Source organism: Eptesicus fuscus, chromosome 15, assembly GCF_027574615.1.
Source record: "Eptesicus fuscus isolate TK198812 chromosome 15, DD_ASM_mEF_20220401, whole genome shotgun sequence".
NCBI classification, from domain to species: domain Eukaryota; kingdom Metazoa; phylum Chordata; class Mammalia; order Chiroptera; family Vespertilionidae; genus Eptesicus; species Eptesicus fuscus.
In genome coordinates, this window is record NC_072487.1 from 77665556 (window position 1) to 77800986 (window position 135431).

Here is a 135431-nt window from a genome sequence, read left to right on the forward strand (position 1 = left end):
GGGGCTCTGTGGGGGAGGCGGACGTGTGTGCAGTACAGGGGCTGCTGCCCGAGGGGGGGCCGGGTGGGCTGCCATGCCAACCGTGGAGGTCCTGGCGGGCCCCCCTGCACGACCAAGCAGCGTGGCCACAGCAGGAGGCGGGGCGTGGGGGGGGTGCCCGGGGGGAATGCCGTCCCACCCAAAGGGCTTCGGGAGCGCGAGCTCCGTCTCCCGTCTCCCGGGGCTCATCCGCGATGCGATGCCCTGGGGGAGGGGCGTCCTGGGCCACAGGCAGGCAGGCTGGGCTCCCCCCCCACCCCCCGTGACCTCAGTCCAGGACAGCGCCCCCCCCCCAGGCGGTGCCTCTGGGACCTCGTCAGTGGAGAAACGAAGGCCGATTGTCACCATGAGGGTAACTCACCGGCCTGGGGAGGGGCTCCCCGAAAGGAGCTGGGGGCAGGGGCCGGCGGGTGGGACCCAGGTGGGGTGGCCGGAGGTGGGGTCGTGGTGGAAGGGGGTGAACCCCAGACATTTTCTCGGTGCGTGACCCCGAGCCCTTCCCTCAGCAAACCCTAAAAGGCTTCCCGGTGGGTGAATGCTCCAGGCTTCAAGGGGCCTCTGCTCCCCGCCCCCCACCCCCCTGCAACCTCCGGTGCTAAGACCCCCTGCACTGATGGGTAAACTGAGGCTGGAGGAGGAAGGCGGTTTTCTGAACGTAGAGGAACTGAGGGAACCAGGGACGGGGAGTCCGCCTCAGGGCTTGGAGAGGCGCCCCTGGGTGGCAGGAGCCAGGCCTGGGAAACCTCTCCCCTTCCCTCCCCTCTCACCCCGCCCCTCCCCTCCCCCTCCCCCTCCGTCTGTGAACTTCCCATGTGGAGCCCAGCAGGGACATGGGAGCCGGTGGTCCCTGGGCCCTGGCCTCCGGGGTGCTCAGGGGAATATCACGGAGGGACGGGGGGTGCTGGGTACCGAGAAGCCCCAGCCGGGCCTGGGAGGACTCAGCACGCCGCGAGGGGCCACGCTGGGCGCCCGGAGGAGGGAGGGAGGGAGGGAGGGAGGAGGGAGAGCCTTCGGAGTCTGGGCTTTATCCCAGGCCAGTGAGGAGCAGGAAGGGGTTTAAGCGGAAAGTGACCAGATGGGGACAGGGGTGGGTAGGTGGGATGGGGCAGGGGGTTCTGCTCTCCGCTGGGCGGAGGGGAACCCCCTGTCAGGGGTCTCCCCCCAGAGAGGGGTCTCCAGCCAGAGAGTGTGGGGCCCGAGCCTTCCGGGGGGGGGGCCCTCTGTGGGGATGGCAGCGTGGTGCCAGGCCAGGCCTCCTCAGCCTGGAGCGCGGCAGAATGGCCCGTCCCGGGCAGTCGGCACTGCGGCCGGCGTGGTCGGGCGGGGAGGCCTCGGCTGTAAGGGCTGCTTCCTGGGACGGGAGCACCGGGCACGCTCCTCGGGACCTCTCCATCCTTCAGAGCAAACGACGCGCTTTATGGCGCCATCAATAACCGCGCCAGCCCCGCGGCCGCCCCGGCCACATATATAATATTTAACGCACATCGGAGGGTGACAGAGACAGACGGGCGTCCCGATCCCAGCAGGCCATTACGGTCCGCGTCACGTCTGTCAAATAAATATTACGAATCATTTCCCGTTATCTTTATGGGGCAAGTGCTCCGTCCGTGAGCCTGGGCTGGGGGCTCCCGCGTGTGCGGCCGCTCATGTCTATGTCCTAGTATGTGCACAGGGAGGGATGGGCGTGTGTGGCCCGATGATGTCCGTGTCCTAGTATGTGCACAGGGAGGGATGGACGTGTGTGGCCCGATGATGTCCGTGTCCTAGTATGTGCACAGGGAGGGATGGACGTGTGCGGCCGCTCATGTCTATGTCCTAGTATGTGCACAGGGAGGGATGGGCGTGTGTGGCCCATGATGTCCATGTCCTAGTATGTGCACAGGGAGGGATGGACGTGTGTGGCCGCTCATGTCTATGTCCTAGTATGTGCACAGGGAGGGATGGACGTGTGTGGCCCAACAATGTCTATGTCCTAGTATGTGCACAGGGAGGGATGGACGTGTGTGGCCCAACAATGTCTATGTCCTAGTATGTGCACAGGGAGGGATGGACGTGTGTGGCCCGATGATGTCCGTGTCCTAGCATGTGCACAGGGAGGGATGGACGTGTGCGGCCGCTCATGTCTATGTCCTAGTATGTGCACAGGGAGGGATGGACGTGTGTGGCCGAACAATGTCTATGTCCTAGCATGTGCACAGGGAGGGATGGACGTGTGTGGCCCATGATGTCTATGTCCTAGTATGTGCACAGGGAGGGATGGGCGTGTGTGGCCCATGATGTCTATGTCCTAGCATGTGCACAGGGAGGGATGGGCGTGTGTGGCCCATGATGTCTATGTCCTAGCATGTGCACAGGGAGGGATGGACGTGTGTGGCCCATGATGTCTATGTCCTAGCATGTGCACAGGGAGGGATGGACGTGTGTGGCCCGATGATGTCCGTGTCCTAGTATGTGCACAGGGAGAGATGGACGTGTGTGGCCCATGATGTCTATGTCCTAGTATGTGCACAGGGAGGGATGGGCGTGTGTGGCCCATGATGTCTATGTCCTAGCATGTGCACAGGGAGGGATGGACGTGTGTGGCCCGATGATGTCCGTGTCCTAGTATGTGCACAGGGAGAGATGGACGTGTGTGGCCCATGATGTCTATGTCCTAGTATGTGCATAGGGAGGGATGGGCGTGTGTGGCCCATGATGTCTATGTCCTAGCATGTGCATAGGGAGGGATGGGCGTGTGTGGCCCATGATGTCTATGTCCTAGCATGTGCATAGGGAGGGATGGGCGTGTGTGGCCCATGATGTCTATGTCCTAGCATGTGCACAGGGAGGGATGGACGTGTGTGGCCCGATGATGTCCGTGTCCTAGCATGTGCACAGGGAGGGATGGACGTGTGTGGCCGCTCATGTCTATGTCCTAGTATGTGCACAGGAAGGGATGGACGTGTGTGGCCCATGATGTCTATGTCCTAGCATGTGCACAGGGAGGGATGGACGTGTGTGGCCCATGATGTCTATGTCCTAGCATGTGCATAGGGAGGGATGGGCGTGTGTGGCCCATGATGTCTATGTCCTAGCATGTGCACAGGGAGGGATGGACGTGTGTGGCCCATGATGTCTATGTCCTAGTATGTGCACAGGGAGGGATGGACGTGTGTGGCCCGATGATGTCCGTGTCCTAGCATGTGCACAGGGAGGGATGGACGTGTGCGGCCCAACAATGTCTATGTCCTAGTATGTGCACAGGGAGGGATGGACGTGTGTGGCCCGATGATGTCCGTGTCCTAGTATGTGCACAGGGAGGGATGGACGTGTGTGGCCGCTCATGTCTATGTCCTAGTATGTGCACAGGGAGGGATGGGCGTGTGTGGCCCATGATGTCTATGTCCTAGCATGTGCACAGGGAGGGATGGACGTGTGTGGCCCATGATGTCTATGTCCTAGTATGTGCACAGGGAGGGATGGGCGTGTGTGGCCCATGATGTCTATGTCCTAGCATGTGCACAGGGAGGGATGGACGTGTGTGGCCCATGATGTCTATGTCCTAGTATGTGCACAGGAAGGGATGGACGTGTGTGGCCCATGATGTCTATGTCCTAGCATGTGCATAGGGAGGGATGGGCGTGTGTGGCCCGATGATGTCCGTGTCCTAGTATGTGCACAGGGAGAGATGGACGTGTGTGGCCCATGATGTCTATGTCCTAGTATGTGCACAGGGAGGGATGGGCGTGTGTGGCCCATGATGTCTATGTCCTAGCATGTGCATAGGGAGGGATGGGCGTGTGTGGCCCATGATGTCTATGTCCTAGCATGTGCATAGGGAGGGATGGGCGTGTGTGGCCCATGATGTCTATGTCCTAGCATGTGCACAGGGAGGGATGGACGTGTGTGGCCCGATGATGTCCGTGTCCTAGCATGTGCACAGGGAGGGATGGACGTGTGTGGCCGCTCATGTCTATGTCCTAGTATGTGCACAGGGAGGGATGGACGTGTGTGGCCCATGATGTCTATGTCCTAGCATGTGCACAGGGAGGGATGGACGTGTGTGGCCCATGATGTCTATGTCCTAGCATGTGCACAGGGAGGGATGGACGTGTGTGGCCCATGATGTCTATGTCCTAGCATGTGCACAGGGAGGGATGGACGTGTGTGGCCCATGATGTCTATGTCCTAGCATGTGCACAGGGAGGGATGGACGTGTGTGGCCCATGATGTCTATGTCCTAGCATGTGCACAGGGAGGGATGGACGTGTGTGGCCCATGATGTCTATGTCCTAGCATGTGCACAGGGAGGGATGGACGTGTGTGGCCCATGATGTCTATGTCCTAGCATGTGCACAGGGAGGGATGGACGTGTGTGGCCCATGATGTCTATGTCCTAGCATGTGCACAGGGAGGGATGGACGTGTGTGGCCCATGATGTCTATGTCCTAGCATGTGCACAGGGAGGGATGGACGTGTGTGGCCCATGATGTCTATGTCCTAGCATGTGCACAGGGAGGGATGGACGTGTGTGGCCCATGATGTCTATGTCCTAGCATGTGCACAGGGAGGGATGGACGTGTGTGGCCCATGATGTCTATGTCCTAGCATGTGCACAGGGAGGGATGGACGTGTGTGGCCCATGATGTCTATGTCCTAGCATGTGCACAGGGAGGGATGGACGTGTGTGGCCCGATGATGTCCGTGTCCTAGTATGTGCACAGGGAGGGATGGACGTGTGTGGCCCATGATGTCTATGTCCTAGCATGTGCATAGGGAGGGATGGGCGTGTGTGGCCCATGATGTCTATGTCCTAGCATGTGCATAGGGAGGGATGGGCGTGTGTGGCCCATGATGTCTATGTCCTAGTATGTGCACAGGGAGGGATGGACGTGTGTAGCCCGACGATGTCTATGTCCTAGTATGTGCACAGGGAGGGATGGACGTGTGTGGCCCAACAATGTCTATGTCCTAGTATGTGCACAGGGAGGGATGGACGGGGTAACCGTCCAGAGTAAATGCCCCGGAGAAAACATTCTCTCCGTGCGATGGGCGGCGCCTGAGAGCCGGCAGAGGGGAGGCCGCCGGCTGGATCTGCACGGCCCGGCTAAGGGCCTCGCCCGAGCCTTCTCCGCGCCCGCAGTGCGTTCCCCTCGGTTTCCTGTCACGTGTTCTTACGGCCGCAACGGCCGGCGATGCGCTGGCTCTTCTCGCCCACCTCACAGAAGAAGAGACCGAGGTTCGGAGGGGCCGCGGGAGAGCTGGTGGCTGGGCCCGACGGTGACCCACCGTTCCCGGTACCCCGTTTTCCAAGTCTGCGGCCTGGCCCTTCTCTCTGGACGTGGGTCTTCCCTGGCCCCTCTGCCCGCCCCGCCTGGAGAGGCAGGCGGTGGAGCAGTTCGCTGAAGGCGGGACTCCGCGCCGCGGCTGTCCCCGGGCCTCCCTGGGGTCTGACCATTCACCTCCGCCGTGGTGACGTTGGGCTACACACGTCCATCCCTCCCTGTGCACATACTAGGACATAGACATGAGCGGCCGCACACGTCCATCCCTCCCTGTGCACATACTAGGACATAGACATGAGCGGCCGCACACGACCATCCCTCCCTGTGCACATACTAGGACATAGACATGAGCGGCCACACACGTCCATCCCTCCCTGTGCACATACTAGGACATAGACATGAGCGGCCGCACACGTCCATCCCTCCCTGTGCACATACTAGGACATAGACATGAGCGGCCACACACGTCCATCCCTCCCTGTGCACATACTAGGACATAGACATGAGCGGCCGCACACACAGGAGCCCCAGCCCAGGCTCACGGACGGAGCACTTGCCCCATAAAGATAACGGGAAATGATTCATAATATTTATTTGACAGACGTGATGCGGCCCGGGGCCAGCCACGGCTCCTCTCAGCCTCAGTGTGTCCATCTGTGAAATGGGGAAGCGGAGTCTGCAAGGCCGGGCGCTGCGAGAGGAGACAGGGCCTGGCGGTGCGGGGCCTGGCGGTGCGCGCAGACCTGGCACCAAGAGGCCCTGGAGAGCACCCGGCGTGGGCCTCTCCGGCCTCCCAGGCTGCCGCCAACCCCCCCCCCCCCCCCCCGCCTCGGCATCTTCGACTTCCTGGGGGCCATAGGGCGTGGCAGGAGCACCTCTTTGGGGGCCTCTGCAGGGAACCCAGCTCTTGCCTGAGCTGCCCTGGGTCCTGGTCCTCCTCCACAGGCCAGCCCCTCCCCTCAGGCCTGGTCCCCGGCACTCCCTCCCAAGCTGCCCCGAGCCCCCCGGAGCCTGGGAACGAGGCTCCCACCTCCTGAGAGAGGTGAGCTGCCTGCCTCAGAGCACCAATACACGGGGTCCCCAACCAAAGGAGTCCCCGAGGCGGCGGTGAGAAAGGGCCCTCTGGGCTAGGGCGCCGGGGACAGGGACAGGCCGCCTGCACACGCGGACAGGCTGGCCGCGTCTAAGCCACGGCGTGCTTGTCGGGGTCAAGGGCCCCAGACCCCTGCGAGGTCCCGCTGGTCGCCAGCTCGGGGTCACACGGGCCCCCCTTTGCAGGAAGGAGCCGGCCGCCGAGGTGCCTCCTGGGGTTTGCAGGAGCTGCTGGGGGCCGCCCGCCCCGACGCCAGCCTCAGGAGCCCCCGCCCGGCAGACACCCGCCTTTCAAAATATTATTCACCGGCGATTCCGGAGACTGTTTACAAGACGGAGCCGAGACAGGCGCACGGAATAGGCCCAAGTCCCTTAAAAAGCATCCTTCAGGGGGAATAAAAAGCCCCAAACAGAAAACAAAACGCTCTCAGATCCCAGGTTGTAAATAGATGGATATTACTACGAAAATAGTTTTGGCTGCCGCGGCGCAGGCAGGAAGGCCGGGCGGGTTTTTCCATGGCTGGCTCGGACCCGGCCACTCCAAGCGGGGCAGCCGCTGTCTCGGAAGGTGTCGTGTGTGTGTGTGTGTGTGTGTGTGTGTGTGTGTGTATGCGTGTGTGTGACCGTTTGCACGAAAGGGCCCGAGCTTGAGGGGAGAGTGAGAATAGAAATACGGAGCCGTGCCCGCATTTTCCAGCCGAGCCCTGGGGCCGGGCCTCCCTCTGCCGACTCCCAGGCAGGGCTCCTCTCCCGAGCCCCCGCCACCCCGCACCGCCACCCCCGCAGGTGAGAGGGGCCGCGGGGAGCAGGCCGCCTCTGCAGCCGAGGCTGGACTGCTGCCAGGCCTGCGGGGCGCGGGGCCCGCTCCTGTCCACGTGTCCCTGGGAGAGAGGCCTGGCTGGGTGCCGCCTCCTGAGGTCTCTCTGGGGAACAGAAGGCCCCTCTCACCCTCGACAGCCTGAGCCTGTGCCTCCCTGGAAAACTGCGTGCGGCTCCCTGTCTCCAGGCGCCAACCGTGCCAAGCAGTCTCGAGTTTTTTCCGTGGCAAGGGTGCCGTGGGAGGCGGGGGGGGGGGGAGGGGCCCAGGTGCGGCTGCCCACGGGCGGGCGGAGGCGCCTGCGGATCGGAGCCCAGCCTGCGGGCCTCCAGGACCAGTTTCCCACCAACGCCCTGCCCTGCGTGCTCCGACCTGCTCGCCCCGCGGCGCCCCAGGCTCCGCCTGCTGCTCCCTCACCCGCCGGTGCCTCCCACCTCCGGGCCCTGCTCATGCCTGTCCTTCTGCCCGGGGCGCCCTCACCCCGCCTCTGCCGGGCGAAAACTCCCACCTCCAAACGCAAGGCGAGAACCCGCCGCCCGGGCGACGCCTGGGCCCCCGGCTGGCCGGGGCCTTGCTCTCCCCTCACCCCTCAGTCCACGGGCGTCCTGCCGGCCCATCAGCTCAACCCCAAGCAAAGTTCCTCGCGGGCGTGTCTCATTCCCCTCTGGGCGGGGCTCCCGAGGGCGATCCGTCCTCTCCTAATGAGAGTGGTAACAGTACCGGTAGAACCTCCCGTGTTATCTCCGTGAGTCAGCCCGGTGACTCAGGGAGGAAGGCGTGGCTCTCCAGATGAGGAAACTGAGGCACAGGAAGGAATGCGACCTGGTCAGGCACCGGCGGGTCGTGCCGGTCGGTCTGGGACCACACCTCCACCTGAGTCCCCAGGCGAGCACAGGCCGCCCCTGAGCAGAGGTTTGCAGAAAGGAGAACGGCCCCGGCTCTGCAAAACAGGGAGCATTCGTGCTTCCCTGCCCCCTGCCCTGGAGCATGAATGGGCGGCCTGCGTCACTGATCCCCGGCTCACATCCTTTGATGGCCCAGAGCAGGGTTTCCCAACGTGGGGGTACAGGGGGGCCATTTGATTTTTAAGAGGGGCAATTCCAGAATGAGTTATTAATAGTGGATTTTTTACATTTCTTATGGTTTTAGGGGTCTCGTATACAGTATATCAATATACAGATACTAGAGGCCCAGTGCACGGAATTTGTGCATGGTGGGGGGGTGTCCCCCAGCTCGGCCTGCACCCTCTTGCAATCCGGGACCCCTCAGATCGGGATGTCTGACTTCTGGTTTAGGCCCGATCCCACACAGGGCCTAAACCAGCAGTCAGACATCCCTTTTGCAATCCAGGACTGCTGGCTCGTAACCACTCACCTGCCTGCCTGATTGCCCCTAACCACTTGCCTGCCTGCCTGATTGCCCCTAACCACTTGCCTGCTACCTGCCTGATCGCCCCTAACTGCCTCTGCCTCAGCCCCCTGCCACTGTGGCTTTGTCCAGAAGGATGTCTGGAATGACGTCCGGAAGGTTGTTCGGCTGTCTGGTCTAATTAGCATATTATGCTTTTATTATTATAGATATTGTGATATATTTATGCACTTCAGTTCTCTATTAGATGTTTTTGAAACTTTATTTGCAATTTTGTCATATCACTTCACATTATTATTATTATTTTTTAACAATTTCCTAGTGATTTCTTCCTCAGTACTTCAACTGTCCTTTCGTTCTTTTATTTTTCTCTTTCATGGATGCCATGCTCTTTGGAAGCTTGCTTAGACCAAGTTCATGGCCTTTTAGGCTTCCTCCACGTGACTAGGAGTTCACGTTTTGAAAAATAAGAAACATGTCATGGGGAGTGGGGTGGGCATCAGGATGTTAGAGATGCTCAGGTGGGCGTGGCCAGAGAAGGTTGGGAACCACTGGCCCAGAGGTTCCGAGGACGGGCCCTTATCCTCTCTGCCCTGTGACGTGCCATCCTGTCACCTCCCCAGCCTCACTGCCCTCGCCAGTCAGGTGGGTTAGTAGTACCCGCTGCCCACCAGTTGTCGGGGTGACAAGCAAAGCCACTTTCTGGCGCCACGGCCAAGGGCACGCCAGGGGCGATGGAGACAGGCCCGAGGACCAGGCTGACCCACAGCACGCACCCCATCCGCGTCAGCGAGCCTAGGCTTGCTCCGTGTCAGACCCGTCCCGCGTGATGCCTGCCCCCAGCCCCCGTGACGCCTGCCCCCAGCCCCCGTGACGCCTGCCCCCAGCCCCCGTGACGCCTGCCCCCAGCCCCCGTGACGCCTGCCCCCAGCCCCCGTGACGCCTGCCCCCAGCCCCCGTGACGCCTGCCCCCAGCCCCCGTGACGCCTGCCCCCAGCCCTGGAGGGAGGCAATCGGGGGTGGGAGCCCGTGGCTGCAGCTAACCAGGCTGGGGCTGCAGGGCGGGGCGGGCACAGGAGGAGGTTTGTGTGTGTGTTGGGGGCCAGGTGGGCAGAGGGCCCAGGAGCCAGCAGGGAGGTTTTCCAGAGCAGGGGAGGGTCAGGCAGAACCCAGGACAGGGCAGGCCTCAGCTGCGGCCTGGGGTGTCCTGGGGGAGGCTCCCCAGCCAGTGCTGCCCCCCAGACCCCCAGGGGGCTCCTACCCGAGGGAGTCTGTGCTTCCCTCCTGGACAGGCCCCCCGGCCCCTGTGGGATCCGGCTCCTGCTGTCCCGTGGGGGTGGGTCCTGTTACGCCCCCATTTCACAGAGGGGAAAGTGCCGCCCAGTGCCAAGCCTGACCCGTGGTCTCGCGGGGCTGTGTCTGTCTCTGGGCAGCCAGGAGGGCCAGGCCGCTCCGTCATCGCCTCCCTCTCCATCACCCCCTGGCCCCAGGGCCACCCCAGGTGCCTTAGGGAAGCTCTTCTGCCCCCCAGAGCCCGGGTCAGCGCTGGGAAGGTAGGTCCGCATGGCAGCAAACGTGGGGGGCGGTGAGGGGAAGCGGCCTGAGTGGGCCCGCCGGAGCGGGGCGCAGGGGGGTGCCTCAGGGCTGCGCCTGCTCGGGGAGGCTCGGCCCGTGCAGGTAACTCACCCCCACCCCCACCCCCACCCCCAGCTCCGGCCGCCCAAGCTGTCCAGGGCAGGCGGCTCCCTTTCATTTTCATACAAACAAATCCTGAATTTAAAAGTCGGAGCAGAGGACGACCCACGGCACAAAAATAGCCACAGCCACCAAGTCAGGGCTCAACTCTGGGCGCTCCTCCCCAGCCCGGTGCCTTCACAGAGGGGTCCCCGAAGAAGGGCCCCACGTGCAGCGGAAGCGTGAGGCCCCCCCCCCCCCCCCCGCTCCTCCCGATGGGCCCACGCGTCCGTCCTGGGGGGTGGGGTCCCCTTTGGGTTTTGCTTTCCCACCCGCTTGGAAGGGAGGGGTGGACGGGGGGAGGGCCCAGAAAAGACCCCCCTCGCCTACTCCCCGTGGAGGAGCCGAACCTGTGCCCCCGCCTCCGGGCTCGGCACCCCGGCCTCAGTTTCCCCACTGTGGCCGGGCGGCGGGGCCGGGTCTGCGGGCAGCTTTGTGTGGCCGCGCAGACAATGGCCCGGCCGCGCCGAGCGCCCCAGCCCGCTCTCCTCCTCCGACGCCGCCTCCTCCGCCCAGTGGCATTTTTTTTTTTTTTTTTGGCAGCCGGGGAGGGAATTCTGCGCCCGCCCGCGCCCCGCCCCCGCTCGGCTCCCGGGAACCCCTGGCGGAGGCAAACTTGCAAGTTTGCACGGCGCTGGCTCGCTCGCAACTCGGCGGCCGGGCGGGCGGGCGGGCCGCGGGCGCGCGCGGGCGGGGGCGGCGGGGGGGGCGCGCGCGGGCGGCGGGCGGGGCGGGAGGCCGGGCGGGGCGGCGGCGCTGCGCCGAGTTCGCGCCCGTCGCGGGCCCCCCGCCGCCCCCCCGCCGGCGCCGCAGCGGTCGGAGCGGGGCGCGGGCGCGCGCGGCGGGGGCGCGGGCGCGGGCGCGCGGCGGCGGCGCGCAGCACAAGTAGTTTACATTGTTGGGCGACTTTTGCAACAACTCGCCGCGCCGCGGCCTCCGCGCGCCGCCGCCGCCCCGCCGCCGCCGGCTCCCGCCGCCCGGGCCCGGCCGGCCGCGCCGGGGGCCGCCGCGCTCGCCGCTGCCGCCGCGCCGCCGCCGACATGGACACCAAACATTTCCTGCCGCTCGGTGAGTGCCCGCGGGCCGGCGGGCGGCGGCGGGGGCGCGTTCTCGCCGCGCGCGGGGCGCCCCCCGCCCGGCCTCCGCGGAGTTGGGGCGCCGGGCCCGGGGCGGGGGGCCGGGCAACTTTTACCCGCGCGCCGGGCGGGGAGGGCGCGAGGGCGGCGGGCGCCCCCGCCGGCGCCGGGCCGCCTCCGGGTCTCGGAGCGGGAGGGCGGCGGGCCGCGCGGGGCCGGAGGGCGGCGGGGCGGCCGGGACGGGGGGCGCCCCCGGCCTGGCAGCGCCCGGCGGCCCGGTGCCCGGCTCCAGCCGGCGGCGCAGGGACCGGGCCGGGCGGGCGGAGCAACTTGTGCGCTCGCAGGCTCCGGCCGCCGGGTCCGCAGGCCGCCGCGGGGACCCGGGACCCTCCTCCCCAGAGCAGCCGGGCGCGGGGGGCAGGGTCACCCAGGGGCCGGCCGGCCGGGCACGTCAAGTCTGGGAATGCCCCGTCCCGGCACTGGGCCCCGCGCCCCGGCGCACTCGGGGTGCCCTCCGGGGCCTCCTCTGGGTCGGCCCTGCACTTGGAGGAGGACGCCCCAGGGGCGCGGAGGGTCAGTGTTCCTGTCCTCCCGCTGCCACCCCGCTCGGGGGCTTCCTGGCCGCTGACGGCCCTCCAGCTCCAGGCGGGGACCCTCCCGGGAGGAGGGGGCACGGCCCGGCGCCCCGAGCTGTGCCTCCCCAGGTTTGGGGAGCCGGCGAGCGGCAGGGCGGGAGGCGGGGAGACTTTACAAATGAGTGCCGGGAAGGGGAGTGAAGCGGCGGCGGGGCCAGCAGCCAGGCTGTCAGGCCGGGTGAAGGATTTGTCCTGGATGGAAATTAAAACAGCTGATTCCGAGTGAAACCCCGCGGTCAGCCCCCCTCCCCCAGTCTGCCCCCTCTGCAGCCTGGGGTGCAGTCTGGCCCCTGGGCTGCTGTCAGAACCGGGCCGGGCTGCAGGCGCCTTGGAGCTCGGGAGCTGGGCCCAGGGTGTCAGGGCGAGGGTCAGCGCTGGGCCCGGGGCTTGCTGCAGGTGACGGCGAGGGTTCCGCGTTCGTCAGATCCAAGACTCCCCCCCTGACTGTGTGACGAGGACCTGGGCTTCCCCTCCGCCCCCCGGGGGGGGGGGGCACGCATGCCCATTTTACAGACAGGAAATCTGGCCGGGAAAGGTGGAGGCCGCAGGCTACAGACCCGGTGGAGCAGGGGCGCGTGGGGCAGGGACGAGCTGAGGTGTTTGTGACCTGCTGTCCGGCCTGGCGGGTCCCGTGTGGGCCGACATCTCCTTTTCCCCATTAAAGCTTTGCATGTGCGCGCGCGCGCACACACACACGTACACGCACGCATGCACACACACACTCACACACACGTACACTCACGCATGCACACACACACATGCACACACACGTACACGCACACACACACACATTCACACACACGCACACACACACGCACACACACGCACACACACTCACACACATGCACACACACACACACCCAGAGCGAGGCTCTCCCAGAGGATCCTTCTGGAACAAGAATGCTCTGCACCATCGTGTCCTCCCACCCCCCACGTGACAGGGCCCTGGGAACGGAGCAGGACAGGTCCCTGTCCCTGACGTCCTGGGAGCTGGCGCAGGGGGGGCCCAGGTTGCAGGGTGACGGTGCCAGCGTCCCCGTGAGGAGGAGCCACTGCCCAGGACCCCGGAGGGACGCCCCCACACCGCCAGGAGGCTTCTCCCCAAATACGCCCGTGGCCTTGGGGCGGCCCGCACACCCCAGGCCTGAGCGGGAGACCTGGGCTCTGAGTGCATTTTATTTCTCTCCTGAGCCTGTGACCGGCGCTGAGGTCCAGGGGAGCCGAAGGGCCGTTTAAGCAGCTGGTGGCCCAAGCCCCTCGCCAGCACGGCCTCACCCTCCGGGGGTGGCAGTCGGAGGCCTGACCCGTGCCCCCCTCGTAGTTGTGTGGCCACTTCCAGGCCTCGGGCCCCAGGCTTCCTCCTCCCAGCGCCTGGGGCTTGGAGGTGCTGTGGGCACTTGCCCTCACCCGCCCAGGGCCTCCCAGCTGCTGCCTGCTGAGCCACCTGGCGAGGGCGGCATGAGCCCCAAGGTGCAGGTCTGGAGGCCGAGTGACCCGCCCGAGGCGCCCCTGCTGCCCGGGCCGGCCAGGGGCCCGCACCCTTCGGCGGGCGAGGCTGTGCTGCCATCGGCCTGGACCGTGGGCCTGGACGGCGGCCTGGACAGGGGTCTGGGATCCGGGACCACGCCAGACCCTCTGGCAGCTAGTGAGCCACTTGCCCGGGGAGGGGTGGGTGGCCGTAGCAGAGCGGCAGACACACTGGCCACCCTCTCGGGGGCTCTTGGGGACCCGGGCGAGCATGGAGCCCCGTTGAGGGGCTTCTGGTAACATCAGAGCCTTCGGGACCCAAAATAGAGCGCGTTCCGGGGCCTCCCGAAATAACAGGGTCACGTGACTCTGGGGAGGCCGGGCTGGAGTCCGCCTGCCCAGGCAGCTCTGCCTCGCCCGCCCGGGCCCTGCCGACTGTTGGGGCGTTTGTTTTGGTGAACTCCAGAGGGGGCTCTGTGTGTGGACGGGGACGCGCCGGGGTGAGAGAAGCGGCTCTCAGATGTGGCCGGGCTGTGGCCGTGGCCTTGCCGGCCTGCATCCTTCCCCGGGGCCGGCTGTGGGCCTGGGCCCGGAGTGCAGCCCCGTCCCCCTCTGCCAGGACGTGGGTGGGACCAGCCGGGGCCCCCAGGATGGGCCGGCGCCCTGAGCCAGGGCGAGGCAGCTCCACCAGCTCTTCCGGCTGCGCCTGTCCTTCAGGGCCTGTGGGAGGCGGCACCTCCTCCAGGAAGCCCTCTGCCTGCTCCGCCCGGGCACCCACCCCACCCCCTCTGGCTCGGGGGGGGGGGGGCAGTTTCGGTTGGTGGTCTTCATTTCCTCTCCTGGGGAAGGAGGCCTGGGGGCGGGTGGTTGTGGAATTACTGTGCGGGCACAGGCTGGTGCCCTGCGGCGGCCCCCTGCCGTGGGCAGGCTGGGCGTGCAGGCCTGGGGCTGCGGCACCAGGAGAGGGGCCCCCGGGGGAGTGCGGTGGGACGGACTTGAGCTAAAAGCAGGGGGCCTGGGGGTGGCGGTGGGGGATGCCGCCCAGAGCACTGGAAGCTGCCTGCAGGGTCTCAGGTTCGTGGCTGTGTGGGCCCTTCCCACGGTGGGTGCGGCAGGGCCGAGGTCCGAGCTGCCAGCGGCCGTCCTTCAGGGTGAGGGGTCCTTCCCTGCGGCGCAGCGGCCTGTTCAGAGGACAGAGCAGAGCCCGCCCGCTGCCTCGGGCCAGGGCTCCGCCAGCCGGGACCTGCCCTCCCCTTCTCCGCTGCCCTCCTCCCTCTCCGCGCTCCCCGTGTGGCGTTCACAGCCGCCTCCCCGGCCAGGCCTCGAGGTGGCCCATTAGCTGGTCTATTTCCATGGGAACTGGCCACTGGTGAGGCCAGGGATGGGCAGGGTGCTCCAGCCTGGCTGTCTGGACTGTGGGGCTGGCATCTGTTTGGGGATCACCTTCCAGACCTTTGCCCCGATGTTTGTTAAGCAGGTCAGCTTCAGGGATGCTGGGGAGGGGTGGAGAGAGGGTGTCCCTGCACCCCCGCCCCCGCCTTCCCTGCTTCCAGCATTCAACCTTAACTTTTCCCCTCCTCTCCCCCCACCCCTCCCGTGCAGGCTCCTGTGTCACTTGCTCCCCCCACCCGCTCTCTCTGGAAGGATGTGGCCATCCCTGGGGGGGCTGTGCCCTGGTGCTGGCCAGGCCACCAGGGTCCTTCCCTCTGTCCTTGCTGCTGTGTGTGTGGCCTGCCCGGCCGCCCTGTCCATCTGTAAAGTGGCCGCACGGCTGGGCTCTTCCCGGGCCCCAGGCAGCCGCGGGGTCACCGAGGGGCCTGGCTACCGCTGCTCCTGCCTGGGCCAGGGCGGGCCGGGCCAGGGCGGGGCGGGCCGGGCCGGGTCTGAGTGTTGGACCAAAACAGAACCCCGAAGCAGGGATGATGGCTGGTGCTCTGGCGTGTGCGCGGCAGCTTCGGGAACGGGGTCCCCCGGCACGGACTCTCCCCGAGGCCCACAGGAGGCAGGTGGGACCGGGGACCCGCGGGCACACCCGCCCGAGCCTGGTGCGCCGCTCTGAGCCGTGTGCCCGGCGCCTCCCAGCCGGGAAATTGCGCCCTGGAGTGACAGAGCGGGTGTCTGGCTCAGCAGCCAAACGGCGTGAAATGGAGCAGAAAGCAGCTGCGTGACACTGGCCCGGCCGTGCAGGGAGCGTGGGGTGCGCACACGCGTGCAGGGCCTGGGTGTGCGGCTCACACGTGCTCACTCTCTCCCGCTCAGCCCCCTGCCGCAGCTCCGTCCGGCACTGTTTGTTGTGTGCCCCTGAGACCCGTGTCCCTGTGTCTGTGTGTCCCTGACCCGGTATCCTGTGACTCCGTGTCCCTATGACCCCATGACCCTGTGTCTATGTGTTCCTACGACCCCATGTCCTGTGACTGTGTGTCCCTGTGTCCGTGTCTGTGTGCCCTGTGCGAGGTGGCTGCTGGGGCCGAGTCCCGGTGGAGATGTGGACGGATCTCCCCGGCTCCTGCCGGTCCCGTGTTCCTGTCCCCCAGTTCCGGGCCGGTGCTGCCCCTTGGAGGCGCTGAGGCCCCGCCCACCGGCACCTGCCGTGCGCCTGGGACTGGATCTCCAGGACCTCGTGGAGGCCCCCGCGCTGTGCCCCTGAGCAGGTGGGGAAACGGAGCCCCTCCGGCGCCCGTGCTGGCCTCTGCGCCGGGGCCGGAGCCGGGGCCCTAGGCGGCTGCCGCCTTTCTTAGCACATTGAGCGCCCCGTCTGGGGGCCCTGCGTGCCCGCTGCTCCCCAGCCCTGCCGACCCTCAGGCAGCACCCCCGGAAGCTCCCGCCCACTGGGCCTGGGCCGTGCCCTGGCTGGGTCCCTGGGGCCCGTTTTGCTCTGTGGAACGTTGAGGGGGGAAGGTTCACTGTCTGTTCTGCCCTCTCCACCCCGTGAAGGCGTCTGGGGCCTGGAGACCCTCAGACCTCGTCCAGGGTCGTTGGGGTGGGGCAAGCGGGGGCTGTTGACGGGCTGGAGAGCCACGGGCTGGGAAGCACCTCACTCCCCCCCCGGGTGGAACTGTCTGGAAGCAAATTCCCGAGGGACCTGGTAGTGTGGGGGTTGGGCAAGGATGGTCACACGGGTCCCTAAGGCAGGGTGGGGCCTTGGTTATACTGTGGTCTCCACCCCAACACATGTGCACACATGTGCACATGAATACCCACACACCAGCGTGAACACATACACACAGTGCACACACGTGCATCCACACATGAGTACACAGACACACATGTACACACAGGATCATAAATGTGAACATACAGATGTGTGTACATGCATGCACACAAAAACATACAGACATGCTTACACACGTGCACACCTGACCACAAATGTGAACACACACAGAGGCACGTATGGGCACACACACACGGGCACACATGTCCACACATGCCCACGCCCAGCCTTTGTAGCAGATCCTAACCGTCTCGACAGCTTCGTCTTCAGCAGGAGCCAGGTTTGCCGGCTGGGTCACGCACGCCACACGGCGCCCCGGCCCGCCTGCCGGTGCTGGCCCGCTGCTGCGTCCCCGGGACGGTGTGCGGGTGGAGGCGTGGGGAGGCTTCCCGCTGGAGCGGTTCTGGTGCTGGTTCTGGTGCTGGTTCGGGCTCGGGAGGCAGAGTTGTAACAGGTGGGGGGGGCGCTCCCCGTGGCAGGGGCGGCGGAGACAAAGGCCAGAGGCCGCGGTGGCTGCGGCGGGAGAGGTGACGACGTGTGAGAGGAGGCGGGAGAGACACCTGGAGCGGCCGGGGCCCTGGGGCCGGGGCAGGCGTGTGGGGTCCGGGCCGCGGTGCTGAGGGCATAGCCGTGTTCCCGGTTGGAATTAGGCCTCCAGCTCTGGGCAGAGGGTGGGCTGGAGGCGGGCAGGGCTGGAAGGAGCAGGGTCCCCGGAGGCTTGGAGCCTGACATGGCAGGTACCCTGAGTGGCCTGTTCCCCCTTCTGCGGGGCTGGGAGACTCGGCGTGGCTTCCTGGGCTGGGGATCTCCGCCTTCCCTGAGCAGGAGTCGGGGAGCACCCCCACCCCCGGCCCTGGCTCTCGCCCAGCCCCCGCGCCCCATGGAGATGGGGTGTCCCGGGGCCCTGCACTAGCGCGGCAGTGAGGGGCCTGGGCCTGGGCAGGGGGGCTGTGGGGCTGGCGGCAGAGGCTCCAGCCCGGGCCTGGGAGGACATGCCAGGCCAGGCCCTGCACATGCTGGGAGGACAGGCTGTCCTCGGGGCCAGGCAGGTGGGGACTGACCTTGGGGCGGGGGGATGGGACACCGGGGGCCCTTGGGGGACCAAACCACTCAGGCCTCGCTGGGTGGCGTTTCCTCAGAGCCCGGCTGGCCCTTGGCTGGAGTTCCTGAGCCGGGTGGCCCGAGCTTCGTGAGCCGAGGCCAGGCACGCAAGGGGGGGCCCTCACGCGCTCCTGGCCGCCCGGAGCCTGGCCTTGGCCTCCCCGCCTCTGGGCTCGCTTGATCAGCTGTGGTCTCCAGCCGTGCCTCAGTCTCCCTGACGGTGCCCGGGGCCCGGGGCTGGTGGTGACGGGCCTCGGCAGCGTCTGGCCGCGTCCTGATCTGGCGCCTGCAGCGCCGAGGGGCGGGGGAGAGCGAGTTGGGCCTGGGCCAGGCCGTGTGTGAGCCCCGGTGCGTGGATCAACCCCGCGGAGTTCAAAGCCGCCGTGTGGGCTCCGCTGTAATGAGGTTACTGATTCAACAGGCTTCCTGGTCCTGCCGCCCAGACGGGGAGGCTGGGCGCCCCGGGGAGGGATCTAAGTGTCTGTAATTGACCAATTTGGCTTAAGAGTCCGCACTGGCCCCAGGCAGGGGTCAGGCGGTGACAGGCCCAGGTGGTCGCCGTGGCTGCGCTGGGCTCCCCTGGACGGCCGCCGGACCCTGAGTCTCCGTCCGGGACCCCGCCGCCCGCCCCTCTCGCCCGCGTGCGGGACCCGTCGGAAGCCTGGCTCTCCCGGCAGGGCCAGCGCTGGCCTCCATCGTCCGTGCGCCATCGTCCGTGCGCGGGGGGAGGGCAGGGTGCCGGCACGCTGTGGGCCTGGGCAGGGCCACTGCGCCATCAGATCTGCTGGCCCCTGGCCATTTCCGCGTGGGCCGGGCGTGCTGCTCGTGGGGACACACGGGGGTGGGCTGACGGCACACGGAGGGCGCGGGCCGGCCTGGGAGAGCGGCTGTGTGGTCAGCGTGGGCTCAGGACGTGCCAGCCGCCCTCCCCGTCTTCTCGTTTCCGAGGCGTCCCGAGGGCAGGGCCGGCCGGGCCGTCCTGCAGCTGCCAGCACGGGCGTCCGGGAATGGAGACCCCACGACTGAGGGTCCAGCCCCGCTCCACAAGGCCACTTTCTGGGGCCTGGCCCCTGACCTGCGGCTGCTGGCCCCTCAGCGGCGGGGCTGCGTGGACCGCGCCGTCAGGCAGGTGGAGGGGCCTGGCCCCGGCTCAGCCGCCCGTGCTCAGCTCTCCGACAGGCCACAGGCCTTTCGGGGACGAGGCCGTCAGACAGGAGGTTGAGTGACGTGTGCCAGGGGCCCTTGCTGGGGCGGACCTGCAGTGCGGCTCGGGGCCGAGCCGCGATGGGCGTTCTCGAGACAGTCGGCACCTACCGTGGACCCCGAGACCCAGTTTCCAGGGTGGCTTTGGGGTGCCCTCCGCGGAGGCTGTCGCTGCCGCTTTTGGGAGGGGTTTGTGCCTTTGAGCTGGGCGGTCCCTGGGCCCCTGGGCCCCGCCTGTTCCCGTGGGCGGACGGTCACCCTCTCCCAAGCGGGGGTGCCGCCTGGGGCCGGCTCTGGTGGCCCGGGCCTGCCCTCCGACCAGCTTGCTGCGGGCATGTCCCTTCTCCTCTCTGGGCCTCAGTTTCCCCAGGCCCTCTGGCTGCCGGAGCGTCTGCCTTTCCCTCCCGGTACCCTGGCCGTGTTCCCACGAACGGGTGGCTGGCCAGGATGGCAGAGTTGGGGGCCGGTTCCTCAGGAAATGGCTCTGTTCCCACCTCTGTTGAGGGCGCAGGGCCTGGGCGGGGGGGCGAGGGAGCCCCGGGCTCTGAGTTGGCTAGTCACGCCAGCTGGGCCTGGTTCCGGTTTGAACTAAGAGGGTTATGGGGAGACCCTTGCGGGGTGAGCAGCGTGTGATGGGGAAATAGCGAACCTCACTTACTGGGCTGAGCAGGGGACGGTGGGGTCCTCATGTTGGCCTCTGACCTCACAAGCTAGAACTCTCCATGCCCCCCGACCCCCAAGGGGAGGCCAGGCCTCCGCTCAGTGCCACACCAAGCACCACGCAGTCTCCTCCCTGGCTCTCTTGTGTTTAAAACGCGATGGGAACAGGCTGCCCTGTGTGGTGAGTGGCTGCCGGCTCTGAGTTGGGGGCCAGCGGATTTCACCTGCCTGGGCCTCAGTTGCCTCACCTGTAAAGTGCCTGGGAAGTCAGGGAGGCTTCAAGGAGGAGGTGGTGTTGTAGATGGGTTTTGAGGGATGAATAGGAGTTTGCTGGGTGGACTGTCGAAAGGGAATCAGGCAGAGAGAATGGGTGGACCCTTTCCAGGGAGTTACGGCCCCACCGAGGGGGTGGGGAGGGGATGCCCATGTGGCCATGGGTCGGGGTCCCTCCTGGGGGATTTTAGGAGGATCCCCTCGCAGGGCCAGGCTCCGCCCCTTGCCGGCTGGGCGACAGGCCTGTGCTGGTGAGCAGCCATGTGAGCGTGGGGGTGTGGTCAGCTGGTCTGGGAATCATTAACCGTGGGAGGAGGTGGGGCTGGGAGTGGGCCTGGCGGGACCTGGAGCCCCCCGAGTCGGTCCCCTGCTGCCTGATGTCCCCTCTCCTTCCTGGGCCCTGGAACCTCCTGGCCTGGAGCATGACCCCCGCTGGCCCCCCGCGCGACGTGACCCCGGCTCGGATCCCTGGCGCCTGGGGTGAGTGCCATTGCCAGGCCCCTCCCCCTCCCGTCTGTCCGCACACCCCTCGGTGCCCCCAGCCCGCTCCGTGGGCAGCTGCAGGCGTCACTTGCCCAGGAGTGTCCCGTGTGTGCTGGTCTGTCTGGGGGCCGCTCCCCTCTCCCCGCCGGCATCCAGGAAAACAGCTCTGATGGGGGGCAGAGTCCAGGGAGGTGTGCAGCGCCCCGCCCCACCGGCTCCTGGACTTTCTGCCCAGGATCAAGGTCGAAGGACTGGGAGGTGGGGCTTTAGGCACTGGGTGCCTGGCCAGTCTGGGCTCAGCCGCGGTGAGGGGCCACGCTGGAGGCAGGGCAGCACTGGCTGTGGCCTTCCTGGGCCAGCTGGGGGGGGAGGGGTGTGGGGGGAGCAGGGCCTTCCCTCTTCCGCTTCTCTCTCCCTGGCACAGGTCAGGGCAGCAGCCCACCTTCCCCTGAGGCTGGGGCTCCAGAGACCTCCCCCCTCTGAGGCTGGGACCCCAGAGACCTCCCCCCTCTGAGGCTGGGGCCCCAGAGACCTCCCCCCTCTGAGGCTGGGACCCCAGAGACCTCCCCCCTCTGAGGCCGGGGCCCCAGAGACCTCCCCCCTCTGAGGCTGGGGCTCCAGAGACCTCCCCCCTCTGAGGCTGGGGCCCCAGAGACCTCCCCCCTCTGAGGCTGGGACCCCAGAGACCTCCCCCCTCTGAGGCCGGGGCCCCAGGGACCTCCCCCCTCTGAGGCCGGGGCCCCAGAGACCTCCCCCCTCTGAGGCTGGGGCCCCAGAGACCTCCCCCCTCTGAGGCTGGGGCTCCAGAGACCTCCCCCCTCTGAGGCCGGGGCTCCAGGGACCTCCCCCCTCTGAGGCCGGGGCCCCAGAGACCTCCCCCCTCTGAGGCCGGGGCTCCAGGGACCTCCCCCCTCTGAGGCTGGGACCCCAGAGACCTCCCCCCTCTGAGGCTGGGGCCCCAGAGACCTCCCCCCTCTGAGGCTGGGACCCCAGAGACCTCCCCCCTCTGAGGCCGGGGCTCCAGGGACCTCCCCCCTCTGAGGCTGGGACCCCAGAGACCTCCCCCACAAGAGGCCGAGCCCCTAGGTGCTGGGCGAGGGGCGCACGCTCAGGGCCCTGCCTGTCCCCCTCGATTTGCCTGGTGAACTTGGTGACTTCCTCACCGTTAGCTGGGCTTCCTCGTGTGTAAAACGGAAGGAAGGATGCTGGGTCGAGGTCGAGGTGGGGGAGGCCTTGCTGCTGGGGGAGGACCCTGGGGGGCGTTGCTCATGGGCGAGGGGCCCGGGACCTCAGCCCCTGCTCATCGGTGGGGTTGGCTCCGAGGCCTCGTTGGCCAAACCCACAGTGCCAGGCGCTGCGCCAGCCCCGTGAAATGTTTGTTGAGTGAATTCACGTTCCCTGCAGATTCCCCCTGCAGCCTCCCTCTCAGAAGTGTCGTGGGGGTGAGCCCATCCCTTGCTGGGGGTCCTGCTGCGTGTCTAGCTGGTGCCGATTCCTGGGACGCTGGGCTGGGGCCTGCCCTAGGGGACCCCGGGCCAGTGCTCGATGCTGGGGGTCCTGGGAGCCCTCAGGGAGCCTGCACTCGGGGCTGTGATTGTGTGTGCTCCTGTCCACGGTGAGCCCCACCCTCGGCCCTGCTTGCTTTAGGCGCACCTGCCACCCGCCGCTGGGCAGACCCTGGCTGGGACTCAGTGCCCTCAGCCATAGTGACTGTTTCCTTCCTCTGCTGCCAGGCGCACGCTGTTGGGTGGTGGGTGGGGAATCAAGGCTTGGCCGAAATTTCAGAGCACATCTCCTGTCTGCTCGCTGTCCATCCATCCATTCATTTGTCCGTCCGTCTGTCCGTCCATCCGTCCATCTGTCCGTCCGTCCGTCCGTCAATCCATCCATCCATCCATCCATCCATCCATCCATCCATCCATCCAGCCGTCCATCCGTCCATCCATCCATCCATCCGTCCATCCGTCCATCCATCCATCCATCCATCCGTCCATCTACCGTCTGTCCATCCGTCCATCCATCCATCCATTCGTCCATCCGTCCTTCCATCCTTCCATCCATCCGTCCATCCATCCGTCCATTCATCCATCCGCCCGCCCGTCCATCCATCCATCCGTCCATCCGTCCATCCGTCCCTCTGACGAGCTGTCTGTCCACAGATGCCTGGCTCCTGCTGGCCGCTGGGGAGGCAGAGCTGAGTGAGGCCCCGCCTCCCAAGGGGTGAGCGGTGCTTGGGGTCAAGACAGTGTGTCGCCTTGGGTCAGACTTTTAAAACTCTGCTGGGCCTCAGCTTTCTTGTCTGTAAAGTGGGCTGGTCACGTCCGGGCAGGCCACTCAGCGAGTGTGCAGCTGCGCGTGACTAGTGTGATGTCATTCCTGCCCCTGCCTCCACGCCTGTCCGGGGAGGAGACGGTGTGAGGGGTGTGGTGAAGGGGTGACTTCAGCTTGCCCTGTGTTTGGGGGTTGGGCCCTCCGGATTGGGTCATGAAGGACGCATAGGAGTTCTCCCGGGAGCTGCGTGTGGTGTGGGAGGCAGAGCTGAATGAGGCCCAGCCTCCCAAGGGGTGAGCGGTGCTTGGGGTCAAGACAGTGTGTCGCCTTGGGTCAGACTTTTAAAACTCTGCTGGGCCTCAGCTTTCTTGTCTGTAAAGTGGGCTGGTCACGGACGGGAGCGCGTGGGTGTGGGGCGGTCAGGACGTGGGTGTGGGACGATCAGGACGGGTGTGGGTGCGCTCTGGGCAGAGCTCTGGGAGGAAGGAGAGTGAGGAGACGGCCTAGCCCTCCGGCTCCGGGGCGGGCAGGTGGTCAGCTGCCGGAGCGTCCTGGGCTGGGAGGGTGGCGTGGCCTGGGCTGGGGAGGAGGCTCTGCTGCTGTGTGCGAAGTGGGGGCCGGAGGGCGGCGGCGGGAGGGGCCCCAGGGCCTTTGGCCTGAGCGCCGGGGAAGACTGCGCACCTCTTACCAAGTGAGGTGGACGGGAGCCCGTGGGTGTGGGGCGGTCAGGACGGGTGTGGGTGCGCTCTGGCCCCGGCAGAGGTCGGGTGGGCAGCCGGTGTGTGGGGCCGGCGTTCGGGGGCGAGACCTGGCTGGGCTGTGCCGCCCCCAGGTGGCGGGAAAGCCTGGCGACCGGGCGAGGCCCCGCAGGGCTGGTCCCAGGGGCTGTGGCGGCGGCCGGTGCGACCCCGTGTGGGCCCCTTCGGCTGTCGGGGAGGCAGGACCCGCCCGGCTTCCCCGTCACTTCTCAGGGTCTTGGTGGCGGGGCGGCCAGCCCTGCTCCCGCTGCTGGGGGGTCTGTGCCCGCGTCCTGGGGGGTCTGTGCCCGCTGCTGGGGGTCTGTGCCCACGTCCTGGGGGGTCTGTGCCCGCTGCTGGGGGGTCTGTGCCCGCCGAGCAGCAGCCAGCGGCAGCATGGGGCGCCCCAGGCCTGCCCTGAGGAGGGTGGGCCTCGTCTCCCTGCGGTGTGGGTGGTGCCCTCGGCCCCCAGCCCAGGCTCTGTGCCCTTGGGCCATCTGTTGGGAGTGAGTGTGGCGGGGAGCCACAGGGGGGCCGTGTCCCAGATCACGGGGCTGGGGCCCCTCGCCCGGCACCCGAGTGCCACTCCAGGAGGCCAGCTCGGGCACTCGGGAAGCGGGAAGCCCGTCCTGGGCCCTTGCCACCGGGACCCGGCAGCTGGGCTGGTCGGCCTGGTCGGCCTGGTCGGGTGCCCGCTCAGGTGCCAGGTCGGTGAGGAGGGCCCCCCACAGCCCAGCGCCGGGGGTTCCAGGAGACGCCGGCTCCGTGTGAGCAGGGCCTGGCGCCGGCGCTGTGGGCAGCACCTCCTCGGGCCGCTGCACTGCGGCTTCGTCTGGGCCTCCGTCCTTGGCCGTGAAGGGTGGGCACCTGTGCGGGCACAGCCTGGCCTGGCACCGGCCAGCACCGGGCATGCGATCCCTGCCGACTTATTTCTGGCTCCCACAGCTGGCGTGGCCGGCGTTTATAAAAGGAACACGCGTGGTGCGCCGGGGCCGCCTGGTGTCGGGGCGTGACCTGGCCCTCGCGCTGCAGGACCGGCCCCAGCCCAGGTGGCGTCCTGGTCCCTCTGACCGGCTGGTGCCGCCCCTCTCGCAGTCCCAGGGTCGCGGGCGGGTCACAGCCCCACGTGTCGCCTCGTTGGTGGGAGAGGCGCGCTCCCCGGCGTCTGCCCAGCTGCACGGGAGCCTGGGTGCGGGCGGCCTCCCCGCCGAGCCTGCGGCCGGGGCCTCCCTGCTGTGGACGAGATTGGGTCTCCTGCGCCGGCCGCAGGGCCACTGGTGACGGCTGGTGGCGTGGGGCGGGGGGCTCTCGGCCCCGCGGGCCCTGGATGGGTGATAAGCTGTGGAGCCTGTTATCTGAGGGGCAGCCAGTGCCCCCCACTGCAGCCCTGCACTGCGCCAGCCTCTGCCCGCCCAGCCCTGAGAGTGGGGGCAGGGCTGGCAGGCCACAGCCAAGGAGCAGGCAGGCCTCCTGCGGACCTGGGTGTCTCGGGGGCCGCCAGGGCGGGGCGACCCCTGTAGGGCGCTGGGGACGGCCCGGCCTCCCCCCCTGGTACCCCGCGCCCTCTCGGTGGCTGCCCACCCCCCACCCCCGTTTCTGAGAACGGAGAGGATGCTGTCTCCGCCTGGCCGGCTGACTCTGCACTTGGTGCTTGTCGGCCAGCGCTGGCCGGACCCGGGACTCGGAGCCGGGATCTGGGTCGTGGCCGTGTGCCCCGTTGGGTGGGCTGCTGGCGCTCCTGACCGTGGGCTTGGTCCCCGGGACCCGGAGGCCGAGGAGCCAGGCCTGCCCTCTTACCTTACGCTCCCACCCTAGGGGACACCCACCTCGGGCCCTCTGGCCAGCTCTGACGGTCTGTGCTCCCCAGACCCTCCTGGGGGACTCAGAGTCAGAACCATGTCGGTGAGGGACCAGGCAGGGCCACTCCTGTGGCCGGGATCCAGAGCGAGAGCGAGAGAGAAAAAGAGAGAGAGAGAGAGAGAGAGAGAGAGAGAGTCCGAGTGAGCCGTGCCCTGGCCCTGCTGGTCCTCCCTTGCCCTCGGGCTGGGGCGTCTCAGCTCCGGGATCAGATGTCTTTCTCCTGTGGAGCTCTGCACCTTCAGAGCCTGAGCCTGAGCCAGCGTCAGTCATGCACACTTTAGCGCGAGCAAGCCCAGTGCCACCCCTGGAGGCCCAGCGGGAAGGAGAGGAAGGAGGCTTCCTGCGATTGTGCGGACGAGGAAATGGAGGTCTGAGCCGCCCGGCGAGCGGGTGAGCGGCCAGCCGGGCTCCTCTTGCTCTGCGGACGCCTTGGCCGAGTGAGCGGGCCCGTGGGGAGGGAGGCTGCTGGAGGGGCCCTGGCAGGGAGGCGTGTGGCAGGCCCGGCGTGGGCGCCCCTGCCGTGGCAGTGCCAGGAGGTGGGTCTGCACCCCTGTCGCTGAGGACGGAGCCCACGACAGGGAGGGGGCTCAGCGCAGCTCCTTGCCCGAGGCCACCGGCTGGCGATGGCACAGCTGGGATTCGAACCTGGTTCTCGGATTCCTCTTTCGCTGCCTGGCCTGGGCCCTGGGTGTGAGGGTGCAGGCCTGGTGGCAGCTAGAGGGTGGTGGTGGGGGGGCCACGCATCGTCTGGGGGGCTGGAGCTGAGCCTGCCCCGCGGGGCCGGGAGGTGCCTAATTTCCTACAGGAACAGCCAGGGCGGCTGGAGCAATTTTATTTTTATTTCCTATTTTTACTTCCCTGTTGGTTCTTTTTAGTAACAGTGGGTTAGATAGGCCCCGCCCTCCAGTCTCCGCCAGGCTTCCTGGCCCGGCCCTGGGCCCCTGGAGAAGGCGAGTGTGTGACCCCGGGTGGGGAGGACCCGGCAGCGTGGCTTGCACACACCTGTGACGGGGAGCTCCCTCCCCCCCCGGGTGGTTCTGGGGGGCAGCCCTTTCTCACCCCCTGGGACCAGACCTGGGGAGCTGGTGGTGGCAGTGGGCGCGCCCTGGTGCGTGACTCAGTTTCCTCGCACTCTTCCCCTGGTTCTGGGCGGGAGGGTTAGGTGTGGGGTGGCTGTGCGAGAGGAGGAAGGGTGACGGGGTGGGTGTGTGCGCTGGGTGGGGTGGCCGGCGACGTGCAGGTAAATACTCGGTGTTCCCGCCTGAGACACGGCTGAGCGGGGTGTGGCGAGGGCAGGGCTGGGCCCACCGTGGGTCCTGGCCTGGCCGCGGCGCCACGCTGTGGGGTCAGTCAGAGCGCCCGGGGGCTGTTGGCATGTCTGGCCAGCTGGGTCTTCCTGGGGCGGGTGCTGCTGGCCGGGGGGGATGCGAAGACCCCGGCTGGAGGGGCGTCTCCCCTGGGCGCGTGGCCCTGCCGTGGGTGAGGGGACCCTCGTGGGTGCCGGGGGGCCTTGTACTGGCATGTGGTGGGTGGGGCCTGAGCTGAGCGGTCAGCTGGGGAAAGTGCTGGGCCCACGGCGGTGCCCGGGCTGGAGTGCCGTGCCAGCCTGCGCCAAGCCCGCGACTCTCCCTGTGCGGTGAGGACTGGGCTCGGAGGCCAAGCACATCCTGGGACCACACAGCTGGTGGGTGTGGGCGCGGTGCCACGCCCCTCCCTGTGCTCCCCAGGCACAGAGCGGGCACCGCTGCCAAGTCCCATAGGTGGCCGGGGCTCGGCCCTGCGGGCCCCCGAGGCCTGGCACCTCCGCCAGCACGAGGTGCAGAGTGTGCTCCCCATGCAGCCACGGCCCTGGGTGCCAGGCCGCCTCCACGCCGGCGTTGCTGTGCCCAGGCCCGTCTGGCGGGCTGGGGGACTCTGGCCTGGGGAGCGAGGAGTACCGAGGGGCACCCGCCCGGCCCCCCCGGCCCTTCCTGCCCGGCTGGCTCAAGCCCCGAGGGAGGAGGGAGGCCTTCCGTCCGGGCGAGAGCCGTGTGGGCGGCGAGGTCACGGAGTCCCCGGCGGTGCGCGCACGTGCGGTGCCGGGATTGTCGGTAATCCCTTGATTAGAGGCTAGGAAACCGAATCCCACGGCGAGGCGGGTGGGGTGGGCACCTCCCCCTTGGAGAGGCCCCAGGGCCTGGGATTTCCACCTGCCCCGCCCTGGGAGGTGGCACGGGCAGAGGGCACCTGGCGGCCAGAGCCACCCTGTCGCTCCCGGGAGCGGGTTCCTCCTCGGAGCCCGGGACCCGGCTTTGGACGGGTGGCCAGGCCCGCACGCGGCCCTTTGCAGGCGGGTGACTGAGCAGGAGGAGCCGGGGCTGGGCCCTTCTGAACCCCGGTGTCCTCCTCGGCGCGTGGGAGAGGCGCTCTCGCTCCAGTGTCAGTGGCGCCCGGAACGTGCCGAGCGCTCAGGGCCCAGGACCCGGGAGGAGGCGGCGTCCTGGCCCCGCTCCCCCTCCCCCGGTTGGAGGTGCCCCCGGGAGGGCATTTCCGGGGCAGCCGGTCAGAGCCTTCCTGGGCACAGGATTTCCCAGGCGGGGAAGCGGCACCACGGCCGGGGCGGCTCCGACACAGACTCGGGGTGAAGTCCCTGTGCTGTCCCCGCGCCCCGGCCTTGCCCGCTCAGATTCCCGGGGAGGGGCCTGTGTCCAAGAGCCTGGCCCCCTGGTGGGTGGACTCCGGGGTGCACCCTGGTCCTCGGGGACCTGCCCCCGACCCCAGCCGGCGCAGGATGTGTGGCTCTGGGTTCGCCTTCTTCCCTGGAGCAGAGGATCTTTCGAAACTGTGGGAAAGAGCGCTTCCTCCCCCGCGGGGGGCGGGGCTGGGCCCGCGCAGGGGACGTCCTGGCGCCCTCCTGCCGGCCCTGCTCGCGGGCCCGTTGCCCAGGGGGTGGCATGCCTGGCAGCCCCCCCCCCAGCCTTGGCCGTCTCCGTGGGGGCCCGCCGGTCGCATGGAGCCCGCGCGGTCCTGGGGGCCGTGCCCTGTGTCCCCCCCATGAGCCTCTGCTCCCCGTGCCCCCCGTCCCGCTCTTGTCCCTGCGGCCCGTTCCAGGGTGTCCGCCCCCCCGAAGCCGGGAGCCTGCTTCTCTGCCCTCGGTGTGTCCGTCCCACATCTGCTCCGTGGCCCCCGCGGGGATCGGCCAAGCACGGCCAAGCCCCCTGTGCCGGCCTGGCCCTGTGCTTCCCCAGCCCCAAAGGGACCCTTGTGGCGCCGGAGGGTGAGGATGCTGTGGCACTAGGTCCTGGGGAGGGGGCGCTGGGCAGGGAGGGAGCTGGCACACCCCGCTCGGTCTCGCCTGGCGGTGCCTGCGCTGCAGGAAGGGGCTGAGGCTCGGCCGCCCGCTGTGCTCCTGACTCAGCGGCCGCAGGAGGGGAAGCCGGCGGTTTCTCGACAGAAGCCCCGGCCGGGGCGCCGGCCGCGTGCCCCAGATTTTTCTCGTGAAGAAGGTGGGAAGTGGAGCTCTCAGTTCCCGCCTCGGGGTTCCTGGCAGGAGCGTGGGGCTCTGGGCTCCTGGCACGCCCCCCCCTCTTCCTGGGCCCGCTGTCCGACGGCGCTCTCGCCTGTGCACCGCCCTCTGTGGCTCCCCAGGGCCCACTGCTCCCCGGGCCTGCGCCCCTCCCGCTGCCACACTGGCCGCCCCAGTGCACCTGCCTCTGGGTCCTGCCACGCCGCCCTTCCGTCCGTCAGCTTCTTGTTCTGTCCGTGTCCACGTGTGAGCATCCTCTTCCAGGGAGCTCTCCTGGGTTCGGTCCCCTCCACCGATTTCCCTGGCGGTGTTGATGGGAGGGACGCAGTCCTTGTTGGCACCGGTGCTGGGCCTGACAGTCCAGTGGGTGTGGGGCTGCGGGGATGGGAGCAGTGACCCCCACCCCGCTGGGCCGGCCTCCTGGGCCTCCGGCCGTGCGGCCCGCTGGCCTGGGCCAAGGTGCCTGGCAGAGAGTCGGGGTCGGCATCCATGGGGCATGTTGATGGACCTGCTTGAACGGGGCGGGGGGCGGGGGGGGGGGCGGGCTCCGGCCTCTCAGGCTCAGCTGCCCAGTCCGGCGAGCCGTGGGGCCTCTCTCTGCCCGGACCGTGGTGGTAGAGGACAGAGAAGTGGGCGTGCCCGGCGGTTGGCGGTGAGTGCCAGGGGTCTTGGGAAGGGCCTGCGTTCCCGCCTGCCCGGGGGTGGGGAGCGGATGTGTGCCCGGCCACACCGGCGGCCTGGAGCAGAGCTGTCTGGGCGAAGGCTGCGTTTGGTGGGATCCGGCCTGAGGCTCTCGGGCCCCTGGGCGGTCAGCAGTGGGGGCGTCTGGCGGGCTCTCGGACCCCCCAGCCCATCCTGGGGCCAGCGTGGAGGCGGCTGACCAGCCAGGAGTTTGGAACCTTGGAATCTGGGCCGAGAAGCCCGGCCCGAATGGCCTTTGACAAGCAGGGACCCCGGCGGCGTGGGCGGCGGTCTGGTGGAGGCCTGGCCATCTGACACGGCCGGGCTGGCCTGGCCTTTCCCGCTGGTGTTTTCATTCACGTCTGATCGGGGCCGGGTGTCCCCCACCCACGGCGCCACCAGCGCCTGCCACCTTCCGCTGCCTGCTCGGTCCCGTAACGGGTTTGTGAAGCATCGAGCTACCCAGGCTCCTCCCGGCCCCCGCCCCCCCTCCCCCGGGGGAGAGTGAAAAGTAATTAGAGTCTCGGCTCTCGCCCGGTTCATTCATGACTGAATCTGGGTCAGCAGATAAGCACCAGCGGGCGCCGCGTGGTGGGACAGCGGCAGCGCTCCTGAGCCCCGACGCCCCCTCCTCCGGGAAGCCCTCCTTGATGCTCCCCCTGGGGAGGACCTCCCACCCCTCGGCCTAGTGCCTTGTGCATCTGATGGCGCCTCTGCCCCGCCTTTCCTGCAGAGGCTGTGTTGGGAGTAGGGGTGGCAGCTCCTAGGGCCGGGGCACACGGGGGGGGTGACAGCCGGGGCCACGTGCTGTCGGGGACCACAAGGGCCTCCCTGCCGCGCTCACTTGTTCGGAACGCTGGACCCCGATCGTGCTGTCCTTTCTTAGGTGCCTCCCACGCTGCCCTGGTCCTCGGGGGAAGGCCCAGCCCTGGACCTGGCACCCGGCCCGGCCCGTGGGCACCAGCTGCTCTGCTCCGCTTCCTGTTGCCAGAACGTTCCCAGCTCTTCCCCCGTCAGGTCCCGTGCATGCTGCTCCCTCCCAGCATGCGCGGCCCGCATGACCCCGTGGCTGCTGCCCAGTTCCTTCCGGCCTCACTTGGGTGTCACCCCGAGGGTCCCCGGGTGCTGTGGCCTCGCCCCCGCCGTCACTCAGGGCCACCCCCGCCTGCTCGCTTCCTTCCGAGGCGCCGCACATCCTGCCAGTGGTTAGTTGGTGGGGCTCCCGTCAGTCCCGACTGGAATGCAGGTGCCCGGGAGCCTGCAGGGCCTGCCCCGTAGCCCCGTGCTCCCCCGTTCCCGTCAGCCTGGCTGGTGCGGGGGGCTGCCCTCTCCCACCCGTGCGGGAGGGGTGAAGGGAAGGTCCTCCTCGGGGGGCGGGCCCCTTGCCGCCGTGAGAGCTCTCGGCCTCAGGTGCTCCGAGGGGCTGAGTCGGGACGGTGGTGAGTGGAGGAGTGACAGCTGGGGCCGAGCTGAGACCCCCCAGTTCCTGCCTCTTCCCACTTTCTAGAAGGGGTGACAGGCCTGAGGAGCGGTCCCGGACGCAGGCCCCTGGGGAAGGTTGGGGAGGCCCTGCCTCCTGGCTGCCCGCCTGGGCCAGACCCGGGCGGTGGGAGGGGGACCTGGGCTGTGGGGGACCCTGTGGTCCCTGTGGAGGTGACAGGCAGGGGGGTGTGGGTGTGGGCGGCCCCGTCACCAGGCAGAGAAGGAGTTAAGGACGGAGGGAAGGAACAACGTCTCTAATTTCCCGAGTGATTTAATAAAAATGCAAATCGCAGGGTGGAGGGCGAGCCACGCCGCCACGCCACGGCGGTGACCGGGACTGATCGTGGGCCCTGTGGTCAGCCTGCCTTTGTCTCCGCCCCGGAGGCGCTGGTGCGAGCGGCCAGGCGGCCGGGCGGCGGGGCCGACCCCGTCCCAGGGGGTGCGGAGCTGAGCGCTGGGGCGTCCGCTGAGGAGGGGCCCTGGAGGAGACTGCCGTGGCCTGTGCGGTCCGAGCCGGCGCCCTCTGACCCCCCACACCCCATCCGGGCAGGGCAGGCGCCTGGGGCCTGTGACGATGGACACGTCCCAGGTACGGGGCGACATTCGAGCCGAGGTTGCGGGACGAGGAGGGGCAGCCGGGCAGAGGCGTGGAGGAAACACGCTGCGGCCGAGCGGCACGTGCCAAGGCCCTGAGGCGGGAGCGAGCTCGGCCCGGGTCTGTGCAGGGGCGGGTGGGCGCTGGGTCTGGCAGTGAGGGCAGGCGGGAGCCAGGTGGGGCGCCACGGGGGCGCGGCCTGTCCTGACCGCAGTGAGGAGCCAGGGCTCAGCCCGTGCGGTCTGGGAGCCCCGGCCGCTGGAGAGAATGGGGCCGGGGTTGGGGTGGGGTCCTGAGGCCCGGGGAGGTGGTGGCCAGGAAGGGGAGACCCTGAGGTCTGGCCCGGGGGGCGGCGCTGTGGGGGGCAGGGTGGGCAGAAGTCCGGAGCTGGGTGGGCGGTCAGGTCAGCGAGGCTGTGCAGGGAGACGGAGGAGCGGGGGACGCTGATGCCTGGTCTTGGGGGAGACGTGGGACTCGGGTCTGCGGTCAGCAGGCGTGTGGGCCCTGGTGTCAGCTCTGTGCCCGCCGGCTCACCCACTCGGGAAGGCAGCTCAGAGCAGGCCGTGCGTGGCTGGCTCAGGGGGGGGCAGGTCCGGCCGGGCAGGCTGCTGGGACGGAGGGCCGTCCGGCACCCACCGTCCTTCCTCTGACACGGACCTCTCCTCCCGCCGGGTCACCCCCCGCTGCCCCAAGTCCCTGGCACCGCCGGCCCCTCCCCCGGGTGCTGGACTCTGCTGCCCGGAGCACACACAGGCCCGGGGTCGAGGCGCGGGCCCTGCAGATGGCTGGCGGGCACAGCTGCCCCGCGGGCTTGTGGGCTGTGATTGAACGACCTGTCGGGCGGCTGGGCAGCTGGTCAGTGTCAGGCTCGCCCGGCAGGATGCACGGGGGCCGCGGGGGAGATGCCAGTGCGGGGGGCGGCCCTCGGCGGCCCTGGGCTGGTGCGCAGGGTGCTCTGGCAGAGCCGGCGGGCGCTGCCCGCGGGGGCCCCTCTGCACCCCTGTTTTCTCAGCTGTGAAGGGGTGCTGTCCTCGCCTCACGGCTGGAGGTGCAGAAGCGCGGGGGCTCAGACTCTGTGTGTGCATGTGTGCACGTGTGTGCACATGTGTGTGTTGGGATGGGGCCCCCCGTTCTGTTACCTTCCGTGTTGGTGGGCACCTGGCTGAGGGCACAGGAAGGAGTGTACCAGGTGGGCAGCCGTGCCCTCTGCCTTCGCTCACCTGCGGGGGGGCTTCCCGCCACCGTGCCTGCCCGGCTGCCTGGTGGCCGCACTCCACTCCGGCCTTTCGGCTCCTTGATGGGCGTCTCCTGCCGCCCCGGGGCTGCTCCTGGGGGCGGTCAGCCCGGCAGGCCCCGCGCTGTGGGTGGGACGGCCCCCGGGAGGACTGGCCTCTTCTCTTCTGCCTCAGTGTCCCCTCCTGTGAAACGGGGCAGCCGACTTGGCCTTCGTGAGACGCGTGGCTGCGGTGAGGTGTGAACATCTGACGTGGCGTCAGGAGCTGGGAGACTCGAGTGCGGGGACGGGCCTCGTCCTCCTGAAGGGGTCGGGCCGATGGAGGCTCAGACACGACAGGGCTGGGGCCAGGAGGCCCGGGAGGGCGCCCCCTCCAGGGAATTACCCACCACAGGCAGGGGGCGTGACCTGTCCGCGCAGGGGAGGGGACGGGCAGGGTGCTGGCTGTGGGGTGGCTGGGGACACCGTGACCCCAACCCCCAGGCAGTGTCCCCGGCTCAGGAACCCCGGAGCGGCGGGGTCTGCACCAGGGAAAGGTGATCCCTCCCACCCCCCCTCCCCCGCCCCTGAATATTTCATCAGCGGATTAGATGTTGAAGCTGAGCCGTCCCTGCTGGAGGGCGGAGGGGGCGGCTCCGTGCCGCCACGTTTGGGACTCTGATGACGGAGCCTGGCGGTCAGAAAGTGACGCGCTGTGGAAGCCGGGGTCCGGCGGGCTCGTTAGTTAAGGCCGAGCCGCCATCGGCAATCTCGCTGCCAATGAGTCTTGACCATCCGACGGGGGGTGGACGGTGCAGCGCAGGGGTTGGCAGAGCGGGCACCGGACTGCGCAGAGATCTGAGGCTCAGCCGGGCGTGGGCGTGGGGCTGGCATGGGCTGGGGGTGGTCCTGGTCTGTGTGTGGAGGGCTGTGGGGGTCTGTCTGTGCGTGTGCACGTGTGCGCGTGTCGGGTGCCTGAGGTCTCCTTCCTGGTGGTCAGGAGAGCTGCCACGTGTGCAGCAGCCCGAGGTGTGGGGAGCGGGTCCCCACTGCCCCCCCGGAGGGAGCGAGGGCCCGGGAGTGACGGGCGAGGGGTGAGCAGGGCTTGGGCGCAGCCAGGACGGGTTCTGTTCCAGGCGGAGGGCCGGGGCCTGGTCCATGGCAGCCGTGGCTCTGGGGCTGCCCAGGTGTGTGGCAGGGGCCTGGCGAGACGAGGGGCCGCTGAGCTGACTCCCTGGTGGGCAGTGCCGCCCCGGGAGGTGCGCTGGGCCAGCAGGGGGACAGGGAGGTGGTGGCATCCGGCCGGTCTGATGGCTGCATAGGGTCCCTGGTGCTCCTCGGGCACTGGGGAGGGCGCAGGGTCCTCCCTCTCGACCCCAGACAGGCGGCACGGCCCTGTCCTCCCCGCCTCACCCCTGCCCAGCAGCGGGCAGAAGTGGGCGCCCGCCAAGCGGCAGACTGCGAGCGAAGTGTCCGGACCACCCGGCCCCCGCCCTCTCCTCTGGCCCCGTTTTCCTTTGGCGGGGCCGGAGCGGCCTTACCTCCCGAGATGCTGGGGCGTCAGTTTCCCCAGGGGAACAGAGTCCGGCCTGCGGTGCCGTGGGGTTGACTGGGGGGCCGTGTGCAGGGACGGCGCCCGGGAGCGGCTCTGCGGCCGCCCGCACGTCCAGGTGCACACTTCGGGGGGCAAAGGGGAGCTGGGGGCACGGACGGCTCAGGGGCCTCCCCGGGGCCGTGGGAGCGGAGGCGCTGCAGCGTCCGGGGCAGTTGGCGCTCGCTTGGGGTCTCCCTGCCCTCTCTCCCTGGGGGCTTGGCGCCTCCTGGTGGGCACGGGTGCCCGTTGGCGAGGCAGAGCGTTGGCCTCCGCAGCTTCGCTTGTTGGGAAGGGGCTCCGTCCACGTTGCTGGCTGGGCCCCGGGGCTGTGGGCTGGGAGGGCGAGCAGCCCCGGTTTCTCTCGCTGCCCACCGACTGGGGTGCAGGGAGGGGGGCTGGGCTCCAGGGCAGCCGGGAGGGGCGGGCCCTTGGCTGGCGGCCTGAGGCCTGAGGCAGCGAGAGCCCACGGAGCCCACGCGGGAGAGCTGGCCGGCCGGGGGAGGCGGCGTGTGTATTTTCTTAAGTGCGTTCGAAGGGCTGCTGGAGCCTCCTGATAAACATCCCGGAGGGAGGGGTGCTGACGGCCCGGGCTGTGAGGGGCCTGGGCCGCGTGGGGAGGCGGGGTGGGCGTCCCGGGGGCCTGGCCACAGGCACCCTTGCTCGGAGCGGACTCACTGCTGTCAGACGTGCCACTGAGCTGCTCAGAACCCGGGCGCCCCGCCGGCCCCGCCCCTCCCGAACTCGCGCTTCTCCCGGTGAGCAGCGGTCGCCCCGCGGCCCTCCCCGGGCAGGAGGAGCCCTGCTCGGCGATGCCAGCCTGGGGAAGGAGGGGGCCCCTCTCGGAAGCCTCCTGGGCCTGGGGGACGGGTTCGCTCCCCGCTGGGCGCACCTATTGGGTAAGCCAGCCGGCCGTGACCCGAGATGCCTGACCTCTTGCTGGCGGCGCTGGCACGGCACAGGGGCAGCTCCAAACACACCGCCCCTTCTGAGGCTGAGCGCAGAGAGCCAGGCGCGGTGTCGGAGCTGCTGGGGGGAATGGGGTTGGGGTGACCGAGGGGTGCTGCTTCAGAGAGCGGACTCCAGGGGCCCTGGACAAAGGAAAGGGGGGGACTCAGACCGTAGCCGCTCTTGCTTCCATAAGACACCCGTGGGGTCGGGAAAGCCGAGGCCGTGCCCGTCCGCGTGCCGTTCTCGCGGCCGGCTGTGGCTGCCGGGGGCTCGGCAGTGAGGAGTTCGGGGCCTCCCCGGGCAGGGTGCTGGGATGGATTGGTGATGTCTGCCCGGGGAGGCCGGGCGGAGGGGGTGTGAGCGGTGCCATCCTGCGTGCGGAACTCCGCAGCCTCTCCGATGGCCCTCTTCCTCCCAGCGCTGCGTGAGGAGGTCGCTCTGTGTCCACGTCACCCCGCAGAACCTTCAGCACCCAGTGCCCGGCCAGGGGCCTCGTCCCACCAGGAGCGGGCAGGGGGCCCTGTTCACGCAGACGGCAAACCCAGCCCCGCCTCACTGTGGTCAGGGGGCTGGGCAGCACCCCCACTTTGGCCGGGAGGGGCAGGCACCCCGGGCCGCTGCTCTCTCGCTGGGACTCCACCTTCCCGGGGGGAGGCGGAGGAAAGAGGGGCACAGCCCAGGTCAGGGGACAGCGACACCCCCGCCCCCCCCCCCCCCCCCCCGCCAGAGGAGGGCCAGGTAGCGGCTGTCCCCGGGGAGGCTGGGAGCCCGGAGCCTGGCCCGCGTGCCCCGGGCTCTCCCACCTGGAAGGCGGGTCCTTGTGACACCGGGGGCCGGGGGGCAGGCAGGGGCTGGCCCGTTGCGCAATCGCAGCTGCGCGGGGAATTCCTCCGGGCTCCGGAGTCCGCAGTTTTGGGAAAGCTTCGTGGTCCCTGGTCCCAGGGAGCAGAGCTCTGAGGTGGCTGCCTGCTCCCAGGGCCACACAGCCAGGTTTGGGGGGGCAGCCACCTGCCCTCTGGGATGGCTGCCGGGCCTCGGTAACCCCCTGCTCCCCCGCCCCACGCACACAGAGAGGCAGGGCCTGTCCCCACGGGAGCCAGGGAGGCACCCCCCACTTCACCGTGGGAGCCTGACGCCGGCTGTCCCAGGCCAGGCCTCCTTGCCCCCTGGCCAGGAGAGCTTGACCCTGCTGGCTTCGCTGCTGCCCCTGCGGGCTGGGCGGGCTGTGCGGGCTGTGCGGGCTGGGGCCGGGCTGGGGGGGTGGGGGGAATGGGGAGGACCTTCTTGGGAAGCTGCTCTCTACCCTGTGAGGCTGGGCAGGCTGGATCCAGGGAGAAGGGGGTGCCTCAGGCTTTTGTGGGTGACCCCTGGAGAGCAGGGGCTGTAGGCAAGTGTCTGAACCCCCCTGAGCCTCGCTTTCCTCCCAGTGCCGTGGGGAGGAGAAAGTCCTGCCTCCTGAGGGTCTGGGAGGCGGGAAAGGTGTCGCTCACACCTGGGACACGGCCAGGTCTCGGGCTGCAGTGCAGACCCGCCCAGGCCGAGGGCGAGGGGACCGCGCTGTGCTCCCCGCCTGTCACACGGCCTGCAGCGGGGCCGTCGGCCACTGGCCTCCTCACGCAGAGCTGGGGAGTCGGCCTCGGCCCAGCAGGGCTGGGAGCGGAGCGGGCACAGTGGGCGCGGGAACAAAACAGAGCAGAACCCTCCCCAGCCGCCCGCCGCCCCAGCCTCCTTATCTGTCTCCCCCGCCTGTCGCAATCGCTCCTGGGTGCCGGTTGAGAAATGCGATGGGCAGATAGTCGCCAGGCGCTGAGCTCCGGGCAGTCGGACAGGTTTAGTCCCCGGCGGGGCGGGCGGAGGGCCTTCCCCTTCCCGGGAGGAGAAACCCGGCCGGAGTTCACCCTCCTGACCCCGGGGGCTGCGGGCCAGGGGCTCTGGGGGCGGGCGGGCGGGGGCTGCGGTCCAGGGGCTCTGCGGGTGGGTGGGCGGGGCTGCGGGCCAGGGGCTCTGCGGGCGGGCGGGCGGGGGCTGCAGGCCAGGGGCTCTGCGGGCAGGTGGGCGGGGCCTCGCACAGAGCTGGTGGGCCTCAGTGGGCTCACCTGCCCCGGGGGCGGAAGAGGCCTGTCTGTCTGCGGGGATGTTCACACGGGTGCCCGAGGCCCCGGGAGCCCACAGCCCGCGGTGGCCCCGGCGCCAGGCCCCGAGAAGCCTGGCCGGCCGTGGCGGACACAGCCCTGAGCGGATCTCAGACGGGTGCCCTCCTTGGCGAGTGAGCAGAGGACCCGCCTCGCCAGGCTCTGCTCTTCGGAAACGGCCTCCGCTGGGGTGTCTGCAGACGCCGGTTGTCCGTGTCGCCCGGCACCTGGGACCTGCTCTCGCAGGAGGAGACCTGGGGGTGGCTGGCAGCTGGGCGAGGTCAGCAGGGACGAGGGGCTGCCCAGGGGCGTCGAAGGCACCGCCTGTGGCCTGGGCCACTCAGTGAAGGACGGGGCCGCGGCAGGTGTCCCCGGTGCCCCGCCTGCTCCTGACGCTCCGGGGCGCGGCGGCGCGTGCTCACGGGCAGACCCGGGTTGCTCGTGCACCCGACGGCCGACTCCTTCACGCGGCCCCGGCCCCGCCCAGGTCCCAGCCAGGGAGGGAGCCGCCGTGAGCTCCTCGCCAGGTCAGGGCTGAGACAGCCCAGCACCCAGACAGAAGCCTGGGAAGTGTGTGGGGGCCGGGCCTGGCGAGGGCCCTGGCCGGATGGGCCGTGTGCCGGGCAGGAGGCCAGTCGGGCGGCCAGCGGTCGGTTTCAGGCAGGTCCAGGTGAGGGCTCAGGGTGGTTGGGGTGAAGAGCAGGACACGGGCAGTGACAGCCCGGGATGAAAGGGCCGCCATCAACCTGGGCGGGAGCTTGAGGGCAGGCTTCCTGGAGGAGGTGGTAACCTGCGGCCCAGACCAGGGGATGGATGGGAACAGCATGTGCAAAGGCCCCGAGGTGAGAGAGGCGTTCTGGGCTCGCACGGGGAGGTCGGGGGCTGAGGCAGGGCCGGTCTCAGAGTCGCTGCGTGGGGTCTGGACTCGACTCTGTGGGGCCCGGGCAGCCTTGTGTGTGGGAACCAACAAGTCCTGGTTCTAGAAAATCCTCCAGGAACCCGGCTTTCCAGGCTTCTGTCTGGGTGCCGTTCCGGCAGAGCGGCTCTGCCCCAGGCTCTCCCGCCCCCGCCTCTCCGGGCCTGGGCTGTGGCAGGACCGGGCAGGGCTGCTCAGCCGCCGGAGACGAGCTGCTCCTGGGGCAGGCCCGGGCCAGGCGGGGTCCGCGCGGCAGTGTGGCGGCGGCTTGGGAATGTGGGCGGGCCTGAGCCCGGTCTGCGGGCAGAGGGCTGGGGCCGGGAGCCCGCCGCGGAGAAGGGGAGAGGAGGCGCAGGTGCAGCCCCCGGGGCCACGGGCCACCCCCACGTGGTGGCGGGGTCGGTGAGCCGGTGCCCCCCTGGCAGAGGGGCCCGTGCAGTTCAGGGAGCATTCATTGAGCACCTCTTGGGTACAGAAGTTTGGGGTGAGGCCCAGGAGGAGTCGGGGGTCTGCAGCCAGAGGGTAGGGCTGGGCGGGCCTGCAGCGTGTGGGCATGGACCAGCTTTGGGGAGCTCTGCCTGCCGGCTGCGGGTGAAGCCGGGAAGCGAGGTGTGCCCCTTGGCTGGGGCCGGGGTGTCCCCTGCTCCATCTCGGGGTGCCTTAGAGGCACGGATCCCACTGTGCACCTGGGGAAACAGAGGCCCAGAAGACGAGGTTGAGGGTTCGAGGGGGTGTGCCCGCTGCCCCCGAGCCCCTGCGTTTGAGCCTGGTGGTAATGATCTGGCAATCAGGAGCTAGTGAGTCCTTGCCCCTCCCCCAGCCCTTGCTCACCTGGTGCTGCTGGCCTGCGCCCGCCCGCCCGCCCGCCCGCCTGGCCATCCCCATCTGGGCCCTCCCCGCCTCTCTGGCCGCCAGCCCCGTGGGAAACGAACTCCATGAATCCTCCTCCGGCTCCAGCCTTTCTCCGAATGGAGTGTGGCCTTGAGTGTTGTCGGGGGGTGTGTGTGTGTGTGTGTGTGTGCCAGGCCTCGGCGGGCGGGACCTGGGTCCCCACCATGAGTGGGCGTGCGTTGAGTTTTCCTGGAAGTTGGGGAGGAAAGACCCTCGCTGACTGCTGAATAAGTCACAAACCCAGCCAATCGCGGTTTGCGGCCCGGGGTCCTGAGCAGCCGCCGTTGAGCCCTGGTCGGGGCGGGGCAGCAGGCCACCCTCCCGTGTTGCCCCGAACCCCCAGCTGGGTTTTGCCAGGCTCCGTGACAGCCCTGAGGACGGGGTGGGGGGGCTCATGTAGCCGAGGCTCCTTGTCACCTCCCAAAGGGGCAGGTGGAAGGTTCCGGGGCCGCCCGGGCCCGGGGCTGGCGAGGTCTGGGAACCAGGCGAGTTCGGTGGAGTGCGGTGCAGTAGCCACGCCGAGTGTCCGCCGTGTCTTTCGGCCGCACGTCCAGCTGGCTTCACCGCGGCCACCTCGCCCCGGAGGTGGGGAGCCCCCGGCCCCTACTGCAGCCCCTGCTTCCCCCAGGAGCAGTTTAGGGGCCGCCCGGTGGCCTTGCCGGGGCCCTGGGGTGCTGGGTGGGTGTCTGGCCGCAGGGGAGCAGGTGACAGGCTGCAGCTACGCTCGCCTCTCCTGGGGGGCCGGGGGGCGGGGGGCAGGGCCGGCAGGAAGCAGCGCTCCTTCCCGCTCCCGCCGGTGGTCACCGGATCGCGCTGACAGGGAGGCCCGGGCTGCCTCGTGGGGGCAGTCGGGGGTCCGGGTTCTAACCAGCCTCCCCGAGCCGCTTCCTTTTCCTGGGACCGGGGTGGGGGTGGTGCAGGTGTGGGCGCCTCGTCTGAACACCGCTGCGGCCGCCGCTGTGGCTCCCCCTCTCGGGTCCGGGGACAGTTCTTCAGGAACGGGGGAGCCGCGCGGCCTCCTTGGCCACGGGGCCGAGTCGGGGACCCAGGGCCACGACGGAGGCGTCCTGGTGGGGACAAGCCCACCTCAGTCCCGGGGTCCCTGTGGGTGGGTCTGCCCCAGGCAGGGCCAAGGTCTGGGAGCTCCCTGGGCAGGGGGTGGGCACACGGGGGAGGGCAGGGCTCCGAGGACGCCTGTCTGTCCGCCCAGGGAACCCCGTCTGTCCTCGGCGCTGGGATCTGGGAGCCCCTCTGGGTGGTCTGGGGACCCGGGAGGCCTGGCAGGGTTTGCGAGGGGCCTCGGCCCGCGGAGCCCCCACACGTCTGCCTCTGCCTGAACCCCACATGGCTCCCTCTCTCCGACGGCTCGCTGCTGTCTGATGGGAGCGAGCGGAACGCGGCCTTTGCTGTCAGACTTGACTTTCCCACGTGCCCTGCCGCCTGACTCACTGATGGAGGCAGTGACCATTCTGCTCATTTGTTCATCAGCTAATTGGTTCCGGAACTTTCTCCGGGTCAGGCACCTGGTCCCAGAGCCAGCAGGGAACCTGGAGATCCTGTTGAAGGTTCAGACTGCGGGTGAGGAAACAGGCCTCCCTCAGGCGCTGCCAGGCCACCGCCGGCGAGTGCTGCCGGCTGCCGCGTGCGGGCTGGGCTGGCACCTGTCCGGGCTCCGGCCGGTGGGGGTGGCCGGCCAGGGCGGGGCCGCGGTGGCCGCAGGTGTGGGTCCGAGGAGGCCGAGGGGCTGAGGTGCTGGCTCCCGCCGGCCGCTCAGGCACACACTTCCCCGGGCCGGAGCGCTGTCATTGGCTGGTAATGAGCTGCTTCGCTCTGTAATTTGTGTCCTAATTGCCGAGCGAGCGAGCGAGCGAGCGTAATGGCTGATTAACATCCGAGGGACTCAGGAGACTCCTCGGTTGGGAGCAGGCTTGTGCCTCTGGGGCCGCCCACCGCCTGCCCAAGTGACACGGCGGAGGCAGAAGGTTCTGGAACAGGAGCTCAGTGCCTGAGCACCTGGGTCCTCCTGGTCTGGCCTGGGTAGGGGAGTCTCCGCCGGCCTGTCTCCCTCACTGGACTGTGGGCTCAGGAGAGCAGGAGCCCGGGGGGGTGCCGGCACGGTGATGGCAGGGTGTGCTGATGCGTCAGGGCCACTCCAGGCGTGGGGGCGCCTCCTCCCCTTGGTGGGCCCGTGGCTTCCCGAGCATCCCGCCGAGGGGGGCGCCGGGCTGGCCGCGGGGGCTCGTGCGGTCACTTCCTCTGAGCAGGACACGGGAGGCCCTGCGGGGGTGGGTGTCAGGGTCCGTGCTGGAGCGGAGCTCACCGCCACGCTCCCAGGTGCCCCTGCGTGGCCAGGCCTCACCTCCAGTTCAGGCGAGTGCGAGTGCGGGAGGCAGGGGCCCGGCAGGCGGGTGCGGGAGGCAGGGGCCCGGCAGGCGGGTGCGGGAGGGCAGGGGCAGGCCCAGCAGGCGGGTGCGGGAGGGCAGGGGCCCGGCAGGCGGGTGCGGGAGGGCAGGGGCAGGCCCAGCAGGCGGGTGTGGAGGGCAGGGGCCCGGCAGGCGGGTGCGGGAGGGCAGGGGCCCGGCAGGCGGGTTTGGAGGGCAGGGGCCCGGCAGGCGGGTGCGGGAGGGCAGGGGCCCGGCAGGCGGGTGTGGAGGGCAGGGGCCCGGCAGGCGGGTGCGGGAGGGCAGGGGCCCGGCAGGCGGGTGTGGGAGGGCAGGGGCCCGGCAGGCGGGTGTGGAGGGCAGGGGCCCGGCAGGCGGGTGTGGAGGGCAGGGGCCCGGCAGGCGGGTGTGGGAGGGCAGGGGCCCGGCAGGCGGGTGTGGGAGGGCAGGGGCCCGGCAGGCGGGTGTGGAGGGCAGGGGCCCGGCAGGCGGGTGTGGAGGGCAGGGGCCCGGCAGGCGGGTGTGGGAGGGCAGGGGCCCGGCAGGCGGGTGTGGAGGGCAGGGGCCCGGCAGGCGGGTGCGGGAGGGCAGGGGCAGGCCCAGCAGGCGGGTGCGGGAGGGCAGGGGCCCGGCAGGCGGGTTTGGAGGGCAGGGGCCCGGCAGGCGGGTGCGGGAGGGCAGGGGCCCGGCAGGCGGGTGTGGAGGGCAGGGGCCCGGCAGGCGGGTGCGGGAGGCAGGGCCCGGCAGGCGGGTGCGGGGAGGGCAGGGGCCCAGCAGGCGGGTGCGGGAGGGCAGGGGCCCGGCAGGCGGGTGCAGGAGGCAGGGGCCCGGCAGGCGGGTGCGGGAGGGCAGGGGCCCGGCAGGCGGGTGCGGGAGGCAGGGCCCGGCAGGCGGGTGCGGGGAGGGCAGGGGCCCAGCAGGCGGGTGCGGGAGGGCAGGGGCCCGGCAGGCGGGTGCGGGGAGGGCAGGGGCCCAGCAGGCGGGTGCGGGAGGGCAGGGGCGGGCCCAGTGGTGTGATTTTGGGGTCGGAGCTGGTGTGCCTCTTTTTGCAAAAATCTCAGGCTCCTGCATCTTCCCTTCACAGCGTTGGGGGAGCCTGTGTGCGGGTGTGGAGCTGGGAACACTGTTTCCTCTTTCCCAGGCCCCTCCGCGCTCTCCGGGCGCTCCCCGCGGCCCTCTCTCCTGGCGCTCCCCGCGGCCCTCTCTCCGGGCGCTCCCCGCGGCCCGCTCTCCTCTCTCCGGGCGCTCCCCGCGGCCCTCTCTCCGGGCGCTCTCCTGGCGCTCCCCGCGGCCCTCTCTCCTGGCGCTCCCCGCGGCCCTCTCTCCGGGCGCTCCCCGCGGCCCTCTCTCCTCTCTCCGGGCGCTCCCCGCGGCCCTCTCTCCTCTCTCCGGGCGCTCCCCGCGGCCCTCTCTCCGGGCGCTCCCCGCAGCCCTCTCTCCAGGCGCTCCCCGCGGCCCTCTCTCCGGGCGCTCCCCGCGGCCCTCTCTCCGGGCGCTCCCCGCGGCCCTCTCTCCGGGCGCTCCCCGCGGCCCTCTCTCCGGGCGCTCTCCTGGCGCTCCCCGCGGCCCTCTCTCCGGGCGCTCTCCGGGCGCTCCCCGCGGCCCTCTCTCCTGGCGCTCCCCGCGGCCCTCTCTCCGGGCGCTCTCCCCGGGCGCTCCCCGCGGCCCTCTCTCCGGGCGCTCCCCGCGGCCCTCTCTCCTCTCTCCGGGCGCTCCCCGCGGCCCTCTCTCCGGGCGCTCCCCGCGGCGCTGTGGCTGACTTCCCCTACATCTGGGCAGAGTGACGGCCCCTTCCCGCTGGGCTGAGTGGCCAGGTGCTCGGGGCAGGGTGTGGAGGCGGGGGGCGGGGCTTGTGTGTCCAGGGGCCGCGAGGTCCAGCGAGCACCCTCTGTGGGCACTGGGAGCCCCTGTGCCGTGGGGACGGGCAGCTGACCTCGGAGCGGCTCTCGGAAGGGCCTGGGGTTGGTCTTTGCTGACAGTAAGGACGGCCGTCCCTCCGGGCGCCTGTCTGGGCACGGTCCCTGTACCTGTCTCTAGCCCGAGTGGCAGCTGAGGCTCAGCCAGGGCAGCCCCTTCCTGGTGGAGGTGTGGGTAGAGACGGAGCAGCCCCGGGGCCAGCCCCGCCCCCAGGTAGGCCGGGAGGGGCAGGGGTGGGGGCACCATCGATGGGCCAGGCTGTGCCCGCCCTGCCTGCAGTGATGGGAGAGGAGCTGGGCGTGTGGGCTGTGGCCTGGCTGTTTCTGATCATCGTAGGTGAGAATCTCCAATCCCTTCTTGCAGATGGGGAAACCGAGGCTGAGGAGGCCTGTGCCCTGTCCAGGTCACCTTGCGAGGGGCAGGCCCTCCCACAGTGTCAGGAAGGCTGTGAAGTGTTTGGTGGGGAATGAAACGGGGTCGGGGTGCAGCGGTGAAACCAGGCCCTCTGCATAAGCTTGGGGGCAGCGGTGAGAGGTGGGGTCAGGGGTCAGGTGAGCAACCCCTACCCTAAGAGCTTTGTCCTGTCTTGGCCGGAGCCTCGAACTGTAGGATTTTGTCTGGCGCCTGCGTGCACCCCGTCTCTTCTGGGGTGGCTGACACCGTCTGCGTCTCGGGCCAGGTCCCCCGTTTCAGCAGCAGCGCCGGGGAGGTGCTGGGCCGGTGGCCGACGGGAGTCGCAGGCGCGCAGACGCCAGGGCCCCGGCAGGGAGGCGGCCGGGAGGGCCTGTGGCCCGGGGTGTCTCCGGCACCAGCGCTGCCTGGGTGGTCCCCGCGCCTCTCCTCCGCTCGCTGCACGCCACCCCTCCGGTCCCTGGGCCTTGGCACAGGCTCAGGAATTCCGCGTTATCTCGGCCCTCCCCAGCTTCCTCAGCAGGGCGCCTGCTCCCGTCTTCCCGCCGCATCTGGAACCAGTTACCCTGGGTGTCGGCGGGGGCTGGTTGCAGCCGGCGCTCGCTCGGGGGAGTGAAGACGCGGCCTCCTTCCTGGCATCGGCCATAGCTGCCCCCTGTCCCTGAGCCCCCCTCCCTGTCCCTGAGCCCCCCTCCCTGTCCCTGAGCCCCCCTCCCTGTCCCTGAGCCCCTGTCCCTGAGCTCCCCCTTCCCTGAGCCCCATCCCTGAGCCCCCTGGGCGGGCCATGGGCGCCCCCGACAAAGCAGCCCCCACGTGCTGGGGCCTCGCCTGAGCCGGGGGTCTCCCCTTCCGGAAGCTGCACCTGGAGAGAGGTGTTGGGGTGAAGGGCTGAGGGACTGTCCACCAGACCCGGAGAGGGGGGGTCCCTTGCCCGAGGCCGTGCAGTGCTCAGGACAAGGACTGACCCCTCCCTCCTGAGGGCCAGCTCCTGCCCTGGGGGGGCAGCCAGGAGGGTGGTCTTCACTCTCGGGGGGCAGGTGGCACAGAGCTGGGACGTGGGTCCAGCTGGCCCTTAGCCACCTGCCTGGCTGGGGCCTCTCTCGTCTCCGCCTTCGGCGTCTGCCTTGGTTATTGCATTGGCCTCTCAGCCCCTCCCAGGCCTGGACGTCCCCCCTCCTCCCCCCCACCCCCGTGCAGGGGGCAGGGAGGAGCGCAGAGGCCCCTGCGGGGCACGGGGTGGAGAGCCGCAGGGGGCGATGCCGTGCTGTTCTGTGGCACCTCGTTTGCACCTCCGGGGTCCGGGCCCTCGCGGCTTGACACCCAGGGAGCGCCCGCTGTCCCTGGCGGCCCGCTGGCTCCGGCCGCTCAGCCGGCCGTTCTTGCTGACCCTGCAGAGCTGCTCACGACGCTCCCGGTTCCCACAGCTCCGGCCTGCAGTCGGGGACCGGCCGGAGGATCCTCGCGATAAGACACTCCCTGCCGCCGGGTAATCGGTCACTGAACAAACACAGCCGGTCCCTGCGCCGTGCCGCTCCCCCTTGCAGGCGCCAGTCTGTGCGGCTGCGCTGCAGGCCGGGCTGCCCGGGGTGTGTGTGCGCGCGCGTGTGCATGTGCGTGCATGTGTGTGCATGTGCATGTGTGTGCGGGTGCATGTGTGCACCAGGTACGTGTGTGCATGTGTGCGCGTCAGGTACATGTGTGCATCAGGTACGTGTGTGCATGTGTGTGCGCGTGCGCATCAGGTATGTGTGTGCATGCGTCGGGTACATGTGTGCATGTGTGTGCGCGCGGCAGGCATGTGTGTGCATGCGTCGGGTACATGTGTGCATGTGTGCGCATGTGTACGCATGTGTACGTGTGTGTGTGTGTGTGCGTGCGCCGGGCTGCAGCCTTGGCAGACCTGGGGTCCCACCGTCGGAGGGACGAGGCCGGGTCCTGACCGCGGCCGTTGTCACTTCACCCTCACTCTGGGGCCCCAGGACACTCCTCCCTCCATGTCACCGGCACAGGTTGGCCGCCGGTTAGCAGCCGGGGAGGTGGCATCAGGAGTGAATCTGTCCCTGAGAGGCCTCCTCCCCGAAGGCCCTGCGGGCCCTGTCTGCCCCGCCCCCGCCCCCGCCCGGGCTCAGCAGGCCCCCCACCCCCCCCCGCTCGCCGTGGCCTTTCCCGGCCACTGTCCCGGCTGGCCTCCCCACTTGGTGACCCAGTGACCTGCCTTGTTTCTGTGCTGGTCACTCTCCGGCCCCCGTGCGTTCTCCGCTGTCCCCGGATCGGGCCTTGCCTGGCGTGTCAGGCCCGGTTCCGCGTCTGAGGAAGGGCGCGTGGCTGGCCCTCGTGGAAATGCCGTGTCACCGGGGCGGCCTGGCCGCAGAGAGCGTTTCGGGGTTTGAAGCCCACGGCGCTGTGAGGGCCCCGCCCCCCTTCTCTGCCCCCGGAGTCGGCTGGACGCTGTGCTGGACCATAGCGAGGGGGCGGTCGGGTAGGAACGTCGGCCCTTCCGAGAGCCCGTGGTGTGGCGGGGCCCCGAGGGTCTGTGGGGGGCGGCGTGCGGGACCTGGGCTCATGCACAGCGGAGTTGGGACCAGGAGTGCAGGCCACGGGCAGCGTGGGCCCGGCTGCCCTCGGCGCTCAGGGGACCGTTTCGGGGTGGCCGTGGGTGGTGGCTGCTGTCCCGGCCCCGCTCTGTTTGCACTTGAAGTTCAGCGGAAGTGTGCAGGCCCCGGCTCGGCGGGACAGGTGGGCCACCGGCTGTGGGGGGCAGTGAGGCGAGCGGCAGGGGCCGGGGGAGTGTGTGTGTGCCCTTAGCTGGACACCTTTGCCGACGCGGCCGCGCCTCCCAGGGCAGGAGGCAGCTTCAGGGCCCTTCTCTCTCCAGAGCGCCCCTTTCCTGCAGGCCTCGGGGTGCAGACAGAGCAGAGCCTGGTGGCCCCGTTTGGGCCTGTCCCCCCGGCTCACTGGCCTGCAGCCGGGCCCAGGGCGGGAGAAGCAGGCTGGGGGGGCTTGCACCTTCGAAGTGGCCCCCCCTTGTGTGCCCCTGAGGACGAGGGCCCTCCCCCGAGTGGGGGGCGGCGGAGGGGGCTGGAGCCGGGCGGCGGGCAGACGGAGGGCAGCGACCCTGCCCGCGCTGCTGCGTGTGGAAACCGGCTGGTGACGTGGCTGGCGGTGTTGAAATTGGGGCTCGTGGGTTTCCCAACATCCTGCCGGCCCGTCACAGGACTGGGTGTCCGGGCCCTGGGTGCCAGGCCCGGCCCAGCCTCTCTCGGGTGCCCGGCTCCGTTTCCTTCCCCACGGCTGCCCGGGGCGGGGCGGAGGCTGTGACGCCGGGGCAGGGTGACATGACTCGGGCCCACGGACCCCTCGTGACCTGCCCGTGTGAGGGAGGTCAGGTGCTTTGGCGTGGAGGGCGGGATCGGAACCCAGGCCTGGGAGGGTGTGACGTTGCTGCCCGGAGGCCAAGGACTTCCTGCCAGCGTGGTGGGCAGATGCCAGTCAGGAGGCCGAAGGTGGCAGCCACGGTCCCGGCCCCTGCGCCCTCCAGGGCTGGGTCTCGTACCGGGCTGATCCCCCATCGAGAAGATGGAGGCGGGAGCTTAGCCAGCACTGGGTAGCGACCCTCTGCCTTGGCCAGCCTGGGGCCTGGCACCTGGACCAGCTGCAGCGGGCACACTGTGTTTAGAGGAGGGACCCGGGGCCCAGAGAGGCCGAGGGGGGCTCACAGACGGGCCGTGCCCAGGTTGCTGGGTGGTGAAGGCCTTTCCCCAGGTCCTGCGGGCCAGGCTGGGAGGACAGGGACGGTGGGAAAGGTCGTGTCGGCTCTGCCGCTCTGAGCTGTGTGACTTCAGGCAAGTAGCTGGGGCTCTCTGGTCACTGAGGGGAATTGGAGGCCTCCGTGTGGAGCTGGTGGAGGAGGCTTCTGGAACCTGCTGTCTGGGCGAGGGGAGGCCCAGAGGGGCTCAGGACGCCTCCCCTGGGAGGGCTGCTGCAGACCCCAGCCCGGTCCCCACCTGGGTGGGGCCTGGGTTCTGGGAACTGTGGCCATGCCCGCCGATGGCGCCCGCCTGCCGCCTGTCAGCGGGGGAGCGGCCTGGAGACAGTCTCTTACGGGTGAGGAAGCGGGAGCCCAGGAAGGGTGAGGGGCCGGGCCGGGGCCTGAGCGGGAGGGGGAGCCGGGCCAGTGCAGAGGGCGTCGGAACCCGCGCTCCGTAAGTAAGACGGGTTTCGTGGCCGGCGGGAAGGAAGTGTGGTTTCAGCCACGGTCTCCGCGCCTCCACCGGGACTGGGAATGACAGTGGGGGGGGGGGTGACCCCGAAGCGCACCAGGAGCCGTGGCGGTTGCCTGCCGGCTGCGGCAGCGCCACGCCCACTGTGCGCCGGGCACGGTGCTCGGCTCCCGCCACGTGGGTCCTCGGGCAGCCCCGCCAGCCCGTTTTCCGGTGAGGACCCTGCAGCCGGACAGGCGGCGCTGTTTGCCGTGGTCCTTGGCCGGGCGGTGGGCTGGACCCCAGTCTCAGTGCCTCCGCTGCCAGGGGTCCCCGTCATCTGCCTCCGCCCTCCCGGGCGCAGTGGCGTGGCGGCTGACCTCACGGTGGGCGTGCATAGAGGCCTGGCCTGTGTATGGCGTGTCCAGGTGTGGTTTGGGGGACGGTGTAGCTGGAGGGAGGTGGGTAGTGCCTCCTACAGGAAGCCCTCCTTGATATCTGCACCTGGACAGCATGCCTCCCCTCCTGCCCCCGCTCCGCCTTCTGCGGCTGCATCACTGATGGGCCCTGTGGGCTCCTGGGAAAGGCTGTCCGTCTATCTGACGGGACGGGCGGCCCGGTTCACCTGCCTGTCCTTAGTGCCGGGGGTCGAGGGGGGGTAGGCGTCCCACTAGCAAGCACCCTGTGACGTGACGTGGGAGGGGAGCTGAGACGAGGCCCTGTCCCCTTTTTGAGGACGAGGACACGTAGGCCAAGCGGGGTTGAGTCAGATGCCTGTGGCCCCGCCCACCGTGAGTCATGCGGCCAGGAATCAACCCAGGTCTGCTGGCGGGGGGCCCCCTGCACCTCCCCACCCATGGTCAGCACCTGTGGGGACAGATGCGGAAAGGCCAGCTTCGTGGCCGCTGACCCACCCCTCCTCGCCACTTCCTTTGTCTGTGACATCTCTCTGCAGAAGAGGAAATACAGGCTCAGAGAGGCTGTTTAACCTGCTTGTGGTTGCACAGCTTGCTCGTGCCTTGGGGTCTCTTTGAAACCTGGTGCTTGCTCGGCTGGTTCTTAAGGACTGTGGTGAACCCCAGCTCTCCTACCCCTACCCATCCATCCCCTCAGTAAGCCTGCCTTTGGCACCTGCTGTGTGCCAGGCCCCAGGGATGCCCGATGAACCAGTTGTGGCTCCTCCCCTCAGGGTCCCCAGACCTTGGCAGCCTCCGACGGGCAGGCTGGGGGCACCTGCAGCGTGGCGAGTGCTCCCAGAGGGTGTGCAGTAGAAGAGGCCTGTGTCCTGGCTGGGGGTCAGGAGGGCTCCCTGGAGGAGGTGTTTAAACTGGGTTGGAGATGCTTAGTGGGAGTTTCTGGCCCAGGAACTGCGTGTCCAAGCCTGGAGGCGAGGGAGCTGTTGTGTTCCTGGAAGTGACCCGGTTCCCAGGGCTGGGCTGGAGAGTGGGCAGGCCTGGGGCACGGCAGCCTGCAGGGCGGGCGAGGCGGTGAGCGGGGGCGGCTGCCGTGGCCGGGGCTGGCCTGGGCACTCCAGGAGACCTTCCTGCCGGGAGTCTCAGCGGCTGCTGGGCACTGGGCTGGCGCCGTCGGGCTCTGGCCGGGGGCGAGCTCCGTGCAGGGGGCGGAGGGGCCCTCCTGGGGCTCTGGGCTCAGGCTGCCGGGGACGCTGCACGCAGCGGGTCCCGGGCGGGCGGGCGCAGGCTGCTGGCAGGCCCTGGCCCAGAGCAAACCGGTTCATCTCGGGGTCAGCCCAGGACCCTGTGCACGGGCTGCTGGGTCGGCCGGCTCAGCTTACCGCCCAGCACACAGCTCTGGCCCCCTGGGTGCCTTCCAGCTTGGGGTTGGGGGCGGCGGGGGGGAGGGGGTGAAGGGCTCTGGGGTGGGTGGGTCTTAGAGGAACCGAGTCTGCGGTTGGCTTGGTGCGAGCTTTCCCCAGAGGGTCTGTGCACGCGGCGGACCAGGGAGACCCGGAGATTGTGTAAAACACCCACCCAAGGAGGAACCCCCAAATCACCCACCCTCAGCTCTGTTCCCAAAGCCAGACAGAGGTCAGCGCCAGCCCCGCGCCCGCCCCCGCTCCTCCGAGGGCGGAGATAGCGCGCGACGCGGCTCTGACGGTCTCTGCACAAACCCCAGCGCATGCGTTCGGTTTCCTTTGCTGTTGGGATCTCCCGTGGGAAGGAGGGCCCCCCTCTGTTGGGGGAGGAAGAGGTTGGCCCCTTGGTGGGACTGGCCAGGCCTCCCGCGCCCCTGTTGTTAGCCCCCCCCCCTGCCTCCTCCGCCCCCTTCCCCGGTGCCGCCCCCGCCCGCCCTGCTCCCTGAGCCCAGGCAGCCGTGGGCTGGCGGTCTGGCCTGTCCCTGACCAGCTGTGTGGCCTTGGGCTGGACGTGGTCTCAGCCTCAGCCCTGCACACAGCGATGCTGCGGGGCTTGGAGGAGCCGGTCCAGGCGGCGCCCCGTCCAGCAGGGGCCGTCCCCGCGGGGCCTCGCCCTGCTCCTGACCTCGGCTGCCAGGTGCTCCTGGAGCCCGTGGCCTGGTGGGAGGGGCAGGGAGGGGCTGCACCGGGACCTGGACTGTTGGGGCGCAGAACCCCAAACCCTCTGCTTCCGAGCTGGGACCACGGGAGCCAGCTGTCCGTTCCCAGGGCGGCAGGCGAGCTGGCAGTACGGTCCTCAGCCAGACGGGTCGTGGGGTCACCGACGGGCTGAGCTGGCTGCCGCCCCGCATGACCTTGAGCTGCCCCCAGCGCGGGGTCACGGCGCGTCCTTGGGGCTGCCTGACCTGGGGGCAGTGGGGCTGGGGCAGGTGTGGGTGGGGTTGAGGCCCAGAGTGGGGCCTGTTCGGAGCTCCCTGCTCGGGGGCGCCGTGTGCTCGCAGCCGCCGTCTGTGCCCGTCGCCCGGGGCCCCGCTGTCGCGTGGTCTCTTGGACTCGCTGCATTGACCCTCGGCGGCCGGTCCTCACAGCCCGTCCACGCGGCCGCCGTCCTGTCTGTCCCGCAGGAGGCGGGACGCTGCTCTCCGTCACGTTCACTGGGAACCGCCCGGCAACGCGCTTGGCCGTGTGGGGCTCTGGCCTCGGCGGCCGGACTCACGCCCCTGGCTGCTCTGGCGCACGCGGCGGGGCTGCCACTGTCCGGGGGATCCAGGTTCCCCCTCCCCACCTGCTTGTTCAATGCCCGGGGAGCCTGGCCCGCGCCGTGTGGACGGCGGGCGCGGCGCGGCGTGGTCTCCACCCCAGTCCGCAGTGCCATCTCCCCGCGCGGGTTTTCGGGGAGCGAGGAGGCCAGGCCAGGTAGCACCTTTACTCGGGCCTTGATCCCTCACTAGATCCTACGTGTGTGTTTTCCCCGCCACGGGCTCCTGCTGTCCAGACAGACGTGTCCTGCCCCCTCGGGCGGGCGGTGCCGGGAGCTGAGGGAGGGCCTGCCCCGTCGCCCCGAGGAGCTGAACACATGCGGGGTGTGAGGGCCGGCATGGGGCTGCGGGGGGCCCGGAGGCAGCTGGCCGCCCTGGGGGTGCAGCCCACGGTCCTGGCCCCGCGCCGTCCCCTGGACGGTGGGCAGGCGGCGGTGCGAGGGGGGTGAGCGGCCAGCAGCACGCTCTGCAGGGAGCTGGCAGCCGCCCCTTGTTCTGGGCATGACAGGGAGGGCAGAGGGTGCAGGCGAGGCCCTGAGTCCCCGGGGCCCAAGGGGCCAGCCGTTCGGTTCCGAGGCGCTGCTGTGCTGCATCGTGCACAGGGTCCTGGCCCACGCCTGGCCGGGGGCGGGGGGGTCCTGGCCCCCCAGCCGTTTAACGCCCGCCTCCTGAGCAGACCATGCCATCCGTCCCAGAGGTGGAGGAGGGAGAGCGGTGGCCTGCCCTGTGGGGGAGGGGGCGGGGGAACGAGGATGCCTGCTGGCTTATCAGGGCTCTAGGGTGCCCTGGTGCCCATCCCCAGGGGCAGGTGTGAGGGGGGCTCTCTCTGCCCCCCACCAGCTCGCTCTGCCCAGCGGCCGCTCCCGGGTGCCCAGACCGGCTGTGTGTCCGTCTGCGCCGGGAGTGCAGAGGGCTCCTGCCCGCGGGCGGCCCTCCGGCCACACACGGCCCCGGGCGCTCCCGAGCCGAGCGCCGGCGGGAGCCAGGCTGCCCTTGGCTGTGACTTTGTTTTGTTTCCTTAAGTCAGATTGTCCTGCTCCATCCTGTGCCCGGAAGAGAGGCTGCTCGGCGTTGGGCGGGGCCGAGCCCCTCGCCTTCCCCGGGTGGGGGTGGGGCGGCCTGCGCTGGCCTCCGTCAGCAGATGTCCACGCTGCCGGGTCGCTCCTGCTGACACAGCTCCTGGGCCTGGGCCAGGCCCCCCCTCCCCTCCCCACATCTGTGCGTGCTGTTCCCTTCCACCTGCTTGTCCTGGCAGTGCTCTCCCCGGTCCCTCGCCGGCGTGGGTGGCCCTGCACCCGTCTCGCCCGCTCCCGTGGGCCCCTGCTGCGGGGAACACATGACCCCGGGGGGCAGGGAGGGGTGAAGGGAGCGCAGGTGTCCCGAGGCGGGCACTCAGCACACGGGGCTCCTGGGGGCTTCTGGGACTGGCCATCGGTGGGACCACAGGGTGGCGAGTGGGTGGGGGACGTCACTGCCCAGTGGCCTGGTGGCCCATCTGTGTCGCAGGCCCGCTGTGAGCCGAGGCGTGGCTGCCCTGGGAGGCTTGTCCCACACTGACCACAGCCAGGGCCCTGCCCTCCTGCCCGGCGCCCCTCTTGGCCGCCCAGGTCCTCGGAGGTCACAAGACTGGCCCTCCGACAGCGAGGCCTTGGGCCGCGCCTGAGCACGGCCAGAGCCGGAGACCCAGGTGCTTGTGGCCCGCAGGGGACGGGCCCAATGACCTACCCGGCCCCGTAGGGTGCAGCCCAGCCTCCCGTGGGAGAGGCAGCGCCCGGGCCTGGGTTCGGAGGGCGCGCCGGGGGCTGGTCTCCGGGCGGGTGAGTCAGGAGGGGCGGCGGGCCTGGCCCCTGCCCACGGCGCTCCCTGGGCCCTGGGCCTCCGGGGGAGGCTGCAGCCCCGAAGGGGCTCCTCTCCTAGGCCACCAGCCAAGCACGGCCTCCTGGTCCCTCCTGGGAGCACCTCCTGGCGCGAGTGTGGCCAGCCCGCGTGTTGGGACACCCGTTCCCAGGCCCGTCCTGCCGTCCGCTGGCATCAAGTCCGGGCAGGTGTGTGTGCAGGGCGGCCGCCCCAGGTGGGGGCCGGAGGCGGCGTGCCGGCCCCGTGAGTCACACCGATCCCGGAGCGGGGGTGGCAGGGGCCCCGCTGAGGCCGACGTGCCGAGGCATGCTGCCGGCCAGGCCTGGGAACCGCCGAGGCGCGGGAGAGCGGGAGGGGGCCAGCCCTCTGGGACCCGCCTCCCCCCGGGCTGTGCTGCGGACCCGCTGGGAGGCTGGGTGGCCAGGAGGAGCAGACGCTGCCCCAGGGCCCACCTTCAAGCCGGGAAAACCCGCCGGAGGGGAGGAGGGGAGGTGGGCAGGCAGATAGGATCTGAGTGCGGTGCTGCGCTGCGGGGGAGGTCCCTGGGCGTCCAGGGAGCCGGCGTGGCAGCGCAGGGAGCCTGGGGGGTCGGCCTCCAGAGCTGCCTCCAGGCCAGGCCCTCCGGCGTGTGTCCCCAGGCCCCTCCTGCAGACCCGTTGCCGCTGGGTCAGGGGGTCAGCAGCCAGACCGAGGGCCTTCGCAGGGCTCTAGGGCCCCCGGTCCTGGGTCAGGGGCCTCAGAGCTGGGGCCCAGGGTGGACAGCAGCCCCTCCTACTGAGGGCCGGCACCCCGCTGCCCCTCTGTGGCAGAGACAGCCAAGCCGGGAGGGGCTGTGCGCAGGGCAGCCGGCACGGCCGGGCCGGCCCAGCCTGTGTCCCGGGCCCAGCTTTTCAGGGAAAGCGGACCTTCGGGAGGACAGGTGTGGGCTGGCCTGGTCCCGGGGGTCCTGGGGGGGGGGGGAGCTGCCGGGGCAGGCCAGAGGCTGCAGAGGCTTTGGAGAGGGCGGGGTGGGGGGCGGACCTGCAGTCTGGGGTGATGGGCTCAGACTAAGCTAGCACCTAGGGCGGGGTGGGGGACCCCTTTCCTGCCGAGAGCGATTACAGCGTCGTCCGTGCGCCATACGAAACGACCAGTTTGGACGTTAGCCTGCTGCGTTGGTCCAACGCTCAGTTAGCTCACCCCAAGGCCTTGGCAGGGCCAGACCACGGGGTTTTGGCCCGTGGGCCGATGTTCCCCACCCCTGACCTTTGGGGTGGGGCCCCGCTCTTGAGGGTGTTTTTTGGGGCGGGGTCTGGCCTGGACTTTTCTGCTCTGGCAGGGGCAGTGAGGGCTTCCTGGAGGAGGTGTCTGTCAGGAAGCCCCGCAGGGAATGACCGTGCCTGCTCTGAGGACCAGGGCGAGGGGCTGGGCGGGGCGGGACACGAGGCTTGTGTGGGACAGGATGCCCACCCACCGTGGCCCCGGCCCTCAGAGCGGCAGCAGGGCTGGCCTTGCCGAGTGAGTGCGGAGACCCCTGGGCTTATTTGGGGTTTCCAAGCTAATGGTCAGCAGTCTTGGCGGGAGGCCCCCTGGGCCTGCCTGTCTTCGACTTCCTGATCCGGGCTTGGGGCGGGGGCTGGGGGTGACTTCACCTCGGAGGAGCTCGGGCCTCCCTGGGGCTCTGCCCGTCCGCCGGCTCGCAGTGGGGGCAGTGGGCAGGGCCTCCGTCCGGGCCGCACGCACGGTAGGTGCTGGCGAAGGGCTCCTTCAGCTTGGGGCCGCTTAGGTGGCCTCACAGCGGTCCGCAGGGCCCGCTGTGGGCGTCGCTGTCGGGGGGACCTCCCGGGCCCCTCCCAACCTGCCCCCGACCAGGCGTGGGGGAGCGGCCGGCCGGCCTCCGTGGGACCTTGGTCTCTGTGCGGCCCTCCCCACCCTGCCAGGATGTGAAGGACGGGAGGGGCAGCGGCGCGGGGCCAGTGTGCCCGCCGTGGGCAGGCGCCCCCCCCCCGCTGCTCCTGCCGGCAGGCCCGGCGGCCGCGTGCGCAGGAAGGAAGCGGAGGCTGGGGTGGTGTGTGTGTTTACTTTTGACCGGGCTCGGGCGCGGGCCAGGGCTGGGCGCCTTGATGGGGAGGGGGAGGCCTGGGGAGGCGAGGGGGCCCCGGGGGGGCGGGGCTTCCTGGGGGCCGGGAGCCGGGTGCCCGGCAGGTCCCGGGCAGCGGGTGGGTGAGAGGCCTGAGAGGGAGCAGAAGGCCTGCCGTCCCCCGGGGTGGCCCGGCCGCCGCCGCATGTTGCTGGGCTGGGGAGGCGGAGCTGGGGCAGGGACTGGGCCCGAGCACCCCTGTGTTTGGAAGGAACAGCCGGTTTGAGGGGTGCGGCGGGGGGGCTTCCAGGTCACCGTCCATCCCCCCGTTCTGCAGGGGCACTGGGCGGGCGCAGCCCCCGGCGGGCAGGAGCGGGCGGCCTCCCTCTCTGCTCCCCTCCCGGTCCCGCCAACTGCCGGCTCGGCCCAGGGGCCGGGGAGCGAGGGACGGAGACCCCGGGCGTCGTCAGCGTCCCTGCATGCTGGCTGGCCGGGCAGGGAGGTGCCCGCGAGCTGGTCTGAGCCGGTGCCGCCCCGCTGCCCTCCCCGCCCCCGCCCTTTTGCCCACCCAGAGGCGGCACATGCTGCTTGCCGTTCTCTCAGCTCCTGGCATGTTCCTGGCATGTTCCTGGCGCATCCCTGGCGCTTGCCAAGGGTTGGAGCGCCTCTGGCTGGGCCTGCCCGGGCGGGGCCCATGGGTGAGACCCCCGGGGGCAGGAGGCCCCGGGCCTTGCTCGGCTGGGACTCCAGGACGTGTGACCACGGGGATGTGGGTTCTGGGCACAGGTGGGATGGTGGAGGCAGAGTGCCCGGTCCTATGAGAGCCCCCCTCCCCCCGCTCAGGCGTCGGCACGCAGGGGGGCTGTGTGTCCAGGCTTCACCACCCCGAGGCCGCCCAGCCAGTGGGGTAGACTCTGCGCCGTCACCTGGGCTTGCTCTTCTGCCCCATGGCCCCTGGCAGGCAAGTGGGGGGGGCAGGGGGCGCGGGGGGCCCAGAGGCTGGGTCTTCGCGTCGTTGACGCGCCACGTTGGGGTGGGACAAGATGACGTAGGACCTTCGTGGTTGGGGGTGCTGGGGGCCCGGGGGTGTTGTGAGCGGGTCAGGACCAGCCCTGGGCCTAGCACTGGCCCCGCCGAGGCAGGAGGTGGCCCCGTGCTGCTGGGCTGCCGCCGCCTGTGGGCTCAGGGTGAGCGGGGCTCGGGCACGGCCCTCCCTGGTTGCTGACGACGGCAGGAGGGAGCTGCCGAGGGGTGAGGTTTGTGGGGTACAATGACCTGACGCAGTGGGGTGAGGGCCCGGGATCTCACGGGAGCCGCCCTGCCCGCCTCGCCCCGGGAGAGCAGGCCGACGGCCCAGGCCCTCCGGCGGCCGAGGAGGATCCGGGGGTCACGGTTGACCACCAGCCACAGCTGAGTTAGCATGGCTGCCTTTCGGGAGGAAAGCTGGGATCCTCACCCCGGGCAGGACCGCCCGGGCCCCTGTCCGTCAATGAGCTTCTCCAGGTGTGGTCCCGGGCGCCGAACCAGACGCGCCGGCAGCTGGGAGGCGTGAGGGAGGGATCCCGGCCAACCCGGGGGAGGTGCAGCCGCCTCGGGACTGTCTGGCCAGGGTCTTGCTGAAACCAGGCCGCGCAGAGGTGGTTTGTGTCGTTGTGAAAACCCGCTGCACACGGCACAGAACCCACGCCGATCGGTCAGCTCGGGAGGACGCACCACCTCCCCGCCCGGAGCGGCGTCCTGAGCCCTCTGCCCCAGCGGACCCGGGACTTCCTCCCGCCTCGAGCTGCACCCGCGTGGGTTCTGGTGTGTGGACCTTTACGAGCAGGTGGGGTGAGGGGTGCGAGGTCCCATAGCAAGTTGGGTTTCAGGTGAGAGGGGGGTGTGAGCAGAGGGGTGCCCTGCGGCCAGGGGGCGCTGGAGAGAGACCGAGGCAGGGCTGCCTCTGGCCGTTCTGTGAGGGTCCTGCAGGCGGATGAGCCCCCCGCCCGCTGCACCGGTGCCCCCTCCGCCCCCGCCCGCTGCACCGGTGCCCGCCCCGCCCCCGCCCGCTGCACCGGTGCCCGCCCCGCCCCCGCCCGCTGCACCGGTGCCCGCCCCGCCCCCGCCCGCTGCACCGGTGCCCCCGGCCCCCGCCCGCTGCACCGGTGCCCCCTCCGCCCCCGCCCGCTGCACCGGTGCCCGCCCCGCCCCCTTCCGCTGCACCGGGGCCCCCTCCGCCCCCGCCCGCTGCACCGGTGCCCGCCCCGCCCCCTTCCGCTGCACCGGGGCCCCCCCCGCCCCGCCCCCGCCCGCTGCACCGGTGCCCCCGGCCCCCGCCCGCTGCACCGGTGCCCGCCCCGCCCCCTTCTGCTGCACCGGTGCCCACCCTGCCCCGCCCCCGCCCGCTGCACCGGTGCCCCCGGCCCCCGCCCGCTGCACCGGTGCCCGCCCCGCCCCCTTCTGCTGCACCGGTGCCCACCCCGCCCCGCCCCCGCCCGCTGCACCGGTGCCCCCGGCCCCCGCCCGCTGCACCGGTGCCCGCCCCGCCCCCTTCTGCTGCACCGGTGCCCGCCCCGCCCCCGCCCGCTGCACCGGTGCCCCCCCCCGCCCGCTGCACCGGAGCCCCCTCCGCCCCCGCCCGCTGCACCGGTGCCCCCTCCGCCCCCGCCCGCTGCACCGGTGCCCCCTCCGCCCCCGCCCGCTGCACCGGTGCCCCCTCCGCCCCCGCCCGCTGCACCGGTGCCCCCTCCGCCCCCGCCCGCTGCACCGGTGCCCCCTCCGCCCCCGCCCGCTGCACCGGTGCCCCCTCCGCCCCCGCCCGCTGCACCGGTGCCCCCTCCGCCCCCGCCCGCTGCACCGGTGCCCCCTCCGCCCCCGCCCGCTGCACCGGTGCCCGCCCCGCCCCGCCCCCTTCTGCTGCACCGGTGCCCCACGGCCGGCACCGGGGCGTCCTGGGCAGCGGGGTTCCAAGTGCCCAGAAGAACCTCGGCGCCGCTCCCAGCGTGGGCCGTGGGCCGTGGGCCGTGGGCCGTGGGCCTGTGCGTGCAGCCTCGGCCCCTGCAGCCTGGGCAGGCGGCCCACGGGCTCCTGGGTGGGGATGGAGGACCCTGCTTGCCTGCCGGGGCCCCGGGGGCTACAGGCTGTGTGCAGTGGCCCCCGCGCCCCCACTCCCGGGGCCTGCCGCTGGCTGATGGGCCACAAGAGACATCTGTGCCCGGAAGAAGGACCCGTTGTGTGGCTGGAGGGCGGCCAGCGCTGGGAGGCCCCCTCCCTCCCCGCTTCCTGCAGAGCCCCTCCCCCCAGCAGAGCGCCTCCCCCCAGCACAGCCCCCTCCCCACGCACAGCCCCTCCCCCCAGCACAGCTCCCTCCCCCAAGCAGAGCCCCTTCCCCATGCACAGCCCCTCCCCCAGCACAGCCCCCTCCCCCAGCACAGCCCCTCCCCCCAGCAGAGCCCCTTCCCCATGCACAGCCCCTCCCCCAGCACAGCCCCCTCCCCCAGCAGAGCCCCTCCCCCCAGCAGAGCCCCTTCCCCATGCACAGCCCCTCCCCCCAGCACAGCCCCCTCCCCCAGCAGAGCCCCCTCCCCCAGCAGAGCCCCTCCCCCCAGCACAGCCCCCTCCCCTAGCAGAGCCCCTCCCCCCTGCATAGCCCCTCCCCCAGCAGAGCCCCTCCCCCAGCACAGCCCCTCCCCCAGCACAGCCCCCTCCCCCAGCAGAGCCCCTCCCCCCAGCAGAGCCCCTCCCCCCAGCACAGCCTCTCCCCCCAGCACAGCCCCTCCCCCCAGCACAGCCCCCTCCCCCCAGCAGTGCGCCTCCCCCCAGCACAGCCTCTCCCCCCAGCACAGCCCCCTCCCCCCAGCAGTGCGCCTCCCCCCAGCACAGCCCCTCCCCTCAGTACAGCCCCTCCCCCCAGCACAGCCCCCTCCCCCCAGCACAGCCCCCTCCCCCCAGCAGAACCCCTCCCCCCAGCAGAGCCCCCTCCCCCCAGCAGAGCCCCCTCCCCCCAGCACAGCCCTGCCTGCGGCCCATCCGGTCCTCTCAGCCCTGCCTCCCGGCTGCTGGCTCTGCTGGACCTGCCCTCTGCCCCTGCCCTCCGGGCTGGTGAGCTGGCTCCCCCCCTGGACCCCCCCCACCTCCCCCCCTGGACCCCGCCTCCCATCCTGGCCCTCCCCTCCCCCTGCTGCTGGGCCCGCACCTTTGCTGTCCCTCCTGCAGGATGCTCCTGAATGCCTCCTGCCAGGGGGTGTGGGACGCGGGGGGTGTGGGACACGGGGGTGTGGGACGCGGGGGGTGTGGGACACGGGGGTGTGGGACGCGGGGTGTGTGGGACACGGGGGTGCGGGACGCGGGGGTGCGGGACGCGGGGGGTGCGGGACGCGGGGGGTGTGGGACGCGGGGGTGTGGGACACGGGGGTGTGGGTCGGCGGGGGTGTGGGACGCGGGGGTGTGGGACGCGGGGGGTGTGGGACGCGGGGGGTGTGGGACGCGGGGGTGTGGGACGCGGGGGTGTGGGACACGGGGGTGTGGGGCGGCGGGGGGTGCGGGGCGGCCGGTGGCCGAGGGCATGCGACCTCCCATAGCGCCACTTGGGCTTGTCCCAGGGCCCCGGCCCCACCCCAGGCCGGGCCGAGCACCGTGCATGTAATGGCTGGACGTCCCTGGGCGCCGGCTGGCACTGTTGGGGGGCGTGCCCCCCACCCCAATTTTACGCCAGGTCACCCGACTTGGCCGCAGCCAGGCAGCTGGCCGGCATGGAGACGATTTGAGCTCGGCCCGCCCGCCGCCGGGACTGCGTGGCTCGGGTGGAGGAACCGAGCCGGTCCCTGGCCTTTTCCAAGAAGCTGGGCCCGGCCAATGGGCGCCGCCTGTGGCCGCAGGTGTCTGTGCGGGGGCGGCCGGGCCGGGAAAGGGGAACTCGGCGCCGGGCAGCCCGAGCGCCACTCGCTCCTGACGAGCTCCCAGCGCCTGGGGAGCCGGCCTCCTTCCTCCCGGCCTCCTTCCTCCCTGCCTCCTTCCTCGCCGGCGCCGCCACCGAGCCGCCACCCTGCATCGCCGCCGGAGACTGCGGGACCCCGAGCCCGCGGGCCGGGGGCCGATGGGGCCGGCGCCGTGGTGGGACCTCTCGCCCGCGCTCGCCATGCGGCTGCACCTCCTGGCCGCTCTTTCGGGAGGCGGCCTGGGCTGGCGGGCAGGCGACCGCAGCTGGCTGGCAGGTGAGGGCGGGGGGCTCGGGCGGCGTGGCCGGGCGGGGGCGGGGTCTTGCCCACGGGTGTGGAGCTCATGGCGGGTCTGTCTGGGAGGCCAGGTGCCGGGCATGGACATCGCCTCACAGCACGCCTCCCGATGCCCGGTCATGGCTGCTGGGCACGCGCCCGGCGCCCAGCCGTGCCAGGCGCTTCGTGCGTGTCCTGGTTCTCGCTCACAGCCTGAGGCCGGGACCACCGGCCCGGCCGGCCCTGGCGTGGCCTCCCCAGCGGTTCCGGCCGGGAGGGGGCTGGCTGCTCTCCTCTCCCTGCCTGACGCTCTGCGGAGACTCCTGGGTCTGCCTCTCCCCTTTCCAGGTGCGGAAACTGAGGCTGGGCTGGCGGGACGGTCTCCCTGGAGGGTGCCGTGGACCCCCCGTCCTCCTGGGCGCCGTGTCTGGAGCGTCAGAGGAGCTGTGGGGCCGGGGCTCCCTGGGGCAGGCGGATGACGGACAGCCCGGAGCCCGTGGGCCCCTGGGTCTCGGCCCGGCTCCCTGGGGTGGGGAGGGGGAGGGGATGGCGGAGGCCTGTGTGCGGGAGGTGAGAGCTGGTCCCGGGCTCACCCTGTGTGCGGGATGAGGGCTCCCGTCCCCGGGTTGGTTTGTCCGGCCCTTCACACCTAGGCTCCTGGCCGGCATCTCCGCGGAGGGCCCACGGCCCGGCTCCCTCGCGCCGTGCGGACGGGGTGGACGCCGTGCGGGGCTGCGCCGTGTCTCTGGGAACCTCCTGGCTGTGGAGCTGGAACCTGAAATAGGAGAACAGGCGCCAGCCGGCGCCGTGCCGTCCTGACGGGCCGGGGTGCCCACGACACCCCTCCAGGCTTCCCGCTCTGTGGGTCAGGGATGCGGGACAGGCCCCCACGTGTGTGGCCCCCACACTGTCCTGCGGCCAGCCCGGCGGGTGGGGACCTGGGCCCGCGCTGGGCTTCTCGGCGCAATTCCGCCGTCGGCGCTCTGCGGTCAGGCCGGTGACCGCCAGGCTCGCCCAGGCGCGGGGCCGTGAGCGCGAGGGCTCTCCCCGGCTGGGCTGGGGCTCGGTCCTCCTGTCGTGGGGTGTTGGAGGGGTTCGGGCTCCCATCCCTCCGGGAGCTCCTCCTCGTGGGCGAGAACCTCACACGCGTGCCCCGTCTCCCTGCCTCCGGGACCCGGACAGGCACGGCAGCTCCGGGCTTGGGCGTCCTTGTCTGTGAAATGGGCGCAGAAAGAAACTTCCAGGCCAGGCGCTCAGCGTGACAGCGGGTTGCGATCCTGTGCTTTTACCCAGAGACACGCTGGGCTGTGAGGCCCTGCTGTGTGTGTGTGTGTGTGTGTGTGTGTGTGTGTGTGTGGAGGGGGGTCCCGGGCCCTTGGCGGCTGGGCCACACCCCCGGGTCCTGCAGACGTGCCGCCTGCCTCGCTGGGATGGTGGCTCCGGCCTCGTGCAGGAGGCCGGTGCCTGGACGCCGCCTGCCTGCTGGCTGCCTGACCTTGGGTGTGCCCGGGCCCCTGCCTGCCGCCTCTTTCCCGCTGATTCTCTGGGAAACGGCCCGGCACAGCTTGTCAGCGTCGTGTATGAACTCCGGCCGCCGGCCACGAGCAGGTGTCTGCTGTGAGTCCCACGTGTGGCGTCGGCACGTGAGGAGTTCTCGCTGACCCCGGGTCCTTGTGCGCCGGCCCCGCGCCTGGCCAGCTCTGCTGGTGAGGGAGTGGCGCCCGATGGAGTGAGGGGTCCGCGCTGTCCTGTCTCTGGCGGCCCAGGTGAGCCGGGTGCTCGCGGGGCAGGTGCTCAGGGTTCCCCAGGCTCTGGCGGCTGTGTGTCCCCCGGAGGGGCCGAGTCTCCCACTCGGGGGGCTGCTGCTCCCCGGACTGCGTGTGGGTCAGGAACTGGGTTTGCAGACCTGAGGCATGTTTCTGGGTCCCACTCCTCTCTGCCCGATGCCAAAGGGCCCCCCACTCTCCGGAGGGTCTGAGAGCTGGGGGCTGCTGCTGGGCTTGCTCCCCAGGCTCCGTGCTGCCTGCCCCCAGGGGGGTGGCCCTGCCACGGGGGCCACTCATTGGTCGCTTGACTTACCGGGGCGGATGCCCCCAGCCCTGCCCCATCCCTTGTGCCTGGCGTTCAGATAGCAGCCAGCAATGGAAGTTGTTCCTGCACCCTCCCCACGTGGGCCCCGGCCTTAGCCACCCCCAGGGTGCTGGTGGGACCCGGACAGGTGGACGGTGACAAGGCCGCGAGGGTCAGGACGGGGCGCTGGCAGGGACTGCAGGGCGGAGGCGCCTACCCAGGCCGCCAGAGCAGGGGGCCAGGCGGCGGGGGAGGGGCCCTGGCTCGGCCTCGGGCGGGTCAGGGCTTTGGGGTTTGGGGTGCAGGTGGGAGCGGTGGGAGGTCCCGGCAGTGCCCGTGGAGGGCTGGGCGTGGGCGGGCGGGCTGAGCTGGCTGTGGGCACCCCCGGGGCGTGCCGCCTGGCCCTCCTGGGGTCTCAGTCTGCCCATCGCCTTCCGCCTGAGGCCCTGTGGGCTGGGTGGCTTGCTGGGTGCTGCCATGGTGCCCCCTGCAGCCCCATCCCGGGTCCTGGGGCACCCCCACCGCACCTGCCCACCCTCATGTCTTCGGGGTCAGCGGCTGGTTCCCTCCGCTGTCACGGCATCCGGAGACGTGCCCCTTGGCCGCCACCCCCAGCTGGGTCAGGAGTGAGGCCTTGGGTTGGAGACTTGGGGACGTGGTTCGATGTCCCGTGAGGATGGGGGTGGAGGTTCTGGGTCCGAGGGTGCACCCCCGGCCCCTGGACCTTCGTCTCCTCAGTGCAGAGCGCAGTCCCTCCATCCACCTGCCCCGTGCCTGCCAGGGACCCCGAGGGGGCGGGGGAGGGCAGAGCCTGGCACAGCCGGTCCCCAGGGTGGCTGGGTGGGAGGTGGGGAGTTGATCCTGTCACGTGGCCCAGCAGTGAGGGCTCGGCTGGCCTGCGGGGGCCGGGGTCTCAGTGCAGAGCCCCAGGGCTCTCAGCGGGTGGGGGTGACAGGCAGGCTGGGTGCAGTAGGCTGGGCGGGTGGGAGGTGGGTGCCGCTGTGCTGGCCCAGGGGAGCCCCGCGCAGGCCCGCCCCTGCGAGGAGGCGCCAGGCCCGTGGCGCTGGGGAAGCCCCTGTCGGCGGGCAGACCTCCGCTCTCGGTCTGTCTCACGGGCGAGGCCCCGTCTCCCGCCTGCAGAGGCCCCGCCAGCCCGGCCCCCGCGCATGACGGGCTGAGTCAGTGCCCGTGGGCGAGCCTGCCTCTGCCAGGGGCGGGTGCCGTGGGCCCAGGGCCCACGCACTCGGCAGCGGGGGTCTCGGGCAGCCCTCCGCGAACCCGTGGGAGCGGAGCAGCTCCCCTGCCCTCCGTGGACGCCTGGCGGGGCCCGGCCCCCCACCGCGTGGCCCCGGGTGGGCACGGCCTGGCGGCTCTGAGCGCCATGTGCTTGTCCTCCAAGCGGCCATCTCCGCAGGCAGCGGGAGGGCGCGGGGTCCCGGGAGGAGCCAGCCATGCTGGGCCCACGGGAGCTGCGCCCCGAGCGTCCCCCTCCCTGGCCGTTCCAGGACGTGACTGGCCGCCGCCTGGCGTCGCCTCCCGAGCCCCCGCTCCTCCGCAGGTGGCTGGGGCGCGGCCGGGCTGTGGCCTGTCTGCGAGCTGCTCCCGAGCCGCAGGGGATGCGCTGAAAACGAAGAGAGAAACAGCTGCCGGGCGAGAACACGGGCGTTCCACGACAGCCGCGGGCGGGCGGCGGCCCGGCCGGGGAGCAGGCGGCTCAAAGCGAAAGGAGAATCGTCTCTTTTCCTGTTAAAGAGAAACCGCCCCACCAGCCGCAGGCCGGGCCCCTGGCTGCTGTGGGAGCGGCGGGGTTTCACCAGGAATTCCCCCTCCGCCCACCCTCCTGCACCGTCGGGGCCGGCGCCCGGGGGTGCGGGGCAGAGCAGGGGACCTGCTTGGAGGGGAGGCCGCTGCGCCAGGAGCCCTGCGGGCCTCAGAGGTGAGCGTGCTCCCAGCTCCCTGCGCTCTGTGGCCCCTCGCCGGGCACCGCCGCCGGGCACCGCCGCCGGCCGCTACTGCCCGCTCTCCCTGGCTGGGCACGGGGTTCTCTGTAAGGCGCAGTGTGTTGGGAGCAGCAGGCAGGATGCTGGCGGCTCCTGCTCTGGCTCGGGAATCGCCTCTGCCTCCCGAGCCCCTCGGCTCACCTGCGGGATGGACAGAGCTGTAACGAGGGTCGGCGTGGTGCGCACGTGTAGACACGTCACAGGGCTGCTACTTAGACGTGTCCCGTGTCGGAGTCTCTGTCCTCGGGGAGACGCACAGCCCAGGGCGGTGCGGGCCCCTGTGCACAGCGTCGCCCCTCGGCGAGGCCGGGCTGTGACGGCATCACGCGGCTCAATCTCAGCGCCTCCCTGCTCTGCGCCTGCCCCTGAGCCACCCGTGCTGCGCCTGCGCCGCCTCCCGGGTCCCCGCAGGCCTGGGGCTGACTGCCCCTGCCCACCGCAGCCCGGGTTACGCCACTGAGCAGGGGCCCGGGCCAGCTGCCCGGCAGCAGACCGGGGTGTCCGCCGGCTGCACCCCGGGAGGGAAGGGTTGGGGTCTGGCCAGTGTGTGTGCTGTCCTGCGCCCCCCCCCCCCCAGCACGTTTCCCTAAGCTGTGAGGAGCTGGGGCGTGGATGTGGCTTCGGAGCAGGTTCCTCACCTGTCCCGTGGTGGTTTAGGCAGAGCCCCCCAGCTTCAGTGTGCCGCCAGCTGGGTGGGGGGGGGCAGCGTCCACTGGGAATTGAGGGGAAGGTGGTGCCGATGCATTTGGTGACTGTGGCTGGGCCTGGTGTGAAGGCTGTGGCCACACCCCGGACCGTGGGCTTCCGTAGGGTGGGCACGGGGTGGGGCAGCTTCCTGCCAGGGCCCTAGTCCCGTGCGTTGGGTCCACCACTCCGCGGCTCTTTCCCGAACACCTTCCAAGCCCGGGCCCCGGATGACTGGTCACAGGCGGCCCCTCCTGGCCACACCTTCCTCCTGGCGGGGCCCCCGCTCCCCCTCAGCACTGGGCCCAGCCACAGCGCCCGGGTTGTACGAGTGGCTGAGCGAGGGCGGCTGCTACCCTGGGCACCACGCTCTCTTCCTCCCCCTGCCCCTCACCAGCCCTGGCCTGCTCAGTCTCCCCATCCGTCTCCCTGGGTCTCATCCTTGTGTTGTCAGTGGGCAGGGCAAGGCGTTGCTCAGATGATGACAATGGTGATGGTGATGGTGGTGATGGTGATGGTGATGGTGGTGATGGTGATGGTGATGGTGATGGTGGTGGTGATGGTGATGGTGATGGTGGTGGTGGTGATGGTGATGGTGGTGGTGGTGATGGTGATGGTGATGGTGGTGATGGTGATGGTGGTGATGGTGATGGTGGTGATGGTGATGGTGATGATGTTGATAGTGGTGATGATAGTGATGGTGATGGTGATAATGATGGTGATGATGGTGGTGGTGAAGGTGATGATGGTGATGATGGTGATGGTGATGGTGATGATGGTGGTGAAGGTGATGGTGATGATGGTGAAGGTGAAGGTGATGATGGTGAAGGTGAAGGTGATGATGATGGTGATGGTGATGATGATGGTGAAGGTGGTGGTGATGATGGTGATGGTGATGGTGAAGGTGGTGATGGTGATGGTGATGGTGATGGTGATGGTGATGGTGATGGTGATGATGGTGAAGGTGAAGGTGATGATGGTGAAGGTGATGGTGATGATGGTGAAGGTGAAGGTGATGATGGTGATGGTAAAGGTGATGATGATGGTGAAGGTGATGGTGATGATGGTGAAGGTGAAGATGATGGTGATGATGGTGCAGACGTGTTGTCATCGAGGGCTCACTGGATGCCGGTGCAGCCATCTTCCTGCCCTGAGCTCTATTACGGAGCGTATTTCCCTGGTTGGACCCTTTGGGGCTTGATGGGGCCTGGCCATGAGGAGCATCCCAGGTGTGTGCCCACTGCCCTGGGAGTGAGGTCGGTCAGGACGCAAGGGCTTTGGGTTGGTGCCCCAGGCTGGGACCTGGAGGTCCTGGAGGCCCCGGGGGAGGGCTCTGGGTGAAGGTCCTGCCTTGTTATCTGGTTTCCTCGCGTTGGGGTCCAGCCCCCTGGCTGTCGTTGCTGCGGCATGCCCTCCTTGATCAGGGACCACAGGCCTCGGGTAGGACCCAGGCCCCTCGCCTTCACTTTGCCCCCTCGTTTCCCTCATTTCCCAGGCTCCTGCCTGGAGCCAGCCCCTGACCCTGTATTGGGGGCCGATTCCAAGGGGAGCTGGACGGGGTCCCTGCCATCCAGGCCCCGGTGTCAGGGGCAGAGGGCTGAGAGGTGGGCCCCAGGGGAGCGAGTCCGCTGCGCGCTGCTCCTGGGGTCGGGACAGAGAGCTGCGGCCCTGCTTTCCTGATGGGGCGGCGGCTGAGGACGCCGAGCCGGGCCTGGCATTCCCGAGTCCTCGAGGTCTGTGCGCCACCGGAGCCTGGGGCCTGGGGCCTGGGCCCATGGCGGCAGTGGCCAGCCTGCCCAGCGGGTCACTCTCAGTGAGCACCCGCCCCTTTTCAAGCCCTGGGCAGGGCCGTGGCCGGCTTGGTTCTGCAGCCCCCGGTCACTTTGGACCCCGTGTGACCTTGGGGCTGGCATGGCGGTGGTCAGTGCGTCCTGCCTGTCCTTTGGTGTCCAGCCCGCCTTCCCCCTCCTTGGCCCCTGGGCACCTGTCTGGGCACGGCCTGGGGGCAGGTGGAAGCAGCGCTTGGAGGGGTGAGTGGTGGTCTCCAAGCAGGTGGAGGGTGAGCCCTGTTCGGTGTCCCGGGGCTGAAACTCCCTACGGCCACTTCCTGTGGCCGGTGGGGCAGGGATGAAGGAGATGCATGTGCTGGTTCACTGGGCGCCGCCTCCCCCTTCCCCTCCCCCCTCTCCCTGTCCTCCTTTCCCTCCCCCTCCCCCCTCTCCCTCTCCTTCTCCCCCACTCCTTCTTTCTCCCTCTTTTCTCTCTCCTCCCTCCTCCCTCCTCTCGGGCCTGGGTGCGTCTGGGCCAGCCTGGACTCCCATATGGAGTGGGGCCCGAGTTCTGGCCCCGCCAGCTGACCGATTGGCTGGGCCTGGCAGAGGGAGGTGCCTGGATCCCTTCTGGCCAGTTGGGGGCCTCTTCCCAGGGGCCCTGTGGCTGCCTGCTTGCACCCCTCTGACCCTCCTCGAAGGCCCAGGCTCTGGGAGGCAGGCTGGGGTGTCCCCTGGTCACCCAGAGGGCACCGCTGGCCGGGGCTGAGATTGGGGGGCTGGGGCCACTGGCTGGGCAAAGGGCAAGGTGACCGCAGAGGAGCTGAAATTTCAGCCCGAGCACTCGAGCCGTAAACCGACCCCGCTGAGGCCGGGGGTGAGCCCTGCTCCGGGGTCGGAGGGCCGGGCCCCCGAGCTGACCCGCCTTCTGCAGGGAGGCCGGAGCTGGCACCGGCGGTGAGTCCACCCTGCCAGGCCCTGCCCGCAGCCCTGCTCTTGGCATCCCGCTCACAGCCGGCACCCCTGGCGGAGCCCCCTGGCACCAGGGCCAGCACCGCCGGGGACGTGCCTGCCGGCCTCAGTTCCTGAGGGCCCCCCCCCCCCCCCCGCCGTTCCAACCACCCCGGCTTCCCCCAAACCCCGACGCGCCGTGGTCCCACCGCAGTCCCCGCCGGGCGGCCACTTCTCCTCCTGGGGTGGCAGGGGAAGCAGCCTTCCGGAAGGGGGGGCCGGCGGTGGGCGTCCTCGCTGCAGGGTTTCCGTTCTGGGGGCGCGCCAGGCAGGGGCACAGATGCAGGGGTGGGGCGGGTGCTTATGTCCCAGCCGGTCCTTGTCTTGTTGGCGGCTGGCTCTCCGAGAGGGCCTTTCTGACCCTTTGTGCCCGTCTCCCCCCCCGGGCACCCCCTCCTGGACGCTCCTGGCCCACTCCAGCCCCGTGGGCCCCTCCCCTGCGCCTTGGTGTGGCCCCGGCCGGCCCTGCCCGCTGGGCTCTGCTTGGACCTGCTGCCCTCATTGCTTCTGCAAACTCAGAAGGGCCTAGGGGGACCTGAGGTCCCCTTTCCAAGAACTAGGGGTTCCCTGCCTGCCGGGAGGGGCTGAGTCCGGGGCTCCCCCCCAGCAGCACGTGGCTGGCATTTCCTGCCACCTCCCACCTCCCCCGCCTGCCAGGCAGAGGCAGGAAGGGAGGGGGCGGGGGTTCCCCGGCTTCCTGCTGCGGGGCCCGGCGGGTCCTGGGGGGCGTGCGGGGGGAGCCTGTCCAGCTCAGGAATTGGGTCCGTTGGGACACCCCGCCCCTCTCCCAGGGCCTGATGGGCAGCTCCCGAGGTGGTGGTAGTTCTGCTGGCAGACACCCGTCGCGGGGAACTCGCCACCTCCACGCGGCCGTTCCCTCAGTCACCGTGAGGATATTCTACACCCCAGCTTACTAAGTGCGACCTTCACCCTCACCCTCACCCTCGGCCCGGCGCTGCCCTGAGCCTGCCGAGGGCCGGCCTCTCGCCATTCCCTCTGCTTCTCGGCTTCCGCTCTGGCCTCTGGGTATTTTGCATTTTAGAGTCAGTTTTGTGGCCTCAACTACTTTTTGTGCCAAGAGATCTGTCTACCACCTCTTCCATGCTGCCTTCCCGGATTGACTCCGGCAGCCCTGTGAGGTCCCTTCGCTGGCGTCGGGGTTGCCAGGCGTCCCTCTGTCTGGACAGGGCCTGTCTCTTTCTGGAGGTCCCTTGAGTTCCCAGCCTCCTCCCCCGAGTCCCACCGATGCTGGTGGTCTCAGTGGAGGCAGGCGGGGTGTAAGGGGGTGAGGTGCTGGGGTTTGGGGCCTGGTGAGGCCAGGTGCTGAGGTCCCAGACGTGGCCATTGGGTTTTGTCCTCGGTCAGAGGCCCCGGGCGCCCCTCGGGCGGTGGGCTGGGTCCGGGCTGTGAGCCTGGAGCAGAGATCAGATAAGCCTGTGTGACGAGTCCCTGCGAGTCCCAAGTAGGACTTTTTCAGAAGAACCTTATCGCCTCATCGCTGCCCGCTTATCAGTGGGTGGGGACAGCGGTAGCAGGAGGAGGCGGGGCCGCGGCTCGAGGGGTGCAGGGCCCTGCCTGACATTCCTTTCCTGGCCAGAGTGTGTGTCTGCAGAAGACTCCAGAAAACACCGGCCATTGTCACCCGGCCTCCCAGCCTGTGTCTGTGTGGCCGTCTGTAAACAGGAAGGCCACGTGGGGCCTGGGCCAGCCTTCCTGCACGGCAGGCCTGCGGGGCCCTGGGCTCACACAGTCTGTCTGGGTAATGGCTGCAGCCTTGACCCTGGGGTGCACAGGATGGGGGTGCGCCCGAGGAGCCAGGCCCCTCATGGGATGGGCTGACCCAGAGGCCAGGGCTCCTTCCCGGCTCCCCCTCCTCGCGCAGCCCCTGCGCGCTCTTTCCTCGCCCGCCGTCCCCTTCCCGCTCACGGCCTCCCCTCCTCGGGGCTCTGACTTGGGCTGGGTGCTGTGGTGCTGGGGACCTGGGGGAGCTTTGGGGTGCAGCCTGGCAGTCACCTCCCTCCCTCCTTCCTTCCGGCCAAGCTTTCTCCTGCATCTCCCTCCCCTTCCTGCCCCGGAGCAGCAAACACACGAGACGCAGCTCAGGCCCGGCCCGCTCAGCCGCCAGGGTCCCTGCAGCTGTGTGCCGGCCAGCAGCCCCCCGGGTTCAGGGGCCTCGGTCCCCGCCCCGGACTGTCTGCGGGGGTGGAGCGGGCGGGGCAGCTGCGAGAATCCCGGCGTGCCCTCGCCCTCGGCCCATCAGTCCCAGGCTGGGAAGGAAGATGGGCGTCCCCTCAGGGCAGCCAGGCCCACTGGCTTCTGGGATTGCACCCCCCCCATGGCCAGCCTTTCCGCAGACACCCCAGAGGTCGCCTTTGCCTCAGCGTGGGCTCTGGTGAGGTCGGCAACACGCGCCTACCCTCCCTTCCTCTCGCACCTGGACGCCAGCAGGCCCGTGCGGCCCGTGAGGGGGCGGCCAGCCCCGGCCTCTGCAGGGCCCTGCCTGTCCGCCGGCGGCTCAGGGCTCCAGCCCGGGGTGCGTGCGGGCAGGGAGGCGGGCACTCCGGGGTCCCAGCAGCGGCCTGGGGCACACGGTGGTGCCGCCCAGGGGGAGTGTGCCGCCCCAGGGCCTCGGCTTCCTGGTCTGTCACGGGGGGGAGGGTGGGGGTGGTCAGGGCTATGCAGGTGCTTCACGGTCACGTGCCTGTCCGCCGGGGCGGCCCGGGGCGGCCTCGGACCACACGAGGGCCGGGGAGCGGATGGCGAACAGGCGGCCCCGCGGCGCCCCTCCGCCCTCGCCGGGGCTCCCTCACGCTTCTGTGTCCCAGTTCAGTGCCCGGCGAGGGTTCCCGCGGGCAGAGAGCCCCTCGCGGTGGAGGCAGGTGCCCCAGGCCGGACCCGCCCGGCTGGAAAGTGAACCTCTCGGAGGGGAAGCGGGAGGAGTGCCGGCCGGCGGGGCTCGGAGCCTCTGGTTCCCGCGGGACCCCCCCGCTGAGGGTGCCCGGGCCGCCCAGCACGAGGCCCCGGGGGAGGGCCTGGACCTTGGGCTGGTTGGGGTGGCGTCCTGAAGCGTGACGCTGCGTGTCCCCTCGGCGACCGATGGGGAGGAGGGGGCCGGGGGACGGGGCGTGCGCAGCGATTCTTCCCGCTCTGGGCCCCGGGACGCTCTGAGGTTCAGGGAGTCGAAGTCGTCCCGGGGTCGAGGGGCTGCCCGGCTGTTGAGGGCGGAGGAGCTGGGGGGACGGACGAGCTGGGGGGGTGCCCTGACGAGGGTGTGGGGACGGGACTCCCCATTGTGCCATGGCCCCTGGCCTTCTCAGAAGCTGGTCGCTGCCCGCCGGCCGGGTTGTGGGAAGGCTGAGGCCCAGAGCGGGCGGGGCTGGCCGGGCATCCTGCGGGCTCCAGCCGCTCCTGCTCAGGCCCCGGGCGGGCGGGCATTCACCACCTGAGTGCGGCTGCGTCTCCTGCTGCCCAGCCCTCGGGGACGAGGGCGGGGACCGGGTGGGAGGCCGCCCGGGCGCTGGTTGGGCGTTGAAATCCCTGAGATGAGAGGCGGGTGTGGGAGGTCCTGCCTCTCCCCGTCCCTCCGAGCCGCCACCCCCAGGCCTGGCCCGCGGGGCCCTAGGAGTCAGGAGTGGTCTGGTGTGGCCTGAGCAGGCCCAGGCCTTGGGCTGGGGAGCAGCTGGCCCCCGGGGCTGGCCGTGGCCGGCCAAGGCAGGTGTAGAACACAGGTCCTCCTTCCCGTCGGCCCCGGGCAGGGAGTCGGTTCTGCTCCACAGGGGGCTGGCTCTCTGGCTCCCGGGCATGCTGGGTGGACAGGCCTGGGGCGCTGAGGGTTCGAGTGGCAGCCGTCTGGCCTCCTTGCTGGACAGGAGGTCTCATCCTGCATCTGCCCGGAGCCCCTGAGCCCGAAGGCCGAGCCAGGCCGGGCGCGTGCCTTGGAGGGAGCGCGCCCCTCTGCCCGGCCTGGCCCACCCGTGTGGTTGGGAATTGGGGTCGGTGAGCCCCGGGGTGGAGGGGATGGACGCCCGGCCTGCTCTCCTCCGTGGTCCCGGCCGGGGTCGCAGGCCCGTCGGGGGTCCTGACCGCCTCCTGTGCCTCTTGTCTTGCAGACTTCTCCACCCAGGTGAACAGCTCCCCCCTCAGCTCGCCCACGGGGCGGGGCTCCATGGCTGCCCCCTCGCTGCACCCCTCGCTGGGGCCCGGCCTCGGCGCCCCGCTCGGCTCCCCGGGACAGCTGCACTCGCCCATCAGCGGCATGGGCCCGCCGTTCTCCGTCATCAGCTCCCCCATGGGCCCCCACTCCCTGTCCGTGCCCACCACGCCCACGCTGGGCTTCGGCACCGGCAGCCCGCAGGTAAGTGGGGGCGGGGCCCCTGCGGGACCTCGGTGGCGGCACGTGGCCCCGGGGCAGGCGCTGTCATGGCCCCCTCATCTCTGGGAAGCGGAGCCTCAGAGAGGCGGCCTCCGCCTGGGTTCGAGCCTGGGTCTGGCTGACCCTTGAGCCCGTGGCCCTCAGAGGTCACCACTCCAGCAGGGCCTCCTCTGCAGGGTGGGGAGTCCGTGTCCTCAGGCTGCGACCCACCTCCCCGGGCCCACGTCCCCTCAGCGGCCCCTTCTTGGGCCTGTCCTTCCCCTCCCGTCTCTGCTCATCCCAGGCCCTGTGGCCTCAGTACCCCCGCCCAGACCCCGCCGGGCAGACGTGTCGGGGTGCAGCAGACGCCTCCCTGCTGGGGTGCCCGGGCTCGGGCCCGCGTGGCCCCCGCTCACGGCCCGGCTGCTGGGCCTGTCTAGCCGGGCACGGCGGTGAAGCTCGCTGGCTTTCCGGGGCGACCTCGTCACCCCTCTGCACCCGGGGCTGGGGGTCAGCGCAGGGTCCCATGCCCGCAGGTGCCCTGGCCTTCCAGAAGCCGCGGAGGCCGAGGGATGGAGGAGGACGCCCGGCCACCTTCCTGGCTGTTTGGCGTGTAGCCGCCGCCCCCTTCTTGCTGGCTGCGGGCACACGGAAGGGCAGCCGAGACTGAGCCGGGCAGTGGGGTGCCTACCCCTCAGAGCCCCGCCAGCTTGGTGCTCGCAGACCTGCCGCCCGGCCTGGCACCCCGGGGCTGTGCACGGGGGCGGGGGGGGGGGGGGAGCCTGCAGTGGGCTGTGCAGGGGCGGGGGGGGGGGGGGAGCCTGCAGTGGGCTGTGCAGGGGCGGGGCCTAGGGAGCCCGCAGACCTCGGTGCGTGGAGGCCCGGAGCCCCCACCCCAGGTCTGCCGTGGGCGAGGGCCTCCTGGCAGCCGGTGCAGGGGCAGGGGGGCCTGCGTGCGATCGGGAGGAAGGGCGTGGTGTAGGGGAGAGGCCGGGAGGGATGAGCAGGGCCCTGGGGCGTGGGCGAGGTTATCTGAGTAAGTCCCATCGGCTCCGGCGGGAACTGAAATAAAGGCCGAGGATATGAAAGGGGAACGAGGGGGACCGCGCCCCGGCCGCACCGGGGAGTCTTCAGGCTCTGGGTCCCGCGGGAGACGGGGTGGAGTGGGTGAGGGGCTCGGGGCCCGTGTGTGGGGGATGGTGGCAGAGCGGGCCCCGGGCTGCGGAGCCATGACCCAGCCCGAGGCCTGGCAGCGTGGCCCGGGAGGGGGAAGGAGGGCCGCTGCCCGAGGACCTGCCGTGGCCGGCGGGACTGGCCGGCAGTGGAGAGAGAAAGCAGAGTGGGCCCGGCCGGCGGGCTCAGCGGTTGAGCACCGACCTATGAACCAGGAGGTCAGGGTTCGATTCCGGTCAGGGCACAGGCCCGGGTTGCGGGCTCCATCTCCAGTGGGGGGCGTGCAGGAGGCGGCCCATCAGTGATTCTCTCTCATCATTGATGTTTCTATCCCTCTTCCTCTCTGAAATCAATTAGGAAATACACGTATGTGTGTGTGTGTGTGTATGTATGTATATATATATATATATATAGAGAGAGAGAGAGAGAGAGAGAGAGAGAGAGGGGGGGGGGGGGGAGAGGGAGAGAGGGAAGCGTGCGGGCAAAGTGGGTGGCCCAGCCCCAGTGGCTCAGTTGGATGTCATCCTGTGCACCTCAGGGTTGCCGGTTCGATGCCTGGGTGGGCGCATGCCTGGGTGGGCGCATGCCTGGGTGGGCGCATGCCTGGGTGGGCGCATGCCTGGGTGGCAGGTTCGATCCCAGTCAGGGCACCTGTGGAAGGCTCTGGGTTGAGGTCTCTCTCACATCGGTGTTCCTCTCTCGCCCTCCCTCCCTGGGGCCTGCAGAGGGCTCCAGCCCTCCTCCTCCCCCACACGGCAGGGTCTCCAAGGGCGCCCCAGCTCCGGCCGACTCTGCCCAAGGGACAGGAGCCCGGGAGGGCAGGGACGTGCAGCCCACAGCCTGGGGGTCACTGACCGAGACACACCTCTCCGTCCGTCCTCCTGGTGGGACCTGGCCAGCCTTCCTTCCAGCCCTGCCTCAGTTTACCTAGGGCAGGCCCCGTCTCAAGGACCTGCACTTGGGGCCCGGGAGACAGGGCAGGTGCCCCTTCCCACCGGCATGGGTTGGGCAGCCACAGGAGGGGGACACGTTCATTCTTGTCCCCGGACGCCAGCTGGCCCAGCCGCGGGCCGTGGTGGCCGGTCCCACCTCGGGGAAGGCTGCAGCCGGGAGGGGTCCCCTCACATCCTCAGTGGCGCCCACAGCTGGCTCCTCAGGGCCTGCCCGTGGCCACTGTGCCGTCCCCCCACTTTCAGATGTTTGGTCGCAGCCCCTCCCGGTGCCAGGCCGGGCCGGCGGCCTCTCCTCGGGGAGGCGGGTGTGGAGTGCAGGACGCCTTAGCCGGGTCCTGTCCCCGCCAGCAGCCCGCAGCCCAGGCCCCCCCGCACCCAGACTCGCACACGCGGAACCTCGGGCTCAGAGGGCTGACCTCCCCAGTCACCCGTGGAGGAGGCAGGATGGGGGGTAAGCTGTGGCCCCCGTCCCTGGCACCTGGCGGCCAGCTGTGCGGGTGCCCGGGTGGGGTCACTGTGGGCTCTTCTGCAGCCAGCTGGCTCACACCGGGGGGTGGGGCATTTCCCGTGGGTTCCCACGCCCCCGAGACCGGCCGCGGGGCCCGGGGCGCGGCAGCACGTGGCCCGCAGTCGGCGCCGTCTCTCAGCTGCGTGCCCTCCGCAGGCCCCCTCGTCCGGCCGCTCTTGCCCCCTGCGGACAGCGCCTGGCCATGCGGCCGCCCTGCTCTGCGGCGGGGGCCCCGGGACGCTGGCCCCGTGGGCTGGCTCTGCCTCCCGCAGCCCCCCGCGCCCTCTGGGGGCGGTACCGGTCCTCACAGCACCCGGCCCGCGGGGCAGAGGAGGGCGGGGGCCAGGGCCTGGAGGGGCGCAGGCGGGGGCCCGTGAAATGCTGCTCGGGGCGGTTTCCATGCGTGTGCCTTGAGCTCCACGCTCTTCCGGTCCCGTGAGAAAGGGGGGTGGGAGTCGGGGGTCACGGGGAAGGAAGAGGGTGAGGTTCCTGTGTGGGGAGGCGCCCGGGGCTACCAGGGGGCAGCAGCTGCTGCCGCCCAGCCCCGATTTCCGCCTCTGTCAGGGGTTTGCAGAAGTGGGGCGCTGGGGGCCGCCTGGCCGGGGTCCTGGCGCCTGGGAGGCCGGCTGGCTTGCGGGGTGCAGTGGGCAGCGCCGTGGGGCCTCTGGTGCCGGCGGGAGAGCCGGGCGGACGCAGCGGAACCAAAACTGCTGTGTCATTGCAGCCCGGCAGCTGTTGCCAGGGTGACCGGTGAGTTTCCCACGCTCCCTCCGGCGCGGCGGGCGGCCTGCGGGGCAGGGCTGCGGGGAGAGGCAGGGTGTCCCTCGCCGTGGATGCCCGAGGGGTGTCTCTGTCCCCCTCTCCTGGAGACACGCGACCGGAGACCCCGCCCTGCCCCCCGAGGCCCGGGCATGTGGCCTCTGGGTGGACCCCAGCTCTCCTCCCTCCTCACCGTGACCAGGCCGCGGGGCCCCTCTGTGTGTTGGGGAGCCCCAAAGTGCCTGGCTCCCCGGGAAGGTCGTGGGGCTCACACTGTCCCTCCGAGGGAGTGCCCAGTAAGGGGGGCGGTCCTTAGCGGGCGAGGGGCAGGGGCCGGGCCGGGTCCCCTTCTGAAGCCCGCGTCGGTGGGGCCCCGAGGGCTGGGCGGCCTCCGCCAGCCCGGCCCAGCCAGTGGGGGCCGGCACGCAGCTGGTGCCCATGGGGCTCAGCCCTGCTGTTCCCGGCGGTGGCCTGGGCGGGCAGAGCCCCCTCTGAGCCTGATCCTCTCTGTAAAGTGGGGTGTGGCAGCGCTTCCCGGCTGCGGCCGCTGGGCGCTATGGCGTGTGCGCCTGGCTCCCGGCACCCGCCAGGCTGAGCCGCGTTCCCCCCTCAGCTCAGCTCGCCCATGAACCCCGTCAGCAGCACGGAGGACATCAAGCCCCCGCTGGGCCTCAATGGCGTCCTCAAGGTCCCGGCCCACCCCTCAGGGAACATGGCGTCCTTCACCAAGCACATCTGCGCCATCTGCGGGGACCGCTCCTCAGGTAGGCGGCAGCGGCTCGGGGCCCTGGGCGGGGCGGGGCGGGGCGGCCAGCAGCGAGGGGCGCTCGGGCTCCCGGCCTCTCGCACGGACCTTCCGGGGTTTTCACGTCGGGGAGACCGTAAGTGGGCGCCCACGGTGGCCAGGGTGGCCCGGAGGCCCCGGCGAGGAGGCAGCTGTTGGCGGTGACGCTGGCGCAGGAGGCGGCAGTGCAGGCTGTGCCTCGCTCTGGGCTGAGCCGGGGCCAAGGACCCCTCTGCACCCCGATAGCCCCGGGGAGGACGGCCGCCTCTCCGGGGCCGCCAGCTCAGACACAGACAGGCCGGCCCCCGGGGCCTGGGCCTCGCCCCAGCGCTGGAGCCGGAGGCCAGGAGGAGGCCGGGGGCCCGGGGGCCCGGGGGTGCGGGCGCTCACGGCCGGCCGCCCGCCCGCCCGCAGGCAAGCACTACGGCGTGTACAGCTGCGAGGGCTGCAAAGGCTTCTTCAAGCGGACGGTGCGCAAGGACCTGACCTACACCTGCCGGGACAACAAGGACTGCCTCATCGACAAGCGGCAGCGCAACCGCTGCCAGTACTGCCGCTACCAGAAGTGCCTGGCCATGGGCATGAAGCGGGAAGGTAGGCGCGGCCTCCTCCCTGAGCCGCCCAGCCCCGGCCGGCAGCTTCGCCGCACTCTGGGGGGGGGGGGGGGGGGCTGCTTGCATACCTCTGGTGACGGGGCGCTCACTCCCTGTGGGGGCCGCGCTGCTGCTGCATGTCCGGGGCCGGTGATCTCACCCGCCAGCTCCCTCCTGAGCGCCTGCTGTGTGCCGGGCTCCGGGAGCCCAGGAGGGCGGCCTCGGTCCCGCACACGGGTGGCGCCCGTGCCGCGGGGACAGCTCCTGCTCAGGCCCTCTCCGGGGGCGCAGTGCCCAGGGTCCAGCCGGGGCTCCAGGGAGGCAGGCAGAGGCAGAGGACAGTGAGGGCCACGGCTGGAGGTGCGAGGTGGGGCGGGAATGGACCGAGGCTGGCACGGCACGGCGGGTGCACACGGGTCCTGGGCCGTGTTCCCGCCGTCCGGTAGGGACAGTCGAGGAGGCCCTGGTGGGGGCAGCGCTGATTGGAGGGTGCGGGGGACAGGAAGCTGCAGAGGCCATCCGGTGTCCCCCAGCCTGCTGGACGCCGGGGTCAGTCTGCTCTGTTCCCCCTGCAGCCCTGGCGGGGTTCACCCAGCACCCGGGCCCTGGGGCGGCGGGGCTCCAGCCGCCGGCCTCTGGGCCGTGGATTTGTGGGACCCTCTTATTTCACTGGCGGGGGGCGGGCAGGCAGGTAGCACAAAGGGTCACGCCTCTGAAGTCCCTGGAATTGTCAGGAGGTGCAGCCAGACCTGGGTCTGGGCCCTCGCTCCTGGCTGTCCGTGGCCTCAGTTTCCCCATCGGTAGGTTTGGTGACCCCTGCACTCAGAGGGTGGGCCCCTGGGCTGGGGTCTCGCCGCCTGTTCCCTTCTTCACGGTGGCTGTTCCGTGGCCCAGGCGTGGCCGGCTGCGCCCAGCTCCTTCCCGCTGCTCCTGACTGCCCTCTTGTGGCGGCTGCAGTTCTTACCAATTTCTTCCTTTCCTTGTTTTTGTTGTTTGCTGCTGCTCAGCCTCAGTTGTTCTCGTTCAGAAATCGCACGCTCAGCGGGGCCATGGTGCCCTGTGGGACCCCTCCCTGAGGCTGCCGGCCCGTGGGGCACGGTGATGCGGGCGGGGTGCCAGCTCCTGCGGGGGGCCACCCCGGTGAGGGCAGGGGGAGCTCGGGGCTCCGGTGCTGAGCTGGGGGCCGGCCGGGGCCTTCCTGGTCAGAGTGCATGTTTCATGTAGTGCTGGGCCCGCCCTCCTGTGCAGGTGGGGGAGCTGAGGCCCAGGAGGGCAGGGCTTGTCCAAGTGCGTGCGGGCTGCGTCGGCCTCAGGCTTCCTCGGGACTGATCCCTTTAGGGCACCGGGGAGGCGTGTGCCCGCCGATTGCCCTGGGTGCCGGTGTAGTCAGGGAGGGCTTGCTGGAGGTGGTGGGACACAGAATGCCCCTGAGGGATGGGGACTCGGGCCGGGAGGAGCGTGAGGTGGGCAGTGGATTGGGTTGGAGCCTGGACAGAGTGCTGGGCGCCAGTGCGCCAGGGGGAGGTGGGCACCCTGGCATGAGCCCGAGGCTGCAGCACGGAGCAGGCTCGGAGCGTGGCCGAGGTCTCTGACTCACTGAGCCCACCTCGCCGGGTGCCGGGCACCACGCTGGGCGCTGGGCACACAGTGAGCTGTGGGTATCCTCCGGGGAAAGTGGGCGTCCATAGCCACGCAGGGGAGGCACTGCCCCGGCCTCGGGCGTCGGGAAGGCTTGGGTGGGAGGTGGCCAGGCCGAGGCCTGAAGAAGGGGGTCAGGCAGGCCGCGTGCCCCGCCCAAGGGGACGGGGTGTGCAGAGGCCGAGGGTGTCGGGAGATGTGGCACAGGGAGGGCAGGGTGCCATCCTGCGCCCCTCGGGCCTGGGTGTTGTCACCCTCCAGCTTCCTGTCCCTCGAGGCCCCACGTCATCCCGTGGAGCTGCACTTACAGGGAGACCCTCCCGCCTGGCCCTCGTCCGAGCGGCTGTCGGGGCGCCTCCTGTGTACGAGGCCGCGCTGGCACCGCCCCTCTCCGCACGCTGTCCCCACGCCTCGCAGACGGGTGCCAGCCCAGGCTGCGTCCCTCGGGCTCCGTGCTCTGGCCTGAGCGCCGGGCGTGTCGGGGAGGCCGTGTGGGCCCTCGAAGCCTGGCTTAGGGGCCGGCAAATGCCTGCCCCGCCGGGCCCAGCGCCCTCGGCCTCCTCCCGGGTTTCTGTCAGACGTGCCCGGGCTCACGGCGCGGAGCTGCCTCGCTGGCCGTGCGGGTGTTCGGGAGCCCGGCGGGCGCTGTCCGGGCATGGGACTCCCCGGGAGGCGGTGGCTTGTCACGTTTCCTGGTGCCGGACGGGCACAGTCCACAGCCGTCCTCGGAGAGGGACGCGTGGCCCCCGTGGCCTCAGAGCCGCCCCGCAGGGTGCTCCCGGGTCTCCCAGGATGAGTGGCCCAGAGGACCCAGGAGACATGCCCCGCCCCCATCTGTCCTGCAGCCCGAGCTGGGCGCTAGGCACGGCCCAGCCCTGGAAATGTCCTGACGCAGCTCTCCTCTCTGCTGGGCTGGGGGCGCCTGGTCTGATGGGGGAGGCAGGCCCAGGCGTGGGGTTCCCAGTCTGAGGGGGGCGGCTGGCCTCCTGCTTCCTCCTCCAGGAAGGCCTCTCCCTGCTTCCTTCCTCCCAACCTCGCTTCCTGTGCCCCGTCTCCGGACTCTGAGGGACCGGGGTGCGGAAGGGGCAGTGTCTGGTGTGTGTGTGTGTGTGTGCATGCACACGTGTGTACATGTGTGTGCATGCACAGGCATGCGTGGCCCCACACGTTTCTCCTGAAGAGGAAGAGCTGGCTGGGTCAGGTGCCTCCCTGTCACCTTTGGGCAGGTGACTGCTCTTCTGGCCTCAGGGTGCCCTGCGGACAGCGGGGCATTGGCAGGGGGCCCCCAGCGCGTGCCCTGGGAGCATGGCAGGTGGCAGCACGGTGCCTGGTGGGGCATTGTGTGTATGCACATGTGTGCCATGTGTGCGCATGTATGTGCCACGTGCATGCCCTGTGTGCGCACATGCGTGTCCTGAGTGTGCCGTGTGTGTGTGTGTGTGTGTCCTGTGTGTGCACGGCACGTCATGACTCACGAGCAGACTGTCCTGGGTCGTGTCCCTCAGCTAAGGACGGCCACTCCCCTGGGCTCAGGACCCCGAACTCGCTGTGCCCCTCGGCCAGCGCCCCCTCGGGTCTCAGTGCCCGGCCCTCAGGAGGGGGGGTTGGGCCGGAGCCTTTGGAGAAATCCAGTCCTGCCTCCCGGGGTCACACGGGCAGGGCGGTCCCAGCTGGCAGTGCCCACAGCAGAGGAGGCAGCAGGGCCAGTGCCCGCCACCCAGACGCCCCTTCCCACGCGCTCGCCCTCACGTCAGCGGGTCTCCTGATGTTGGGGACCCTGGTTGTGTTGGGGTGAGCTCCCCACTGGCTGTGTTGGCTGCTGGGGGAAGGTCTTCCCGGGGATCCCCAGCCTCCTCTGCCCACTGTGCTCAGGCCCCATCTTCCCAGACGCTCCTGCCCGAAGCTCCTGGCACCGGCGGGAGCGCCAGTCCAACAGGACCCCACCCGGGGGCCACCTGGGGCCGCCTGGCAGGGGCCCGGGCTGGCAGCTCTCCTGGCCCCCCCGCCCCCCGTGGCCCATAAACAAACCGTAGCATTTGCCTGGTACGAGGACGCTGCTCAGAGCTGCGGGCCCTGCACGGCTTCTAAGCGCCTCACGAAGTCCTGGCTAATTACCCCCCGTGGAGGCAGGTGCGGGGACCCCCCACCGCTCCGGGCACTGCCCCCACGCTCAGGGCCACCCTTGCAGCTTGGGCTCCCTGCGCCTGGGCTGTCTGGAGAGGGAGGAGGTCCCCGTGACCGTGACCGGGCCACCTGGGGGGAGCGCGGGAGCGGAGGTGCAGACCGAGCTGTGAGCATCTCGAGCCCCGCCTCGGCCCCGCCTGCAGGGGGCGCCGGCGCCCAGGTGGGGCTGAGGAGAGGGGGACAGAGGTGAGGCTGCCCGGCCGCACAGCTGTGGGGGGAGCAGGGTCGGGGCCGGGCTGCCTGCTCGGAGCTGTCCCCGTCCTGGGAGCTCAGCGTGCCCTGACTGCCCGAGCCTCAGTTTCCCCACCTCGAAAAGTGAGGTGGCTGAGCTACGCCACGTGCCTCTCAGCTGTGTCCCGCCTCCCAGGGACAGACCTTGGGGACCCGTCACCCCAATGCCTCCGCCGGGTCAGCCTCGCTGGCTGTAGCCCTGTTCGCTGGGAGAGAGGGTGACCCAGCACCCCCGGGCGGAGGGTGGGAGGCCCTGTGGCTCCTTGCCGTCTGCCCGCCAGCCCGAGCCCCCAGCCCCCGCTGCTGCCAGGCATGCACAGCTCGGCCCGAGGCCTCCGCCGGCTCCTCGGCCCAGCGGGCGCCTCGTGACGGTCCTCGCGTCCACCACGCGGGCAGAGCCCCACTCTGTGTGTGTGTGCACGTGTGTCCTGTGTGTGCCGTGTGTATGTGTGTGTGTGTATGTGTGTGTCCTGTATGTGCAGCCCTCGGGTGTGGAGAGCGCAGCCCCTGGCGGGCAGCCGCCTAGCCGTGTGTCCGCAGGGAGGAGGCGGGTGCACCCAGGGGGCCGGGCCCGGGCCCGGGAGGGCGGGGCGGTCCCGGCATCTCTGCGGGGCCGGCGGTGGGGCCGGCGGGAAGCCTGGCTGTGGGTGGAGGAGGGGTGTTGATGGACTGGACCAGCTCTGGGTGGCGTGACGGGCCCGGGCAGGCCGGGGACTCCCCATTGCAAGCAGGGACCCCCGCACCCCAGGCCTGGGGGCTCCCCTGTTACCTCCTGCTAGGAGCCTGGGGATGGGCGGCCCCGGAGGCGGGCCCAGCTCTGCCTGTCCTGCCCCACCCCCCCCGGGTCTGCACCCCTGGGCTTGAGCAAGGGGCCACTTCCAGGCCCTTCCCCCAGCGGGAGGGGGGGCGGGAGACGGGGGGTGCACAGGAGTGTTCGTGCAGGGCTCTGCGTGTCGCCTCACCCAAGCTCCCTCAGGGCAGTGGGTCCCCAGGGGCCCCCAGAAGCTGAGGGTCTTGTCTGGGGTGCGGGCTGAGGGCTGGCCCTGAGGCGGCTGTGGGTCCCCAGGGGTCTGGGGTGGGTCCCTGGCTCAGCAGAGCAGGGCCCCGGGAGGGTGGGCTCCCGTGGGCTTGGGGGAGGCCGCACCACAGTATCTGGGGCGTCCCGGGGGGCACGGCCCTGACACGCAGCTGGCTCGGGCCTTAACGGTGTGGAGTGGGCAGCCCCTCTGGGCCCATAACGGGCCTCAGGCTCAGGCCTCTCCCCTCTGCCAGCTCCTCCCCGCAACCCCCGTTTAAGGCCCTTGGTGCCCCCAGAGGAGGGGGGTGGACGAGGAGTCAGCCCAGGAGCCACCTTGGTGCCCTGTGTGGGGCCTGCTGGTGGCTCCCGGGCCCGGCCCCTGGGGACAGGGCGGCCTGAGCTGCGGTCCTGAAGCCAGGAGTCTCAGCTCCCAGTGGGGGGCCTGGCCGCCCGGTCTTCCTGGGGAGAGAGTGGATGTGAACCCCACTTCTCGGCCTCCTCCCATTGGCTTCTCTCCCTGGGCCGCCTCCCGACCCCCGTCGCTCCAGTCCTGCACTGGCCTGGGCCGTGCGCGCCTCTGCCTGCCCCTGCGTCTCGTGCCCCTGTTCCGGGGAGCCCCCCTCTGCCTCTGCCGGGGCCGGGGCGCCGTGGGGACCCCGTGGGGAGCGAGTGCGAGGGCGTCTCTGTCTCAGCCGTGCAGGAGGAGCGGCAGCGGGGCAAGGACCGCGGCGAGAGCGAGGTGGAGTCGACGAGCAGCGCCAACGAGGACATGCCGGTGGAGAAGATCCTGGAGGCCGAGCTGGCCGTCGAGCCCAAGACGGAGACGTACGTGGAGGCCAGCGTGGGGCTGAACCCCAGCTCGGTGAGTGCCGCCGCCGCCCGCCGAGGGCACCGTGGGCCCGGCCAACGCCCCCGGGCGAGGACCCACTGCCGAGCCCGCCGAGGCGGAGCAGCCGGGCCCCGGGCGTGGCCTTTCCGGTTCCTGCGATCAGAGCCAGGACTCTGCCCTTGACCTTCATGCTTCACATGGTCTCCGGCCCGTCGTCCAGCGTGTGACGGGGACCCCGCATCCGGCCCAGGTCTGCGGGCAGCATTACGTCCAGACTTCACCTGTGTCTCCCGTGGGCTCAGGGCTGGGACCAGGCTCTGGGGCTGACCCTGCGGCTGTCCAGCCCACCCTGACCATTCTCCCCCTGGCTCAGTGGCCCAGACACACCCTCTGGCCCTCCCCGCCCGCCCCAGGGCCTTTGCACATGCTGCCCCAGCTGACTCCTCAGGCTTCAGTCTCAGCTGAGGTGTCGCTTCCTCAGGGAGTCCTGCTCCTGCCAAGGCGGGCCTGGCCCTGTTAGGTGGGCTCGGCCCCGATCTCTCCGCACGGCCCCTGGCACTGGTGATGGCTCGGGGGGGGGGGGGCGCGATGTGAATCCTCCCTCGTCGCCACGAGGCTGGGTGGCACCGAGCTGCTCCTCACTGCCCACCTTCGGCCAGGCACAGCGACACCTCTGTGCGGCGGGCGTGCACACAGGACCCTCTGCCCCAGTCTGAGAGTGTGGGGGTCCCCTCTCATCTGCTCAGGAGGCTCCGGCAGGCTGAGGCCCCCAGTTCCCTGCACTCCGTGACCCCATGACCCCAGACAGTGCGGCCTGGCTTGCGGGCCGGCCCGTCCTAGCCCATCTCTCCAGGCCCGGTGAGGGAGGGAGGCAGCTGTGAGGGTTTCATGATCGAGCAGAAACCAAAAGCAGTCGGAGCTCCCGAGCGGGCCGCCAGCGTTTAGTTCTGTCGAGTAAGGGCGTTTCTCGGAGAGAACAAACTGGCACCTGGTCTCCCGTGGTTTGGGGGGAAGGGGGTCGAGGCTGCAGATGGGCAGCTGGCGGAGCGCAGGGCGGCCGGCAGGGGGCGCCTGCGTTCTGTGACCTCGGGGCTGGGGAGCCGGGCTCGGCGGGGTCCTGCCACGCCTCCCGGGACAGGACGGCCCTTCCTGCCACGCCTCCCGGGACAGGACGGCCCTTCCCGCGGGGCGCAGGGCGCTCCTGGAGCCTGTGCTGTGAGGGGGTTTAGTGGGAGTCGAGGCTCAGAGTCGACAGGTGTTTGCTGGCGGCCGCACAGCTGGATGGAGCTGGGCCCCCCGCAGCCCCCGCCCCCAGAGGGAGCCCCTCCAGGGCCCCCTCCCATCTCAGAACCCTTCGCTCGATCACGTCTGCGAAGTCGCTTTGGCTGTGTCGGGCTGGGGCCTCGGACGTGGCGTCCTCGGGGGCGTCCACAGCTACGCCGGGTGGAGGGCCTGGGCTGGGCTGGGGTCTCTGCCTGCCACTCACTGCCCTGCCCTCCTCGCCCAGCCCAACGACCCCGTCACCAACATCTGCCAGGCGGCCGACAAGCAGCTCTTCACGCTGGTGGAGTGGGCCAAGCGGGTCCCGCACTTCTCTGAGCTGCCGCTGGACGACCAGGTCATCCTGCTGCGGGCCGGTGAGTGCGGCCTGGCGGCTGGGGCACCCTGTCGCTGTGACATGACAGGGAGCCCTTCCTCTCCTGGGCCTCGGTTTCCCCGTCTGTGAAATGGGCTAATGCTCGCTCTAGGACTGTGGTCAGGGTCACATGGGGTCCTCCGTGTGATGTCAGCCAGAAGCCCCGCGTGCGGGCTGTGACCTGTTACCGCTCTTAGGGGCGGCATGTTCCGTGGCAGGAGGCACGGAGACACTGAGCACAGAAATGGTTTTAGGTTTTCGTCCTGCGCCCCCTCATTCCCCCCCTCCCCCCCCCCCCGTCTGCTGCCTGCTCTGGTTTCCCTGCCCGCAGAGCGAGCGCGCCTTGTTTCAGGCCGATGGTTTACTGTGGGCTCCACGTAGCACAAGCCTCTGAGAGTCTGCTGTTGGGACCAGACTGGCCGCTGCTGTTCCGTGGCCGTCCCAGAGAGGATTGTGGGAGCTCTCCCGGGGGCTCCGTGGCACGAGCTAGTCCGTGGCCGTCCCAGAGAGGATTGTGGGAGCTCTCCCGGGGGCTCCGTGGCACGAGCTAGTCCGTGGCCGTCCCAGAGAGGATTGTGGGAGCTCTCCCGGGGGCTCCGTGGCACGAGCTAGTCCGTGGCCGTCCCAGAGAGGATTGTGGGAGCTCTCCCGGGTGCTCCGTGGCACGAGCATCCTGCTTTTGCACAGAGGCTTCCCTGGGCACACGCGTTTGTGAGTGCCACAGGAGATGCTCTCTGCAGGACTTGCCAGGGCCTTTACTGCACCAACGTGCACTGGAGAAGAGAGCCATTTCCCAAACGTAGGTGCTCGGGAACCTCTTTTCAGGGGAACGTTCATGGGGTTAGGGTTCCACGTAGCCCACTTTGGGAACCCTAGCTTGGGTTCCCAGGGGGATGGTCTGGGACAGATGCGCGCTGCCTCTGGAGGGCAGGGGGCTTCTGGGAAGGGTTGGAGGGTTGGCCGCGGGCCCCGGAGTCCGTCCGCGACGGATCGCTTGCCCCCCAGGCTGGAACGAGCTGCTCATCGCCTCCTTCTCGCACCGGTCCATCGCCGTGAAGGACGGGATCCTGCTGGCCACGGGGCTGCACGTGCACCGGAACAGCGCCCACAGCGCGGGGGTGGGCGCCATCTTCGACAGGTGGGCGCCCCGGCCGCGTCACGCCCGCGTGGCACTCGTTCTGTCTGCAGAGGCTGGGGTTGGGGCGGAGAGGAGGGTGCAGACGAAGGTGACATGCCTCCCTGGCCCGGCGCGGGGTCCTCGCGGCCCGGCTGACGTCCGCTCCTTCCGCGCTTCGGAGACCCCGTGTGGGGAGGAGAGCTGCTCCTCAGAGATGCACGTTTCTGTTGGTTTCCGGGAGGAAGGGAGCGGAGAGAGAGAAACAGCGATGAGAGAGAATCACGGATCGGCCGCCTCCCGCACGCCCCCCACTGGGGATGGAGCCCGCAACCCGGCCTGTGCCCCGACCGGGAATCGAACCCTGACCTCCTGGTTCAGAGGTCGGCGCTCAGCCCGAGCCCCGCCGGCCGGGCCGCAGCTGCGCTTTGTAACGAGCGGAAGTGGGTTACGCCGCAGACGCGGGTCCCTGTGCCCGTTAAGGCCGATGCTGCTGTGCCGAGCGCAGCGCGGCCACGTGTGCCCCGGGAGGGGCTGCCTGACCGGCCGGCTGACCGCGGCTCCCGGCCCCCGGCGGAGCCTGGACTGCACCGTCTACCGGGCCGTCTCTGCAGCGCCCCCTGCCCACCAGGCCTGGGACCAGAGGCCACATGATGTCAGGACACGTTCTCCCCCCCGCCCCCCCCCGGGTCTTTTTCCGGCCGCAAGAATGCCCCCCCCCCACCCCCCACCTGCAGACCCCAGGGCTCCTGTGGCCTCAGGGAACGGCCTGGCTCCTCGGCTGTCCAGGCCCCACCTGGACCACCTGCCTTCGCTCCCCCCTCCCACCACGCGCCACTTCCTGGATACAGGGGTCAGGTTGGGGCTGATGAGGTCGGGGAGCCCAGGCCGTGTGGGGGCCGTGGCTAGTCCCGGGGCTCAGGACACTGGCACTGGCGGGGCCAGGACCCGAGGCCGGGTCAGTTCTGCCCAAAGGGTCCCGGGCAGGCTCTGTTCCGACGAGGCTGGTGGGTGGCTTTGCGTGGAAGTGAATGTCTGGTGAGGAGTGGAACAGGCCCTCAGAGTGAGGCAGGTCCTCGGACGGCCGGCGCTTCGCTGGACTGTGGGTGTGGGGTGATGCCGGCACCCAGCGCTATGCCTCAGGCTGCCCCGCGCCCGCCGCCCGCAGCTCAGTCCCGGTGGCCGTGGGCCGGGTCCCTGGCTCATCTTGGCTCGGCCGCCACAGGGTCCTCAGTCTGCAGGTTTCCAGAACAAACCCCCCTGTGCAGACCCTCTCCGGGCAGAGCAGAGCGCCCGCCGGGGGGGAGGGGACAGGCCTGGCGTGGCGGACGCCGGGCCTGGGCTGGGCAGCTGCAGGGTCGGCCTTGACCTTCTCAGCTGTCCTCTGGGGCCCCGTGGGCTCCCCGAGTCCTGGGGGTATTTCTGGGGCCCAGCGTGGGCACAGTCTGACGTGGCCTTGGCGTTCGCCCGCTTCCTCGCAGGGTCCTGACGGAGCTGGTGTCCAAGATGCGGGACATGCACATGGACAAGACGGAGCTGGGCTGCCTGCGGGCCATCGTGCTCTTCAACCCGGGTGCGGCGTGCGGCCCCGCCCCGGCCACGGCACCCCCTGGCCACGGCCCCCCTATTGCACCGCCCCCCAGCCACGGCACCCCCCAACCACAGCACCCACCACCCTGCTGCCCCCCACCCCAGTGCCCCAGCCATGGTTCCTCGGGTTACCATGGGGCGGAGCCGGGCCGCCCCCTCCTCTGGCCCGTGTGAGGGTCCCACGAGGTGGTGTCCACGGCTTCCAGGGCTGAGGGCGGGAGCCGGCCGGTCCAGGTGGTGTCACTGGTGGGCAGGCCTGTCACGGGTCCCCTGCGCCAGCTGCCCCCGCCTTCGGTGCTCCCGAGTGTACGGGTCCCGGGCAGCTTCGGGTGTGGGGGGGGAGGGGGGCGGGGCTCTGACCTCCGGCCCCTTCTTCCTCGCAGACTCCAAGGGGCTGTCGAACCCGGCCGAGGTGGAGGCGCTGCGGGAGAAGGTGTACGCGTCCCTGGAGGCGTACTGCAAACACAAGTACCCGGAGCAGCCGGGGAGGTGAGCCGCCGCGCCCTGCCTGCGTGGACCCCGCGGTCTCGCGCCCGGCCCCCCGGGCCCGGGCAGGGCACCACCGGGCACTGCTGTGTGATGAGAAGGTGGCCCTCCTGGGTCGAGGGGAGCACCTGGCGTGTCCGGAGCGAGGATGGGCGCGCTCGGGGCCCCAGGGCAAACACGCTCGCACACCTTTCTCTCACACCCAAAAAGATGGGCCCCGCACACGCCGGCACACAGTAGGTGCTTGTCTTTGTAGAGAGCGTAAAGGAGGCCGTGCTTCCCCACCCCCGAGGGAACCACTAGAGGCAGGGCCTTGGCGCTCACCCTGGCAGGGACGCACTCCAGCGCATAGTAGGTGCTTTGTAAACGCATGCAGGGTGGGTAGATGGGATGGTCTTGGATCGTCTCATTGCCAGGTCCGGGGTGCTGGGCACAGTAGGCGTCAGGAGGAGGGAGGGGCTAACTCTGTCCCGATCGTCCCCCCTCCCTCCAAAAGGCCACTCCCGGTGCGGGTCCCGGAGCAGGCCTCCCTCTCCCGCCCGCCGGCTGGCGCGCACACGGTTAACCGTGGCCGAGCCCTGGCCCCATCTGGTTCGGTTTAAGTGGAGCTTCCCGGATGGAGCGGCAGCCCCTGCTTTTCCTGGCGCCCCGCCGCAGCCGCCCGCCAGCTCAGCAGAACGGCTCGCCCTCTGGCCCCGCTCCAGCCTCGGGGGCCGCGTGTTTTGCCTGGAAAATGCGGGCTGTGCGCGGCCCCCACGGGGCTTCGGCCCCCAGAACCCGTCCTGACGGAGTCGTGAGGGCCGAGCGGAGCCCCGGGCGGCACACGGAGGGCCTGGGCCGGCGTGGGCGTCCCTGCAGGGGCATTTGGCCCAGTTGGCTGAGCCTGATGTTCCTCCGCCAAGACCCCCCCAAACCTTTCCCCCTGCCCCCCGCCCCCGGCACTCAGAAACTCCCAGGCCGGGCAGGGCCTGTTCCAGCAGAGCTGCTTCTGGGGGAGGGCGGGCCTGGCGGGGGCACGGGTGGGTCTTACCAGCTCAGGACCAGCTCCTCCTCCTTAGCCCCCCGCCCCCCCGCCCCCTGCACCCAGCGGCCTCGCTGTCGCTCAGCTCCCTGCTGTGAAACCCTGCTGGGCGCCCTTGCCCTTGGAGAAAGCCCGCGTGCTTTGAATTCCCCGCACAGCCCTAGCCGGCCGCCCCGGCCTGGCCACTGGCCCTTCCTCCCCGGGTCCCCGTGCCCACCCTGGGCTCCTGGCTCCGTGCCTGCTCCTCTGTGTCCTCCGCCCGGGGCCCCCCTCCCCCCTGAAGCTCAGTGCAGGCAGCTCTCGTGCGGGGTTGGGGGACCGGGCCCGGGAGCCGGTCCTGTCCGGGGCGGAGGGCGGTGGCCCCGCGGCGCTCACGCCCGCTGCCCCGCAGGTTCGCCAAGCTGCTGCTGCGCCTGCCGGCCCTGCGCTCCATCGGCCTCAAGTGCCTGGAGCACCTGTTCTTCTTCAAGCTCATCGGGGACACGCCCATCGACACGTTCCTCATGGAGATGCTGGAGGCCCCGCACCAAATGACTTAGGCCGCCGCCCGCCGCCAGCTGCCCTCCTGGCCGAGCCCCGTCCCTGCCCCTCTCCGCCCGGCCTGTGTGGACTGCGGGGCGCGGCCTGTCACTGCTAAGCCTAAGAGATGTGTTGCCACCCCCGCTTCCAGCGCTGCTTGTCTTTGGACCCCGCAGGGCATTGCTTTCCCGGGGCGGCCGGAGCGGCAGAACTCACGTGGCCCAGCGGCCAGCGGCTCCCGGAGCTCAGGGTGGCTCGCGGCCTCGGGCCCTGTCCCCGCAGCAGGCGGAGGGTGGCGCGGGGCGGGTTCGGAGTGCGGGCCCCGCCCTCGATGGGGGAGGGCGCAGAGGAGGACGAGGGGCTCTGGGGGGCTGGCTGCTCCTCGGTGGAGGGGGAGCGGCCCCTTCTCCAAAGATGACTGTGGGGGTGCCCCGAGCGCCACGCCAGGAGCTGACCTCCGCGGGGTTTGGGGTCACCGCGAGGCTGCAGGGACGAGGGCCGCCCGCCCACCTGTCTGCTCACTGCATCGTTTCAGCTTCGCCCCTGCCCCCCGGGGTCCCGCCTGACCCGGGGTGACCAGACGGGGTGCCCGGTCTCTGCTCCATCCCAGATGGGCTCGCAGTCTGTGCGGAGGCCCAGGCTAGCCCCGTCCCACGCTCTGCCGTCCGCCTTCTCCCCGGCACAGGTTGCCCCCGGGAGGCCCGCAGGGATGCGAGGGGAGGAGCCTGCCTTCCCAGAGGGTCTCCATCCTGTGGGGAGCCCGGGGGCCTGTGGGCCCAGGAGCCGCAGGAGGGGCAGGCGGGGCCGCGGCTGGAGCTCCCGGGAGAGACGCCTGTTCCCACTGCAAAGCTCAGAGTCGGGAGCCCCTGGGCGCCAGGCCCTCCGCGCAGCTCGACGCCCCTGGGAACAGCCAGGCTGGCCTGGGGTGGAGCCGGTGGGGCCCACCTGACAGGCCTCTGGGGGGAGGCACCCCGGTCAGCCCAGCACCCACTTCTGCAGCGTTGGGACCAGCCCAGTGGGGTGGCGCTCGGGGCCTGTGGGTGGGGGCTGGCGGGTTGAACTGGCCTTGTGCACGGTCACCCCCCTCCGGCCTGCGCTTCCCATTCTCACCCCACCCCCCCGGACCCAGCGCCGAGCAGAGGGGCCCGAGGAGGGGGGCTGCGGGGTCCTGCCTGCTCAGCCGGGGGCGTGTCTGTGATGGCAGCGTCCCTCCCACCTCCCCCACCAGCAGCCCCGGACGGGGGGTGTGTCCGAGGGGTGCCTTCCCCAGAGTCACCAGAGGGTGCAGGGTGCCGGGCGGGGGCTGGCGGGAGAGGCGGCCTCGGGGAACAGTCCATTCTTTGCCTCCCAGAGCCGCTCCTGGGCTGAGCTGGGGGCCCCTGGCCGGAGGCTGCCTGCCCCGGGCACTGCCCTGTCCACTGTGAGGGGTGCCAGGGCCTGGCACCTTCTGAGCCGACGCACCCCATCGCCCGTGCCCGGCTCCCTCCTGCTCCCCTGGCCTCTTGGGGGCGTGGGGGCCTCTGGTGGGGGGTCGGCTTCTTGGGGAGTCACCGTTCCCGGCTGGCAGCCCGCAGAGCCCTGTGGCCCCCAGGCCACCCCCTCCCTCAGGCGGAAGCGCCCCCGGCCCCCGGCCCCCGGCCCCTCCCCCCGCAGCCCCGCCCGCACCAGCGTCCCTGATGGCTGCGCTTCCTGCCGTCCCCGCGGGCAGCGCCATCCGACTGCGGCGCCTGCAGGTGGAGCTCGGTCACCTGGTCTCCAGCACGATCTCCAGCACGTCACCGGCCTGGCTCAGTGCGGTGATGCTTGGTGATCACTGCCCTGTGGGTGGGACAATCTTTAATTTTCTAAGGATAGCGTAACATCAGCGCCTTCGCCCCTGCTGCCCCCACGGCCGCTGGACGCTTCCGCCGCGGCCCGACATGCCCACGTCCTGTGCGTGGAAGGTGGTGGCACAGCCAGCCTGCCCCGCCCCCGCCCCCGGGAAGCGGCCTGCGTCCGGGACGTGCACTGAGACGGCCCCACGTCCACCGCCACCTGGGAGCGCGGCCTCGGGGCGTCCCCCCACGATGCAGGCGGCGGCCGGTGCGGGGAGCAGGCCGGGCCCCCCTGCAGGGCCTGGGCGGCCTGGCTGGCTGTGCAGCGACTGGGTCACCGGCTGATGTCCCCATCACGGAACTCGGGTGCGTGGCCTGGCCCTGCCCGCGCGGGACGGTGGCGATGACGTGTGTGCTGCGGAGAATCGCCCGGAGCTGACGCCGCCCGCGGACACGCGTGTGGTGCCGACGCTTCCTGCTTATTGTCCACGAAGACTCCCCGTCCATTTGCTTCGCGTGAGCAAGTCCGTCGGGACCCCGCGGTGAAACCGGGTTTGAATGACTCCAGCCGGGACCTGCATCTATTTTAAGATGCTTCGGCGCCGACAGCGTCCGCCGGTCCCCTCAGCCATGCCTTAGCCGGGACGCGAGCTAGAGGAAGCTAAGAGAAGTGTCTAAGCAGCGGGAAAGGTGAAAAAAATCTATTTTTGTACAAATGTAATTTTATCCGCCATGTAACCGTGCTGATGGCGGGAGGGCTCGCTGTTTCTGCCCGGATCGCCCGGATCGTGAGCTGGCCGTTCCGGAAGCGCTGGGCGGAGCCGCGCAGGGGCGGGCCGTGACGGGCTCGGGATTCATGGCACCCCTGTGGGGCCCGCCCCGCCCGGGGGCCACCCTGCCCGCCGGGGGCCCGCCCTGCCCGCCGGGGGCCGCCCACCCGGGACCCGCCCTGCTGCCACACCTCCCGCGGCGCTGACTGTGAAACCGCTTCCGACGAGGACGGACTGTGGTGCAGCGCTGGCCGCGGGCCGGGTGTGCGAATCGTGGAAAAGGGAAAGAGAGCGGGAGGAGAAACACGACACGAGCGTTTAAAACACCCCTCGCCCTCCAGGCCTCGTTTGTTCTGCCGGGTGTCCTGTTCGGGTCTGGGCGTCGGCCGCACCAGGGGCTCCGGGGCTTTCTGCCATCCGGGGGGCGGGGGGCAGCCGTCCTCAGCCTGACCCTGCCAGGCCGGACAAGGCAGGGCAGCGCGGCCCGCCCGGCCATCTGGCTGCCCACAAACACCCGGATGACGCCCGTCGGCCCTTCCCGTGTGACGTGCCCGCGGTCCTCGCTGTCCGGCCTGGGCTGGGCCAAGCCCTCCGGGTCTCCGTCCAGCAGGCCCCTCTGGGGAGGCCTGGGCACCCCGGACAGATGGCGCCGAGGGCGAGCCACTCCCAGCCGGGAGGGGGTGGACCTTCTAAGGGCCCGAGAGGCAGGGCTCCTCTGATGTCCCCGACAATGGGCTCACACACTCAGCCTGTGTACACACTCTCACATACAGGCACACACACACGCAACCTGTGTACACACACACATACAGGCACACACGCAACCTGTGTACACACTCTCACATACAGGCACGCACACACTGAAATGCACGACATTCACACTCACTTGAGACACCCCCACCTGCTGCCCTCCCGGGCACGTGGACTGTGGCTGGTTGGGGAGTGGTGGGGGGGCGGAGGGGCCGTGGCAAGCTCATGGCAGGACGGGCCAGGCCCCCTGCAGAGCTGGGTACCACTCCACACCCTCCTCCCCAGGGAGTGGGGTGGTGGCGGCACCTGCCTCGGAGCTGCTCTCTGGGCCCTGACGGCCTGGATGATGGCGCCCGAGGGGCCGGAGCCACAGGAACCGTCCGCCATCTGTGTAAGACCTGTGGCCACGCCCCCTGCCGAGTGTCATCTGTGTAAGACCTGTGGCCACGCCCCCTGCCGAGTGTCATCTATGTCAGACCTGTGGCCACGCCCCCTGCCGAGTGTCATCTGTGTAAGACCTGTGGCCACGCCCCCTGCCGAGTGTCATCTGTGTCAGACCTGTGGCCACGCCCCCTGCCGAGTGTCATCTGTGTAAGACCTGTGGCCACGCCCCCTGCGGAGTGTCATCTGTGTAAGACCTGTGGCCACGCCCCCTGCCGAGTGTCATCTGTGAAGACCTGTGGCCACGCCCCCTGCCGAGTGTCATCTGTGTCAGACCTGTGGCCACGCCCCCTGCCGAGTGTCATCTGTGTCAGACCTGTGGCCACGCCCCCTGCCGAGTGTCATCTGTGTAAGACCTGTGGCCACGCCCCCTGCCGAGTGTCATCTGTGAAGACCTGTGGCCACGCCCCCTGCCGAGTGTCATCTGTGTAAGACCTGTGGCCACGCCCCCTGCGGAGTGTCATCTGTGTCAGACCTGTGGCCACGCCCCCTGCCGAGTGTCATCTGTGTAAGACCTGTGGCCACGCCCCCTGCCGAGTGTCATCTGTGTCAAACCTGTGGCCACGCCCCCTGCCGAGTGCCCGCGCCTGTGGGTCCTCGTGCCTGCCCCTGGTCAGGGCCCTGGCCTCGCCCATGAGACCATCCGGGACCTCCTGGACTGGGGTGGGGGTGGGAGCCCAGGGGGGCGGGAGGGCGCTGTCTGAGGCCCTGGCCCTGCTCCCCCCAGCACGGCCCCCCACTGGCCTCTGGGCCCGGCTCACATGTACCAGCCGGGGGTCCCTTCTTGAGGGGCCTGGGATTTGGGGGTTGCCTCGTGGTTGAAGGACGCTGTTCTGCCGTGCACATGCCCAAACCCTCTGCGTGGGACACTGGGCGCCCGGCGGTCCGCTCCCCGAGCACTGGGCACGGCCTCCGGGTGTGAGTGAGCCCGGGGGGACCTCAGCAGGTGGGGAGCGCAGGGAGGCTGGTGTGCGTGTCCCCTGCGGAGAGCAGGCTGGGCAGGAGGGGCCATGGGGTCCGGGGAGGTCCAGGAACAGGAGGTTCCCGAGGTCCCGCCCTGGTGCCGGGAGGGCAGAGCCTCGAGGAGGGCCCGGGCCAGGGACGTCTGTGCAGTTAGGGGTGCTCCAGGCCAGAGCGGGATCGTGGCCAAGAGGGTGTTGGGGCGATCACCCGGCCGGCGTGCTTACCTGGGAGGGGCCTGGAGGGTGTCCCGGTGCAGGGCTCACACCTCCTTCCTGGCCAGGCCTCCCCGCCTCCGGCTTCCCTGCTGCCTCCGGTTGCCATGGTGATGCCTGCCCCGGTTGTCCCCTGGACCAGGGTGCTGAGCTGGCTGCGTGTACCCAGCGGGGCAGACGGGGACAGGGGAGTCACAGGGTTTGGGGTTTGTAACCTGAGAGCTGAGGGTGGGGTGGGGGCACCCACATATACCAGGCCCTGCCGTCAGCAGGCAGAAAGGGCATGCGTGGCAAAGGGGGCATCCTGGGGAGAGGCCCTGGGGACGGGCGGAGGACACAGGTAAGAGTGGGCACCATGCTGGGGCAGCAGCCTTCAGAGGGACAGGCCAGTGGGGGTGGCCGGAGTCTCGGGGACCTCAGGCGGGAGGGGCGGAGCGTGCAGGGCGTCAGAAGGGCCCACGTAAAGATCTCAGTCCCCAGCCCTCTAATGCCCCAGTCCCATCGGTCTCCGAACGCGGGGCTCCCGTGGGGGTGAGGACTGGCCCTGGTCCTGGCCAGGACGGGGGAGGCTGCCGCCCTGGTGTTGTGGGCCTGGCACGGAACCTGGGGAGTGCCAGCCCCGTCCCCAGGGGCACCCAGCCGCGGTGACCTCAGTCCGAGTGGACGGCCATTCGATCTAACATCCCCCCCCCCCCCGCTTCAGCAGCAGAACCTTCTACACAGACGCCCAGGGAGAACCCAGGGCAGGTGGCAGGGGCCTAGCCCCGGTCGGCCTCCCCCCCAGCTCCTGGGAGGAGTCCTGTCTTGGGGTGGGCAGCCCCCAGCCCCTTGTATGTTTTTTTTTTAAATATTGTTTTTCTTTTTAATATATTTTATTGATTTCAGAGAGGAAGGGAGAGGGAGAGAGATGAAACATTGATGATGAGAATCACTGATCGGCTGCCTCCTGCATGCCCCCTACTGGGGATGGGGCCCGCAACATGGGCATGTGTCCTGACCGGGAATTGAACTGTGACCTCCTGGGTCATAGGTCGATGCTCAACCACTGAGCCAGGCTGGCTGGGCACAACCCCTTGGTTTTGATGGACCCCCAGGCTGCCTCAGAGTGGGGGTGGGGCGGGGGGCGGGGGGCACCAGGTCCCTCAGAACAGCTCTAGGGGAGGTGGCCAGCCCGAGGCAGCACTGCCCCCTGCTGGTGACACTGGTGCTGAGCCCACCCTGACCCCGTCCTGTCCCTTCCTGTCTGCGGGGTCTGCTGCAGCCCTACGGCAGGGGGTCCCCACTCCGGGGCTCCAGGGACCCTGCCCCCCAGGCCGTCCCCGGCCGATGAAGTCAGAAGGGGGCTTGGGAATGGGCGGCTGTGAGCAGAGGCGAGGGAGCCGAGGGGAGGCTGTTGACGAAGCTGTTCCCTGGGACTCGGGGCGGACGGCTGAGCTGCCGCATCCAGGGCCCCTGGGAAGGAACGGGCTCCCGGGAAACGCGGGTCGAGGGCGGGGCCTGGGAGTGAGAGACCAGCAGGAGCACAGTGACGGGGTCCCCCACCCCCGGACACAGGCCACAGCCGACCGACGCGGGGACAGCGGCGCTGGGGGCCCTAAATCAGGTCGGTCGGACGGTAACTCCAAGGATAAGGTGAACACACAGAGGACAGTGCAGGGAGGGCCAGCAGGGGGCCTCACAGGGCGGAGAAGCCGGGGCCAGGTCAGCCGCGGTGACAGCGCCTCCCTCTGTGGCCTCCTGCCCCAAACCCGCCCCAGTTTGACGGCAAAAACATGCCCGGCAAGTCCCAGGTAAGGACAGTCCACGCCACGCCACGCCACATCCTGAGACGGGCAGGAGGGGCGGAGACACGGACAGGACACGGAGCAGGCTGCCCCACACCCACGCGTGGCGGGTAAAACTCGGGAGGGACATCCGTGCTCCCGGCCCTGACCCCTGGCTGGGGCCCTGGTGCTGGGGCTGGGACCGCTCGCTGCTCCGGACGGGGATGGCGGCTCAGACTTCTTATTTGTTCCGTTTTCCTTTTGACTTGCGCTGGGCTTGGAGGTGCCCGGGGGAGAGGAGAGGGAGGGTGGGCGGACGGATCTGGCGCCAGGAGGGGCTGACAGGCGACCGGCTCCTCCATCTCACCCTTCCTCCCTCCAAGGTGAGGGTCACTCACTAGGTCATTGTTGCTATGCCCGAGCCCCAGTTTTCCCGGAGTGAAAGCCTTTTGGGGGTGGGCATGACCCCAATCTCAGAACCGCCTGTGGCCAGTTTGCGCTTCCTCCGTGGCTCAGCCTGCGAGGCCCCGAAGGTCAGCCCTGCAGGAGCAGCCTGGACCCCAAAACACAGGTACGACTGCAGTCAGGGCCGTTCGCCACCAGAGGGCAGCATCGCCTCGCTGAGCGCCATCCGCCGCCGAGTCTGGTGGCCTCTGCTGATTGGCTAATCCCTGCCGTCTCCCTGGCAACCGTCTCCACCTCCCTCTCCCCGCGCTCCGCCCGCCGCCAGGGGCCAGTGTGATACCCAGCAGCTGCTCCACCGCTCGGTCCCGCGCCTGGGCCCTGGACCAGGACCAGGCCCCGCGTGGGCAGCAGCCAGGGGCCCTCCCAGCATCTCCGATTGCACCGTGGCCGGGGAGTCCCCCGTGTCCGTTTCCCACTTCCTGCTCGAAACAGAGCGAGGGACAGAGGCTCCGATCCAGGTGCGCAGGCAGAGGAGCCGGGGCCGCCCGGTCCCCACAGAGTCCCTGCGTCCCCTCAGCCGGTGCCCCCACTCCCGGGGACGGCCTCGGAGTCCTGAGTCCCTCCCGCCACCACAGAACCCGAGGTGGTCTTGGGGAGCCTTGACCTGAAGTCAGAGGGGAAAGGTGTCCATTCCTGTCCCCCCCCCCGGCCGGCAGCCTTCTTCCCAGGAGGCCCTGCGGTGCATGCTGCTGGGGCGTCCCTGGGCCCTGGACACCCCCTCCACCTGTCTACCTTCCCCGCCTGCCCACCGGGCATCCACCCGGCACCCCAGAGTCCCCAGGGACAACTAAACCGATGCAAGTGGGGGCGACTTGTTGACCGAGGTGGGGGACCTGGGCACCCCCCACCTGCCACTCTCGGCTCTGACCCCTCAGGGCACAGGGAGGCGGGGGGCGTGGCCTCGCGGAGGCGTGCTGGGCTGGGTGGCCTCCAGAGGCAGGTGGGGTCTCCTCTGGGCCACGCGAACCTCCATATTGCCCTCACCGAGGCCTCGGGGGCATCGGAGCCCCGGGAGCCTGGCCCCTTGAGCCTCTCCCGGGCCCTCGCGTGCCAGCCCCCAGCGGTGCCTGTGGCCCGGCAGCCAGGCCGCGGGCCCTGCTTCGCTCAAAGCGTGGCCCCTGCCCCGGAGCCCTGTCCTGCCTGGGAAGCCCGGGCCTCCTTCAGGCTGGACGCCATTCTCCCATGAGCCTCTGCCTGCCCTCCCCGCTCAGCTCCACACCTGCCTCCAGGGAGCGGGTGGAGGTGAGGCCCTCCTGAACCCGGCCCGGGACGGGGGCTGCTTTAGTGGGAGCTCCGCCTGGAGACGTGGCCACACGACCCCTTCTTCCTCGCAGACTCCAAGGGGCTGTCGAACCCGGCCGAGGGGTGATCAGCGGGGCTGGGAGTCGCCCCCAGGCCCGTCCGAGCCCAGGCCCGGCCTCGGGGCCCTGCGCTGCCCTTGCCCGGCCAGGCCTGCGCTCGGCCCACGGCTCAGGCCAGGGCCCCAGCGTCCGGCGCGGTGGGCTGTGGCCTCGTGGCCGTGGCCTCCGGATGTCCAGACCCGAGGGTGGGGGTGGCCGAGAGCTTGGATCTGGCGGGAGCCTGCCGCCTCCCCAGCCTGCAGACGTGGCCGCCACCCCGCCCTGCCACGTCGCCTCCTCCGCCCGGCAGGCAGGAAGCTGCAGGCCCTGCTCTCCTTTTGTGAATTTTTGGAAGGTTGTTGGTGCAGGAAACATCTGGCCGGGGTCCAAGGAACATAATAAAGAAAGAGGCGGCGGGAGCGGGAGGCGGCGGCGGGAGGCGGGGACCATCTGATTTCACTTTGCGAAGACAGCGGCAATCAGGCCGCAGTCGCTGCAGATTCGAACCAGCTGGTGACGTCAGTGGGAAAGAATGAGCGGGGGTTTGTGGCAGCACAACCGACGTCCGTGCTCCGCCCTGGGCCGCGCGGTGAGCGTGCAGAGCGGGTCTCCTCCGGAGGCGAGGACGTGGGCGGAGGGTCCCCAGCTCCGCACTTCCTGGCTGCTGTCCGGGAGGGTCCCCTGGGCCCGCTGGGGGCGGCTCAGCCCCAGCGCTTCCCTCACTCTGCTGCTGCGGGGGGGGGGGGGCGTGGAGGGGGGCCGCGTGCAGCCCTCCTTGTGCCCCAGCTCCCAGCTCCAACCCGGTCCCTCCTGCCCTGGGCTGCTCTGGTCCCGGGTCAGGCCCTGCTCCTCCCGCCCGCCCGTTGCCGGAGGCCGGGAACCTCCTCAGAGGCTGCTCCAGAGCCAGGGCCGCGGCGGGAGGGCCGTGTGCGGCTCCAAGGGCGTCCCAGCGGGGGCTGCGCAGGTGGCCTGGGCTGGCGGCATCTCTTAGAAATGAGCTGAGCCCCAGGGGACGTGTGCCTGGAGGGGGGCCGCTGGGTTGGGGTGTGTGACAGAGGGTGGGGGCCTGACAGGGGGGGCGCCTGGTGGTGTGTGTGTGTGGGGGGGCCCAGCCTGCAGGGGGTCCTGCCGCAGGCCGGCCTGGCCCTGGACCAGCTGTCTGTCTGGGAAGCGCAGGGCCTTGAGTCATGGGCTGGGGCCTCCTGGCGGAGGGCGGGGGGTCGGGGTCTGAAGACACTTTTTCCGTGGGAAGCAGCCTCTGGCTGTCTGCTCTCAGGGAGCCCAGCCCCCCCCCTCCCCGCCCTTCCCCGCCCCGCGGGGTCCTGGCCGAGCTGTGCTGTCCTCTGGCTGGTTCCCTTCACCGGGCTTCGTGGGAGGGGGAGCGTGAGGTGGGGCGTCAGCTCAGTCCTGTCTGCTGAGCCTGAGGTGGGCGTGGTCTGCTGCTCACCTTGGGGGGTTGGGGCGGGGGACACAGAATGCCCAGGGTCCCTGTAAGAGGCCAAACCCGAGTCCTTCGTGACCTCATCAGGGGACGTTGGGGTGTGGTCACCTGCTGGGGACCGCTGGGAGGGGGGAGGGGAAGGCCCTGGGGGCTTCCTGACTTCGGGGTCCTCGGAGTCCTGGGGGCTGACCTGCCTGGGGTGGCCCCGGCCAGTTCCCTGCAGGGACCAGGCTGTGAATGGGCCGGCCAGACCCCTCCCTGGAGCCGCTGGACAGCCTCATCCTCCGCGGAGACGGCGCTGCCGGCAGGCAGGCGCCCCAGGGGCCCCGGATCGTGCGCTGATGCCGGGACGGCGCTGTGGGGCGGTGGTCTGTGTGGTGGCCGGTCGTTCAGGCTGTGGCTGTGGCACCGCGGCTGGGGCCCGGCGGGCAGGCCGGCCTGAGGCAGTGAGCGGGTCTCCGGCCTGGATGCAAGGAGCACAGAACCCACGTGGTCTTAGCAGCCTGGCCCTGGGGCTCCTGTGGGGGGCGCTCTGCCACCGTCCCCGACCCCACCCCCTCCTCCAGGGAGCCCTCCTGAGTTAGCTTCTCCTTCAGACCTGCTGGGCTCAGCACGGGGACGGCACAGTCTGACCCCGTGTCTTCTCCCCGCAGAGCCAGGGGCAGGGCCGGGCCCAGGGCTCGGCTCACGGAGGGCTCTCCGAAGCGCCAGTTGTGCTGACTGAGGTGGGAGCGGCGGGGGGGGGCGGGGGCAGGCATGTGGCCTGGAGAGGGGGCCGGCTCTCCAGGGAGACGGGCCTGGGAGTGACTCCTCGCTCAGCCACCACGACCTGCCTGGCCTTGGGGAAGTGGCCCACCGCCCTGAGCCTCAGTTTCCCCTTCTGCGAGATGGGATCATAGCAGGTGGGAAGGGTATGGGGGGAAGAGGGAGGCAAGCCCAGCCCAGCCACAGAGGATGGGTGTTCAGAGGCGGCTCCGTGGCGCTGTCCGGGGGTCCACGCTCCCACGTGCCGGGCTCCGCCCCCCAAGGGGACCCCGCGTCCGAGGTGTTGGAGCTGAACAGGCCCCAGGCCTCCGGCTCGCCTTCTGCGGGCTGATGGAGGCCCCCTCCCTGGAGGCCCCACGTGGGCCGTTTCGTGGGCTGCGGGGTGCTGCAGCGTGGCGGGGCCCAGCCAGCGGCGGTGCGCTCCAGCCCGGGCTGTGTGGTCGCGGGCATGGCACTGAGCTCCGGGGACTCAGTTTCCTCACCTGTGAAATGGGCTCCCCCCGCTCTGGCCATGGGAAGCTGGCCGAGAGCCGAACCAGCGCGATGGGGTTGTTACCCGGCAACGTGGACAAGGCCAGGCGGCCTGCGCTCCCGCTGGGCCGGGGCTGCAGGGAACAGGGTGGGGCGGGCAGAGGGCACTCAGTCCCCCGCTGTGGGCTGTGGGCAGTGGCCGGGGGGGGGGGCATTGTGGGGGTGCCCAGGGCCCGCTGCTGGGCGGCGAGGCATGGCTGCGCCTCGATGGGGGAGGGGGGTGGGGGGCTGGGCCGGGGCAGGAGAGGCAGCCTCGCCAGCCTGGGCCTGCGCTGAGGCCGCGTGCGTGGCTGGTGAGCCGCCGAGCGCACCGGAGCGGGAGGCAGCGCCGTGGCTGGCGGAGAGGAAACAAACCTCAGAACAACCGGCAGGAGCCCGCTGGCAGCCGCGCGGCTGATGAAACGGGAGATGCTGGCGGCCGCGACCGGGCCTCCCGGGCCATCTGGAGTCCGTCCATGGGCGTGCTCCCGGCCTGCCCACGTTCCAGAAGGTTCCACACATCGGTCCCAAACATCGCCGTAGCAACAGCCTCACTCGTGGTTACTCAATGCTTTTTATGAAACACGAATAAAAAGGCTGTAAAAGGAGAGCAGCCGGTTTGTGCCCAAGGCCCCCGCGGCCCTGGGCTCCCCGGGAAGGGCTTGGGAGTCTGCCCTGTTCGCTCAGCCCCCCCGGGGGTTCCCCCTGGGGCTCCCCTGCCCCTCTTCCCGGGCCCCTTCCTCCTCAGCCTTCAGTCACGGCTGAGACCCGGGGCACCTGGCTGGGCGGTGGGCCCGCTCTGCACGCCCTGGGCCCGGCACCCTGGGAGCTGCCGTGTCCCCGGCCGGGCCAGCACAGGTGTCCGCACGCAGGTGATGGGGGAGTCGGGGTGGGGGAGGGGGCAGCTCTGACCGGACGGCGGCGGGTGGGCCAGGTGCGAACAGGCGAGACCGGCGCTCATGGCTGTGGCGCGTGCAGCCAACGCCCTCGAGGGCTCTGTCCCAGGTCTTGGCCCTGCTGGTTTGGGGCCGAGCCATCCTCGGGCCCCCCCATGCTCCCCTTCTTCTCCCTGGGGTCAGGGGTCAGGCGCCACCCTCGGGCTCCCCAAGCCCCTCTGAGAGGACTCCCGGGCCCACCCCAGGCCTGGAGCTGGAGGTGAGGCCTCGGGGTGCTGGCCCCTGAGCAGGGCTGAGCTGGGGACAGGAGTGGAGGTAGCTCTGGTCCTGCAGCCCTCGCTGGATGCTGCCACCTCCCCGATCCGGCGCTGGGCCTGGTGGTTCTGGTGCCTGAGCCGTGTTCAGATCGGCTGCTTCCGGTGAGGACGGTGAGGCCCAGGGAGCCCGGGGCCGGCACCCGAGACCCACCCGTGAGGGACAGCATCGGCCGCCCAGCTCGGCCCCCGCCCTGAGGCCCGGGCACGTCCTCGCCGCGCTGGGCCCAGTGTCTCCCGGGAACCGCGAGGGTCTGCACAGCCGACCTGGGCCCTCTGGCCCGGGCGTCCCCCGGGGCTTAGTACCACCAGCTCGGCCAGAGGGGCTTTGGCCCTGGAAGGAGGCCGTCGGGAGAGGGCAGGCTGCCTCCCGCCGTGTGCCGCCGTGGGCATGCCCGGCAGTGGAGGGCCTGGGCCGGGGGCGAGCGGAGCCGGGAGCCCGGGCTGGCGGGGGGCGGGGCGGGCCAGGCGGGCGCTTGTTTCTTGTCGGGAGGACTGGCCGCGGGGAGCGCCGAGCTGCCAGAACAATGTTGAAAACATCTCGGAAAATGTGCGGCCACTTCTTTCCACGGGATCCGTGCCCAGTCCTCCCTCCTTGGCTGGGGGTGGGGCCTGGCAAGGAGCGGGAGGGGCACGGTGGGCCTAGCTGGCTCATCTTTGCCCCAGGCCTGGCGTATCCCTGCCCTCCTCTCCCCTCCTCTCCCCCACCCCTCCCCCTCCCCCCCCCCCTCCCCCCTTTCCCACTCCCCCTCTCTCCCTCCCCGCCCCTCCCCCTCCCCCTCCCCTCCCCTCCCCCTCCCCTCTCCCTTCCCCCTTTCCCCCTCCCCTCCCTCCCCTCCTCTCCCCCCTCTCCCCTCCCCCTCCCCCTTTCCCACTCCCCGCCCCTCCCCCTCTCCCCCTCTCTCCTCCCCTCCCCCCTCCCCCTCTCCCACTCCCCTCCCCCTCCCCCTCTCTGTTTTCTGTGCCCCCACACCGCCCTGGGGCTGGGCATCACCCCCTCGCAGATGGCCGCCGGCCCGGTGGGGCGTGGCCGACGGGGACCTTGCAGAGGGGCCTGGGGCGGACGGCTTGGTGCTCAAACATGAGCAAGAATCTCAGGGGCAGCGCTGGCTGGGCCTCGGCCTGTGGCTGGGACGCCCGTGGGTCTCCACCTCGGGCTGCGGGGTCCCAGGGAGCTCTCCCAGGACCAGGGCCCCGTGGACAGAGGGTGGGGGGGCACTGCCCCGGGCCCTGAGGTCGCGGACACCAGAGGGCGGGCGGGGCGAGGGGACCGTGTCCTGGCTCGGGCTGGGAGGAGGCGGCGGAGGCGGTGGCCGGCCTGGACGGGCACCGTTGGGGCGGCGTGCCCGGCAGGCCCCTCGGCCCTCCCCAGCCCCCGCTGGCCCAGGGAGGGCACTCCTGCCTCGGGCGGTTCCCGTCCCCCTCCTCACAGGCCCTCCTCCCCTGAGGCCCTGTCCTCAGTGTCCGCGCGTCCAGCCGGGCCCTCTTCAGAGCCTGAGAGAGCTGCGCAGGGTCCCCAGGATGGGGGAGGGGGGGTGCGGGAGGGGGGCCTGAGCGGGGGCGGCCTCTGAGAGGATGAAGTGCGAACAGCATCTGGTCACGGGGGGGGGGGGGGGGGGGGGGGGGGGCGGGGCTCCCGCAGGCCCTGGGGCCACATGGATGCAGCGCCTGCTGCGTGCGTGCCCCATGCGTGCCCCTGTGTGCCCCGTGCATGCCCTGTGCGTGCCCCGTGCGTGCCCTGTGCGTGCCCCGTGCGTGCCAGGCTGTGGCTTCCGAGTCCCGCGTCCCCCCTGTCTGGGCGGGAGGGGCTGCGGGGAGCGTCGCCTGTGAGTGGGTCACTCTCTTCCCCGCACCCCAAACCAGACATACATGTTCTGTTCTCAGGCTGCGTGCCAGGGTGTGCCCGGGGAAGGCCTGGCACACACAGCAAGAGCCGGGCCGGGGCCGGGGGGCCGGGGGAGCCTGCTGCTGTGGGGGAGACCCGCAGGCCCCCCGCCCCACAGCTCCCCAGCCCCTCCCCTTCCTGGGAGAGGGTGAGCCCCCTGGAGGCAGAAGAGGGGCTGAGTCTGAGACGGGCCGAGGGCAGGAGCGAGAGGGTCCCCGTGAGGACGGGACCCGCTGGGGCGAGGCTGCGGCGTTGCGGGCGCCCGGGGACCGCCACGTGGAGCCGCCCGCTGGCCTCTCCCAGGCTCGTCCAGGAAATGAACTTCTCCCTCCTTCTCCGGGCAGCTTCCCAGGAAGGCGGGCCGTGGGGGGGGGGGGGGGGGCGCGGGCGGCGGGCCAAGGCCGGGCTGGGGCTGGGGCTGAGCCGGCAGCCTTGATGCTCCCGCTGCCCACCAGTCCCCAGCTCGGGCCGCACCCCATCTGCCCACGCGGAGGAGCCCTGACGCCCAGGGCACGTGTGGGTGTGCTGGGCGCCTGCGTTCGGGGATGTGCCGGGTCAGCTGCCCTCCAGCCCACATTCTGAGGGCCCTGGGTTCCCCTGGTGACTTCCCCTCCAGGCCTCAGTTTACCCATCTGTGGGAGCGTGCACCCAGAGCGGCTGGGGCGGCAGGATGAGTGTAGACGAGACGTGTGGGGTCAGACACAGGCTTCGGGGGTGACAGCGGGGCTCAGGCTCCCAGGGTGGCCATGCCTCAGCCGCAGGCCTGAGCCTCAGTTTCCCCACCTTCGAAGCGGACCCTCAGCCGCTGCTCGGTCTCCACCGGCTGCCGCTGTGCCCACCTGGTGTGCCTGCCGCCGGGCCGCTGGGAAGGAGTCGGCGCCAGGCTGCACGGCCTGTGGGCACCGGCGGGGCCAGCGCCCTGGGAGGAGGAGTGTGGGGGCACCACGCCCACCGCCTCCCCCACTTCCCGGCGTCAGCCCGAGCTCAGCAAGTCCAGGGCCAGCTGTGGCCAGGAGGCCAGGCGCCCCCCTCCCGCAGGCCTGACTCAGCTGTGGGCGCCCAGAGCCGGGCCTGGAGGGCCCGAGGGAGTGCCCGCTGCCCTGGCAGACCGGCCTGTGCCCAGAAGCCGGGATCCGGGCGCTGACGGAATCAGATCCGAGTGCGGCTGCTTTCGCGCTCCGGGAATTAGACACATGTTCTCATTGTCCCCCCCGCCCCCCGCTCTGCCCTTCTTCCTCCGCTCCCCTTCCCCTCCCTCCCTCCTGCCCCTCTTATCCCCCCCCCCCCCGCTCACCTGGACCCCCTGTCAGGGCCCTGAGCTCCCCTTGGAAGGGAAGTTTATGAGGAGAGAGCGGCAGGTGGACGGGGAGCTGCCACCTGGCTGCAAGGGCTTCGGCAGCTCCCGGGGGGCCCTCAGGGTGGGGACTCTGCCTCTGCCCCGCGCTGGGGACTCCCGCCGCCTGAGGCCCGTGTCCCCCACTCCCGCCCAGCAGGTCAGTAAAGGGGCTGCTCGGGGACAGCTGGGGGGGCAGACACCGGGTCCCCCAGCCAGGCCCACTGAGGCCGGGAACGTGCTGTGCCTCCGACCGACCGGATGCCTCCTCCGCACCCTCCCCTCCCCTCCCCTCCCCTTCCTCCTCTGGCCGGTCACGTGGACCCAGACAGATGGTGTGGGAAGGGGCTGTGCCCGGGCAGAGGTGCCAGGGGCCGGCACGCGCCACTCGGGCTGCTCCCTGGGATCCAGAGGCCCCGCCAAGGGCCTGAGCGAGGAAGCGCCTCCACGTGTCAGGCCCACCTCTGGCTCGGCTGCACCTGTGCCTGTCGTGTCTTCCCTGCAGCCTCGTGGCTCACGGCGCTGAGAACCGTGACTGTCCGGCTCGTGGAGGAAAGCGTGTGGCATCCGGTGTGACCATCCCGGGGGCCCCTCCGAGCAGCTCTGAGGCCTGGATTCGAGGGCGAGGGGTATATTTGGGGGTGACCCCAGGAAGCACTGACCTGGAAGTGGGGAAATGGAGCAGGCCAGGCCAGGGAGTTAATGCTGTGTGCCGCTGTGAGAAGCTGGGGTGCAGGCCACCGGGGACCTCGGGTGACAAGGCTGAACACCTCTCTGCGGTCCCCTTCGAGGGGCGAGGGAGCTGGGTGTACCCCGATGTGAGCCGCTGGCACTTGGATTCTCCCGCGCCGTGGGCTGGGCTTAACCCGCTGGCCGGCGGGTATCACCTCTGTCCAAGGGTGTCCAGCGGGAGTGTGCTTTGGGGGTGGGTGGCGTCAGCATGTTACCTTAACAGATGCACCCATTTGACAGATGAGCAAACTGAGGCTTAGGGAGCCTAGGGCGCATGCTCAAGGTGTAAAAGCAGGACAAGGGGCACCCCGGCTGACGGCAGGTCCTGGCGCCTGGCCCACGTGCTCTCCTGCCCTCGGGGCTCCCCTGTTCCGAGGGGCCCTCTGCCCCAGAGTGCACGGGGCGGGGGGGGGGGAGGGCGGGCCCAGTTCCTGGGCTCCTTCTCAGCGGGGAGGCCTGTCATCGCTTCAGCCATAAACTCACTGGCCTGAGACTTCATTAAACTCCACTCAGACCCGGCCGGAGCCTAACCAGTCCCAGATGCCGTGGCCTCTGGGTGGGATTTTCCGTGTCCGGCCGCTGGTTTCGGCGCCGCAGCTGAGCTGAGCCGACTGGCATGTAGGGGGGATGACCATCACGTCCCCACACAAGTTCTGGGCTCCGGCCTGAACCCCTCAGCTCACGGGCCTGTGGCTGGAGGGTTTATCCCGGGATACTCACCACGGGCCCATGAGATCATAGGGTCCTGGGGCGGGTGGACCGCGAGCCCTCTGCTCCTCCTCCGCGTGGGACGGAGCCGGGGAGCGGCCCGGGGAGGGCGGGGCGGGCTCGGCCTCCACGCAGCCCTGGGGTGGAAGGGAGGCTCACTCACTATGGGGTGCCCTGCCCAGAGCCTCCCCCACCTCCAGGTCAGGACCCAGGGCCGCCCTGCACCTGGGGGGCTGGGACAGCGCAGGGAGGGGCCGCCAGGGCGGGCGTGCTTGGGGACGCCGGGTGGGGGGGACGAGGCGGCGGCCCTGTCCTGCCTCGAGGCCACGTCTCACAGGCCACGGCCCAGGCCACCTCGCCTGGCCACCTTCTAGGCTGTGCCCTCTGCCAGCTCTACCGAGAGGGCGTGCCCACCGCAGGCAGTTCACGCAGCCAGGCCAGGCTCGCCCAGGGAGGCAGCAGGGCCCCAACCTGACCACGAGGCGGCCCCACCTGAACCCCAGGCCTAGCGAGCCGGGAAGACGGCCTCGTGGGCCGCAGGCGGAGCCGGTGTCCTGTCCAAGCCGGTCTCCGGGCGCGTCCTGGGAGCCCCAGGTCCCCGAGTCCTGCACAGAGAGCACGCGTGTCAGCCCCTGCCTGCAAGTCCCCGCCTTCCCGAGCTGAGAAGTGGTCACGTGGCTCCACCAGCTGCAAGGGAGTCTGGGAAATGTCCCTGCGGCAGCGGCTTCCCAGCAGTGACCCTGGCCCTCGGCCAGGGAGTCGTATCCTCGCGGGTCAGCGGGCCACTCGGGGGCAGGCCCTTCCCCGGGGGATGAGACCGTCCGTGACCTCATCCACGTTGAGTGGCTTTATGGTCAGACGACCAGCATTTGAGAACGTCCATGGCCCGCCTTCCGACTCCCGTGCCTTACATTTCAGCCAGCGGCGGCCGAGGGGACGGCGGGAACGGCCGAGCGCAGGGTGCACGCTTGGGGGACCTGGTGGGTGAGCGGGCTCCCGTCTCCCGCGCCCGCCCGCGCCCGCCCGCGCCCGCCCGGCCTCCTCGCATCTGCATGCTGGTCAGCCGGGCATGCGCTCTTTCCGCAGTGAATTAGGAATTCCTTAGACTCGGGCCCAAACCAGAGTCCTCTGTGGCCGGAAACGAGGCCCGGGCCCGGGTCAGCACATGGCCACCATCGCGTCCAGGCCTGGTATACAGCGGGCACCCGGCGAGACCACCCGCTAACGTGGAGCGCCTACTGCGTGCGGGCACAGTGTGAGTGCTAACTCCACGGACGAAGACTGCTCCCCCTTATCTGACAGAGGAGGGGAACCGGGTGTCCGATAAAGTGACCTGCGGGGTCACGGAGGCACAGAGTGGGGAGCCAGGCCTCAAGCCCGCGTCCAGCGCCAGAGGCTCCCACTGACTCCCCTTCGCGGCCTCAGCTTCAGGCTCTGCACCCCCTCCCGCCCCAACCCCACCCTCGAGGTAAGTGCCGGCAAGTGTTTGCCGAATGATGGGGCTGGAGAGCACCCCGGAGTCGGGGAAGTGGGTTTCTCCGGAAGGTGCCAGAGAAGGCGGGGCCTGGAGTCCTCAGAGGCCGGCCACGTCTGAGATGCCCTGGGGGTCCTGGCTCGTGAGGCCGACAGCCTGGAGGGGATGCACCCCACCCGCCGCCGCCAGCCGGCCGAGGAACGGCTGCTCCCGCCTGCCTCCGGCCAGGCCCGTGCCGCCAGCGAGCCCGGAGCCCAGAGCCGCTCCCGGGGATGTGAGCAGGAGCCTGGAGCCACGGCCACGTGTTCCCGGGGCCACTCACGCCCGGCTGGCCGGCATCTGCTGCGGATTAGGGCGGCCGGGCTGGTTTGCGTGCCGTCTAAGCGGACAGTCGGGATGAAAGCAAGGGCCAGCTGTGCGCAATCTCCCAGATAAGACGGCCCAGCTGGGGCTCTGAGCGGAATGCCTGCTGCCGCCAGAGCATTCCTGGGAGTCCAGAGCGACGGCGAGGCCTGGGCTGCTGGCCGCGGCCCCGGGGAGCCAGCGGCGAGGAGCGAGCAGCCCACAGGAGGGCACCTCTCCCTCCCTCCCTTCCATCCATTCATGTCTTCCTTCCATTCATTCATTCATTCATTCACGCCTTCCTTCACTTATGAGGTAGCTGTGGCTCCTGCTCAGGACAATGGGGAGAAAGAATGAGCCCACCCAGCCTGAACCCACCCCAAGGAAGCTGGGCACGCAGAGGCGAGAGGTCACGCCACGCGGCCAGCGGCCTGAGTGTAATTACCGAAGAGAGAGGAGCGGAGAGGGCGGGTGCATCGTGCGGTGGGAGGAGGTGACAGAGCCGGGTCTCGTCCTGGGGATCAGGCAGGGCTTCCTGGAGGAAGTGGCCTTGAGTCAGACTTTGACACGTGAGTAGGAGTTAGTGAGTTGGAGGGGACAGCCAGTGCCCCGTGGCAGCAGAGAGGGTGGTTGCCTCCTGAACGCATGGGCCGGGGAGTGAACCTGCGACCCAGGCACGTGCCCTTGACCGGGCATTTAACCTGCGACCCAGGCATGTGCCCTTGACCGGGCATTGAACCTGCGACCCAGGCATGTGCCCTTGACCGGGCATTGAACCTGCGACCCTCTGGTGCTCAGGCTGACGCTCTACCACGGAGCCACACGGGCCAGGGCACATTCTGGCGGATTTTCTTCCACTTGCCCTTGAGCACACGCTGTCAGGGCCTCGCAGGCCTCGGAGGCGCCTGGCCCGTGTCAGCGGCAGCGTAAGCGGGAAGTCGGTTCCACTGGATGTTCGCGGCCGGCTGCCGGTCCCGGGGAGGCGCCGGGCGGCTGGTTCCCTCCCGCGTGAAACCTCGGGCGTGGGTTCAATAAAAGAAAAGAAAAGAAACCTTCAACGTGGAAACTGTGTGTGTTTTGACGGCGATCGCAGGCAGGCGGATCCTGGAGGGCCACAGGGAAAACCCGTTAGTGTGGGAGCGGGTGGGGTCGGCACCGAGTTCCTGCCGCGTTCAGGGCGTCACGGGCGCCGACAGCCACAGACGTGCAGGTGGCGGAACGCACAGGACATCTCGCCCGCAGACGGCTGAGCTGCCGGTTTGGTTCGGGGGGGGACGAGGAGAGCAAGCCCTTCTCAGAGCCGCGCTCTGGGCCGGTCATCACGGTTTGGGCCCGTGCGGAGTCCCTGCGCGGGCGGCAGGGAGCGGGTTAGAAGGCGAGTCTCTGACATCTGGTTGTGTTTTATTTAAATTCAGTTGGAGAGGTGTTTTTTTTGCTGTTAATCCTCACCCGAGGGTATTTTTCCCATTGATTTTTAGAGAGAGTGGAAGGGAGGGGAGGGGTGACAGTGAGGGGGGGAGGAAGAGAGAGAGAGAAACATCGATGTGAGAGACATCTGCCCCAGTCGGGGCCGGGGATTGACCTGCAAGTGAAATACGTGCCCTTGACCGGGAATCGAACCTGGGACCCTTCAGTCTGGGCTGACGCTCTAACCACTGAGTGACATCAGCTAGGGCTCATTTGGAGCGTTTTACAAAAATATATTTTTATTGGTTTCCGAGAGGAAGGGAGAGGGAGAGAAAGAGAAATGTCAGTGATGAGAGAATCATGGATCGGCTGCCTCCTGCACGTCCCCCACTGGGGATGGAGCCCGCAGCCCGGGCCTGTGCCCTGACCGGGAACTGAACGGTCGACGCTCAACCACTGAGCCACGCCGGCCGGGCCATTTGGGGAGTTTCAACCGAACCACTTGACACGGGGAGCAGCGAAGCCCTGGAGCTTTTGAATCTTCACGAATTCTAAGCCTAAAAGCACAGTTTGCCGAGTGGAATGCAATGACGCTCATCCCCACGGAAACCAGGGAGGGCCGGAACCCCTGCGCCCGGGGCGCGGCCGCGCGGGGCGGACCTCCAGAAGCGCGTCCCCGTGCTGCGGAAACCGCGTGGGGAGAGCGTGGGGAGGCGCCGTGAGCTGTAACCGGGCCCATCTGTGTTCTAAGCTCAACTGCGCGGAACGGAGGCGGCCGTGCAAACGGCCCGCACGCAGGGTCCGTTGAGCGGACTGTGCCTTCGAACCAGACTGGCTGCGGAGACGGGCTGACGCACCTGGGGGAACATGGGGCTGAAACATGGAAGCAAAACCAAGACAGAAACACGCCCGAGGAAGGGTCGGGATTGCGCCTCCCCGCGCGGCCCGGACAGGGCTCTGAGCGTGGAGGTCTGGCTCAGGGGTCCGCAAACTTTCTAAACGGGGCCAGCTCCCTGCCCCTCAGACCGGGGGAGGGCCGGACTGTAGTTTAAAAAAAACTATGGACAAATCCCTCTGCACACTGCACAGATCTTATTTTGAAGTAAAAAAACAAAACGGCAAAAACACCCGCACGTGGCCCGCGGGCCGTGGTTTGAGGACGCCTGATCTAGAGCATCTACTAAGATGGTGCATCCTCGCAAGAACCACGGCGGTCCACGGTCACGGGCCACGGTCACGGGCCACCGCGGGCCTCCGACATGCCCATCGGCTCACATCAGTCTGAACGACGGGCCAGCCACGTCATCAAAGAGACAAAACAAGTTCCTGCCCAAATCAGCACCAGCAACAGGCGTGCGAGGCCGCGGGCTGCGAGGCGGGCGGGGCGCGTGGGGCGGGCAGGCGCGTGGCCGTGTAGCCAGGGGAACCCTCGCCGGTTGTCCGCTTCCTGTGGGGCGGGCGGGCCGTCTCTGAGAGCCGGCCGTTTGTGAGACGAGTGTCTGCACGGAGCTCTGTCGCGGAGCCACCGTTACGGGACCGCGGGCAGGGCCCTGAGCCCCGGCGGCCTCTGTCTCCTCAGTCACCGTCCGCGCCGCCTCCGAGGGACCTGCCCGGGGCGGGTCCCGGGCGCCCCAGCTGCGGGCGGTGGCTCGGCCAGCTTCCGACCGCTCTGCGCTGCCGGTGGCAGATGAGCGGGAGGGTGTCGGCGAGGGAGGGGGACACAGGGAGAGGCCGGCCAGGCCTGAGGCCCACCCTCGACCTTCTCATAGGGCGGGTGGGGGTGCCCGTGGATTTCTCCCAGGAAGAGCCCTGGGCACCGACTGGGCCCCCAGGCCCCGGAGAGGACGGACGAGGAGTGTGGTCAGCGGGCAGGGCTGTGGCCTGGACCCAGCCGGGCTCTCTCCCCTCTCAGACCCCACGACCCCCGGCTCCCGCCGCCACTGCCCGTGGTGGGCCAGGCCGGGAGGCGGCTCGGGGCGGGGACAGGGAGGCGGCTCAGGCTGGGCCTCAGGAGGCGTGGAGCTGCTGGTGGAGGCGGAGGTGGGGACGTGGCATCAGCCCCTGGGCTGGCCTGAGGGAGGCCCGGGGGCTGACTCATCGGGAGCCGAGCAGAAAGGGGCCCAGCTGTCCGCAGCTCGGGGATCTCCCTGTTGCAAACGGGGATGGGGCGGGCGGAAGGCCGGGGTTACTCACAGGACAGGCCTGCCTGCCGAGCTCCCTGGGAAAGGCCGCTCGGGGCTGCGGGGGGGCGGCTGCTTGGGAACCGCCTGGAACTCGGAGGCGTTTCCGGGGACAAGAGCCTCTGGTGCTGAAGCCGGGAGGGAGCGTCCCGGGCACAGGGGACTGCGGCCTCCCTAGTGGGGGCTGCGCAGCTGGGCAACGTGTGTGGCTCCTCCTGGTACAAGGGCCTGGGGTGGGGAACCCCGGTTCCCAGGGACCAAGTAACAGACCCCGGGCCCCACCGTCCCTGGACCCAGGCCCGAGCTTTCTGTGCAGACACTGCAGTCTCTGCTGAGAGCGGCAGTCCCGCCCGGGGCCTGCGCCTGGCTGTGAGCCAGTACAGCGCACACACGCACACACGCACACACACACACACAGGCATGCACACATGCACACACAGACACACCACACACGTGCATACCCACTTATGCACGCACATGCATGTACACACATAGATACACACATGTACAGCACACACGCATATGTGCAAGCCCACCCATGCACATGCATACTCATGTACACGTGTACACACTTGCACACGTACACATGTGCACATATCACACCCAGTGGTGCGCCCTCCCACCGAGCGGAGCAGCCTCCGGAACCTTCTGCTCCGGCGCCCGGCGGGCAGTCCGTCCGGAGGGCCTGGGCTGTGACATTGGGCCTGAGGGCGTGTAGAGGCGCTCCCCCCCGCAGGGCCCCAGGATCCCCACCCGCCACCGGCACAATCCGAGTGCAGCCCCGGATGTCCCTTCCCACGTCCCGTCCCCGCTCAGGGCCCTCCCCCAGCTGACCCCTCGCCAGCTTCCGGGGCTCCAGGCGCAGGGCTGCCGCTGCCGCCTCTGCCTCCGGGCCCCGCGGCCTCTTCCTCCGTCTCTCTTCCTGCGAAGTCATCGGACTTACGGCGCCTCCTCGCCATCTTAGCTCATTACATCGGCAAAGACCTGTCTCCCCGTGAGGTCTCAGCCTGAGGCTCTGGGGGGCGTGCACCCAGGGGGACCCTCTCCAACCTCCTCCACTTACGAGAGGCCGCGTCGCTCAGCCGGCGGGACCCCCAGCCCAGCCTCCTGTGTCCCGACTGGCAGCTGCGGGCGCCTGGCTGGGTGCGGGCCGTGCTTCACCGCCGGGCACCCTGCCTCGGGCCGCCCGCATCCCCGAGTTCGATTTCCTGGAGCCCACACACGAGTGGGATCACGCGGCCGTGCTCTCCCTCCGCCGGCTTGTTTCGCGGAGCAGAGTGCCCCCCGGCCCGTCCGTGTCGTCAACGGCAGGACTTCCTTCCTGTTTAGGGGAGCCATGTTCACCGTGTACCTGGACCGTTTCCGCAGCCACTCGCCCATCCGCCGGCGCGGTCACCCCCAGGCTCGGCTGTCGCGCTATGTGTCTGAGCTGGTGTTTGTTTTCTTCCGGTGAAGACCGGGGGTGTGGACCCTGGGCCCCGAGGCAGTTCCCTCCTGCCTTAGGGAGGAACCCCCATACCTTTCCCACAGAGGCGGCACCGTTCACACGCCCCCCGGCATGCAGGCGGGCGCCCCGCTCCCGCGACCTCCCTGCACTAGCTGCTTCTAGTCCTTTCTGTTTGTTTGTAGATGTCTGTGCTCCTATTGGCTCCCCATGGGGCTGCGGGGGGAGGGGTGGGCGGCCCCACGCCCGGCGACCCTGCTTCCCGGGCTGGTAGGTGACGGGCACTCGCCCAGGTGGTGGCCCATCGGCCCGGCCTGACCCCCCCTGGCTGCAGGCCTCGCTGGGTCCGCCCTCCACGCGGCCTGGGCCTCAGCCCGCAGGTGCGGCTTCTCAGGGGCGGGGCCTCCGTCGGGCCGGGCACAGCCGCCAGCAGCCGGTGCACTTCCTCACCACCTAGTTCAGCGCCCGGCGCCCGGCGCTGCAGGTGCCCCGCCGCTCACAGGACCGTCCTTCCGCAGCGGGCCGGGGTCCCCGCGGCAGGTGAGCTTGCGGGCCGTCCGCTTCTTCTGCTCACTGACCTCCATCACTTGGCTCCTCCCCACGGACCGCCGCGCCGGGCTTTTTGGTAACAGCTGTTCTCACTGTGCGCCGGTGACTCGTGGTTTTGGCTGAGCACCTGGGTGAGCGCCTTTCCGTGTACCCGTGGCCGCCTGTGTCTCTTCTTTGAAAACACAGGTTTGTTTTGTTCCTCTGCCCATTTTTACATGGTGCGTGTGCACGCACGCGTGTGTGCACGTGTGTGTGCACGTGTGTGCGTGCATGTGTGTGTGTGCGCGCGTGTGTGTGCGCGTGCTTGGCCAGTGCGTGGTGCGGGTGTTGTGTCTGTTCGGATGTGTATGATTCGCCGGTGTCGTCTCCTGCTCAGCCGGTGCCTTTTCACTCCGCCGACGGTGCCCGGGGCCGGGCAGAACCGGTTTCCTTTGCCGTCGTCCCACCTGCTTCCTGTTGCGCTGGCCTTGGTGTCCGGCTCCAAACGTCAACGCCAAGACCGACGTCCCAGCGCTCGCCTCCTGCGCTCCCTCCGAGGGGCTCGTGGTGTCCGGTCTTACGTCATGTCCCACATCCACGTGGAGGTAGCGTGTGTGTGTGTGTATGTGTGTGTGTGTGTGTGTGTGTGTGTGTGTGTGTGCATGTGGTGTGGTGTGAGGCAGGCGGCCGGGGCCAGCCTTTCGCGCGTGGCTGTCCCGCCGTCCCCGCCGTCACTGATGGGAGCGGGTTCCCAGCCCCGCCCAGGTCCTTCCTCGCCTCCTCCGTCACAGACTCGTGGACAACACGCGTGTGGGCCTGGTGCCGGGCTCTCCGGCCTGTCCCGTCCGTGGGCGTCTGCTTCGGGGCCGGCGCCCTGCGGTTCTGACGACGGTCACGTTGACATCTAGTTTGAAACCAGGGGCGTGAGGCCTTCAGCTTTGTCCTCCCTCACGCTTGCCGTGGCTCCTGGGGGTGCTTTGTGGTTCCGGGCACATGTCGGGGTTCCTTGTCCTGTTTCTGTGCACCAGCCTCTGGGGTTTTGAGGGGGATTGATTGCACTGGGCCCGTGGAGCCCTTTGGGGAGGGCGGGCACTTTATCTAATTCTCCCAATCCAAACGGAACCTCTTTCCACTTGTTTGTGTCTTCAGTTTCTTTCAACAATGTCCAAAAAAGCTATTTAACGCTTGAAAATAGGGGGAAACCCCGCTGTTCTAATCATAGGGGGGCGTCCGCGCAGCAGACCCCAATCAGAGCCCCTCTGCTGGCCCCCCCGCTGCTCCGGGAACGGCTCTGCCCAGTCGGCTCCTGTCTGACGCGCTCCCACGGCCGATGCGCGGTCACTGTGCGCGTCCGTGACGCCTGCCGGAAACGTTGGCAAATGACGCTCTGACCACCCCCGAGGCTGGCGAGCAAACCCGCAGGTCCTCAGAGCCGGCCCGGCGCTGGCCTTCCGTCCGCTGTCGCACCGGATGCCGCGACCGGCTTGCTCTGTGGGTCCCGGGGCAGCCGCCTGGCCCCTCCGGCGCCCCCTTACACGTGGGCCCCTCGTTCCCCGCGTCTGAGCTTCCTGTGGGGACCGCGTGGGACCGAAGAAGCTCTGCAGACGGTCGTGGTGATCACGCTCCGCTGCGGTCCCCCTCCGGCGCCCACGGGGAGGCCCCACTCAATCCAGGGGGTTGGACAGACACCCGCCCCACCTGCCGGGCCCTTACAAAGGGGGTCCTCAGAGCCGCTCCCGGTGCCGCCGGCCCAGCTCGGCTTCTCTGCAGCCGGCGCTGGCTGTGGGTGGGGTGGACCTCGCGCACCTGCAGCCCACGCAGCGGAGAGCGCGGGATGGCCAGGACTCACAGGTGTGAGCGCCAGGGCTGCTTCCATTTAGACCCGTGGTCGGCAAACTCATTGGTCCACAGAGCCAAACATCAACAGCACAACGATTGAAGTTTCTTTTGAGAGCCAAGTTTATTAAACTTAAACTTCTTCTAACGCCACTTCTTCAAAATAGACTCGCCCAGGCCGTGGTATTTTGTGGAAGAGCCACACTCAAGGGGCCAAAGAGCCGCATGTGGCTCGCGAGCCGCGGTTTGCCGACCACGGATTTAGGGCCTCTCTTCACTCCCGGAGGCCCCGCCCCCCGCCCCCGCTCATCTGCTCTGTGGCCACAGACTCGCCTCTCTGGACATTGCATTTGAACAGGGTCATCTGTCAATCACGTGGTGACCCCACAGCAGTGACCCCACCAGGCAGGGGCTACCCCCCCCCTCAGTGCTGGGACAGCCCGGTGGCCTTTTATCCATCTGGTCTGGCTTCCTGAGCCCCAGTCAGGCCTCTCTCCAGACCCCAGGGGTCCAGGAGCTCCGGGTGCCCGAGCTCCGGGCTGTGCCCGAGGGCCCGCAGCAGGGGGCAGTGCAGCTCAGTGGGCAAGGACTGTGACAGGCCGCCGTCCTGTCCCCTGGGGCGCACTGGGCGGTGGCTGCCCTCACGATGCTCCTGAGGCAGGTCCTAGCTCAGGCCTCTGGCGTAGGTGCTGTTATTAAGCCCATTTCACAGAGCAGCAAACTGAGGCTCAGAGATGCTGGCTGGCCTGCTTGGGGCACACAGCCCGGGAGGGGGCGCGGGGTTCTCAGCCCGGTCTGTTAGCCCCTGGCCATGCTCTCAGCCCTCCTGCCCGGGGATCTCAGCCGTGGTGTAGGGGGTTGGGGGTGATGAGGGTCCCTCCTGCCTCCGAGTCTCTGTTTCCTCCCTCCATTTGGGGGTGCCTCCTGGTGCCCCCACTGTCTTGCCCTCGGCCCCTCCCGTCCTTCCACTCGGCTTCCCCAGAACCGGGAGCCGTGTCTCCTCTCTGTGCCGATGAGGTAAGGCTCCTGGCACTAAGCAACCAAAACACAAACCTGAGCCTCCCGCCTGCCGCTGAGGGCGGGCCGCGTGGGCCTGGGATGGCGGGTCTCCAGGGCCCGGGGCCTCCTGGGGGGCCGGCCGTGGCTCTGGGAAGGCAAGCGGGGGGGTGGGGGGTGACACAGTGTGGGGGTCCCCTTCTGGCTCAGGCTCCCCGCAGTCTCGAGGGCACTCCGGACTGGACGGGCGTGCGGCCCTGATGATCAGGTCACGGGTAAAATCAAGGTCAGGAGCCACCGCCCTCTCCAAGGCCGCTCCCATGTACTCCCCTCCGCCGCCTCCTCCAGGGAGCCAGCCGGGGTTCAGATGTGCAACAGAGAAGGCAAAGCTGGGGCCTCTCTCCCGAGACCTCGCTTCTCTTCCCAAAGCTGCGAGAGCCCCGGCCGCTGGGGCTGAGGGTGGGAGCCTTGTCCTGTATACCGACCCAAAGGTTGCGGGTTCGAGTCCGCTCAGGGCGCGTACAGAAGGCAACCGATCGATATTCTCTCTCACAGCGATGTTTCTCGCTCTCTCTCTCCCCTCTCTCTCCCCCTCCCCTTCCCCTCTCCCTCTCCCTCTCTCTAAAATCAACACGGCATCCTCAGGTGAGGGTTAAAAAAAGCTGCGGCGCAGGGCTGCCGAGACGCCGACCAGGAGGCAGCCCGAGCCGCACGAGGACAGTCATGTCCGCGGCCGGCCCTGACGCGCGGCCCGGCCTCCGATGTTTCCGCTCCGTGTCTGGCAGCGAGGCCGCGTGGGGAACAACGGCCGGAAGGCGCCGGCCCGACGAGGCGGGGAGCGGGCTGCGTGGGGGTCCGGGGGTCTCCTCCCAGCAGCCCCTGGGCCGTGGCAGCGGGGCCGGGGGGGGGGGGGGAGGCGCAGCGGACCCCGGGCTCCGGGATGCTGGCCTGGCCCTCCTCTTGGCAGAGCCCGGCTGGTTACACAGAGCGGGTGCCGAGCCAGGGACCAAACGTTTGTGTGTAACCACGGCAACGGAAGTGCTCCGGCCACGGCAGCTCCTCTCCCCCCCCACCAGGCGATGGCAGCTACAGCCGGGGTGTCCATGGAGAGAGGGCCCGGCACTGCCAGCACGCAGCGGGCCGCACGCGGCCGAGGCCGCCGGAAAGCCCCGCTCATCCATCAGCGCGTCCCTGAGACGCTCACGGCTGGCCGAGCCCGCACGCCGGCCTCGCGCAGGTCTTTCCTTCACGGAAACCTGGCCTCCCGCCCCTCCGGCCCGGGCCGCGCCAGCCCCGCAAGCGCAGGAAGACGCCGGCCAGGGCGAACCCCCGCGACCCTGCGGCCACGTGTCCCGGACACTCGGTAGCGGCGACAGCCGTGCAGCCGTGAATGGACTCAGTGCCCCGAGCCGCACGCCCTGGGCCAGCGGGGAACGGTGATGTGTGTTTTGCCACAATCACAAGAGACGTTTAACCAAACAGAGCTCAGGGCCAGGGAGGCTGGAGGGGCAGACACGGAGGGAGCGGCTCCCAGACGGCCCGGGCTGGGGTGGAGGTGGTTTGTGCTCTCGTCGGGGAGCAGCCAGCGGGAGGAGACCCGTTTCTCTTCGTTCTGAGTCCCTACTGTGCGCCCGCCCCCGATGGAGGACACGGGCTGATACTGAGACCAAAATGGTCCCTGCCCTGGGGGTCTGCCCCACAGGCAGGGGGAGGCCTGTTCATCCGGTTCATGAGGGCCACGGGAGTGCCATGGGGAGGGGCCACGGGAGTGCCATGGGGGGAGGGGCCACAGGACTGCCATGGGGAGGGGCCACGGGAGTGCCATGGGGGGAGGGGCCACGGGAGTGCCATGGGGAGGGGCCACGGGAGTGCCAGGGGGAGGGGCCACGGGAGTGCCAGGGGGAGGGGCCACGGGAGTGCCAGGGGGAGGGGCCACGGGAGTGCCAGGGGAGGGGCCACGGGAGTGCCAGGGGGAGGGGCCACGGGAGTGCCACGCGGCGGGCAAGGGCGCTGTTTCGGGCAGTGGCCTTGCCGAGACTACTCACACGGAGGGGCAGGAGCCGTTGGACCGTATATGGCAGAACCGGGCACCATGCTCTGTGGACGAATCAAGAAACTCACATGAGGTGTTGGCAATGACACTAAAATGACGGACACGCCGGGGCCTGGACGAGGGCGGGAGCCCGGAGAAGGGGGATCCAGAGGCTCCGGAAGCTCCCGGAGGAGAGGACGGCAGCACAGCTCAGCCTCCTGTCTCGGAGGCGGGGCCACAGACCCCGAACGGGGCTTCCAACCACCTGCAGCCCTGCCTCCCCCCCCCCCCGGGGCATGGGAGGGCGCCGCCTCCATCCACAGAGGCGGGCAGAGAGTTTTCTTGGGGGCGTGGCGGGCGCCGTGTGGGGGGAGCAGAGGGGCTTTCCTCTCCTGGAGACCAGGGCAGGGGGCAGGCCAGGGGAGAGGGCAGGACAGGGCGCAGGGCAGGGCTGATGGTGCCCTGGGTGGGGCGCCGAGCCAGCTGCCCCCCCCCCCCGCCCCCGTGGCGGCCCGCACAGCGGCCGCAGGAGGATTTGCTGGACAACTGTCACAGGACAGAGCCGTGAGCGGGAGGCCCCTCGCAGGTGCTGAGCGCGGACCGCGGGGACCCCCCGCAGGACTCACAGAGCCGGGAACTGCGCGGCGCGGGCACGTGGCTCCGCGTGACGGAGAGAGAGGCCAGCGAGGAAGATGGACAGTCGAGGCTCAGTCCGTCCGTCCCGCCCCCCCTGCTGCTCAAGTGCGTCCCCACGGCCGGTGCCTCACACGCACGTCCGTGCTCCCCGCACTGCGCTCGGGTCCGAAGTCATCCCTCAGGAGTGAGGCCGTGTCAGCCCGGCTGCTCCCCGGAGGCTGCTCCCCGGAGGCTGGTCCCCCGGAGGCTGGTCCCCCGGAGGCTGGTCCCCCGGAGGCTGCTCCCCGGAGGCTGCTCCCCCGGAGGCTGGTCCCCCGGAGGCTGCTCCCCGGAGGCTGCTCCCCCGGAGGCTGGTCCCCCGGAGGCTGCTCCCCGGAGGCTGCTCCCCCGGAGGCTGCTCCCCCGGAGGCTGGTCCCCCGGAGGCTGCTCCCCTGGAGGCTGCTCCCCCGGAGGCTGCTCCCCCGGAGGCTGGTCCCCCGGAGGCTGCTCCCCCGGAGGCTGCTCCCCCGGAGGCTGCTCCCCCGGAGGCTGCTCCCCTGGAGGCTGGTCCCTGGAGGTTGGTCCCTGGAGGCTGGTCCCCCGGAGGCTGCTCCCCCGGAGGCTGGTCCCCGGAGGCTGCTCCCCCGGAGGCTGCTCCCCTGGAGGCTGCTCCCCCGGAGGCTGCTCCCCCGGAGGCTGGTCCCCCGGAGGCTGCTCCCCCGGAGGCTGGTCCCCCGGAGGCTGGTCCCCCGGAGGCTGCTCCCCCGGAGGCTGCTCCCCCGGAGGCTGGTCCCCCGGAGGCTGCTCCCCGGAGGCTGGTCCCCCGGAGGCTGGTCCCCCGGAGGCTGGTCCCAAAAAGGAGGCTGGTTCCCCGGAGGCTGCTCCCCCGGAGGCTGGTCCCCCGGAGGCTGCTCTCCCGGAGGCTGCTCCCCCGGAGGCTGGTCCCCTGGAGGCTGGTCCCCCGGAGGCTGGTCCCCTGGAGGCTGCTCCCCCGGAGGCTGCTCCCCGGAGGCTGGTCCCCCGGAGGCTGGTCCCCCGGAGGCTGCTCCCCCGGAGGCTGCTCCCCCGGAGGCTGCTCCCCCGGAGGCTGGTCCCCCGGAGGCTGCTCCCCTGGAGGCTGGTCCCCCGGAGGCTGCTCCCCCGGAGGCTGGTCCCAAAAAGGAGGCTGGTCCCCCGGAGGCTGCTCCCCCGGAGGCTGCTCCCCTGGAGGCTGGTCCCCCGGAGGCTGCTCCCCCGGAGGCTGGTCCCCCGGAGGCTGCTCCCCTGGAGGCTGCTCCCCCGGAGGCTGCTCCCCCGGAGGCTGCTCCCCCGGAGGCATCGCCTCCCTCCCCCCCAGGACCAGAGCCTCACTCCTGGGCCCGGCCCCTCCCTCCAGCATCTTGGTAGCAGTGTCTCCTCCAACCTCTGACCTCTGACCTCTGCTCCGGCCTCACATCTTCTCTCTGACCCGCCTCCTGCCCCCTCCTGGGGGCCCCTGGGATGGCATCGGGCCCACCCGTGGTCCAGGGTCCCTCCCATCTGAGGACCCTCAACTCCGTCACGTCTGCGAAGTCCCCTGGGCCGTGTCCGGTCGCGCAGCCCCGGCTCGGGGAGCGGCACGTGGTCTGGGGGCTGCTGTTCTCGCCACCGCGCAGGCGAGGGGTGGGCTCGGCCGCAGGAGAAAGGCGGTCCCGGGCGGGGAGGGAGGTGCGCGGCGCCGCCTGGCTGGGCTGTTCGGTTTATTGTTGCTGTTATTTGAGGACCCGAGGGCGGCGTCTGGGCCCCCTTACAGCCCCTGCACCCCCTTCGCGTCCTCCCCAGAGCGCTCAGCCCCTGCCCACGTCTCACGCCAGGTGGGCGCCTCCCCATCACGACTGGCCAGCTCCGACCCCTTTGGGGGGATTCCGGACCGTGTTCCCGAGTGCCCCGTGGCACGGCGCCCACGCCCCCCCCCATGGGAAATGGCTGCACCCACGGGTGGAGTGACCCCCTTTAAAGTGGACAGGTCCGTGGCCTTTGGTCCGTTCACAGCGTCTGTCATGCGAACAGGACCCCGGACTAGTTCTGAAACGTTGCCACCCCCCCCCCCCCAGTAAAACCCACACCATCAGCCGTCACTCCGCCTCCTCCCCTCGTCCACCTCCGCCCCCGCCCCCCCGCAACCGCTAATTTCTGTGGCTGCGACTTGTCTGTTCCCTACACACGGAGCCACACGCCACGTGGCCTCTGCCAGCTCCTTCCGCTGAGCACCAGGTCTGCGGTTCCTCCCTTCGTGGCAGCGCCGGAACCTCGCTCCTCCTCACGCCGAGTCACAGTCCACGCGTGGAAGGAGCGCGCTCCACTCACCGGCCGCTGATGGCACCCGGGCCGGCCCCCCTCTCGCTCCTCCTCCCGCCGAGTCACAGTCCGCGGGGAACGCGGGCTTGTCCGAGGCCGGCCTTACGCTTTTGGGTGAACCCCGGGCGTGGAAGGGACACGCTCTCACTGGGGGCCTCCCTCCCCGCTCCTCCCCCACCTCTCCATCCTCCAAACGAACTCGCTCTCTAATCCCTGCCTCAGGCCCGTTTCTGGGAACAGCCACGCTTCCCGGGGGGCGAGGCTCGCTGCCTCTGAGTCATCCCTGGACCCGAGCGGCTCCGTCTGGCGGCCGTCGCGGGGCTGCGCGCACGTGCGGGAATGAGGACGGTTGGCCTTCAGATGCGGGGCCTGGACACATTTCCCGGCCCCGCGGCACCAAACGGGCGGGCGGGCAGCCGGCAGCCGGCTTCACAGAACATTCCGCAGGACGAGGCTGCCGTATGCGGTTGGTGTGCGATATTTTACACTTAGAAACCTCTGCCAGCCGGCGTGGCTCGGTGGTTGAGTGTCAACCTATGGACTAGGAGGTCAAGGTTTGACTCCCGGTCAAGGGCACAGGCCCGGGGTGTGGGCTGGATCCCCAGTGTGGGGCGTGCAGGAGGCAGCCGATCAGTGATTCTCTCTCATCATGGATGTTTCTCTCTCTCCCTTCCTCTCTGAATCAATAAAGACATATTTTTAAAATGCCCCGAAGCCCCAGCCAGCTCTCCTGGAGCTTCCTCCTCGCCGAGCCCTCCCTGGATGTCCGTCAGTCAATCAGCGTTCCCTCAGGTCAACGCAAACCCACGCCCAAGCAGCAGGGGCCGGGGTGCTGGTGGCTGGTGTGGGCTGAGCCTGAACTTGGCTCAGTCTCTCCGGGCCGGCGGAGCGGGGCGGGTTGGGGACGTGGCCGGGGCGTCCTGGGTGGGGTCCGTACACAGGCTGTGCTCACACCCGCGTGTTGGAGCAGGGGCCGCGTCTGAGCTCAGCGCCAGGGAGTATCTGGGCCATCGGGAAGCTCCGCAGCTGCCTGTGGCTGGCGGGGGGGGGGGGGGTGAGGGGAGGGGGCAGGCCGAGCAGGGCTGTGGCCCGGGGATGGGTCCATGTCCTCCTCCTGCTCCCAGGGCGGGGGCGCCGGTGCTGGCCCGGCTGCTGGCCCTGCATAGAGCCGTCTGGTCCCAAGTGGCTTCTTTTTCTTTTTAATGTATTTTTATTGCTTTCAGATAGGGAGGGAGAGAAACACCGATGACAAGAGAGAATCACGGATCGGCTGCCTCCTGCACGCCCCCCACTGGGGATCGAGCCCCCAACCCGGGCCTGTGCCCTGAGCGGGAATCGAACGGAGACCTCCTGGTTCATAGGTTGACACTCAACCCCTGAGCCACGCCGGCAGGTCCAAGGTGGCTTCTGACCACACTTCTGCCCACCAATCAGTGACCAGGCAGGCCCTGGAGGCCGGGGTCCCAGTCCTGATCCATCGGTCGGACTAGCGGCCCCTCTGGTTCCGGGGGCCGGGCTCCCCTCCACGTCCCTGTGCGTCTCCTGCGTGTAACCCACACTCGGCGAACCTGCCTGGTGCCCCACGGCTCTCCCCACGGCAGGTGCAGCTCCCTGACTCCCGATGGCCCGGGAGGCACGCACTCGAACGCATCTCACTTTACAGACGAGGAAAGGGCGGCAGACAAGGTCACAGGTCACACGGTGGGGGGTCTGCGATGTGGCAGCTTTTAGCATCTTTAACCACGTGGGCCCATCGCACACCGGCCGGAGGCGGCATCGACGGCAGAGACAGAGCCGGTGCCTCAGCTCCGAGGGGGCCCCGCCCGATGCGCGGTGCTCGCGGGGGCTGCCCCGGGCAGCGGCCGCCGTGTCGGGATCCAGCAGCCTCGGCGATGACCTCACCCGGCCACGCCCGCTTCACACTGCGCCTGACCCTGCTCGTCCACCCCTCACCCGAGCTTTATGGGGGCCCGGGGGACACAGAGGCGCCCAGCGCCGGGCCGCGCACGCGTGTGTCCGTCCAAGCAGCACTTCCTTGCACGCCTGCGGTTTCGGCTCCGGCCTCACGGACCGGGCGGCCTGGCCCTGGGCTGGACGTGTTGGGGTTCTCGGAGCTCAGGCTGGAGACGGGCCGGGACGGCCGCCCTCAGCAGGGCCTGCTGCCCTCTGTGGGGTCCCCGTGCCCCCGAGAAGGCCAGCATGACGTTTCCTCCACTCGCTCCTGTCCTCTGGTGACGGTCACACACCGTGTGGGGACAAACAGCCATGAGGTGCCGGGTCCCGTGGAGGGAGGGGCGGCACTCCACTCCCTCCCCCCGCCCCCCCAGCTATCCCGGGGCCCGTCACGTGGAAATTAAAACAGTCTTCCAGGGAATTAATGAAAACCACCTTCCCCAGGCAGCTGCTCCGGGTGTGACCTTGGTTAGGGGCCCGCGGCCAGGGGTGAGCTGGGGGGCCCCTCGCCCAGTCCATCTCCCTTTGCAGATGAACCCCGGGACACGCCGGCAGGCGCAGACCCCGGCAGACCTGCTAGGGCTCCACGCAGCCACGCGGTTCATTCTGGGAGGAGACGGACGCCCCAAGAGGTCAGTCTTTCCCTAGACTCGGGGCGCCAGGGGCTGGCACACGCAGGGCTTGCGGGGGGTCAGCAGGCACCCCTGAGGCGTCTGCCCGCAGCCCGTGCACCCGCGGCCCCGCCCCGCTCCGGGAGCTGATGTGGGCACTAATCCGCACAATCCCGTCTCTCTTCTTCCTTCTGTTGATCCTCACCTGGGATATTGTTCCCTTGGTTTTCAGAGTGAAAGGGAGGGGGAGGCAGAGAGAGACGTCGATGTGGGAGAAGCACATCGGTTGGTGGCCTCCCGCACGTGCCCTTGACCGGGACCCAGCGCGGGTCCCTTCAGCCCGCAGGCCGACGCTCTATCCACTGAGCCACACGGGCCGGCTACAACCCCTGTTCCAGCTGCTGCTGTCGTCACCACGCGAGTCGCGGGCTAAGCACTGGGCGACCCTCACTTTCCTCCGTGCTGGCGGGTCTGCGCCGGGGGCGCGGCTCCTTCCTCGTTTACCGGGGGCAGCAAGGACCAGAGAGCGGCCGGGACCTCCCTGGGGTCCCCCAGCTGGGAGCTAACCACTGCGCCCCCGTGGGGGAGGGTCGGAGAGCCCACCCGGGCCGGACAGGACGGGACCGAGACAGGAGCCGGTATGTGGCTCCCGCTTCCAGCCTCATGAGGTCATCCATCTCCCGCCCCCAGCGCCCGGGACGAGAGGGGAGCCCATTCCTGTGGCTTATCAGGCCCCGGGGAGGCGGGTCTGCCAGCAGCCTGCCCTCGGCGCACAGAGGCCGGCCCGGCCGCCATCCCGGGCCCTGCATCCCCGTCCACCATCCCCGGCCGCCCCGGCGAGGGCAGAGCGTTTTCCATGTTGTGCGCCATCCTCCGTGTGGGGCTCCCAGATGGGGACGCAATCGTTAGCATTTGGATCGAGATTCCAACTGGAGCAGAAAGCACTGGAGCAGAGGACGCGGGGGGAGCGGCGGGGTTCGGAGAAAACAGCTGCTGCCCAGCTGTGGCCGCGGGAGGAGGGGCCGCTGGGCTGCCGGCCGAGCTGGGCTTCTCGGGCCTCCCCAGGGGCGGGGGCGGGGAGTGGGGGGGAGGGGGCAGTCCTGCTCTGGCCCCGGCTCCCCCTCCCCCTCCCTCTCACTCGGCGCTGCCAGTGCGGGACCTGCCGAAGCCGGGGCCTTGGGTGTGGTCCAAGCCCTCCCCCCTCCCGCCACGGCTGCCTCAGTCTGCCTCCTGCCTGTCCCTCCGCGGCCCTGTTGCAGCTGTCCTCGCCCCCACCACGTACCCGCCGCCCCACGGAGACGCCCACAGAGCCTGCAGGGGCCTGAGGTCCAGCTGAAGGAGCCCCCGTGGCCCCTCATGCAGGCAACCTCTCATTTGGGGAAACTGAGGACTGAGTGGGAAGGGCGCGGCCAAGGTCACTTCCGGCGTGAGCGGCCGTGTCCGGGCCCCCCGAGGCTCCCTGCTCCCACCCACCACCTCTCGCTGCCCCGCCTGTTTTTCCGAAGGGACTCACCGTGGCTGCAAAGGTGGTCACGGCCGAGCCACACGGGACCGGCTGTTTCCTTATCGGCCCAGCCATGCGCGCTGGCCTTCTCCTTCCCCGCTGGGCCGTGCCCACCCGCCGCCCTGGCACACCCTGGCACACCCTGGCACCAGAGCCGCGGGTCTCTCTCCTGGGACGAGAGGGTCCTGTGGTGGGGACGGTGGGCCCGTGGCCCCCGGCGGCCTCCCCTTCCCACTCGTGAGGACCGGGGTGGTCTGGGAGGCTCCAGGGGCGGCCCTGGGAGGACGGTGGCCTGTGGGCCTGTGAGGCTTTTGTTAATGTCTTACCCCAGCTGCCGAGAACTGACCTCCAGGCCCTGCCCCCCCCGTGACCCCACAACGGCCTTCAGTGACCCCGAGACCTCCCGCCTCGGCTGCGGGACAAACCCCCATTGATTCTCTGGTTCAGCGAGAGGGAGCAGCCCTGAACCTCCGCCGGGGGTGGGGGCGCTGGGAGGGCTCGGGCCGGAACCCAGAGAGGGAAACAGACTTTTACGACGCCCTTCCTCCGGGGACGGCCGGGCGCGCGTGCCGTGCGGGAGAAGGGTCACGCCGGGCTGCCGGCCGGGCGAGCGGGTCAGTGAGCCCCCCGCGCTCCGGCTCGAGGCTCCTCGCGGGACCTGGGACCTTCCTGAGGGTTTGGGATGGCGACGGTCTGCGGGTCACGGCCGTCACCCATCCGCCGTTTGACGGCACTGGTCCCGGGGGCGTCCACCCTGCAGGGCGCCGTTAGTGAGCGCGCAGGCGAGCAGTCGGCTCGAGCCCCGTGAAGGCGGGGTGAGCCATTCCAGGACACACACCACGCCCGGACACGCCGTGCCGCCACGGTCGGGCCAGCACTGGCTGCGGATCCCTGCCAAGTGCCGGTGCCGGCCGCTCTCCACCCTTCTCAGCATTTGCCTTCAGGAGCAGGGCCCCGGGCCTCCTCCTGCGGGCGTCTGCCCCGTCCTAAACGTCAGCGAATTCAGCCCGGCGGGCGTGGCTCAGCGGTTCAGCGTCGACCTATGAACCAGGGTTGACCTATGAACCAGCATCGACCCATGAAACTGTTAGTGTCAGTCGGTCCCAGGGGTTCCCCTGCCCATGGGCACACCCGCTGGCACCACCCGGCCATCAGGGTCGCCTTTCCCCTGCCCCCCCCCCCCCGTGCCCTCGCCAACACCAGGTATTGGAAACTTTATTTATTTATTTTTTTTAAAATATATTTTATTGATTTTTAGAGAGGAAGGGAGAGGGAGAGAGAGAGAGAGAGAGAAACATCGATGTTGAGAGAGAATCATTGATCGGCTGCCTCCTGCACGCCCCCTACTGGGGATTGAGCCCACAACCCGGGCCTGTGCCCTGACCGGAAACTGGACCGTGACCTCCTGGTTGATAGGTCGACGCTCAGCCACGGAGCCACGCCGGCCGGGCTGAATCCACTTTCCGTGGCCCTTCTAGACGGGTCTCTCCTCCTCCAAGCGTGTCGTACAAACCCACCTACAGCTCTCCCTCCTTTCCTCCTCCGTGGGGGAACCGCCTCCTGGAGTGCGAGTTGGCGGAGGGAGGGGTTCAGTCCTTCCTTCGGCTTCTTCGCTCCGGAGGAGCAGCATTCCCGCGACTCACGGGACCGCCGCCTTCTCCGCCCACCGCGTCCGCAGGTCCCGCCGGCTCTCTGTCCTGGATCCGCCCGGGGCCACCGACGGGCCGCAGGGGCCGGCACCGGGCGGTCTGAAGCGCGGTGGCTTCGGCGTCGGTGGGACCCGGGAGTGAGGGTGTCTGAGGAGGACTTCGCCGCTAACAGCGTTCGGGGGAATGAAACGTTCGTGTTTAACAAGCGGCCTGTCCACGGGGGAGGGCCTCTCCTCTCTCCTGCTCGTCGTACCTGGTTGTTGTCAGTCCTCAGGGTCAGGTTTCCATCGACTTTTATTTATTTATTTTTATTATTTTTAATATATTTTATTGATTTTTTACAGAGAGGAAGGGAGAGGAATAGAGAGTTAGAAACATCGATGAGAGAGAAACATCTATCTGCCATCTTCTGCACACCTCCTACTGGGGATGTGCCCGCAACCAAGGTACATGCCCTTGACCGGAATCGAACCCGGGACCCTTCAGTCCACAGGCCGACGCTCTATCCACTGAGCCACACCGGTTTCGGCTCCATTGACGTTTAGAGAGAGCAGGATGGAGGAAGGGAGGGAGGGAGGGGGCAGCAATGAGAGAGACACATCGATTGGTGGCTTCCTGCACGCGCCCTGACTGGGGGTGGGGGGCGAGCCTGCAACCCAAGTACATGCCCTTGACTGGGAATTGAACCCACGACCCTCCGGTGTGGGGCCGGCGCTCTAACCACGGAGCCCGCCAGGGCCCGCCTGTCCCATGGACGTGGCTTAGTTCTCGCCTCCCCCACGCGGATTCCCGGCGACGTCGGCGTCCTTGTTAAGTCGCCTTGAGCTTCGGGCCTTTCAGTGCTTTGTGAGCGGGTTCCGCTCGCCCTTTGCTGGTGGTTCCTGTCCGGCTGCCGACTGTGCGTGGTTCTGTGTGGCCCGGCGGCGGCCCAGGCCTCGCAGCGCAGCCGGGCGCACCCCGTCCCTGCGCCGGGGTCCCACCCTCTCCGCGGGGGCCGGAGCGTGGGTGGGCGTCCACGCTCTCACGGAAAGGGGAGTGTTTGGAGGGGGACCCAGGAGGGGACGGGGGGACACAGGAGGGGACTGGGGGACACAGGAGGGGACGGGGGGGACACAGGAGGGGACTGGGGGACCCAGGAGGGGACGGGGGGACACAGGAGGGGACGGCTGGGCTTGGAGCCTGGCCCCGTCACTGGAGAAGAGGGGAGAGTGGACGGAGTGACAGGAAGAGCTGGCTCCTCGCGGCCTCTCGCTGCCCCGGCTCCCTGGGGCCGCAGCACGCCAGCGCCTGAGCCACGCGGCGTCGCAGGGGACGGTGGGGAGCACCGGAGGCCGCCCAGCTTCTGCCAGCACCAGCCGACGGCCCGTCCCTGTGCGGCCTCAGTGGGTGGACGCGGGCGCAGGCGTGAAGCGGCGTGTGGAGCTCACGGGAGCCCCGGCGCCTGCTGTGCCGTGCGGTGGAGGTCGCCCTGGGGACAGGCGGGGGGGGGGGCCCAGGAGGCGGGCCTGGGACTCCTGACCCGGCTGTCACACCCGCACCCGCACGTGCTCCGTGATCGCTCACCGCCAGGCGTGCGGGTCTGTGCCGCTTTCCCGCACTGCGTCCCGTTAAACACGGTTAAAACCGTTCCCGGGCGTTTTGCTGAGATGCGTTGTCTGAGTTGCAAAGCCCAACGGGGAACCATCGGGAGCTTCGGGGCGCAGGGACTTACAGGCCGTGCTCGGACACCAGCGACACGGCCACATCCGTCGGGACGGAAATGGAGAACGGAGAGGTTTCTCCCCGCCCCGCCCCGCCCCCATCGCGCCCCTTGCAAAGCCCCAGGGATTACTTTCAGCATCTGAAGCCCATCTCCCCTCCCGCCTCTGAGCTCAACTTGGCGCTGCAAGAACCGAGTGTGTGTGTGTGAGAGAGAGAGTGTGAGTGTGTGTGTGTGTGTGTGAATGTAAGTGCATGTGAATGAGTGTGTGTGAGCGTGTGAATGTGAGAACATGAGTGTGAGTGTGTGAATGTGTATGAGCATGTGTGTGTGTGTGTGTGTGTGTGTGTGTGTGTGTGAGTGAGTGTGTGCATGTGTGTGTGTGTATGTGTGTGTGAATGTGAATGAGTGTGTGTGTGTGTGTGTGAGTGAGTATGTGAGTGTGTGTGAGTGTGTATGAGTGAGTGTGTGTGTGTGAGTGTGTGTGTGTGAGTGTGTGTATGTGTGTGTGTGTGAGTGAGCTTGTGAGTGTGTGTGAGTGTGTATGTGTGAGCGTGTGTGTGTGAGTGTGTGTGTGTGAGTGTGTGTATGTGAGTGTGTGTGTGAGTGTGTGTGTATGTGCATGTGTGTGTGTGCGCGTGTGTGTATGTGTGTGTGTGTGTGTGTGAATGTGAGTGAGTGTGTGTGTGAGTGTGTGTGAGTGTGTGTATGTGAGTGTGTGTGTGTGTGTCTCTGTGTGTGTGTGTGTGAAGTGTGTGTGTGAATGTGTGTGTGTGTGTGAGTGTGTGTGAATGTGAGTGGGTGTGTGAGTGTGTGTGTGTGAATGAGCATGTGTGTGTATGTGTGTGTGTGAGTGAGCGTGTGTGTGTGAGTGTGTGTGAATGTGAGTGAGTGTGTGTGAATGTGAGTGTGTATGTGTGTGTGTGAGTGTGTGTGTGTGTGTGTGTGTGTGTGTGTGAGTGTGTGTGAATGTGAGTGTGTGTGAGTGTGTGTGTGAATGTGTGTGTGAGTGTGTGTGAATGTGCGTGTGTGTGTGAGTGTGTGTGTGTGTGTGTGTGTGAGTGTGTGTGTCTTCCCAGAGCCCAGCTGGAGTCACAGAGAAGTGCTGTGGCGTCCCCGCGGCCGCATCGGGGTGGAGATGGTGCTGACGCTGAGCCGGGCTGGCTTGGACGGTGACAGCCTCCAGACCCCGCCGGCCGGCCACGCCCCTCCCGTGGCCAGGAGGACCTCGGTGGGGAGACCCCAGGCTTGCTTTGTGGGTGCATCCTGGGCAAGGGCTCCCGGCCGGCAGGGCAGGCACAGCCCATCCATCACCCCGGGCGGGCGGGCGGGCGGGCGGCGGGGCTGTGGGCTCCGCATTCCTTCCGAGTGAGGTATGCGCCCGGAGCAGAGCACACGGTCAGCATTCTTCCCAGAAACGGCGGCGTGCGCGGTGGGAGCATCGCTCCCGATGACTGGAGGGGGCGGCCACGCTCACCCCCACGTGGTCCCGGCGAGCTGCCTACGTGGAGGGGGCACCGGCACCCACGGACGTGTGGCCGCAGACACACGCCGTCCTGCGTCTCTGCTTCCGGCCGGGGCCGCGCTGTCATCCGTGGGGGCCTCTGCGCCCTGAGCCACAGGCCCTCGGCCCCACGGCGTCCTGTGTGGGAGCCCCGGGTGTGAAACAGACGGTGACGGGGTGCCTGAGGTCAGGCCCCCTCGCCCTGCGTGCCCCCCGCCCCCAGGGCGGCCCCGAGCCCTCCTGGTCACCTGAGGGCTCCGGGAACACGGTTTGGAAACCACACTGCCCAGTGTCCCCCAGAGGAACCCCTCTCCCTCTCAGCTGCGCCCCAGAAAAACGTATTGGCGCCTGGATGAACCGGGGCCTGACTTTACCCGAGGCCGTCTCGCCGACCTGGGCACGTGGAATCCAGAGAGGTGGGCTCCGGCCACAGTGGAACCCACAAGGTCCCCGCACGCGCTCGGGGGGGACCCTGTGCGGAGCCCCGGGCGCAGGGCCGATTTAGGGCGTAGACAGCATCCCCGAGGCGGGCGCGTCCTCCCCTCCCAGGGTGTCCCCTGCCGGCCAGCGTGGCTGGGGCGTCTGCAGGGTCCCTTCCGAGGCCTCACGGGCCCCGGCTCCAGGCGGTGGCTGTGACGGGCAGGCAGGCTGGCGTTTGCTGGAGCTGCAATGGGCGTGCTGGCCTGTGACCGAGTGGGGACCCTGACCTCCAGCAGGTGGGAGTGTTTGCACCGTGAAACTGGCAAAGGCACAAGGCGGGGCTGCCCCAACCCCCCCGAGGTGGCGGTTACGCTTCCTCTGCTAAACAGTGTCACACACGTCCGTGCTGCTGTGGCCCAACCTCGCTGCCGCCCCCCCCGCGAGGCAGGCGTCACCTCCGCTTCATTCACTTATTTTTAAAAATATATATTTTATTGATTTTTTACAGAGAGGAAGGGAGAGCCAGAAACATCAATGAGAGAGAAACATCAATCAGCTGCCTCCTGCACGCCCCCCACTGGGGACGGAGCCCACCACCCGGGCCTGTGCCCTGACTGGAATCGGACCGTGACCTCCTGGGTCACAGGCGGATGCTCAGCCCTGAGCCCCGCGGCCGGGCCCCTCTCCGCTTCGGTGATGAGCACAGTGGGGTGCGGGGAGGGCAGGTGCGGCCGCGGTGGCTCCGGTGTGTCTGAGTCTAGACCCGCTTCCGGCCATCACTGCCCGTCTGTGCGCATGTAGGGTTCCCTCTGCGCTGGCACCCACGCCCTCTCCGGCCCTGGAGGTCAGGGGCAGCCGCTCTCCCAGAAGCCCCCTCTGCTGGCCAGCTTCTTGCCTCTGGGGGGAGGGCGTGGGCCCGGACATCGGATTGCTCGGGCGCTCGAGGTCTCACTGGCTTGCCCGGCAGCCTGGGTCCCTGGACCCCACGGGCCACTGGCCAGCCTGCGGGAGGGAGCCCTGTGGCTCGGGGGTGTCTCTGTCTGGGGGTTCCGCCGGGCCAGGGATGCTGCTCCGTGCCAGCCTGGGCTGGGCTGGAGTGGAGAGGAGGGCCAGGGCTGGTCCCGGGGGAGCTGGGTCGCTCCCCGCAGTCCCGCTGCCTGCAGGCTCCTGGGGGTCGTCTGGGAGCCGGCCACGGCCCGGTGCTCGGCTGGAATAAAGGGAGATGCCCGTGGGCACGCGTCGCCGGCAGGGCCCCAGCAGAAGCCGCCGCTCCCTGTAGGGCCGGAGCGCTGGGGCCTGGGAGGGCGGGCGGGGCGCCTGCAGGCTGGGTTGCATCAGCCTGTCCCGCCCAGAGACGAGTCCTTAAACACAGGCAGTGGGTCTGCGGGGCTCTCTCCTCTCCGTCCCTGCCCCGCGGCCCCGGAGGGGACACGCCCGAGGTCCTTGGGCTCTGCCCCGTGGACGGGAAGGGCCTCAGGCCGCCCGGCCGGCTCAGGGGCCCACACGCGGGTCCTGCACACTCCGCGAGCGAACGTGACCGCCCAGGACGGTCCGAGAGGAAACCTCCCCCCCGAGAGCAGCTCACGCGGGCGTCCGGTCCGGGCTGGCGGTTTTCCCGACCGAGGCCGGCCTTGGCCTCCGCGGAGCCGCCTGCCGTCTTTTTGCGTCGGCCAGAGACCACCCTTGGAAGGTCAGGGTCACGTCCTTCTTTCTTCCTAAAAGGTATCGAGTCAGAGAGGAAGGGAGAAGGAGGGAGAGAAACATCCATGATGAGAGAATCGCTGACCGGCTGCCTCCTGCACGCCCCCTGCTGGGGATGGAGCCCGCACCCCGGGCCTGAGCCCTGAATGGGAACGGAACCGGGACCTCCTGGTTCGTAGGCCGACACTCAGCCCCGGAGCCCGCCGGCCGGGCTGATTTCCTTTATTCCAGGCCAGAGCAGAGCCCACGGTGTTACTGTTATCTGTTAATCCGGCGGCTCTCAGCCTGTGGGTCACGACCCCTTTGGGGATCGAACGACCCTTTCCCAGGGGTCGCCTAGGACCATCGGAAAACACAGATATTTACATTACAATTCATAACAGTAGCCAAATTACAGTTATGAAGTAGCAACGAAAATAACTGTATGGTTGGGGGTCACCACACCGTGAGGGGCTGTATGAAAGGGTCGTGGCGTTAGGAAGGTTGAGGACCCCTGTGCTAATCGTTAACTGTTAACTACCCTGCCCACCCCCCGCCCCCCGCCGCCCCCCGCCGCCGTGTAAAAGGAGCACATGTCTATCATTTTACTCTATCCAATCCCAGCGTTTCCCGCTTGGCTCTGCCCCGCCCTCTAGTCCATCGCCAGGGATTCCCCGTCCCCCTGCGGCTCCCCTTGGCTCAAATAAACTCACAAAAAATCCTCTACGGTTTCCATCTTCCTTACGTGTTCGGGCGTTTCCTTTTCCTGCACTTTCTGCTTTGTCTTCATCACCCTCCACCCCACAGGGCCCGGCTCAGGCGGCCGGCAGTCCCGGCTCCTACGGGAGGCTGGGTTTCTGTCGTGACCGGCGCTGTGTGAGGTCACCGCCGGGTCAGAGCGTGGGGCCTGCACGTGGCACCGTGGCTGAGGGGACAGTGGAGTCTGCCCTCGCTCATCTTGGGGGCCCAGGTTCCTCGTGGAGGTGGGCCTAGAGGTCTGGGGGCTCCCTCGCCCCGTGGCACCCCTCCCTCCCCCCCTGACCCCCGCTCCTTCTAGAAACTGCCCCCCCACACCTCTAACCCTGCCCAGCGGGGCAGAGCTGCGGGCCGGCCGGCCGGCCTTCGGGGATTGAACAGCCAGCGCTGGCGGTTGACTCACGGTCTGACAATGTGCTCGGCCCAGCTGTGGCCACTGCGCCCGGCGGGGGGACGGCGCGGCCTCGCTCGCCGGTCTCTCTGCAGAGGCCTGTCCCGCCCGGTGCGTGTGGCCTCCGCGCCTCCCCGCCGTGGGTGTGGCCACAGAGGGAGGACGCATCTGGTGAGGGATCAGTGTCCCGACGGGAGAGGAAATTGCCGGAGATGATTGACAGTGGGGACAGAGGGGAAACTGCACAGCAAGTTGGGGGGGGGGGGCGCAGCGGGCGGGGTCATGACCCAGCAGGCCCCTGGGCCCCCGCCTCCCGCCCTGCTCTGCTGACCCTGGTGCCCGTAGGCCGGGCTTGAGGGGAGCACCCACCGCCTGGCCAGGGGCGTCCTGGGTCAGCGCTGGGCAGACCCCCCAGGGACCCGGACACGAGGCGGTCCTCCAGGAGCGAGCGGGAGGCCCGGTGCCGGGGCCAGGCCTCTTCCCCACGCGGCGTGGGGTGGCCTGAGACAGTGCCCGTTGCCACGGGTTGGTTAAGTCGCCCACGCGGGGACCTCGGAGAAGACGGGCAGGTGGTGGGTCCCCAGGGAGATGCAGAGGGAGCTGAGGCTGACAGAGAGCCAGGTGTGGGGGCAGGGGCTCCAGGTGACTCAGGTGGCAGGTGCACGGGGGGTTGGAGGGGGACTCAGGTAGGGGGTGCACTGGGGGCTGGAGGGGGACTCAGGTGGCAGGTGCACGGGGGGTTGGAGGGGGACTCAGGTAGGGGGTGCACTGGGGGCTGGAGGGGGGACTCAGGTGGCAGGTGCACTGGGGGCTGGAGGGGGGACTCAGGTGGCAGGTGCACTGGGGGCTGGAGGGGGGACTCAGGTGGCAGGTGCACTGGGGGCTGGAGGGGGGACTCAGGTAGGGGATGCACTGGGGGCTGGAGGGGGACTCAGGTGGCAGGTGCACTGGGGGCTGGAGGGGGACTCAGGTAGGGGGTGCACTGGGGGCTGGAGGGGGGACTCAGGTGGCAGGTGCACGGGGGGTTGGAGGGGGGACTCAGGTAGGGGGTGCACTGGGGGCTGGAGGGGGACTCAGGTGGCAGGTGCACTGGGGGCTGGAGGGGGGACTCAGGTGGCAGGTGCACGGGGGGTTGGAGGGGGACTCAGGTAGGGGGTGCACTGGGGGCTGGAGGGGGACTCAGGTGGCAGGTGCACTGGGGGCTGGAGGGGGGACTCAGGTGGCAGGTGCTCCGGTGGAGAGGAGGGCCTGGGGGGTTGGAGGGGGACTCAGGGGAGTAGGCAGAGAGAGATGGACAACGATGGGAGAGGAGCGTTAGGGGTCAAGGAGGCAGGATGAGGAGTGAGAACAAAGGGGTGGCCCGGGCCTGGCCCAGATGACAGAGGAGGGTGGGGGGTCAGCCGGGTCCCCCACTTGGGTCTGAGAGGTTTGCCTTAACTGTAACCTGGCCTGGGGCTCAGTTCTCAGCTGAAACGGGGCTCACCCCTCCGGCTCTGCTCCTCAGTGGCGGTGAGGGGTGAAGGGTGAGGGGTGAGGGGTGAGGGGTGAAGGGTGAGGGGTGAGGGGTGAGGGGGACAGTCTGGGTGACAACAGTTCAGTGTCGCGAGCCCGTGTCGCCTTGGCCGGTGACAGGTGTGCCTGGCCCCCCTTTGTGGCAGCCTCACCCCCACC

General features: G+C 69.7%; 1 protein-coding gene across 9 annotated transcripts; it reads left to right on the plus strand.

Annotated features, from left to right (window-relative positions):
* The first annotated feature begins 11250 nt into the window (after positions 1–11250).
* On the plus strand, positions 11251–90956 carry RXRA (retinoid X receptor alpha). Of its 9 annotated transcripts, none has more exons than XM_054727291.1 (10): positions 11251–11382; positions 72043–72287; positions 76291–76441; positions 76876–77055; positions 82818–82987; positions 84462–84591; positions 85596–85728; positions 87186–87277; positions 87678–87783; positions 89193–90956. In XM_054727291.1, exons 1-10 carry the CDS (start codon positions 11355–11357, stop codon positions 89338–89340), a joined length of 1383 nt encoding a protein of 460 aa, XP_054583266.1. In that variant the 5' UTR covers positions 11251–11354; the 3' UTR covers positions 89341–90956. The 9 variants fall into 9 exon arrangements, with proteins under 9 accessions (XP_054583266.1, XP_054583265.1, XP_054583267.1 ...); XM_054727292.1 differs by lacking the exon at positions 11251–11382 and adding an exon at positions 17046–17063; XM_054727294.1 differs by lacking the exon at positions 11251–11382 and adding an exon at positions 43865–43882.
* The last annotated feature ends 44475 nt before the right edge of the window (positions 90957–135431 follow it).

Bases quoted from the DNA above. Each gene is read 5' to 3' on its own strand.
- RXRA (XM_054727291.1), top strand. From the start codon at position 11,355: ATGGACACCAAACATTTCCTGCCGCTCG. The intron at 72,288-76,290 runs GTAAGTGGGGGC...TTCCCCCCTCAG, and splicing joins TCGGCACCGGCAGCCCGCAG to CTCAGCTCGCCCATGAACCC. The intron at 87,784-89,192 runs GTGAGCCGCCGC...GCTGCCCCGCAG, and splicing joins TACCCGGAGCAGCCGGGGAG to GTTCGCCAAGCTGCTGCTGC.